Below are 121,896 nucleotides of genomic sequence, written 5' to 3'. Positions count from 1 at the left end.
AGCAAATGTGGAAAAAGTAAAGTGGTCTGAATACTTTCCGATTGCACTGTAAGAGAACGGAGTTCATCAGCTACTTCTTATCAAGTCATTTCTAAGATTGGTGCCCCACCGCCTTTCAATTCTGCAGGGGCCCCAACTGTCTCTACAAGGAGGTCCAGAGGGCATTCCTATTCGGATTAATGAAAAGACTCATGGTTGAGCAGTGTATCCAATAGTAATTGTTACATTGTAATAAAACCAATGTATATCGATGCATGACTGAACAATTAGTTTGGGCTACATTTTGAAAACAGATGTTAGGCTACTTAGTTTTTTATGAATCATTGCAATGATGACCACCTACTATAACGTAGGAAACTTGGTAACATGTAAACCTTTTCATCCGTTCACGACGTAACATATCTTACCCGTGTAAACCTCATTCCCCTTTACACATTTCATGTTTTGTCAATAGTTCAGTCACGCACTCCATGCACAGATGTATTGCAAAATATACTGAACAAAAATATAAACGCAAAATGCAACAATTTCAAAGATTTTACTGAGTTACAGTTCATATAAGGAAATTAGTCAACTGAAATAAATCGATTAGGCCCTAATCTATGGATTTCACATGACTGGGAATCCAGATATGCATCTGTTGGTCACAGATACCTTAAAAAAAATGGGCCTCACAATGGGCCTCAGGATCTCGTCATGGTATTTCTGTGCATTCAAATAGCCATTGATAAAATGCAATTGTGTTCATTGTCTTTAGCTTATGCCTGTCCATACCATAACCCCACCGCCATAATGGGGCATTCTGTTCACAACGTTAACATCAGCAAATCACTCGCCCACAGGACGCCATACACGTACATGGTCTGCGGTTGTGAGACCGGTTGGACATACTGTCAAATTCTCTAAAACAGTGTTGGAGGTGGCTTATGGAAGAGAAATTAACACTAATTTCTCTGGCAACTGGTCTGGTGGACATTCCTGTAGTCAGCATGCCAATTGCAAGCTCCCTAAAAACTTGAGACATCTGTGGTATTGTGTTGTGTGACCAAACGGCACATTTTAGATTGGCATTTTATTGTCCCCGGCACAAGGTGCACCTGTGTAATGATCATGCTGTTTAATCCATTTCTTGATATGCCACATTTGTCAGGTGGATGGATTATTTTGACAAAGGAGAAATGCTCACTAACAGGGATGTATACAAATTTGAGAGAAATATGTTTCTTGTGCGTATGGAACATTTCTGGGATCTTTTATTTCAGCTCATGAAACACTTTACATGTTTCATTTTTATTTTTGTTCAGTGTACACAGTAGCGATTTTATCATGTAAATCTTGGTGGAGCAAAAAAATAAATGTGGGGTGCATGCCAGTGAAGTCACTACATAACACAACACTAAACAATACATGAATTGCACTATAATGGTGACAAACGGAGTCCCAACAGCAGTCCCAACACCTTACCACTGCTACACCTGGCTTTCAGCTGAGCCTTGTCTGGCAGCGAAACAGTTCATTCAGCCTCATTTACTGCCTTTTAAAAAACATAGCTGATATGGCTGACTTGCTTAAACAAATGTGGTTTCTACTGACAATTGAGATGTACAAACTATGGCATAAGAGGATGACAAGCGGATAAGAGGCAATCCCTAATTTCGATTAAGACATTAATGAGCGAGCGACGACGGACGTAGTCAATATAACTATTTGTTCAGCACTTTTTGTACAGTGACAGAATTGAGAACATGGGCCATTCTTACAGTGTACTCCCTGTACAACAAGTCAGAACCGTAGGATAAATAAAAGGGGCGTATAAACAGACAATGAAAGTTCTTACAATATTCGATGATTACATTTCTCTAAAACAGGTTATAGGCTATATGTGCACCACCAAGTTAGAACAGTAGGCGAATGAAGAGGTGAAAATATATCAAATTATTAGTGTGAGGCACATTGAACGCGTTTGTGTCTTTGCTTGTCAAAAAGATACACGTCATATAACACTATTTGACACATTAAATAAGCTTTTAATTTGACACGTCAAATAACACAATTCTATTATAGAATGTTGTGTGTGCTGAATTTGCACGTGCAAGCCAAGCGCCACCACTACTATCAGTAGCACTGTCAAAGCTGTACAAAACAAGCACACATCGGCCACGAACGATGTGTGTACAATATCGCGTTGGTGAAAATAGACCAAATTATTAGGGTGAGGCACATGGGCTACTAACAGCTTACTACACAACATACACTTAGTATTACTTTCTTAGCTACAGTATACACATCTCCCTTGCATATTACATAATTTATACAGCAGCATACAATACATTTTTGGACTCACCTTGTGCAGTCCTTTGTGGGCACATTTTGTCGTCAAACTTTGTCATCAAAGTCTGGCATTCTCTGGATTTATGTTGGGTACTCAGAAGAAAAAACACAGCCACTCCATTGTATAGCAGGCTAATGTTTGTGGATGATTTGCAATGGTTGCAGTTTGCCACTGATTCCTTCCAAACCACTCATTGTTGAATTTGCGATTTCCACCTTGTTGTGTAATCTTTGTCCAATGGCCGATGAGCACCGATACGTTTTATCTATAATTTCTCTTCATTATTTCACTTCATATGATAAGGATTAAAAAGGATTTGCCAGTAGATTGTTGACTAGATTCATGATGATGACTGCTAGCTTACTTTGAAAGTAAGATGTTGACATGATCAGTCCAATCAAAGCTACTGTACGTATAACGTGATTTGACGTCATTTTATCTGTGGCCAGTGACCTTGAACCTTATTGGAAAGGCACTTGTAATATAATTCTATGACAGGATCCAAAGGGCTGAAATGTTGGATGTCTACTCTTACTAAAGACTTAAACTTGGCGGTGACGTACTGTCTCCATGAGTGACGGAACACTGAGCCAATCACGGCGCAATGCTCCCATTTTCTGCTGGTTCGCCCAATCACCACAGAAAGCACTGGGCTAGGCTGAAACACCTGCATTTTGGAGCTGCTTTACTCAAGAAAACAAAAAAGAGACCATGTGTGTATGCAGCTTTATTAACTGAATTATATACACTGCTCAAAAAAATAAAGGGGAACACTTAAACAACACAATGTAACTCCAAGTCAATCACACTTCTGTGAAATCAAACTGTCCACTTAGGAAGCAACACTGATTGACAATAAATTTCACATGCTGTTGTGCAAATGGAATAGACAAAAGGTGGAAATTATAGGCAATTAGTAAGACACCCCCAAAAAAGGAATGGTTCTGCAGGTGGTGACCACAGACCACTTCTCAGTTCCTATGCTTCCTGGCTGATGTTTTGGTCACTTTTGAATGCTGGCGGTGCTCTCACTCTAGTGGTAGCATGAGACGGAGTCTACAACCCACACAAGTGGCTCAGGTAGTGCAGCTCATCCAGGATGGCACATCAATGCGAGCTGTGGCAAAAAGGTTTGCTGTGTCTGTCAGCGTAGTGTCCAGAGCATGGAGGCGCTACCAGGAGACAGGCCAGTACATCAGGAGACGTGGAGGAGGCCGTAGGAGGGCAACAACCCAGCAGCAGGACCGCTACCTCCGCCTTTGTGCAAGGAGGCGCACTGCCAGAGCCCTGCAAAATGACCTCCAGCAGGCCACAAATGTGCATGTGTCAGCATATGGTCTCACAAGGGCTCTGAGGATCTCATGTCGGTACCGAATGGCAGTCAGGCTACCTCTGGCGAGCACATGGAGGGCTGTGCGGCCCCACAAAGAAATGCCACCCCACACCATGACTGACCCACCGCCAAACCGGTCATGCTGGAGGATGTTGCAGGCAGCAGAACGTTCTCCACGGCGTCTCCAGACTCTGTCACGTCTGTCACATGTGCTCATGTGCTCAGTGTGAACCTGCTTTCATCTGTGAAGAGCACAGGGCGCCAGTGGCGAATTTGCCAATATTGGTGTTCTCTGGCAAATGCCAAACGTCCTGCACGGTGTTGGGCTGTAAGCACAACCCCCACCTGTGGACGTCGGGCCCTCATACCACCCTCATGGAGTCTGTTTCTGACCGTTTGAGCAGACACATGCACATTTGTGGCCTGCTGGAGGTAATTTTGCAGGGCTCTGGCAGTGCACCTCCTTGCACAAAGGCGGAGGTAGCGGTCCTGCTGCTGGGTTGTTGCCCTCCTACGGCCTCCTCCACGTCTCCTGATGTACTGACCTGTCTCCTGGTAGCGCCTCCATGCTCTGGACACTACGCTGACAGACACAGCAAACCTTTTTGCCACAGCTCGCATTGATGTGCCATCCTGGATGAACTGCACTACCTGAGCCACTTGTGTGGGTTGTAGACTCCGTCTCATGCTACCACTAGAGTGAGAGCACCGCCAGCATTCAAAAGTGACCAAAACATCAGCCAGGAAGCATAGGAACTGAGAAGTGGTCTGTGGTCACCACCTGCAGAACCATTCCTTTTTTGGGGGTGTCTTACTAATTGCCTATAATTTCCACCTTTTGTCTATTCCATTTGCACAACAGCATGTGAAATTTATTGTCAATCAGTGTTGCTTCCTAAGTGGACAGTTTGATTTCACAGAAGTGTGATTGACTTGGAGTTACATTGTGTTGTTTAAGTGTTCCCTTTATTTTTTTGAGCAGTGTATATATATATATTTTTACATTGTTTGCAAACTGATTTATGACACGTATTAATGTCAAAATAACATGCAAACAGGCAAGCCCCCCCCCATTAATTTAGTTTTTTACATTTGTTTGGTTGGTTTTTTTGTTGCTAAAAATGTGGAGCCTCACTTGTCCTGAATGAAGGGTCGCCACTGAGTGGTAGGTACTGATAGGCACGGTCTCTGGGGCTCGGGACTTGTAAGTCCCGCCCAGTTGCAAAAACGACTCCCACATAGCTCTGCATGATTGGTAAATCAAAGGTTCGTGCCTGGCGTCAGCTAATTTGTCGACCTCTTACATTTCTTTGAAGACGTGTTGACTTTGAGAGACAACGGATATACCCAATCTCGAACCTGACCTCTCAAATCAGTGAAAGAAGACAGTAGACTGACTCCCTATTTTGCTGTTTCACTGTATTCGGAAGGTTCTGGTTGCTGACAATTTCAGGACAAGAAATTGCTGTGGAGAACGCGGTTTGGCTGGAGGTTTGTTAAATATTTTGTTTACATTTTTTAGGTTTGTGGTTAAAGTTAAATTATAAAGAGGTTGTTTGTTAGTTCATTTGCATTGTAATCGGTCAATGAGAATTAAATCACTTTTAGGCTCAGTTGGGGATAAGCCTCGTGAACTCTATCGCTAATATTAGCTACGCTAACTAACGGTAGCTAGCTATGTAGCTAACGTTAGCAATCTAGCCTAGCTAATTTAGCTAGCTAACGGCATCTAGCTAGCTAGATACCATCTAGTTTGTTTTCCCCTTTTGAGAACTAATGTTAGCGGACGTTAAGTATTACAATTATTTGGACTCTATGTGCTGCACGTTAACTTATTCAGCCAATCGTTAAACGACACTAGGCCGTTTACATACACTAACGTTACACTATAATCTACAGCGCATGTATGTTAACTAACAACTCATATGTACAAGTAGCTATCTAGCTAACGTTAGCTGCTGGTGGCAGGTTGTTAGCCAATGTGATAATAACTAACGTTACCTGGCTAACGTTTCGCGTTAGTTAATACAGGTTAAGACGGCTCGTTAACGTTAGTCAGACAACTAACGTTAAACCAACATAGCTAACAGCTGACTAAAACATATATAGTTAACGTTAGCCGTTAACTAACGTTAATCTATATGCGTTTGTGCAGAAGTAAGTTAACGTTAACTAGTTTAAGCCTTCAATGTAGCAACACCGGAAATAATATAGCTACTCTATGTAGCCAACGTTATTTTGGCTAGATTACTTAGTGTTTCCATGTATAACATTAGCATGTTGTCTACTTCACTAGTTAACAGCTGCTAGTAGTAACATCTGCGTCAGTAGTCAACGAACGTTAGCTAAGTATCTAACTAATGTCATCATCCAGTTCTTTGTTAATGGACCTCATTGGCTTGCAGGCATCCAGAAAGAGTTTTTCATAATATTTGAGGCAGAGCATACTACACCCACATCATAACTACCTAGCTAGCGGTTCACAATGACTCAAACAACCTCCTACAATTTGTTGGGGGGGGGGGGGTACTATTTTCATTTTAGCCCAGTTATCATGATTATGTCAAGTGGTAACCACTCATATCAAGGGCAGTGATTTGGGATACATTCCATTGTATTATAGTAGAGAACACTTTTGTGTATCCTGTGGCCAAGAATTAATAGGAATTAAAATTGTAAATAGGGGCAAGGCAACAACAGGTTTGATTAGTGACAAGATTGGATTGGTGAGGCTTTTATCATGAGGTGAGTTTCCCTCGGTCTTGTCTGATGCAGCCTCAGTGTCCTCAAAAGGCATAGCCTAATTTTACATTGCTGCCTTCACACAGCAGATCCACAGTGAGGAGCCTGTTCGCATTTCACCGCTGGTGCAAGACAATGGAGACAGAAATCGAGCAGCAGGAAGAAGAGACCACTTTCAGCAACACTGACACTAACGGTAGGCTATTTTGGCAGTGCCTCATCAAAGCTGTGTGTAAGCCATGTATTTGCCTTGATTAGACTAGACATATAACACTGCTTTTCTCTAATAGCTGATATCAGTCAGAAGGGACTACAGGGATTGACATTAAGGGATGCCCGATTTTCCTTGGGCAAGTGAACCAAACAATCAAACATTTTTTAAAGAATTCCAGTAGCCTAAAACTGATCGTTCTGGTTCCTCTCCATTATTTATGTAAAATACAGACAATTTATGGCACAGGCAAGTTAAGCTTTTTTTTTTTTAATAACAACCAAATTACTAATAATTCCATTTACTGATTTTTCTGGTTCCTCCCCTATGTGTAGGTGAAAGGCTGGCAATATATTGCACTTCTGGGTGTAAATGGCTAATTACAATTTTTGGTCAAGTGATCCTAAGGGCAAACAAAAAATACTGCTGAGCTGCCTGATGGGCAGGTACTTTTCAGACTTTAATGTAAATCCCTGGACTACTGGTATAGCTACATGCTGGCACCATTTGTGCATGTCAGATGGCCATGTGTTTCTCTTGTCCAGGTCACTGCTGTTTCGGGAGCAGTTCCGCCTAATTTTAATCCAGGAAGTGGACTGGTAAGGGTTGGGTGGATGCTGTCGCCTGGCTTTTGGCTGGAACCCGTATTGGGAAGAACATAGCATTAGGCTAACTTTCCAGGTTTCTCCCTCCAGGTAAACGCCCTGCCGAGGATATGGAGGAGGAGCAGGCCTTCAAGCGCTCTCGCAACACTGATGAGATGGTGGAGCTGCGGGTACTGCTGCAGAGCAAAGTAAGCCCTGCAACAGAAATGGGATTTTAGGCCTATTGCTTTTAAATCAGGAATTCCCTAGATTGTTTGTTGGTGTAAAATCCGCAACGCTTTTTCTTACATCTGTATGTCTTCCTGGATAGGTAGGTGTTTTTTCTAGTGTTTTGAGTTTTGCTAATCACATCCCATCTTCCAAGTTTCATATCATTCAGCGGACTCTCAGACCCATTACTCTGTTCCTAAGGAAACACTCTTGTTTCTCCTCAGAATGCTGGAGCTGTTATCGGAAAGGGTGGCAAGAATATAAAAGCCTTACGCACAGACGTGAGTACAGTTGGCATTTTCAAATTCTTTCCTCCACTGGGGGATTTGCTGTAAAGCTATATTTATGTCCTTATAAACCTGACATTTTCATAGACATTATGGTATCCAATTACCCCATTCTAATGACAACCCTTATGCGTCCTATTAAAGAAATGTAACCCCTGTACTAAATAGTTTCCCTCTTATATATACACACGCACATCTATCTATATCTCCCATCTATAGACAGTCATTCTGTTATCTGAATGTGTTGTTTGACTTGATTGGGTCAATTCCACATTAACAGAATGATGCAGAGACTTAGATGTTTTACTTTAAAATGTATGTCAAACAAAAACCAATGATTTGGAAAGTTAAACAAACCATAGAACTCTATGCACATGGACTACTTTCAACAATTTCCACTGAACATTTAACAAAAAAACACAGTTACTTGAACAGTGCAGCTGCAAAGTTTAACAGAATGAAGGTTTGTGCCATCATTCTGTTACCAAATTTTGCATTTGCAAATTGTTGGACAAGTTGTATGTTTTTTGTTGCATTCATTGTTTTTTTTTTGTTGGTTTACATTTTAAAATTAGAAATCGGAGTCTCTGCATCATTCTGTTACTGTGGAATTGGTCAAATGTTGCATGTCTGTGAACACTTGGAGGGATATTTGCGGTGTTTTTGTACAGTAGTCAGATTCTCTTTCCCAAATGACACATCTATAGGTTGGCTCATGTGAACAGACATGGTTTGGCTTGATTGGATCAGATTTGGGGTAGAGTGTGGGTGGGGGCATTTTTCTTGTGTTTCCAATAAAAGGGAACTATCCTTTACTAGGCTCTGAACGTGATTTCTAATGCCCCTTACATCCCTGAAGCAATACCGGACTGTGGCAATGCCATAAAACCCCCTTTAAACAGGTGTCTCAAAGCCTGAGCGGACCTATAGTATATTACAGCCTCTGTAGTATCTATGCAGTCCATTTAGCTAAGTGTCTTTGTTAGAGCTGGCTTAGTCCAGCTGCCCTTTTTCTTGTGCACTCAACATCTTTCTTTTTTTTTCTTCTTTTTTTTGGGAAGCTATATAGTGATGGAGTATAGCGTGTATTCAATTAAAATGTATTCCTTCTCCCCCTCTTCCCTCTCCTTTACTTTGTTATTTTTGGCCACCTTCCTCCGTTGCCCATGTACTGGATCGACATGCCCCTCCTGCGTTGCCCATCTTGACGTTGGCCCAACCTTCGCCCCTGAACGCCCGCCCACCTGACACCCCGGTTGGCCCTGCCCCGCCCCGCCGCCCGCCCACAAACGTGCCCCTCCCTAAACGGGCACCTTACTTGACATCTTGTGATTGAATGCCCTTGCCCAATGCCAACCTCCACGGCCAATGCAGTACAATGCCAGTGTATCTGTCCCTGACAGCAGTGGCCCAGAGCGGTATGTCCCACCAGTTATTGCCTCACTGCCTGATTAGAACAGAGAAAAACACATGTCTTTGATAGCCTGCCTTCTGTTTCATTTGAACATTTTCTACATATAGAACCCCCCTCCCTCTCCCTTTATCAAGAGACGTGTATTGTTCCATTTGAATTGTTCTGTCTTCTCCCCCCCTCTACCCTTCTTCCCCCACATTCAAGTATTTCCATTTAATTTGGACCTTTTTGTCACTAGAAATGAAATCAATGAACCCACTTTCAGTAGATCATATTAAATGGGAGGAGCCCAGCTGTTGGCTGCTGTTACCTTTCTGTGGTATTTTTAATTGTGATTTGTGGAAAGGCAATGATCTTTCCCGCTCTGTCCTTGTGGCCCACCTTGCTACTCCCTGCCCCGCCCCTCCCACACCCCACTGTTCTCAACATCACTGTTCATGATCTGAGTGCTCAAGCTCCGCCCACTCTGTAACTCATCACTGTTCTCTTTTTTTCCCCCTTGTGCTACATCTCCCCGTTGGGTTTCTCTATCCTCCGTTAGGTTTCTCCCCTCTTGTTTTTCTCTCAGTCCCCCCCCATCAGTCCAGACTGCCTGCCAAACCTTTCATTCCACCCTCTATCCTGTCCACCACCTAGTGGTTACCACTCACATCCCCCCCTGCTTTCTTTATTTTGTTTCTCTTCTACCTTCCGACTCCCTGGCACTGAGAGTGTGCTGGTGGCACGATTGTGATGGCAGTTTTTTTAAGTAACTTTTTTTCTTTCTTCCCCTTCAAGTGCTGGTGGTGATGGTTAAAAGCCCCCCCCCCTCCAGACAGAGCCCCCCCCCCCCCCCCCCCTCCCTCCAGACAGTGGTCAGCCTTGTGCTTCATGTTGTAATCCTAAAGCCTCTCTCTCTTGTTGGATGTGAGACAAACGAGCGCACGTCAAGTTGCTCACATTTCAGTCCAGTGTCGGAAAGTCTTCGTTTTTTGTTTTTAAACATTTTTTTTTTTTAGCTCTGTGGTTCATAGGAGTGTTAATCTTGAAGTAAGATTTTTTGTCCTCCCTCTGTTTTGCCTTGTTGCCTTTGGCCACATGCTGTTCCTTACCAGGATCCTGAGTGTGAGTGCAGATATTGAGACTATCGGAGAGATTCTGCTGAAGATTATCCCTACTCTGGAAGAGGTGAGTGCCCCGCGGCCTCCAGAGATATACACGTATAGGTTTATCTTTTTCCTAATCCTCAAAGTCAAGAGCTAAAGGCTTTCTTTCACCTGACTGATCTGTACCTGTTTTTTCCTAGTACCAGCATTATAACGGGATTGATTTTGACTGCGAGCTGCGTTTGCTGATCCATCAGAGTTTGGCTGGAGGCATCATTGGGGTGAAGGGTACCAAGATAAAGGAGTTAAGAGAGGTCAGATGGGATCCCACTGATTTCAAATGCTGACTTGACTCAGTCCATACTCATTTACAAGAATAAGCTGAAGTGCATAGATTGCATGTGCTTGATCTGCCCTAACAGGTTTTCTTTGTTTCCCACTTGTCCACAAATGGTTATAGGGAATGTATTGAAGATCTCATTTAATGCTCAAAGCTTAAGACTGGTCAAACCCATTTTGAACATATGGCATTGTGCTGCATCTTCCTGTTGTGTTATGGGTCTATTTCATGCTGGGCTTCCTGTCTCCATCAGAACACCCAGACTACCATCAAGCTATTCCAGGAGTGCTGTCCTCACTCCACTGACCGAGTGGTTCTGGTTGGAGGAAAGCCAGACCGTGTCGTCGATTGCATCAAAGTTATCCTGGAGTTGGTATCTGAGGTGGGTGAGTTAGGTCTGTGATGGTCATGGAATTTTGGATGACTTATTGGTCAGCTAAATGACACGGTCTCCTTTTTATAGTAGTTTTAATAGCGTGCGGATACATTTTAACACGCACATTTTCTCCTCTTTTCCTGACTGCATGTGCTGTGCTTCTGTAGACAGAGGGCTGTTGCCTAGGCCAGGGTTTCCCAAACGCTGACCTGGGGACCCCCCTGTGTGCATGTTTTGGTGTTTGCCCTAGCACTACACAGCTGATTCAAATGGCCAACTCATCAAGCAACCAAAGACTAATTTGCTACAACACCGTGCTTGTTTCAGCAAGGAGCAACAAAGTTTCATTGTGTTGTAAAGGGTCCTTGTTACCGTGGAAACTGACTCAACTGCACAAATGCCTGACCACCCAGTGTTTAGTCAACTGTTCGTTCCACAATTTATTTGATTTTTAAACCCCCTACTGTAAGTCTTCTATAATTGTCGGTGAAAGGATTATACGGTAATTGTGAGTTCAGTTCTGAGCCAGTGACCGCGACACACTTCATCACCAGTGTCTAAACATGGAAACTCAATGAGTCAGTCAAACTAGAATTGTACTTGTTTAATAACAGCAGATGCTTTTTTAAAAAAAAATTTTTTTATTCCATTTACAACAGTTGTTGACATTGTAGTCGTTCCAGAGCAAAACTAATTTATATAGGTAACTTGCAAAATAAAGGAAACACCACGAGAAATTACATCATTTGGTGGTGGAAAACTCTCAGGTGCTGCTCCAGAATCTCCCATAATTGTTCAATTGATTTGAAATCTGGTGACTGACAACACACACGCCCTTTAGACCCCTATGCTCCTTTGAGACCCCTCTTTCAAACTCACTGAGATCTATTCTAGCCATGGTAGCAAAAATAATGGGCAACTGGACATTTTTATACATGACCCTAAGCATGATGGTATGTTCATTTCTTAATTAACTCAGGAACTACACCTGTGTGGAAGCACCTGCTTTCAATATACTTTGTAGCCCTCATTTCCTTTTATTTTGGCAGTTATATGTAGCATCTCAACAATGGTCTCATGGGCCTCCCGGGTGGCGAAGTGGTCTACACCAGAGACTGGGTTCGAGCCCAGGCTCTGTCGCAGTCGGCCGCGACCGGGAGGTCCATGGGGCGACGCACAATTGGCCTAGCGTCGGGGGGGTTTGGCCGGTGGGGATATCCTTGTCTCATTGCGCACTAGCGACTCCTGTGGCGGGCCGGGCGCAGTGCATGCTGACCAGGTCGCTAGGTGTACGGTGTTTCCTCCGACACATTGGTGCGGCTGGCTTCCGGGTTGGATGCGCGCTGTGTTAAGAAGCAGTTGGGTTGTGTTTCGGATGACGCGTGGCTCTCGACCTTCGTCTCTCCCGAGCCCGTACGGGAGTTGTAGTGAGACAAGACAGTAACTACTAACAATTGGATACCACGAAATTGGGGAGAAAAAGGGGTAAAAAATTAAATAAAATGGTCTCATAGTATTATCTATCTTCAGGCTCCTATCAAAGGGCGCGCCCAGCCTTACGACCCCAACTTCTACGACGAGACATACGACTACGGCGGCTTCACCATGATGTTCGAGGAGCGGGGCCGGCGGCCTATGGGGGGGTTCTCCGTACGGGGCCGGGGTGGCTTTGAGCGCATGCCCCCCGGCCGCGGCGGCCGACCCATGCCCCCCTCCAGACGGGACTATGACGACTTGAGCCCTCGCCGGGGACCGCCCCCTCCCCTGCCAACCAGAGGGCGTGGAGGGAGCCGAGCTCGAAACCTGCCCCTCCCCCTACCACCACCCCCAAGAGGGTAAGGAGCTTTACTTCCTTTCAATTGTTGTTTATGGCTACCTCTTATCACCTCATCAGTCACTCAGTGACGTTTATAACCATGTGCTTTGGCTGTGCCTGAGTACATAGAACTAGAATGAACATGAACCTACTTTGTTGGACTAATCCTAAAGGAATCTTTTCTGACACATTTCCACTGAGTCATGTTGACCCTGTCGTGTGGTTGCAGAGGGGACCGGTTCTCTCATCAGAGCTATCACGGCAACATGGACGACAGACCAAAGTAAGTCATTTGTGTAAAACAAAGGCAGCACCTGCAGAGTGGTTAGGGTGGAACTTCACCTCTCCAAATCGAGTTAGTCATTTGGAGAATGGCTCGCTCAGATGTGGAGATTACTATCTCTGTCAAATGTTGGGTTGAATCCTTTTCTGTTGATTTAATGACCGTCAATACGGTTCTACCCATGACACAGTAGTTATTTTGTAAACATGACTGCTCATCCCATGAGTAGATGACTATAAGAACACAATGTCAGTGTCTTCTTATCAACACTGATTTAAAAAAAAAAAAAAACTTAGCTCTTTACACTTTCAGGAGGACTGGTATCGCACTTGTATAGTACAGACTTAGCAGCCCCCAAACCAATGGGCTGACATCAGTCCATCAGAGGTGAACTGATCCCTTGTCATGTTAACCCCGACACCCTCCCTCCCCTCTTATCTAAGCAGCGACAGGAGAGGAAGACCAGGAGACCGCTACGACAGCATGGTGAGTGACCTGAGCATTTTAAGTGTTTTAGATGAGGGTTTAGCATGGAAGAGTGACAGAGCTTCAGTCTGTTGCCTGGTGTTTTAATAGTAGGCAAGTCGAACACGCATTTTAATGGTTTTAGTTACAGTGCATTCAGAAAGTATTCAGCCCCTTTGACTTCTTCCACATTTTATGTTACAGCCTTATTCTAAAATGGATTAAATAGTTTTTTCCCCCCATCAATCTACACACACTACCTCATAATGACATTGCAAACAAAGGTTTTTATAAATGTTTGTGTATTTATGGAAGAAGAAAAAACATTTACATAAGTATTCAAACGCTTTACTCAGTACTTTGTTGAAGCAGGGATTACAGCCTCAAGTCTTCTTGGGTATGACGCTACATGCTTGGGACACCTGTATTTGGGGAGTTTCTCCCATTCTTATCTGCAGATCCTCTCAAGCTCTGTCAGGTTGGATGGTGAGCGTCGCTGCACAGCTATTTTCAGGGCTCTCCAGAGATGTTCATCGGGTTCAAGTCCGGGCTCTGCCTGGGCCACTCAAGGACATTCAGAGACTTGTCCCGAAGCCACTCCTGCGTTGTCTTGGCTGTGTGCTTAGGGTCGTTGTCCTGTTGGAAGGTGAATCTTCACCCCAGTCTGAGGTCCTGAGCGCACAGGAGCAGGTTTTAATCAAGGATCTCTCTGTACTTTGCTTCGTTCATATTTTCCTCGATCCTGGCAAGTCTCCCAGTCCCTGCCGCTGAAAAACATTGCCACAGCATGCTGCCATCCATGCTTCACCGTAGGGATGGTATTGGCCAGGTGATGAGCGGTGCCTGATTTCCTCCAGAAGTGACGCTTGGCATTCAGGCTAAAGAGTTCAATCTTGTTTTCATCAGACCAGAGAATTTTGTTTCTCATGGTCTGAGAGTATTTTAGGTGCCTTTTGGCAAACTGTATGCAGGCTGTCATGTGCCTTTTACTGAGGAGTGGCTTCTGTCTGGCCACTACCATAAAGTCCTGATTGGTGGAGTGCTGTAGAGATGGTTGTCCTTATTGGAAGTTTATTCCATCTCCACAGAGGAACTCTAGAGCTCTGTGACCATCGGGTTCTTGTTCACCTCCCTGACCAAGGCTCTTCTCCCCCGAATGCTCAGTTTGGCCGGGAGGCCAGCTCTAGGAAGAGTCTTGATGTTTCCAAACTTCCAATACAAGAATGATGAAGGGCACTGTGTTCTTGGGGACCTTTAATGCGGCAGAAATGTTTTTGTACCCTTCCCCAGATCTGTGCCTCGGCACAATCCTTCGACCTCATGGCTTGGATTTTGCTCTGACATGCACATGCACCTTATATAGACAGGTGTGTTTTTCCAAATCATGTCCAATCAATTGAATTTACTACAGGTGGACTCCCAAGTTGTAGAAACATCTCAAGGATGATCAAGGAGACAGGATGCACCTGAGCTCAATTGAGTCTCATAGCAAATGATCTGAATACTTATGTAAATAAGGTATTTCTGTTTTATTTTTAATACATTTGCAACAATTTCTAAACCTGTTTTTGCTTTGTCATTGTGGGGTATTGTGTGTAGATTGAGGAAGAAAAGTAATTTCATAAATGTTATAGTAAGGCTGTTACATAACAAAATGTTGCAAAGGGGAAGGGATCTGAATACTTTCCAAATGCACTGTACGTGTGTAAATGGATTGGGATTATTATCCTACCCTTGTGAAATATGGTGGTTTGGACACTGGCGCTGCTCTTCACCAAGCGAACACACTGGTTAGGCCTCTTGTAGCCTGGCAACAGTTGTCTCCTTGGTTACCAAGGAGCAGCTGAATAGTAATCTGGAGCCGCCAAACTAACAAATGAACTTCAGGTGAAACCATTGCGATTCACGGACTGGTTTGGTCGGGTCGTACCAATAACATGCATAGTAGAAAATGAGTAAAGCAGCTAAGATTCATATGCTCAATATCAAACACATTTAAACCAGTATTTTACTTAATGAATGTTTCAGTCTTGTAATAAGTCTCTCAATTTGTCTTTCTCTCCCTATGTTCTGTTGAATACAGAGTGGTGGATACGGTGGTGAGTCTAAGTTTCTTCTTTTCATGGTTGTCTACACTCTTGTTTGAATGTCTCTTTGGTCAGAGTATAGTTCTTTCTGTCTAGTAAGCACCACCAGCTCTCCCCACTGTCCTTTGTTGGTCTGTCTATGTGGTCTGCCAGCCACGGTGTGATGTATTGTTATCCTTCCTTTTCCTCCCTTCATATTTTCAAAGACAACACTTCCTCGTGGGAGCCCTTTCAGTCTGGTGAGTGCAAATGAATCACATTTGTATCAATGTCTCATTTTGTTGCTTCTGTATTTGTTTTCGTGTCGTTTTGAGGACTTTCCACACAAGGATAAATTCTGAGTCTCTCTCCAGGTGGCCGAGGGTCATACAGTGACATCGGGGGTCCCGTCATTACGACACAAGTTACCATCCCCAAGGATGTGAGTAAAGGTTTAATCCGCACAGTCCCAAGCGTAATAACACCCCTTACCACAGATCGACACAGACATCCCTGTAATATATTCATGAGAAGAACCGAGATGAGATTCTTCCCAATTGATCAAAAAATTCCCACATCAGCCTTTATTCATATGTGATTGATATTCACCCCCCCCCCCCCCCCCCCCAAAAAAAAACCCTGTGCCCCTTTTACCTGGTTGTCATTGTGTCGATCACATTGTTGGGGAGACGTAACCCTGGCTCCTCACTTGTCGTAGCTGGCCGGCTCCATCATTGGGAAGGGCGGACAGCGGATTAAGCAGATCCGTCATGAGTCGGGAGCGTCCATCAAGATCGACGAGCCACTAGAGGGCTCCGAGGACCGCATCATCACCATCAATGGAACACAGGACCAGATCCAGAACGCCCAGTATCTACTGCAGAACAGGCACGTGCTAGCACCCTTTCCTCGTCTCCGCTGAAAGCAGTATGGTGGAAACCTATTCATCCCTGTCCCCTATCCGTGGTAATCAAGGAAGGAAATGAGTTGTTCATGACTAACAAATGAAATTTAAGATAAAGTAGTTCTAGAAATGACTCCTGGGGTCCCTTTTATTCACTTGTCCACTGTGTTTTGTTGCAGTGTGAAGCAGTACTCTGGCCGGTTCTTCTAAAGAGGGAAGAGGAGCAAATCTGCCATGCCCGTTCGCTCCCTCTATTCAGAGCCAACATTCCTCTGCTTTGGGTAGTTATGTGCCCCCCACCCGTCATCTAACACCTTTTAATAAGAAGTTTGGAAGTTCTCTCAAAGCTGTCGGATGAGTGTATCCCAGTATTTTTTATTTTTTTGCCTTGCTTGTTTTTTGGGGGTTTTCTTTCTGGATTATTTTGCTGTTCTGTACTTGGAGTAAACTAACCTGTCTGTGTTCACTCTTGGCCTCCCCTGAGACGCTCCTCCTCCCAGTCAGTACAGCATGCAGAATGTAATCTTGTTTTGTAAGAAACATTTTATGATTAAAAAAAAAAAATACATTTAGTTTATTTTTGCTTATTTTTTCCCCCCGCTGAAAGATAAGGGGCTGTATAAAAATGTACAGTAATCGTGTCATAGGATGAATAAGAGTGCTAGGATTGTTTCATTTTGTTGGGAGACTGATAGGGCTAAAAATAAAGTATTGTTAATTTTAAGTTTTCTACATGATTTCAGCTGGTTAACGGGGAGGGACTTGATATAATTCCTTTAATACATAATCATTGACATTTGGATCCATTTAGACTGGCTAAAGCCTGTTTTTTTTAAATGTCGGTTTGTAAGCATTTTTAACATTTTAGATGGGATCTTTGTAGACACAAGTCAGTTTGGGATGGGAATGCAGCCTTAATTTCCATATGAGTGGCATGTCACCCCTGTTAATCTCTACCTGTCTGTGGGGTGTAGTATCTGCTGCAAGTCTGAGTAATAAAGTCTGTGCCACCTTTTACTAAACATGTGGGGGGAGGTTTTGTGTTATTTTTCCATATTTCCTAGGTGCGATAAATAAAATGGCATTTTCTACAAGTAATGCATCATGAGTATTAAGTAATACATAGTTGACTAGTAAGGCTATGATTCATGTGCCAGATTGTGACATCTGAGTTCTGTATTAACATACGCCGAGTATACAAAACATTAAGCACACCTGTTCTTTCCATGACAGACTGATCAGATGAATCCAGGTGAATGCTATGTTCCCTTATTGATGTCACCTGTTAAATCCATTTCAATCAGTGTAGATCAAGACTGTCAAACTTATTCCATGGAGGGCCTAGTGTCTGCTGGTTTTTCCTTTCCAGTGGTGTAAAAATGCATAAGTAGTTTTTTGGGGTATCTGTGCTTTACTGAACAAAAATATATGCAACAATTTCAAAGATTTTACTGAGTTCGTATAAGGAAATCAGTCAATTGAAATACATTCATTAGGCCCTAGTCTATGAATTTCACATGATGGTTGGGGCACAGCCATGGGTGGGCCTGGGAGCGCATAAGTCCACCCACTTGGGAGCCAGGCCCAGCCAATCAGAATGAGTTTGGACGATCCCGCAGCTGTAGAAGCCAGATGTGTAGGTTCTTGGCTGGCATGGTTACACGTGGTCTGCGGTTGTGTGGCTGTTTGGAGTTACTGCCAAATTCTCAAACAATGTTGGAGGGGGCTTCTGGTAGAGAAATGAACATTAAATTATCTGGCAACAGGGCTCCAGAGTGGCGCAGCGGTCTAAGGCACTGCATCTCCGTGCTATAGCTGTCACTACGGACCCTGGTTTGATTCCAGGCTGTATCACCACCGGCTGTGATTGGGAGTGCCATAGGGCGATTGTCCCAGCGTCGTTAGGGTTTGGCCGGGGGAGGCCGTCATTGTAAATAAGAATTTGTTCTTAACTGACTTGCCTTGTTAAATAAATATAAACAGCTCTGGTGGACATTCCTGCATGCCTGCCAATTGCACGCTCCCTCAACTTGAGACATCTGTGACATCGTGTTGTGTGACAAAACTGCACATTTTAGTGTCCTTTTATTGTCCCTAGCACAAGGTGCACCTGTGTAATGATCATGCTATTTAATCAGTTTCTTGATATGCCACACCTGTCAGGTGGATGGAATATCTTGGTAAAGGAGAAATTCTTACTAACAGGGATGTAAACAAATTTGTGCACAAAATTGGAGAGAAATAAGCTTTTTTGTGCTTATGGATAATTTCAGAGACCTTTTATTTCAGCTAATGAAACATGGGACCAACACTTTACATGTCGCGTTTATATCTTTGACAACATTTACTCTACTACATTCCCAATGAAAATAAGTACTTTTTACACCCAAACATTTTCCTGACACCCAAAAGTGCTTGCTACATTTCAAATGCTTAGCAGGACAGGAAAATGTCAGATTCAGTCACTTATCAAGAGGTGATCTGAGGACTCACTAAAGAAAAATGCTTTGTTTGTAAATTATGTGTTGGAGTGTGCCCCTAGCTAACTAAAGTGTTATTTTATATCATGCTGTCTGGTTTCATATAAGGAATTTTAAATTATGTATTGCATTTCCTTTTACTTTTGATACTTAAGTATATTTAAAACCAAATAATTGTTTTGACTGAAGTAGTGTTTTACTGTGTTACTTTAAGTTTTGAGTAATTTTCTATTAAGGTATATTTACTTTTACTCAAGTATGACAATTGTGTACTTTCTCCACCACTGTTCCTTTAAATTAAGACCGAGACAATCAGGTTAGTGGAGTTCCTTACTAATTAGTGACCTTAATTTATCAATGAAGTACAGGGGAGGAGCGAAAACCTGCAGACACTCGGCCCTCCGTGGTGTTCCTAATTTTTGGTATACTGTAGTCAATAACATGTAATAACACATTTAAAATTTGTGAAATTAGCCTCTATATTCTTCAATTCAAGATATGTTAAGTGTTTATTTAAGTAGTGAACTGCCCACCCTTTTTATGTGCCACCGGACAGTTGTTTCATTACAATGTAACATATTGAGCGACATGCCTTCATGATCCTTTCCCATCTAAACACACCCTCTCCTAACGTCACATGGTTCGGGGCTTGAGTTACGCCAGCACAACACGACAGCAGCTGGCAGTAATAATGGCTAGAATTGTGTGAAAATAAGAGTCCTCTACATCGAGAGACACTGTCCGACACATCCCATTCATGGGCCCACACTTTTTATGTTGGTGAAAATTATTAAGATGTAGAATAATGATGAAGAGAAAAACGTAAATAAAGGCAAGGATGAGTGATGTTGAAGAAGCATGACAAAAGGGTGGATGAATATGAAGAAAATGTTTTACTGTGTAGAGCACTTTTATTTTTATGGCTCCTTGCCTTTTTGCTGCTAGGGTAACATAGGGTCCAGTCAGAGTACACTGTATTCTGTACCTAATGAAATTACAGATGGGACAAGCAAAGGGGACAATAGAAAAAATATAACAACGTTAAGCAATGCATCTTCAATGAAGACAAATTCAAAAGGAACATATTGTGGTATGGGATTATTTTTTGTAACTCCTGTGGAATAATGGAATTTCGTTTTTTATAAATTTATGGTGATATGGAGTAAAAGTCCGCCATATTCACTCACCACACCCGGAGTTCAACTATTGGAGGTAAAGATTTGCTTTTCTGTTTACATGTTGGTATTTCATTATTCATTCTCCCAACGGATTGGCTCCTATTGCATTTCGTAATGGGACCGTAGTTTACATAAATATAAAATAACAAGTGGTCTATTTATGTTTCTGCCAAAGGTTCAATCAGTTTCTGGGAATTGTATTCGCATTATTACGCTTGGCTTTTACTGTGGACTCTAGAGTGTAGGCTATGCATTGCACTGTAGATAGAGAATTCAGTCAGTGCTGAGGGAGGACATTTATTTTAGTTAAATATAACCATTTATTTAACAAAGTGACAATGTTTTTCACCATAACAATTTATTTTTATTTTTTATTTTTTTTTCACTTTGGAATATAGGCCTACCTCCTCGACCCAAAAGTAAGTGTTATCAAGAGAGTCATGATTTTGGGCTCCGTAGGGGCCTGTTGCCTCAGCGAAGAGGGAAAGGAGGCTCGACGGATCAACGACGAGATCGAAAGACAGCTTCGCCGGGACAAGAAAGACTCGCGTCGCGAGTTCAAGCTGTTGCTTCTCGGTAAACCAACGATCACAGTTCTAATTACCACTCAAAGCACTAATATGACATTGTATCATTATTTGAAACATGTTCATTATAATACTGACTCTATCAGTGTACATTGTATCTGTTATTTCAATGCACATGCCTATTAAAAAAAACATATTGCCTGGCAATTTGAATTTATTTGAGATATTGCCAAGTAAACAATGTTTCAGAGGCTTGTGGGAGGAGCTGTAGGAGGAGGGGTTCATTATAATGGCTGGAATGGAATATTTGGAAAGTTATCAAACACATCAGACATATGGAAACCACATGTTTGACTAATTTCCATCTATTCCATTCCAGCCATTACAATGAGCCTGTCCTCATGTAGCTCCTCCCACCAGGCTAATCTGTTATGTTTATTGTAGTGTAATGTCTTTGGTACTCTGTGATGTTTATATAACTTAAATATGTAGAATCATTTATTAAGTTCACACATCCAGCTCACAACTGTCACCCTGCTGGGAGCAAAATAAGTTATAACTCAAGGAAAGAATGTTGACAGCAATCAGACTCGTGTAGTTTGTTAGGTGACTAAGGAAGGGTTACCATTGCTACTATAAACGTTAGGTTGTTTAATTGCATAGGGGCCACATTTCTTAGAAATCAATCAATTCTTGTCATGGATCACTGTCCATTTAGGTTCGGAGATCAGAAATATTTTCCTGTGACAGATACAACACACAATAGACCACACCCTGAAACTGTTGTATCAACATTCCATGGCCAAAACAAAGTGCTACTCTTCAGTAGCAGGTGAAAAATTGTATTTCAATCAAAATGTTTGGGTAACTCAGCAATAGTTTAATCTACATTTCATCTGTTCATCCAATTGACAATATAAAAATGACACTCTATTATAAGCCTAAAATGTGCATTGGCTTTCATCAGCAGTGGCAGGCTACTGTGTGGGTAATTTAAAAGTCAAACGGAGTTAATCTCTGAGCTTTTTCTCCCCAGGGACTGGTGAGAGTGGGAAGAGTACCTTCATCAAGCAGATGAGGATCATCCATGGGACGGGCTACTCCGAGGAGGACAAGCGAGGCTTCACCAAGCTGGTGTACCAGAACATCTTCACTGCCATGCAGTCCATGATCCACGCTATGGAGACCCTTCAGATCCCTTATAAGTGTGAAGACAACCAGGTGACCCTTCTGTTGTTCCATTTATACCAACTTTGCCTGTTTTTTTGCCAACATTTTGTGTTGGCACACACACATTTCTTTTTTTTGCACCATAATTTGTTTTATATACTTGAGTTTTTCCAGGCCTTGACACCACTCTGGAAAAACTCTGGGCTTTAGTTATAGCCTCTAGGCTAGAAGCTTTTCATTGTCAGAAAAACCTCCGGACCTGGCTACGCCCATGTTTGTACAGATCTTTTATTTGTTTCTACAGTCTCTGAGGCTCAGTGAGGATTGTAGTAAAGGATCAGGTGATGTCGTTATAAGTAAACTTTGTTTACTTTCTGCCTATTTGATGATGACATTAGTTACTGAGCAGGATGACAGACTGAAGGTCTTGTAAAAGGTACACATGTGGTTGACTGTTGGCACACACGTAAAGTAGGGCAACTCCTGGGACCAATATGCCACAAGAGAGACAAAATGACGTTGCTTAATCACATAGCTCTCTATCCCTTACCTTAAAGCCACCATATGGGGCCTAGTAATCATACAAATTCACTACCTCACAGCTATGTGCTAACTGCCACGCACTAACACACATTTAAATTCTAGATAGGTCTGAGGCCAAGCTAACACAATCCTTTGGCTTCCATTTACAATAAACATGATCACTCAGACAAATGCCTCTATAGGTCTCTTATGTAATGATCTCTTTCCCCTCTCTTTCTCTCTCCTATTTCAGGGCCATGCAAATTTTGTCATTGAAGTGGACGTAGAGAAGGTTACAATGTTTACAAATCCGTACGTTGACGCCATTAAGAGTCTATGGAATGACTCAGGGATCCAGGAATGCTACGATAGGAAGAGGGAATACCAGCTCTCAGACTCTGCCAAATAGTGAGTAAACCAATACCAAACCTCTAGTTTAGACTGCCAAATAGTGAGTGGACACAGACCAGTGACTACTCCCCACACTCTTCCCAAATAGTTTCCACTGTATCCAATGCCAGTTACATCTCAGGCATAAAAGGCTGTGCAGATTCAGGTAAACAATAACGCGATCCAATGGCCAGATTGATTGCTATTGTGATGGTCGGGGGAAAGATCTGTATCTTATGACTTCTGTGTTTTTCTGAGAAGTGATCTAATGAGTAACAGAACTGTTAACACGATGATAATAATAATAATAATAAATAACCCCATTTCTCTCATGCCCTTTCAGCTACTTGAATGCACTGGACCGTATAGCTGAGTCATCTTATGTGCCGACCCAGCAAGATGTGCTCAGGGTCAGGGTCCCTACCACAGGCATCATAGAGTACCCATTTGACCTCCAGAGTGTGGTCTTCAGGTAAACATCCACATAGCCTACTATTCCATCCCTGTCTGCTGAACACAATTGATCAGATGATCCTAGAAAAGTAACTGGTATTAAAAGACTCAATTTTGAATTATTTAAATACAAATTGATGTTTCTCCATCTCCATGCTTTTCGGTACAGTACATATTGATGTTAATGTAATAACTCATCATAACCCATTAGAACTCTGTGTTCTCTATACCTGCCTGTTGAGAGTTGCCCTCAAACCTCATGGTGCTGTGCTGGTGTTCTCAGGATGGTGGATGTAGGTGGCCAGAGGTCCGAGAGGCGGAAATGGATCCACTGCTTTGAGAATGTCACCTCCATCATGTTCCTGGTGGCTCTCAGTGAATATGACCAGGTCCTGGTAGAATCTGACAATGAGGTGAGTTTGGTCATTGCGCTCTCAACAGTCCAAAGCATGATGGTGCTCTTAGAGGACATGGTGCTCTTAAAATCCATGGCAGCCATGTTGGCGCCTCCTGGACAATACTGACCAATGACAATCCGCTGAATATTGACAATTCTAAACCGAGCGACCTAACTGGGCTGCTTGAACTTATGAATGGATTGATTGAATGCTAGAGGCAGAGATACATGGCATTGTACTAGAAAGTTGGCCAAACTCTCTCCCTCTTGCTATCTCTGTATGACTGGATCTCTGCTAGTGGAGTAGAGGATCCACGAGAGAGATAATCACCTAGTCAATCCGAACACAGAGGCACATTGTTCCAGCGCTAAATGTTGAATCAGCCCAAACCAGTTATGTGAAGATGACCCAGATTTTCCCGGAGCCCAACGCCTGTCTGCCTCAGCTGATATCCATTCACACTCCGTCATAGGGTTGGAGTTAGACTTCGCCTGCGCCCAGATCTGTACTTTAGCCAAACCCTCTGATTATTGTTGTATGACAACTCCTATAGTCGTAGGAGTTGGCTAAATGCACGTACAGATCTGGGACCAGGCTACATGTTCTCAGAGAAAAAGAAGGAGAATACCCCACACACTGTTTGAATGCTCCCAAAGTTTTAATAGGAACACTCACATTTGTTTTGTAACGCACATGCTACATTTGAACTGGACTTTGACCAGCTCAGGGGTTGTGCTTAGTGTTCACCTGCAGGGGGAGCCCTTCAGTCACTGTAATGATTCTTGGAACAAACACAAGGGCTGTTTTTTCTACAGTATTTGCATCATGCACAATCACTGCAAAGTAATCGTCCACACTGACTGTGTAGAACACTGGGTCCAGCAGCACAGCGACAGTCACCAACACTCTGGGTAACATGAAAACAGCCTAACCAGCTCTGCTAGGGCGAGTAAATGGTCAGAGTGAGGTGTTCTCTCATTTGTGTCTGGAAGTAGCTAGTAAGCTAGCCAACATTAGCCAGTTAGCTTGGATGCTTGACTGCTGTTGTGAGGTCAGAATATGGAGCCAGATACCTGCCAAAAGGTTGAACGTATGTATCGTTAGGATCATAAGAAAAGCCATGCGTGAAAAAGGAAACGTAAACGTTAAAATAGATCTGTAAACGTGTTACGACTGTGATTTAACATTTACACGTTCAAATTTTACTTTACGTCTCCCTTTACTCAGTTACAAATATTTTTTATGGGTACAAACTTTTGTCAGTAATGTGGCATCTGCAAAGGACATGAACCGAATGTAGCTAGTCAATCAAGCAACTTTAGCCCAGACGTTAGGGTTTGCAGCTTCCAGTTTCATTTCCAAAATAAAAGTCTAGAGCTTGTTTTAGAACTGCATTCAATAACAACGTTATATCAGTAGATGGCGTAGTATAGGCTTGGGCCTTCAGCAAATGACTTGTGATAAAGACACAGAAGAGCCTTGTCTAGAATAACCACCTGAGATGCAAAATAGAAAGTATATATGATTTATGCTAGGCCTATTCCACTATATAAATATGCCATGCTGTTGTGTGTTATTTAATAGCCATATAATTGCATAATTTATTTTTATAGCCTCGTGGGGATATTGTGGTGATCATGTAACCTAATGAATCACACTTTTTCCAGTATTTGGGAGCACGGACTGTAGGCCTTATATTAGGCATTTTGAGTGTTGTATTTGTGAATTCCACTCTGCATGTAGGCTTGTTATAGCCATTTGCATTGCACAACCCCATCACACAGAGGTTATATCCATATCAATAAATAAAGTCTTTGCTATAACCTGTCCAGAGCGAAATAGCCAAGGAGTCCCAAATGGTCAAGACTATCTATAGCCTATTCGTGCTTCTTCAACTATTTTGTTGAAAATGTATTTAGAGGTTATATTTAGAGGCCTGTGAGCTAGGGTCTCTTTTTAAGGAGAGCCTTATAATATAAACAGTTATAAAACACAAATAGAGTTCTAACATTATTCTGCAAGACACCAGTACCCAAAATGGTAGCCTAAATTGCAATGCCTACAAGTTGAATGCCTATTTTTATAGGCCTAAATTAAACATTTAATTATTAAAGTGATAGGGTAAAGAACTTTGGAGAATTGAGATAATTTTGAATACACATGGATTTCAATAAACAAACGGAAAAGACTGTTCTATTCTCATTGATTTAGTTCCTATTGCAACTCAGACAAATTACTGAATGGATGACATACTGACTGACTGAAATGAATGAAGGATGAATTAAATGTTCAAATATGTTGGAATGACGAGTGCTACCCATCATGCATGCTCTGTAATTTATTTGGCTAGTAGGCATATAGGCCTACATTAGGGTATAATGACTCTATGGCTGAATGCCTCCAGAAGTTCATCTTCTGAGGCTTAGGGGTGCTTTTCTGAAGGTGCATGGTGCTGCATGGAGATCACAAGCTCTTCCACTGGGCAGCAGTGTCCCGATGGAGGGAATAGACTATAAGGAGACTACCTAAAACCATTGCAACAGAGTTATTGTAAAGTGTAGGAATAAGCTTATGCCAGACTTAGCCTACGTTTAACCTCTCCCTTGTTCATTTCAAAGTACATACAGTGCAGTCGGGAAATATTCAGACCCCTTCACTTTTTCCACATTTTGTTACGTTACAGCCTTATTCTAAAATGGCCAATACCATCCCTACGTAAAGCATGGTGCTGACAGCATCATGCTGTGGGGATGTTTTTCAGTGGCAGGGACTGGGAGACTAGTCAGGATCGAGGGAAAGAAGAACGGAGCAAAGTACAGAGAGATCCTTGATGAAAACCAGCTCCAGAGCGCTCAGGACCTCAGACTGGGGTGAAGGTTCACCTTCCAACAGGACAATGACCCTAAGCACATAGCCAAGACAACGCAGGAGTGGCTTTGGGACAAGTCTCTGAATGTCCTTGAGTGGCCCAGCCAGAGCCCGGACTTGAACTCGATCGAACATCTCTGGAGAGACCTGAAAATAGCTGTGCAACGACGCTCCCCATCCAACCTGACAGAGCTTGAGAGGATCTGCAGAGAAGAATGGGAGAAACTCCCCAAATAAAGGCATATGCCAAGCTTGTAGCGTCATACCCAAGAAGACTTGAGGCTGTAATCGCTGCCAAAGATGTTTCAACAAAGTACTAGTTAAAAGAGTCTGAATACTTATGTAAATGTGATAATTCATTTTTATGGCGTTGCAAAAATGGCTAAAAACCTGATTCTGCTTTGTCTTTATAGTGTATTGTGTTGAGATTGATGAGGGAGGAAAACGAGTTAATCCATTTTAGAATAAGGCTGTAACGTGGAAAAAATTAAGGGGTCTGAATACTTTCCGAGTGAACTGTATGTTCATGACCCGATTCATATAAATCATGTCCAATTATTTTAAATGTATATTAACCCCTTCTACAGAATATGCTTTAGCAAGATTTTGAGTGGCAAAAACTCCAGTGGTCATACATAATTCATAGATTCACCAAGCATCTATTCTTGTTCTACGTTTCATTATTCCTGGTAGATACTACTGGTTATGATTGCAGACAGAGTCCAGAGAATGGGATGGTGCAATATTGAATTAGTCATACTTTGATAAGGTGTATGCATGGGGATGTCCACGTCACCCAGAGATATGCCCATGCTGTAGAGATACACCTAGCGGACTGAAACTTTACTGTTGTAGGCATAATACAGCTAGTATTATCTAGACTCACGCTGGCAAACAAATCCATTACATTAGCTACCTAAATGTGAAGTAAACTCAACTGAGGTGTAATAGAGAATGGAGACTTTTAACTTGAAGACGTGCAGGATACGTCTTTCCGGTCTCCCTGACTGCCGTTGTTTTTATACTGTGTTATGCTTGTTTGGGTAGCGCTCCTCACAGGCTGTTTGGTGTACGTTTTTTTTTTTGGTGAGATGAAATTGCCAAAACTCTGAAAGGTATTATTGTATGTCAGAATTGCAAAACAAGATCTGTTCAAAAAATGTTTTTTAGAGGGTAGATCAGCTTCAATATTTGTATTTGTATTTATTATGGATCCCCATTAGCTGCTGCCAAGGCAGCTCTTCCTTGGGTCCAGCAAAATGAAGGCAGTTTATACGATTTTATAAACATTACAATACATTCACAGACTGTGTGCTCTCAGTCCCCTACTTCACCACTACCACATATATACAGTACCAAATCCATGTGTACGTGTGGGTATAGTAAGTATGTTATCGTGTGTGTGTGTGTGCATGTGCATGTTCCATCAGGTGTTTTTTTTATCAGTTTTTTAAATCTAATTTTACTGCTTGAATGAGTTACTTGATATGGAATAGAGTTCCATGTAGTCAGCTTAATGTGGTACTGTACGCCTTCCATAGTCTGTTCTGGACTTGGGGACTGTGAAGAGACCTCTTGTGGCATGTATTGTGGGATATGCATGGGTGTCTGAGCTGTGCCCCAGTAGTTCAAAAAGACAGTTCGTGCATTCAACCTCTCATAAATACAAGCAGTGATGAAGTCAATCTCTCCTCCACTTTGAGCCAGGAGAGATTGACATGCATATTATTAATATTAGCTCTCTGTGTATATCCAAGGGCCAGCCGTGCTGCCCTGTTCTGAACCAATTGTAATTTTCCTTTTTTGTGGCACCTGACCACATGACTGAACAGTAGTCCAGGCGCAACAAAACTAGGGCCTGTAGGACCTGCCTTGTTGACAGTGTTGTCAAGAAGGTAGAGCAGCGCCTTATCATGGACATACTTCTCCCCATTGATACTGTTGTATCAATATGTTTTCACCATGATAGTTTACAATCCAGGGTAACTCCAAGCAGTTTAGTCACTTCAACTTGCTCAATTGCCACATTATTTATTACAAGATTTAGTTAAGGTTTAGGGTTTAGTGAATGATTTTGTCCCAAATACAATGCTTTTAGTTCATAAATATTTAGGGCTAACTTATTCCTTGCCACCCACTCTGAAACTAACTGCAACACTTTGTTAAGTATAGCAGTAATTTCAGTCGCAGTAGTAGCTGACATGTATAGTGTTGAGTCATCCGCATACATAGACACTCTGGCTTTCCTCAAAGGTTTTCCTCAAAGCCAGTGGCAATTCATTAGTAAAGATTGAAAAAAAGTAATGGGCCTAGACAGCTGCCTTGGTGAATTCCTGATTCTACCTGGATTATGTCGGAGAGGCTTCCATTAAAGAACACCGTCTGTGTTCTGTTAGACAGGTCATTCTTTATCCACAATGTAGCATGGGGTGTAAAGCCATAACACAAGTATTGCCAGCAGCAGACTATGATTGATAATGTCAAAATCCGCAGTGAAGTCTAACAAAACAGCCCCCACAATGTTTTTATCATAAATTTCTCTCAGCCAATCATAAGTCATTTGTGTAAGTGCTGTGCTTGTTGAATGTCCTTCTCTAAAAGCATGCTGAAAGTTTGTTGTCAATTTGTTTACTGTAAAATAGCATTGTATCTAGTCAAACACAATTTTTTCCAAAAGTTTACTACGGGTTGGTAACAGGCTGATTGGTCGACTATTTGAGCCAGTAAAGGGGGCTATAATGTTCTTAGGTAGCGGAATGACTTTTGCTTCCCTCCAAGCCTGGGGGTACACACATTCTAGTAGGCTTAAATTGAAAATATAGCAAATAGGAGTGGAAATATCGTCCGCTATTATCCTCAGTAATTTTCCATCCAAGTTGTCAGACCCCGGTGGCCTGTCATTGTTGATAGACAACAATAATTTTTTCACCTCTTCCACACTAACTTTACGGAATTTAAAATTACAATGCTTGTCTTTCATTATTTGGTCAGAAATACTTGGATGTGTAGTGTCAGCATTTGTTGTTGGCATGTCATGCTAATCTTGCCAATCGTGCCAATGAAAAAATAATTAAAGTAGTTGGCAATATCAGTGAGTTTTGTTATGAATGAGCCATCTGATTCAATGAATGATGGAGCAGAGTCTGCCTTGTTTCCCAGATTTTAATTTAAGGCGCTCCAAAGCTTTTTACTATCATTCATCTTTGTTTCATAGTGTAGTTTCTTCTTCTTTTTATTCAGTTTAGTCACATGATTTCTCAATTTGCAATAAGTTTACCAATCGGTTGTGCAGCCAGACTTATTTGCCATTCCTTTTGCCTCATCCCTCTCAGCCATAACTTTTTAAATTCCTCATCAATCCACCGGGATTTAACAGTTTTTACAATAATTTTCTTAAAGGGTGCATGCTTATTAGCAACTGGAATAAGCAATTTCATAAATGTGTCAAGTGCAGTGTCTGTTTGCTCCTCATTACACACCACAGACCAACATATATTCTTTACATCAATAACATAGGAATCACTACAAAACTTATTGTATGACCTCTTATACACTATATTAGGCCCATCCTTTGGAACTTTGGTTTTCCTAGATATGGCTACTATATTGTAATCACCACATCTGATGGATCTGGATACTGCTTTCAAGCTAATTCCTGCAGCATTAGTAAAGATCTGATCAATACATGTTGATGATTTCATTCCTATGCTGTTTTTAACTACCCTGGTAGGTTGACTGATAACCTAAATCAGTTTTAAGCTTTTTCTTGAGTGGGCAGCTTGATGAAAGCTGGTCAATATATGAATCACCCAGAAAATATACCTCTCTGTTGATTTCACATACAGTGGCAAGAAAAGGTATGTGAACCCTTAGGAATTACCTGGATTTCTGCATAAGTTGGTCATGAACAATAGACAAACACAGTCTGCTTAAAGTAATAACACACAAACAAGTATACGTTTCCTATCTTTATTGAACACACCGTGTAAACATTCACAGTACAGGGTGGGAAAACTGTGAACCCTTGGATTTAATAACTGGTTGACCCTCCTTTGGCTGCAATAACCTCAACCAAACGTTTTCTGTAGTTGCGGATCAGACCTGTACAACAGTCAGGAGGAATTTTGGACCATTCCTCTTTTACAAAACTGTTTCAGTTCAGCAATATTCTTGGGATGTCTGGTGTGAACCGCTCTCGAGGTCATGCCACAGCATCTCAATCGGGTTGAGATCAGGACTCTGACTGGGCTGCTCTAACCAACATCTCGAATCTCGTCTCATTGATTGGACTCCAGGTTAGCTGACATCTGACTTCAATTATCTTTTGGAGAAGTCATTAGCCTAGGGGTTCACATACTTTTTCCAACCTACACTGTGAGTGTTTAAATTATGTATTCAATATAGACAGGGAAAATACAATAATTTGTGTGTTATTAGTTAAAGCACACTGTGTTTGTCTATTGTTGTGACTTAGAGGAAGATCAGTTCACATGTTTTTACCAATTTATGTGGAAATCCAAGTCATTCCAAAGGGTTCACATACTTTTTCTTGCAACTGTACATTATCAAGCATTTCACACATGCTATCCAGATACTGACTGTTAGCACTTGGTGGTTTATAGCAGCGTCCCACAAGAATGGGCTTTAGGTGAGGCAGATGAACCTGTAGCCATATTACTTCCAATGGTATTTTACATGATATCCTCTTTAAGCTTTACAGGAATGTGGTTCTGAATAAAACCGCATCACCTCCACCACTGGCATTTGTCTTTTCTGTAAATATTATAATCTTGTATTGCTTCCACTGTATCAAAGGTATTATCTACAGTTGAAGTCGGAAGTTTACATATACCTTAGCCAAATACATTTAAGCTTAGTTCTTCACAATTCCTGACATTTAATCCCAGTAAAAATTCCCTGTCTTAGGTCACCACTTCATTTTAAGAATGTGAAATATCAGAGTAATAGTAGAGAGAATTATTTATTTCAGCTTTTATTTCTTTCATCACATTCCCAGTGGGTCAGAAGTTTACATACACTCAATTAGTATTTGGTAGCATTGCCTTTAAATTGTTTAACTTGGGTCAAATGTTTCGGGTAGCCTTCCACAAGCTTCCCACAATAAGTTGGGTGAATTTTGGCCCATTCCTCCTGACAGAGCTGGTGTAACTGAGTCAGGTTTGTAGGCCTCCTTGCTCGGACACACTTTTTCAGTTCTGCCCACACATTTTCTATGGGATTGAAGTCAGGGCTTTGTGATGGCCACTCCAATACCTTGACTTTGTTGTCCTTAAGTCATTTTGCCACAACTTTGGAAGTATGCTTGTGGTCATTGTCCATTTGGAAGACTCATTTGTGACCAAGCTTTAACTTCCTGACTGATGTCTTGAGATGTTGCTTCAATATATCCACATCATTTTCCTTTCTCATGATGCCATCTATTTTGTGAAGTGCACCAGTCCCTCCTGCAGCAAAGCACCCCCACAACATGATGCTGCCACCCCCGTGCTTCACGATTGGGATGGTGTTCTTCGGCTTGCAAGCGTCCCCCTTTTTCCTCCAAACATAACGATGGTCATTTTGGCCAAACAGTTATATTTTTGTTTGATCAGACCAGAGGACATTTCTCCAAAAAGTACGATCTTTGTCCCCATGTGCAGTTGCAAACCGTAGTCTGGCTTTTTTATGGCGGTTTTGGAGCAGTGGCTTCTTCCTTGCTGAGCGGCCTTTCAGGTTATGTTTTGTACCTGTTTCCTACAGCATCTTCACAAGGTCCTTTGCTGTTCTGGGATTGATTTCCACTTTTCGCACCAAAGTACGTTCCACAGGTACACCTCCAATTGACTCAAATGATGTGAATTAGCCTATCAGAAGCTTCTAAAGCCATGACATCATTTTCTGGAATTTTCCAAGCTGTTGTTAAAAGCACAGTCAATTTAGTGTATGTAAACTTCTGACTCACTGGAATTGTGATACAGTGAGTTATAAGTGAAATAATCTGTCTGTAAACAATTGTTGGAAATATTACTTGTGTCATGCACAAAGTAGCTGTCCTAACCGACTTGCCAAAACTATAGTATGTTAACAAGAAATTTGTGGAGTGGTTGAAAAACGTGTTTTAATGACTCCACACTAAGTCTATATATATATATAATTGGAAGTGATGCAGACAATTACATACCTTAAGGGAAGTCTGAGACGGGAGCCGTATGGTTAGTGAAGAAAGTCCCATTGCAAATGTACGGTCCCTTACCTGACGTCTTGCGACGTCGCAGAAAATCGCGGACGGCGTCGGGCCGTGGGCGGCGGAGAGCTCTTTCAGGAAGTCACCCCAAAAAACGTCTCGGACTTTCGGTTTCCGTTTTATAAAAATGACAAATTTTTGACTTTTTGCCGCATTCTCGAAAATTCCCACAAGGGGGAAAATAAATCATATTGCAAGCGCACGAGTACGTGGCAAACGAGCGCGGCCTTTTCTCCTAAACTGAAAATATTTCGAAGACGAAACTCGGCGAGCGTAGGTTTGGAGTAATGGGCAGTTGGCCCCGAACGAGATGGCGTCGAGACCTCGGCGCTTTTTGAGTTATGGCCATTTTTCTGGGATTAAAGGGTTAAAACGCAAGTAGGGTGCTAATTTGACCGCTTCATGTCAAAGTACATAAGCATACGGTGTCAGGAAAAAAAGAACCAGCCATTTATCTATCGTAATTTAAGAGAAAATGTACATTGACCGTTTGGTGATGTTCACAAAGAGGAATTTTTTTTCTCCAAAAAATCACAGATCCAGTTGCAGTGTGTTCAGACGTACATTTTTAAAGTGGGTCTCGATGCTCTGCGAGAATCCTGTGATTTTATATGATTTTATGAAATAACACACACTCATTTAACCCTCTTTAAATAAGTCAGTTCTTAACATAAAGACTTAAAACTCAATATTATATAAGAGCCTACCCCAAGGAGGGTATGTGTTCACTTTCAGCTTCCTATGTCAACTGGAAGTACCTTAAAATGGTGCCATAGGGTCAGGTTTGAAGGGTAATAAGGTCAGATCTTTTCAAAACTTCACTTGTGTGATTAGACAACCCTCATGAACTGTAATCAGTCATTTCTCCAAACAGATGTCAAAGAAAAGCTCTCTCACACAAACACACACACACAAAAAGCTATGATGGAGTGAAAAAGTACGGTGCTTAAAACACACAAAGCCTGCAATGGCATTACTATTATCTCCAGGCCGTGCCGAGTTCAACGAGATGCCCCGCTTGACCGTAGCTCACTCGGTCTGAGCGCAGCGACCGTTACAAGAAGACGGACACGAATGACCCTTTGACCTCAATGTCAATTTTATTTGCTTTTGGGAGACAGAGAGAGAACCGTTAAGGTTAGAAGCACAATTTCACCTCAGGAACAATCCTAAGGTCCTCCCGATCTGTGCAAGCCTAACCTTGACCTTGTGGCATTAACCCTTAACAGTTAAAAGAAGGTGTTTACATCAAATAGTTTACAATGAAATGTCTCCCCATTGGAATACATTGACTGCACCTCTAAATTCAACCTAAAGCCTATGTGGGTTATGAATGTCTTATGAACCTGTCTTTGATGTCAGTCCATCAGGCCACCATGAGGTCTACCTGTGTCGATTCTAAGCTTCCTGGAGCAACCGGAAGTGGTTAAATCACCCTAAAAGTGTTTGCCATAGCCAACCTGCAGTTTGAGAGAAATAGTGCATTCAGCCCTATGTAAATCAGTCAATTTTTAACATACAGACTTAAAACTCAGGATTCTGTAACAGCCTACTCCAGTGATGATATGTGTTTATTTATAGCTTCCTGTGACAACCGGAAGTGCCATAACTGGTGTCAAATGGGCTGTTTCGAAGGGTTAAAAATGTCAAATCTTTCCAAAACTTCATATATGTGAATAGACAACCCTCATGAACTGTAAATCAGTCCTTCATCCCATCAGATTAAAAAAAAAAAAAATACACACCGACACAGAAATGATGGAGGGACACACTGAGGGGCTAAGAGGCAGACAGTGCCTGCAGTAGTTACTTTTGTTCCAACTTTTAAAGAACCGTCAGACCTAGAGTTCTGAAAATGTACAAACCTGTTCTAGACCTCAGGTCGATTGTGCACGGTGAATTATATGGCTCTAGAAGGTTCTCGGATCGATAAAAAGCATCGTGTATTTGCCATGTTTTCAATTCATTTTGACCTCAACGAAACGGACGACATTTAGAAAAGTCCCAGAGTCTCAAGACTAGGTGCGTTGAAACCGGCTCGGCCCATAGAGACAGACCCCAACAAGCCTGTTTGATTGCTCATTCAAGGACCCCGTAGCAAGGCAATGAAAAAAGTGGAATTTCAGCACCAATTAGGGTTTTGCTCGGGCACCGAATGACCTATCGAGCCGAAACTTGGGATTCGAGGTCGCCTCACATAGGGCTAAACATAATGTGTGAACTGGACCCGCAGCTAGAACATAACTACGTATTATTTGTTTTATTATGGTTTAAATAGAAGGCGCTGTGAATTTTGGGCCTGCTCTGAAATATGTTATAGTTGGCATCTAAAGGAGTTGGAAAAAGTGAGTTTGGAGTCAGATGGTATCAGTTTGGTGTCTGAAAATATCTATTTGACTGATGGACACTGACTTGCTCGTTGACTTTTGTACATTTGCAATATGTTTCAACGGGGAGGTACCATGAGGAAAAAGCGACATGATGAAATTTCACGAAACGAGCGATGGAGAGGAACCACTATCACTGCCCGGCCATCCTGAGGTCATCAGACCGTTGACTTTTGCATTTCTAAAGTATTTAAGAGAATGTACGTTACATTTGCAATATGATTCAACATCACATCATATTGCAAATGCACGTTACATTTGCAATATGATGTGATGTTGAATCATATTGCAAATGTAACGTGCATTCTTTAAATACCTTAGAAATACAAAAGTCAACGTCCTGATGACCTCAGGATGGCCGGGCAGTGATAGTGGTTCCTCTCCATCGCTCGTTGCGTGAAATTTCATCGTGTCGCTTTTTCCTCATGGTACCCCCGCGTTGAAACATATTGCAAATGTACAAAAGTCAACTAGCAAGTCAACTAGCAAGTGTCAACAAAAGTCAACTAGCAAGTGTCCATCAGTCAATTGGATATTTTCAGACACCAAACTGATACCATCTGACTCCAAACTCACTTTTTACAACTCCTTTAGAAGCCAACTATCACATATTTCAGAGCAGGCCCAAAATTCACAGCGCCTTCCATGAATGCACCAAAATAGCATTCTGAAATCACCACTAAAATGACATCACCATATTCTCCAGGCCGTGCCGAGTTCAACGGGATGCCCCGCTTGACCGTAGCTCGCTCGGTCTGAGCGCAGCGACCGTTACAAGAGAACGGACACAAATGACCTTTTGACCTCAATGTCAATTTCATTTGCTTTTGGGAGACAGAGAGAGAACCGTTAAGGTTAGAAGCACAATTTCACCTCAGGAACAATCCTAAGGTCCTCCCGATCTGTGCAAGCCTAACCTTGACCTTGTGGCATTAACCCTTCACAGTTAAAAGAAGGCGTTTACATCAAACATTTTACAATGACATTTCGCCCCATAGGAATACATTGACTGCTCCTCTAAATTCAACCTGAAGCCTATGTGGGTTATGAATGTCTTATGAACCTGTCTTTGATAACAATCCATCAGGCTACTATGAGGTCTACCTGTGTTGATTTTAAGCTACCTGGAGCAACCGGAAGTGGTTAAAATCACCCTAAAAAGTGTCCAGATATACATGACTTGCAATTTTGAAAATCACTGCATTCAACCCTATGTAGATCAGTCAATTCTTAACGTATAGACTTAAAACTCAGGATTCTGTAACAGCATACCCCAGTCAAGATATGTGTTTACCTATGGCTTCCTGTGCCAACCGGAAGTGCCTTAAAATGGTGTCATGGTGCTGTTTCAAAGGGTTAAAAAGGTCAGAACTTTTCAAAACTTAATTTGTGTGATTAGACAAGCCTCATGAACTGTAAATCAGTCATTTCTCTAAGCAGATGTCAAAGGAAAGCTCTCTCTCACACACAAACACACACACAAAGCAATGATGGAGTGAAAAAGTACGGTGCTTAACGACACACAAAGCCTGCAATGGCATTCCCATTATCCCTAGGCCGTGCCGAGTTCAACGAGATGCCCCGCTTGACCGTAGCTCACTCGGTCTGAGCGCAGCGACCGTTACAAGAGAACGGACACGAATGACCTTTTGACCTCAATGTCAATTTTATTTGCTTTTGGGAGACAGAGAGAGAACCGTTAAGGTTAGAAACACAATTTCACCTCAGGAATGTTCTTAAGGTCCTCCCGATCTGTGCAAGCATAACCTTGACCTTGTGGCATTAACCCTTGACAGTTAAAAGAAGGTGTTTACATCAAACAGTTTACAATGACATGTCTCCCCATTGGAATGCATTGACTGCACCTCTAAATTCAACCTGAAGCCTATGTGGGTTATGAATGTCTTATGAACCTGTCTTTGATGACAGTCCATCAGGCCACCATGAGGTCTACCTGTGTCGATTCTAAGCTTCCTGGAGCAACCGGAAGTGGTTAAAATCACCCTAAAAGTGTTTGCAATAAGCACCCTGCAATTTGAGAGAAATAGTGCATTCAGCCCTATGTAAATCAGTCAATTTTTAACATATAGACTTAAAACTCAGGATTCTGTAACAGCATACTCCAGTGAGTATATGTGTTTACTTACAGCTTCCTGTGCCAACCGGAAGTGCCATAATTGGTGTCAAATGGGCTGTTTTGAAGGGTTAAAAATGTCAAATCTTTCCAAAACTTCATATTTGTGATTAGGCAACCCTCCTGAACTGTAAATCAGTCATTAGTCCCATCAGATTTCAAAGAAAAATTCACACACCCAAACAGAAATGATGGAGGGACACACTGAGGGGCTAAGAGGCAGACAGTGCCTGTGGTAGTTACTTTTGTTCCAACTTTTAAAGAACCGTCAGACCTAGAGTTCTGAAACTTTGGAAACCTGTTCTAGACCTCAGGTTGATTGTGCACGGTGAGTTATGTGGCTCTAGAAGGTTCTCAGACCGATAAACAGCCTCGTGTATTTGCTATGTTTTCAATTCATTTTCAGCTCAACGAAACTGACGACATTTAGAAAAGTCCCAGAGTCTCAAGACTAGGTGCATTGAAACCGGCTCGGCCCATAGAGACAGACCCCAACGAGCCTGTTTGATTGCTCATTCAAGGACCCCGTAGCAAGGCAATGAAAAAAGTGGATTTTCAGCACCAATTAAGGTATTGCTCGGGCACCGAATTAACTATCGAGCCAAAACTTGGGATTCGAGGTCGCCTCACATAGGGCTAAACATAATGTGAGAACTGGACCCGCAGCTAGAACATAACTACGTATTATTTGTTTTATTATGGTTTAAATGGAAGGCGCTGTGAATTTTGGGCCTGCTCTGAAATATGTTATAGTTGGCTTCTAAAGGAGTTGGAAAAAGTGAGTTTGGTGTCAGATGGTATCAGTTTGGTGTCTGACAATATCCAATTGACTGATGGACACCAACTTGCTAGTTGACTTTTGTACAATTGCAATATGTTTCAACGCGGGGGTACCATCACCAAAATCGACATGATGAAATTTCCACACAACGAGCGATGGAGAGGAACCACTAACACTGCCCGGCCATCCTGAGGTCATCAGGACGTTCAATTTTGTATTTCTAAAGTATTTAAAGAATGCACGTTACATTTGCAATATGATTCAACACATCATATTGCAAATGTAACACTGTGTGTTATGTTTGCAATATGATTCAACACATCATATTACAAATGTAACACTGTGTGTTATGTTTGCAATATGATTCAACACATCATATTGCAAATGTAACACTGTGTGTTATGTTTGCAATATGATTCAACACATCATATTGCAAATATAACAGTGTGTGTTTGCAATATGATTCAACAGTGTGTTATGTTTGCAATATGATGTGATGTTTTTCACTGTTGAATCATATGCAAATGTAACGTGCATTCTTTAACTAAACCCTATGTGGGTTATGAATGTCTTATGAACCAGTCTTCAATGACAATCCATCAAGCCACTATGAGGTCTACCTGTGTCGATTCTAAGCTTCCTGGAGCAACCGGAAGTGATAAAATCACCCTAAAAGTGTTTTGCCATACCCAACCAGCAGTTTGTGATTTATAGTGCATTCAACCCTGTGTAAATTAGTCAGTTCTTAACGTATAGACTTAAAACTCAGGATTCTGTAAAAGCATACCACGATCAGGATAGGTATTTACTTATAGCTTCCTGTGACAACCGGAAGTGCCTTAAAATGGGGTCATAGGTGCTGTTTCAAAGGGTTAAAAAAGTCAGATCTTTCCAAAACTTTAAGTATGTGATTAGGCAACCTTCATGAACTGTAAATCAGTCATTTCTCTAAACAGATGTCAAAGAAAAGCTCTCACACACACACACAGACACACACAGCAAGGATGGAGTCAGAAAAAAAAAAAGTCAGAAAATATTCTATGTTTTTTTTCATGGAAAATATTTTATGTTTTTTCTTCTCGAGTCAATGGCCTGAGTATTTATGGAGTTTTTCCAAAAAACTCAAAAAATATTCTAAGTCCAAACTTTTCGTGCACCTGGTATTTTTTTTGGGTTACCAGGTGCCATGGTTGAAATTGCTTTTAGGGGGCATCCAGACTTCCATACCCGCTCTGGGAGCACTATTCTTCGGCCAAAAATCAATGTGTGCTGGCCTGAGTGATTTATGGAGGTTTTCAAAAAAAGTCAGAAAATATTCTGTTTTTTCTTCTGGAATTTTTGTTTTGTTTTTTCTTCTCGAGTCAATGGGGGTCCGGCCTGAGTGATTTAAGGAGGTTTCCAAAAAAAGTCAAAAAATATTCTATGTTTCATGTTTTGGGTTACCAGGCGTCATTTTTCAAAACGGTTTTAAATGCTTCATTTTGGCCTTTTAAAAACAAAATGTTATTTTCGACTATGAAATCCAAAAAGCACTTTTTTAAAGGGGTTGATAAGTTTTTTCTAATTTATTCACATTTTTGACTTCATATTAAATCAGATTGCAAATGCACAAAACATATTCCTTAAGTACAAGTAAACATTTCAAAAAAATTATGATAATAAAATGTGACTAAAGTATCTTCATACAGTTCTTATACATGTGTAATTGACCTAAAAATCGAAAGAATTTCAAAAAACGGTCCAGAAAGCACTTTTTTAAAGGAGGTTATACGTTTTTTCCAAATTTTTGACATTTTTGACTTTTGACTTTTGACTTCCTATGAAATCACATTCCAAATGCACAAAACAAATTCCTTAAGTCCAAATAAAAATGTCCTAAAAATTATGTTAATAAAATTTGACAAAAGTATTTTCATACAGTTCTTACACGTGTAATTGACATAAAAATTGAAAGAATTTCGAAAAACGGTCCAGAAAGCACTTTTTTAAAGGGGGTGATACGTTTTTTCCAAATTTTTGACATTTTTGACTTTTGACTTTTGACTTCCTATGAAATCACATTCCAAATGCACAAAACAAATTCCTTAAGTCCAAATAAAAATGTCCAAAAAATTATGTTAATAAAATTTGACAAAAGTATTTTCATACAGTTCTTACACATGTGTAATTGACATAAAAATCGAAAATATTTCGAAAAACGGTCCAGAAAGCACTTTTTTAAGGGGGTGATAAGTTTTTGCCAAAACTTTCAAAATTTCAAAATTTGGCTCTGGGGTCTTGACTTGCGTTACAGTAAGCCTATGAAAAATTTAGATAGAACACACTCGCCCACTATAGGATTTTTGGGGTGTTACACAGCTCATTTACAATATGGCATTTGCCATCAACTTTGGACGAAACAGCGCCGGATGTAATGTGAATTCCCACACAATCCCATTGTGTATATGGTCCGCTCGGTGCCAATAACTTGCCATGTTATTTTGTACAATTGAGGGGGGAGTTCCCTTACATTGATGGAAGCTACAATCCATATGCAATATTAAAACTGATCTACCCCTAAAAATAAATACAACATTTACCTCTGTCCAGTGTCTGTGTTCAAACTAGACACTCTAATATATTATATTACACTTGATCTTTGTTGAATAAGTTCCTCCATATCTTTTTGTTTTTCCTCTAACTTATTCTGAGCCTCTATGGTACAGTTTTTATTGCTATCTGTTCTGTTAGACCTTCTATTTCCTTTGTTAGTTAGATCTTCTATTTCCTTTGTTAGTATGGACACCTTTGACCAAAATTGCTTTTTAGAGATGAGTACTGAATTGCGTGGCCTCTAAAGGAACATTTAAAAGTGTCCCATACAAAAATCATATTTGCTGTACCTATGTTATGTCAAAAAAATGCAGTTATAAATTCCTCTGTCCTATTTAAAAACAAGTTATCATCCAATAGGCTTTGATTAAATTTCCAATATCCTCGCCTACGTGGAAATTCAGTAAGAGTAATGTATAAGCCAATTATCTGATGGTCCGACTGCATTCTATCCCCTTTCAACACTTTTCTTATGTCTCCACTCAACCCCTCCCTTATATTTCTTTACTATTTGCCATATATTTTTAAACTGTGCTGTTTCACAAAAGTTTTCCATAGTTTCTACAGATTGTAAATGAAATATTTTTTTTTTTGCTAAAAGTATTATTATATTATTGATCGATTGACTATGACTTTTCAGATCACCCAGTAGTGCACCCAGTAGTGCTAAAATAGTGCAGTAGTGCAAAACCTAAAATGTTAGTCCGTAATCGTAACATGGTTTTTGAATGTTCACAGTGTTGGATTCGGGCTAAACTTTGACCATTGAGATATTAAAGACATGATAGATCAGACGCATAGTATATAAAGGAGTGAGATCTGGAGAAAGACAGTGGCTGTGGAATGTGCTGGGTGGACGGGAGAGAGTCACGGGAGTGCAATAGGTGATACAAGAGGACATCTGTGGATTAGGCGAAGGAGGGGTTGAGGTCAGGATGTCAGGTCAGATCCCCTGAAGGGAGAAATAATAGTTTTAGTATCCTGTTACCCTCTTCCTGTCGAACCATAAGATGTAAGGATTGGAGAGAAAGAGGGGTGTCTAAAGTGGAGTATATATACGAGTGTGTATATATATATATATATATATAAATGTGATGGTGAGAAATGTTTTTTTGTCTGAATACAGCTGTGTCGACCCTTTGGGAAGAATTAAACTTGGTCAAGCTTCTCAAGTGTCTGTGAGTTATTTACTCTGAAAAATAAGAACCTAACAACAGATTAAATTTCACGCTTACGTTCATGTTTCAAGCATAGCTTTTCTTACGATCCTAACAATTTACGTATTGGATTTTCTTAGGATCCTAACGATACGTACGTTTAACCTTTTGATAGGAATCTGGATCCATATCAGAGCGGTTGGATCAACCCTACTCCTCAGCCAGAGCGGACTCCCCAAGAGCGAAACTCTGTGAATTTACGAATGGACAATGACAACGCTCTGAATTTACGAACGCCCAGAGCGCATTCTGAGCGCACTCTGGCACTCCAGATTGAATTTACGAACATGGAGTTAGAAAAAAAAGAAGGGCAAATACAGGTTGTCTCTTTAACATTGTGTGTTTTTTTTACTTTCCACAGAATCGAATGGAGGAAAGCAAAGCATTGTTCAGGACAATAATAACCTACCCGTGGTTTAAAGATTCCTCAATCATTCTATTCTTGAATAAGATTGACTTAATGCAAGAGAAAATTTTGTTCTCACATCTGGTGGATTACTTCCCTGAATATGATGGTAAGAACTCCTTTTTTTCATGGATTTAATGAAAAAAAGACAAGCTCAATATACATGGACCAGCTAAATGTGATCATAAACTACCCATGCAAAATGGATTAGCATTCAGTTATCGTGTCAGAGCCGGCATTATGGGCAGGCCTTAGTGGGCCTTAGTGGGCCAGTCCAAATAACATATTGATATACTGATCATTTATTTGGCCGAGATGCACGCCGAAAGACGCATCAATCTCAGCAAAAAAAAAATACAGTTTTGTTTTAATTTCACCTTTATTTAACCAGGTAGGCTAGTTGAGAACAAGTTCTCATTTACAACTGCGACCTGGCCAAGATAAAGCACAGCAGTTCGACACATACAACAACACAGAGTTACACATGGAATAAACAAACATACAGTCAATAATACAGTAGAAAAAATAAAAATCTATATACAGTGAGTGCAAATGAGGTAAGGTAAGGCAATAAATAGGCTATGGTAGCGAAGTAATTACAATATAGCAATTAGACACTGGAATGGTAGATGTGCAGAAGATTAATGTGCAAGTAGAGATACTGGGGTGCAAAGGAGCAAGATAAATAAATAAATACAGTATGGGGATGAGGTAGTTGGATGGGCTGTTTACAGATGGGCTATGTACAGGTGCAGTGATCTGTGAGCTGCTCTGACAGCTGGTGCTTAAAGCTAGTGAAGGAGATATGGGTCTCCAGCTTCAGTGATTTTTGCAGTTCATTCCAGTCATTGGCAGCAGAGAACTGGAAGGAAAGGCGGCCAAATAGCACCCCTCTGTCTCAGTATGTGAAGCCTAGTGGTTAAGAGCGTTTGGCCAGAAACCAAAATGTTGCTGGTTCAAATCCCTGAACTGACTAAGTGACAAATCTGCCGATGTGCCCTTGAGCAAGGCACTTAACCCTAATTGCATATTTACAGAAGGGGCTTTTCTGTCTACGATACAATGTGGTGCACACTGACAGGGACATGGGCCTATAGGATATGTGAGTGTCAGCTGCAGCTGGATACTATTGGCACCAAAAGAGACCAGGGTGGGTGCTATCATAGTGACACTTCCCTGTAGACTTCATAGGTCAGAATCATACTAGGCTAGGCTACTCCTTTTATGAGGACATTTAGATAAAAAAGTACAATATATGTATATGTACAGTGGGGAGAACAAGTATTTGATACACTGCCGATTTTGCAGGTTTTCCTGCTTACAAAGCATGTAGAGGTCTGTAATTTTTATCATAGGTACACTTCAACTGTGAGTGAAAAATCCAGAAAATCACATTGTATGATTTTTAAGTAATTAATTTGCATTTTATTGCGTGACATAAGTATTTGAAACACCTACCAACCAGTAAGAATTCCCGGCTCTCACAGACCTGTTAGTTTTTCTTTAAGAAGCCCCCCTGTTCTCCACTCATTACCTGTATTAACTGCACCTGTTTGAACTCGTTACCTGTATAAAAGACACCTGTCCACACACTCAATCAAACAGACTCCAACCTCTCCACAATGGCCAAGACCAGAGAGCTGTGTAAGGACATCAGGGATAAAATTGTAGACCTGCACAAGGCTGGGATGGGCTACAGGACAATAGGCAAGCAGCTTGGTGAGAAGGCCAACGCCAACTGTTGGCGCAATTATTAGAAAATGGAAGAAGTTTAAGATGACGGTCAATCACCCTCGGTCTGGGGCTCCATGCAAGATCTCACCTCGTGGGGCATCAATGATCATGAGGAAGGTGAGGGATCAGCCCAGAACTACACGGCAGGACCTGGTCAATGACCTGAAGAGAGCTGGGACCACAGTCTCAAAGAAAACCATTAGTAACACACTACGCCGTCATGGATTAAAATCCTGCAGCGCACGCAAGGTCCCCCTGCTCAAGCCAGCGCATGTCCAGGCCCATCTGAAGTTTGCCAATGACCATCTGGATGATCCAGAGGAGGAATGGGAGAAGGTCATGTGGTCTGATGAGACAAAAATAGAGCTTTTTGGTCTAAACTCCACTCGCCGTGTTTGGAGGAAGAAGAAGGATGAGTACAACCCCAAGAACACCATCCCAACTGTGAAGCATGGAGGTGGAAACATCATTCTTTGGGGATGCTTTTCTGCAAAGGGGACAGGACGACTGCACCGTATTGAGGGGAGGATGGATGGGGCCATGTATCGCGAGATCTTGGCCAACAACCTCCTTCCCTCAGTAAGAGCATTGAAGATGGGTCGTGGCTGGGTCTTCCAGCATGATAACGACCCGAAACACACAGCCAGGGCAACTAAGGAGTGGCTCCGTAAGAAGCATCTCAAGGTCCTGGAGTGGCCTAGCCAGTCTCCAGACCTGAACCCAATAGAAAATCTTTGGAGGGAGCTGAAAGTCTGTATTGCCCAGCGACAGCCCCGAAACCTGAAGGATCTGGAGAAGGTCTGTATGGAGGAGTGGGCCAAAATCCCTGCTGCAGTGTGTGCAAACCTGGTCAAGAACTACAGGAAACGTATGATCTCTGTAATTGCAAACAAAGGTTTCTGTACCAAATATTAAGTTCTGCTTTTCTGACATATCAAATACTTATGTCATGCAATAAAATGCAAATTAATTACTAAAAAATCATACAATGTGATTTTCTGGATTTTTGTTTTAGATTCCGTCTCTCACAGTTGAAGTGTACCTATGATAAAAATTACAGACCTCTACATGCTTTGTAAGTAGGAAAACCTGCAAAATCGGCAGTGTATCAAATACTTGTTCTCCCCACTGTATATACAGTGCATTCGGAAAGTATTCAGACCCCTTGATTTTTTCCATATTTTGTTACATTACAGCCTTCTTCTAAGCTGTATTAAATACACATTTTCCCTCGTCAATCTACACACAATAACACGCTATAATGACAAAGAGAAAACAGGTTTTCTGAATTTTTTGAAAATGTATTAAAAATAAAAAACAGAAATACCTTATTTACTTAAGTATTCAGACCCTTTGCTATGAGACTCGAAATTGAGCTCAGGTGCATCCTGTTTCCATTGATCATCCTTGAGATGTTTCTAAAAATGTATTGGAGTCCACCTGTGGTAAATTCAATTGATTGGACATGATTTGGGGACTCCCGAGTGACGCAGCGGTCTAAGGCACTGCATCTCAGTGCTAGAGGCGTCACTACAGACACCCTGGTTTGAATCTAGGCTGTATCACAACCGGCCGTTATTGGGAGTCCCATAGGGCTGTGCACAATTGGCCCAGCATCGTCCGGGTTTGGCCGTCATTGTAAATAAGAATTTGTTCTCAATTGACTTGCCTAGTTACATTTTTTTAAATCAGAATCATTACTTTTTATAATTTTTTACTTTCGTTTATTTGGTAAATATTTTCTTAACTCTTTCTTGAACTGCATTGTTGATCAAGGGGTCTGTGTACTTTCTGAATGCACGGTAACAAATGAACCAGCACTTGCACTTGACCCCCCCCATGAAGGAGTAGCATGTCATACTTTATTGGGGGTCAGACAGCGCCAGATACAGTACATTGGCTACATCTAGTAAGACAGAGGTGGGCTGTTTCGCTTAGATGCTGTTTCGCTCGCTCAGATGCTTTCTCCAGTGAGAGAGTTTCAGCCACTTGAGAAAGTTGGCGGGTGAACTGTTCAGATGCTGGAATTATTTTGGACAAAAGTGTGAAGGTTACCTACTTTTTTAAAGTGATTTGTTTGGCAATCAGATGAAAACATCATGACTGGTTGTGTTCATGCCACATTACACGTTAATATATTTTTACAGTTAAATTACATGTCTTTACTATAAAACCCATTTAAAAACTGTGCTTGCGCTGGTATCGTATTACCAGTATACTTTATAGATAAAAACACCCTAAATAAACCATATAAATACAATGCACATCAGAAATAAACTATTGTATGTATATGATGCAGCCGTCTAACACCATTTACAAGACCTTGACCCTTATGGCCTGTAATCGATCCTTGGCGGTGCAATTTGTAACCTCTTGGTCCCTGTGGCCACCAAAGGCGATTCACAAACAATCAATGTTCAAACCACAAAGACACACAGTTCCAGTTAAGACAATCGGTGGGCAGTACACTTTCAAACACCCTCCCTCTCAGTCCTGCTGGGTCAATATCTTGTTCATTTAACCAGAAATGAAACAATATTTAATATATTGGTTTAAATTGATATAAGACTTAAATTAACTGATGTGCCATTATTTCATGAATCATACAACTAATCATATCTCCTCCTCGCAGGGCCCCAGCGGGACCCACAGGCAGGAAGAGAATTCATCTTGAAGATGTTTGTGGACCTGAATCCAGATTGCGATAAAATCTACTCGCACTTCACCTGTGCCACTGACACGGAGAACATTCGATTTGTCTTTGCCGCCGTCAAGGACTTCATTCTGCAACTGAATCTGAAGGAGTACAACCTGGTTTAAAGGCTCCAGCTGAATCTGAAGTAGTACAACCTGGTTTAAAGGCTCCAGCTGAATCTGAAGTAGTACAACCTGGATTAAAGAATCCAACTGAATTTTACGGAGTACAACCTGGTTTAAAGACTCCAGCCGACCGCAGTTACAGACTCTTTAATGCAATGTGAAGGAGTACAACCTGGTTTAAAGACTCCAGCCGACCGCAGTTACAGACTCTTTAATGCAATCTACTCCAAAAGCTACAGCCAGAGACCAGGGCCTGGAGCCATAGTACAGATAGACTACTTCAGTATGTCTGGTTGTCTTTCACTACGGTGAAACCCTACAGAGAATTTACATAAATGACTGTATTATTTCAACTGTTCACCACTGCATTATTTTTTTGTTTATGGGTATCTTTGATTTTGTTCACGAGGTGCATCATGATGATGAATATTACTGTGCCTTTTTGAGGAGAGGGGATTCTGGTGTACATTGAGAGTTATTGATAACTCTTTGTAAACCGTTTAAAACACATTATAACAGTGTAAACACACATTTCATCAGATGAGAGTTAAAAAGTGCTTTGATGTGCCTGGTGTCTCTCTGAGGACTGTTGACCGACGGCTCTCTTGTCAAAGAAAGTCTGGTGGACATTTAGATAACTGCTATGAATCACCTCACCTTACATCCTCCAGTGGGTCATAGTCACACTAGTGTTTCCCCTATATGCATTTAGCAGGGGTGCACCGCCACTACAAAAAAACAAAAAATGTAGATGTATAGATGTAGAATAGATGTATGCCCTCCCCACCTCCCGCAGAAGGACCCCATGAAGGCCCCAAACACTGCACAGTCTATAATGTGTTTTTTGTATTGAGACGTGGTTTAAATACATTGTTTACGTATTTAAAATGAGTAGTCATTCTCTGGGTCAGAGGATAGAAGAAACAGTCATAATCATCACCTAGAACACGTAAACTAGCAAACAGGTATTATTTGCACAATTGACACATTTTGTTGTTTTTTCTATTGGTGTATAGCTAAGTGTTGCCAAATTAATATTACCTCTATTGACTGAACACCCTCTACAGAAGGGTGAAATCTGACGCTGTACCATCAAATTTCAGCCAAAACGCATTTGACTATCAACACTTTTCAGTTGTGATACTGTACATGTCAACTACCAGTGTTATAAAATAAGCATATTAGCTCCGACTAAACGGTGCATCTTGATACTGTTCCTCATCCAATGAGGGAATGTTATCACATTTACACAAGGTCTATCATTGATCCATAACATCTGCCTTTTGACAGTCCTTTGTATTCTCAGTGGAGATGTACTGTATTGCTTTGGCACAGTTTCAGTTTAGGGAATTTAAACTTTAATGAGTATTATCGAATCAATCTCTGGTTTCAAGATTATTTGTGATAAGGGCTGAAAATGATTCCCCATATGTAGTATATGCCTCCTTGCACTTTGTAAATACAAACTGATACAGTGATTTTCTGTTTTAAGGTCCTGTAAAATGAAAAGTGTTGCAATTGTTACCTGCTGAATGAGAATGTTGGGTCCAATGACCTGCTTTGAACACAGGCATTCATTTCTTGAACTAATCTTTTAAATCATAAATATATGTAATTTGAGAGTAAAAATAAGTACTTACATTTTTATATAAATTAAAGAACTAATCAGAAGGTTTTCTGCACAAGGTTTTCAATTTGTGTCAATCTTCACACACCCTGACGTTATGTGCCATTTTAAAGTCTTGATTGAAAATAAAGCATATATATTTCACATTTATGTCAAATTATCTTCAGAGCAATTTTGTCCATGTTTTCAAATTAGGAGTGACGGAATAAATCATTCCAATTTATGCAACATCCTTCTCCGCACTTTTTTCAGCTACTGTGTATATTTGTGTGGCGATTACCATTACAATCTAAGGCATAGAGTACACCGTAGATGGTGTTGGAAGATTACGCTGCCACTCATTGTTTGTCATGGCATTTAATGTCTGTCTGTCTTTTCCTAGCTGTGAGAGTTTAGCCTCTCAAATCATTTCAGTGATATCCATCTGGTCAAAGACAGACAGCATTGCTGCAGGGATGGATGTCCTGCTGCTGATTTAGAGAACATTTTTACAGAAGGGGCTTTTCTGTCATGGATACAATGTGATGCACACTGACAGGGACATAGGCCTATAGGATGTGTGGGTGTCAGCTGCAGCTGGATACTATTGGCACCAAAAGAGACCAAGGTGGGTGCTATCATAGTGACACTTTCCTTTAGGCTTCATAGGGCAAGAATCATACTAGGCTAGGCTACTCCTTTATGAGGACATTTAGATAAAAATATCTACTTTATTGAGGAAAAATATACTTTCTATACCTGTAATATGTGATTGTCCCACCTAGCTATCTTAAGATGAATGCACTAACTGAGTCACCCTGGATAAGAGTGTGCTAAATGACTAAAATGTAAAATGTAATGAGGTCATTGTTGCATTGTTCAACTGGCAGGCACACTCCTATAAACCCAGTGGGTTTACAATATCAACAGAACAGCCCAGTTTGTATGGTGAAAAGCCTAACCGACTTGGTGACAGTTACCTTACCTGTAAAATGGAAAATAATTACAACCCAACTTGTGTGGGGGGGTTCGTTTACACAATACCCCAGGTTTCAGATGTTTCCAAACCCAAACTATATAATAGAGAAGAGAACTACAGTAGTTTACATCAGGGTTTCCCCCAAACACGGTCCTGCCCCCCTCCCTGGGTAGAGATGTTGGTTTTTGCCCTAACAATGCATGGCCGATTCAAATCAAAATCAGACCTTACCGTGAAATGCTTACTTACAAGCCCTTAACCAACAATGTAGTTTAAGATAATATTTACTAAATAAACTAAAGTAAAAAATTGAATAAAAAGTCACACAAAATAACAATAAAGAGGCTATATACAGGGGGTACCGAGTCAATCTGTGGTGTACAGGTTAGTCAAGGTAATTTGTACATGTAGATAGGGGTAAAGTGACTATGCATAGATAATAAACAGTGAGTAGCAGCAATGTAAATAGTTCAGGTGGCCATTTGATTAATAATTCAAAACAATTCAAATAATCGAAGCTTGATGATGACTTGGTTATTTGAATCAGCTAGGGCAAAAAACAACACGTGCACCCAGGGGGTCCACAGGACCGAGTTTGGGAAACCCTGGTTTACATCACCTGCTTCTGGTTTAAATGCATGTTAGGAATGCGACCCGGTTCCTACACGTAAGCGTGACTTATGAATTCCGACAGGGAGGGAGGACGTTATCTTGACCCGCATCCCCCTGGTTGGAATAAAAATCATTATCCATCTACCTCACCTTACCTACGGACGGCTACAACACGGCACCAATATGGGTGAATGCTGTATGTCGGCTGAAGAATTGGAGAGAAATAAGATACATCAGGAGATTGAAAGACAGCTTCGCCGGGACAAGAGAGAATCTCACCGGGAGATAAAGTTGTTGCTTTTAGGTGAGTCATGGCGTATGCTATGTATAATTGTTTATTCGGCAACTTTATGCGCGAGGTATAGTTAACTACGCTACTCCAAGTTGATTTTATGTCATTAAAAAATTGTTAGAGGAATAGGCATAGTCTAGATAGCGTTTCGACAATTATTTTAATCTTGCAAATGAACATTTGACTTTCCTCAAATGGTTCCCATCCTCTGCGGTTTAGTTTAAACTCGTAACTCGACTTGTCTTTACTCTGCTATAGATCAGTGCCATTTAAAGACCCAGTGCAGTCAAAAACTAGATTCCCTGGGTTTTAAATATATGTCCACACTATGAGGTTGGAATAATACTGTGGAATGAGGTTGGAATAATAGTGTGGAATGGTGAAAACAATGATAATCCCTTTTTAGTGTAAACTGTTTGAAAAGACTGCCTGATATGTCAGCCTGTTTTGGTGGTATGGAGTTTTGGCGGTAAATTAGTTAATAGACCAATAAGAAATAGGTGACCGACTGGCTCAAATCCGTATTAGGTAGCAAAATTTGAAATTGTGTTTTTTGCATTGCATACAAGTAGAGACTCAGAGCTACAAAATTGTATATCATGCACTGCGTTTGAGGAACAATGGGAAAGTAATTCTGCTTTGAAAGTTGACAAACTTGTAAACTCACTTTCTCTCCTACTGGAGAGCTCTCCGTTGTCTACACCCATTCAGCATTGTTCACACCCTCTTAAACCAGCCCCACCCATCTCTTTAAGGATTCACACGGGAGGTCATGTGCAAAACAGTGAGTAGTGTAGTAAAGATTAAGACTAACAGTGGCAAAAGTAGTCACCTACAATAAGGAAAAATTCCAGGCAAACAGAAAGTGTCCAGATAAAAATATTTTATAAATATTAGATGACGCTTACCCAGACAGACTAAATTGCTGGGTCATGTGAAAGAAATGCTATAAATCAAATCAAAACAAATCAAATTGTATTAGTCACTTGCGGCGAATACAACAGGTGTAGACCTTACAGTGAAATGTTTACTTACAAGCCCCTAACCAACAATGCATTAAAAAAAATATGAATAAGAAATAAAAGGAACAAGTAATTAAAGAGCAGCAGTAAAATAACAAGAGCGAGACTATATACAGGGGTTACTGGTACAGAGTCAATGTGCGGGGGCACCGGTTAGTCGAGGTAATTGAGGTAATATGTACATGTAAGTAGAGTTATTAAAGTGACTATGTATAGATAATAACAGAGAGTAGCAGCGGTGTAAATGAGGGGATGGGTGGGCAATGCAAATAGTCTGGGTTGCCATTTGATTAGATGTTCAGGAGTGTTACGGCTTGGGGGTAGAAGCTGTTTAGAAGCCTCTTGGACCTAGACTTGGAGCTCCGGTACCGCTTGCCGAGCGGTAGTAGAGAAACAGTCCATGACTAAGGTGGCTGGAGTCTTTGACAATTTTTAGGGCCTTCCTCTGACACCGCCTGGTATAGAGGTCCTGGATGGCAGGAAGCTTGGCCCCAGTGATGTACTGGGCCGTACGCACTACCCTCTGTCGTGCCTTGAAGTCGGTGGCCGAGCTGTTGCCATACCAGGCAGTAATGCAACCAGTCAGGATGTTCTCGATGGTGTAGCTTTAGAACATTTTGACGATCTGGGGACCCATGCCAAATCTTTTCAGTCTCCTGAGGGGGAATAGGTTTTGTCGTACCCTCTTCACGACTGTCTTGGTGTGCTTGGACCATGTTAGTTTGTTGGTGATGTGGACACCAAGGAACTTGAAGCTCTCAACCTGCTCCACTACAGCCCCGTCGATGAGAATGGAGGCATGCTCGGTCCTCTTTTTCCTGTAGTTCACAATAATCTCCTTTGTCTTGATCACATTGAGGGAGAGGTTGTTGTCCTGGCACCACATGGCCAGGTCTCTGACCTCCTCCCCATAGGCTGTCTCGTCATTGTCTGTGATCAGGCCTACCACTGTTGTGTCATCGGCAAACTTAATGATGGTGTTGGAGTCGTGCCTGGCCGTGCAGTCATGAGTGAACAGGGAGTACAGGAGGGGACTGAGCACGCACCCCTGAGGGGCCCCTGTGTTGAGGATCAGCGTGGCGGATGTGTTGCTACCTACCTTTACCACCTTGGGGCGGCCCGTCAGTAAGTCCAGGATCCAGTTGCAGAGGGAGGTGTTTGGTCCCAGGGTCTTTAGCTAATTGATGAGCTTTGAGGGCACTATGGTTTTGAACGCTGAGCTGTAGTCAATTAATAGCATTCTCACATAGGTGTTCCTTTTGTCCAGGTGGGAAAGGGCAGTGTGGAGTGCAACAGAGATCCCATTATCTGTTGATCTGTTGGTGCGGTATGCAAATTGTAGTGGGTCTAGGGTTTCTGGGATAATGGTGTTGATGTGAGCCATGACCAGCCTTTCAAATCACTTCATGGCTACAGACGTGAGTGCTACGGGTCGGTAGTAATTTAGGCAGGTTACCTTAGTGTTCTTGGGCACAGGGACTACGGTGGTCTGCTTAAAACATGTTGGTATTTCAGACTCAGACAGGGAGAGGTTGAAAATGTCAGTGAAGACATTTGCCAGTTGGTCAGCGCATGCTCGCAGTACACATCCTGGTAATCCGTCTGGCCCTGCGGCCTTGTGAATGTTGACCTGATTAAAGGTCTTACTCAAAATCGGCTGCGGAGAGCGTGATCATACAGTCGTCCGGAACAGCTGGTGCTCTCATGCATGTGTCAGTGTTATTTGCCTCGAAGCGAGCATAGAAGTAGTTAGTGTGGTCTACAGCTTATCATGAGATACTCTACCTCAGGTGAGCAAAACCTTGAGATTTCCTTAGATATCGTGCACCAGCTGTTGTTTACAAATATACACAGTCCGACCCCCCTTGTCTTACCAGACGCCGCTGTTCTATCCTGCCGATACAGCGTATAACCAGCCAGCTGTATGTTGATAATGTCGTTGTTCAGCCAGGTCTCCGTGAAGCATAAGATATTACGATTTTTAATGTCCCGTTGGTAGTTTAATGTTCCTCGTAGGTCGCCGATTTTATTTTCCAATGATTGAATGTTAGCTAGTAGAACGGAAGGAAGTGGGGGTTTATTTGATCGCCTACGAATTCTCAGAAGGCAGCCCGACCTCCGTCCTCTTTTTCTCCGTCTTCTCTTCACGCAAATGATGGGGATTTGGGCCTGTTCCCGGGAAAGCAGTATGTCCTTCACTTCGGGTTTGTCGGACTCGTTAAAGAAAAAAAAAGCTTTTGCCAGTTCGTGGTGAGTAATCACTATTCTGATGTCCAGAAGTTATTTTCGGTCTCATAAGAGACGGTAGCAGCAACATTATGTACAGAATAAGTTTTTTTTTTAAGTTACAAACAACGCAAAAAAACCTAGCAAAAAAACTATTGGTTAGGAGCATGTAAAATGTCAGCCATCTTCTCCGGCACCATGATACATGATACCACCAGCCACATATTTCGAAGTGGATGGGTGTCTACAGAAGGTGTAAACGGTACAGCCAAATGGTTACTTGCATAGTACCAATATCAGAAATAGATAGTGTCAATATAAATAAAATAATATACAAGAACAATATCAGTGATAGATGGGGTAGTTATATGCATACAATCAGGGATAAAGTGGCTGAGCAGCAGGATAAAAAATTATAATTGTAGCATCAACATATGGCGTGTGTGTTAGGAGAGAGTCATTAGAATAGAGGCACTGTAGATAGTGCTGATGACTGGGCCGTCCGAACCACGCATGAACAAGGGGATCTGAGAGCCTGTTTCTCTCCTGCTCTTGACTTTGGTGTAGGGCATGTGATGTCCATAGCCTCTTCGGCGAAAAACTCCCTGATCTTCTCAAAAACATATGTTTGTCTAGCTGTGTCCAGTCCAGGTTGTGCTTGTACAGGCAGACCATCTATCGGAGGAAGAGTGTTAGCGTTGCGCAGCAGCTGAAACCTGGTCCTGACTGAGTCCGAACAATCCTTGGTGACAACAACACCAGGCTCCAGAGCATCGAAACTCTAAAACAGGAAATAACAACAAAAAATTAAGAAATTACAACCTTGCACAACATCAATTCACCTTCCAAGTTTAGATAAGAAGAATAATATTCACCTGAAGTGCTGGTAATGCTTGAACTGTGGCAGCGGAGTACAGAGTCACGTGTTGTTGCCAGCCATACAGTATTTTTCCACCAGCACCGTACCATCCTCCAGTCCAACCAGCTGTGGGATGTTGACCCCTGTCACAGTGCTGTCCTTCACAACACCAGCAATCTCAGACAAAGTGTTCACTCTGGTCTTTCTGAAGCGCTGCTTTGGTGAGGCCGAAGCACCAGTCGAGGGCAAACTTGGTGTGGCCTGTGATCAGGAAGTGAAGGTCCAGACTGTGGTGGAGCTTGTGCATGGTCCGCCAGGCACAATACCAGAGCACAAACTTGTTCTTGTTTTGGCCACTGCAGTTATCACAAATTAGGTACATGTGTTTTTCCCCAACTCCGTAGTTGGTGAAGAAATGAGGCTTGTAGTTGACTGCGCTGATGCCTTTGCTGGATGTTATGCCTTCATCAATCAAGTAGTTGACTTGTTGTGGTCTCCTTCACAGCAGACACCAAACAAGCCACACTTGCGAGGAGTTAAAAAGTAGATGGTACCTGGCTGCGTAGGGTCCAGAATGATAGTGCACCTGCAAACAACAAAAGAACATTAAGTTAATGAAAAGAAAATGTAACGTAAAACGAAAGATAATGTTTAAATGCATCATTATCAGGTAAGTCTCACTTACCTACAAATGTGCAGAGCAGCAGCACTGTATACAGAAACATAATCTTGGAAACTGGAAATTAAAATGATAACACACAGCCCGACTACACGTACCTCTAGAAAATACAGAAATAATGTGAGATCAATAAAAGTAGTGCCAATCTTGTTTGAGGTCAATTAAATAATCCAAACGTTTTGCTTATGCTTTACATACCAAGTGTTGTCATCAATTCCTTGTAGAGACTCCACACTGCTGCTTTTGTCACATGGGATGGCAGCAGCTTTCCACCAAAGTGTTTGTGTCCTGGGTGGCGTCCTGGTAACACTATTGCATTATCCTCTGCGTAGTTGTTGATGAAGTTCACCACCCACTGCAAGTCCTCATGCTTCAGGTGTCACCTGTGCTTGCTTGGGCCAGCTCTTATTTTGATGGGAGGCATTAGACCATTCTCCTTGTATGACTGGTGGAGGAGAGTCAGGCGTGTTCTACTGATGCTGAAAGACAAATTCCAGATACAAATATTTTGGCATTATTATACAATAGATAGCTGTAATCACCGTCAGACATACCTGGCTAACTTGATGGGTCAAGTAATCATCTGGCAAAGTGGAGTCTTTTGTTTAGACATACTAGCTAAACATTGAACCATAATCCTAATCCATAGAGTACTAGCAATACAAACCGATTGTCATAACTAGCTAAAGTTAACCAAATAGGTTCAATGTTAGCTAGTTCATTGAAAAGTGAAAGACTAAAGTTACATACATGGGATGCTTTAGTGAATTTCAGAATGTCTGGAATAGAAAAGGCAGAAATAAAACATAGTTAGCTAGCTAACATTAGGCTATAACAATGCGAAATGGCATTCTGAGATAACATTACTACACACAGATCATAAACGTAATGTTAGCAAGCAAGCCAATGTTAGCAAGCAAGCCTAGCTAGCTAACAGTATGCTTTAGCAACTTTCTGACAAAATTAGAAACGTATAATATCTGAAACTGTTGCTAGACTCTTACCCGTATACATGGATGAATGTATAAGACGTCCTGTGTCGTTTCCATTGCTTGGCCCGTTGTTGTGTCAAGTCACTCTGGTTCACACTGACCGTGTGCAATGCTATAAGAATCATCTTAAGCTTTAGCCCCCACCCAAACTCTGACCATTTTACTCACGCTAGCAGAGCTGGCTAGGCTGTTTTCATGTTAACCAGAGTGTTGGTAACTGTAGCTGTGCTCCTGGCAACAATTTAACTACGCTTTTTTGCCGACTTACTGACACCGGCCATATTCAACCAGTGTTGAGCGTTCGTAAATTCATCAGTTATTCGCACACTCAGACGAGAGTAATCTGAACAGTAGTTGCAGTGAAGTTCTAATAAAATGGATACTTGCATAGTTGACTCTTTTGTTAAGTTTTAATACGCAATTCTTTTAAAAAAAGCTGCTTTTGACAGGATTACCTACTAACCAGCTCAAATAGACAGAAGCGCGCTATATGGCAGACCAATCCAAATTCATCTCTCAGCACTCATTATCTCTGCCAATCATGGCTAGCGAGAAGGTTGCTCACTTTTTCTGTGGCCTAACCAACTAGGCTTATAATTCAAATGTTTTATTCGTATTTACATACAAGTTTGTTATTAAGGCACATGAAAGTTAATGTGTTCGAGAAGGCATTTCTGCCCCAAAAACTATTTTGATTAAAAAAAAGGTTTAAGTTCAAACGGCTCTCCTGTGAAGTAGTGACCCACAACATACGCCTAGTTTCCTGAAACGGGTCACATTTAGAGTTTCAAACCTCTCTGCCAATATCTAAACCTGTCCAGTGTCCACTTTATCAGTTAATTGTATAATATTCACATGAAAATCTGTCGCAAAATTGGATGGAAACCTAGCCATTGTCATAAAATCTGTTTTTTACTTTTATGTTGTTCTTGGACTGCAAAAGGCCCATTATCAATGACTACATTTTTAGATTTGATATGATTAAAATGGGCCTAATCGGAATTACAATAGATTTTGAAGCAATTTTATAGATGTTGAAATACAGAATGTAAATAAATGCAAACATCAGTAAGGCAAGGAGAAGACCTGTGAAAAGCCATGTTTGTTTCTGCTGTCTCAACCAATAAATCAAATGTTTGTTTCCCCAATATGTTTGTTTCCCCTACCCACTCAGACCACTCCCAGACACTCCTAGCAAGATTCTTGCTTGAGAATTTGCTCTTTGCTAAGAAGCTATTTTTGTTTATTTTTCACCATTTGAATTGAAAACAACCACAGTAAGGTACTTTATTGTTACCTAGACATGATTTGATACTGAGATATAATGGCTGCATTGGACCTTTAAATCTGCAGGGGTATTCAGGGTGCTAGGTACGATTTGATTTTGCGGCCCACATAGGCCTACCATTTAGTCTGTCCAATAATAGGCTATTAACTTGAAATCATGGAAGAACATAACAATTTTGTAGTTTTGCGAGGGGGGGGGGGAGGGTAGGCTTTCAGTTAGAAGTAAATTGAAGCTGTGGAAGTTCAGAATAATCCACCATATACATGTTTAATAATTAAAATAAGATAGCCTTATATTTATTTTAAAACAATGTAGCCTATAAACTTGCTTTCTTTAGACATCAAATCATCAAATCAAATCACATCAAATTTTATTTGTCACATGCGCTGAATGCAACCTTACTGTGAAATGCTTACTTACAAGCCCTTAACCAACAATGCAGTTTTAAGAAAATAAGAGTTAAGAAAATATTTACAAAAAAATGTATAATAAAAGTAACACAATAACAAGGCTATATCACAGGAGGTTGGTGGCACCTTAATTAGGGAGGACGAGCTCGTGGTAATGGCTGGAGCGGAATCTGTGGAATGATATCAAATACATCAAACACATGGTTTGATGCTATTCCATTTGCTCCTTTATTATGAGCCATCCTCCCCTCAGCAGCCACTGGGCTATATACAGGGGGTCTGATATCCAGAAGCTATTTTCAGTCATAAGAGAAATTAGAAGAAACAATATGTACAAAATTTGTTACAAACCATGCAAAAAAAGATTATAATAGCACAATTGGTTAGGACCCGTAAAACAGCAGCCATCCCCTCCTGCACCATGAGATGAACATCTAGTCTATATATCACTTCTATGGAATAGTAGGCTGCATCTTCCCTGACAGGACAAGTTTTCTTTTCATAGTTGTTCTCCAGAGAAGCCCTGGGCAGTTGAGTAGGTATGAGTCACTCCAAACCCCATTCTCCACATAGAAACCTGTTAAACCAGGAGATAGTTGAGCAGACACTCAGAACAAGGCTACACTTTTTGTCTTGGTGATTTTCAGCCCTGAAAAAAGTTAGTATTACTGGCAGAGTAATTACAGTCAGGTCGAATAACAGTAGGCTACATTTTTTAAATGACTGTCTGTACCTCTGAATGACATCGTTTAAATGTACTGTACAAAGTGTGACTGAATGTGTAGTCTAGGGGCGACTGATGGTGAGTGGGCATTATCATTCATAGAACAGTCCTTCAAAACTACTTGGAGAGGGACCAAGAAGCACTTGCTGGAAGCCTCTATCCTACCGTCACACTTATCTAAATAAACGGAGTCACCTGCATCTCTCTTCTGTCCAAACTGTCATCTAGCACATTTTAACTCTCTGATCAGCAGTTATGGCTATGTGTGGTATGTGGACAAGTGGCAGTAGTTGATCCTGGCTTGCATTTTAATGCAACAGTCATGTGAGGCCAACTACAATGCAATTTAATGTCAGAATTTCTCATAGTGAAATGATTACTAGCCACACCGTACTATTGTAATAGCTACATGAAGGCCTACTGCACTATTGCAAAATTTTCACACGGTGCATTTTACTACTTACTATCAAAACATGGATTGTTCTTAGGTTATTTTAGGAATGCATTAAGCATTATAGGACATTGAAGAAAGGTCAAACCAATCTTATCCTTCAGAATTAGTTAACAAACTTCTCAATGTATTCCTGCTGTAAAGGTCATATTATTGGCCAATAAGCCAAAGTATGCAATACGTGTGGATGAAGTGGTGCCTTTATGTAACACACACCCACATGTAACACACACATCCTCGTACACACACACACACACACAAGTTTGTTTTACTATCCTTGTCTGGACCAAACAATTGACTCCCATTCAAAAATCAAAAATAAGCATAAATACCCGTTTTCCTTGTGGGGACCGGCAAAATATTTTCCTTGTTTTACTATACTTGTGAGGACTTCTGGTCCCCACAAGGATAGTAAAACGAAACACACATACACTCAGGGTTGTGCTCAATTCACAATTTTGGAATTGACTCCAATAGACCTCGACAGTTTGTAGTCCCAAAAACAGGAAATTAGTAGAATATTTGCATAAATGTTTGTTTTCGTTGATCATTCCTTCTAAGATTGTCCTGAAAATCTATTGTTTCATCAATATTTGATATGCATGTGTATAACAACATGTTTGATGTTTTATGTACAATATGTTTATTTGTATAGACTACACCTAATTTAGAAGAGGCATTTTGAGTTTCATAGGAAATAGAATTGAATTTTGTGAAATTCTTTAATTCAAATTTGAATTGAAATTCTTCATCCTGTTTACTACTTAAATTCAAGAATTGAATTGGGATTTGTGAGGCACTCTCAATTCAATTCTAAATTGAGCCCAATCCTGACACACACTGACATTCACAGACTCATGTCTCTCCTTTCCCAGGGACTGGTGAGAGTGGGAAGAGCACCTTCATCAAACAGATGAGGATCATCCATGGGACGGGCTACTCCGAGGAGGACAAGCGAGGCTTCACCAAGCTGGTGTACCAGAACATCGTCATTGCTGTTCAGAAAATGATCCAAGCCATGAAGACCCTACGGATTGATTTCAAAGATCACCAGAACATTGCAAGCAGCTTGTCAGAAGATTCAATATCATATGATTGTGTTTTTCTAAAGGGGCTTGCTGGTTCATAAGTTTAAGTATCAATCTCTAGCAACATCTACTACTTGCCATATCTAAAACGACATCTCTGTGTGTTCCAGAGCCATGCAGACAAGCTGAGCAGGGTGGAGGCAGACATATTGACCAACCTGGAACCATGGCAGGTGGATGGCATCAGAAGACTGTGGAGTGACCAGGGCATGCAGAAGTGCTATGAGCGCAGGAGGGAGTACCAGCTCTCTGACTCTACCAAATAGTGAGATTTGTCTTTTACCCACTCACTCAGTCCAAGCTAAGGTATACATGCATGTACACTCAACAAGTCCCAGCTCCTTGATTCTGCCAAATTTGTGATCTTTATCCATAGACAGATAGATATGACTATGCACTCCATAATAAGTCAGGTATCTAGTGTTAGGGTATTTAGCAAAGTATGTGCCACTGCCAATGCATTTTCTTGTTATTTTCATGACAGTTACCTGAGTGACCTGGACAGAATTGCTGCACCCTCATACCTCCCCACTCTGCAGGATATCCTCAGGGTCAGGGTCCCTACCACTGGCATCATAGAGTACCCTTTTGACCTCAAGACTGTCATCTTCAGGTCAGTGACCTCTCTATTGGAGTAATGGTGTCAGAGCCTTGTTGTCCACTGAGGCTATGGTTCTGTTTATATACTTCTATTATACTTTTTTCCACCTATCCTTCCTTCCTTCCTTCATTCCTTCTTTCCTTGCAGTAATCTCTGATATAACTTGTTTGGATCTTTGAAAGCTATGTACTGTAGTTGAGTTCTTACCTCCACTTATTTAGTAATGTTAGACCAGTGATTACTTCAAGGAAGAGTGGAGGGAATGAGGGAAGGAAGTATTCCCCAAGTCAGCATTTTAAATGACACCCTAAAGGTAATGCCCTATAGCTGGAATAGAGTGTGATTTGAGATGTGTTCCGTGTTGTTTTTACCAGGATGGTGGATGTTGGAGGTCAAAGGTCAGAGAGGAGGAAGTGGATCCACTGTTTTGAGAGGGTCACCTCCATCATCTTCCTGGTGGCTCTCAGCGAGTACGACCAGGTCCTCTATGAGAGCGCCAATGTGGTGAGTTGTTTCTCCCGTGGTCACATAAAGTCAAATAAATGATTTGGGGTACTGTAAAATGTACTACCACTACCAGCCAGGTAGACTCCCTTCATTGTGTATGTGCGCAGTAGTGTATAATCAAAGATTATGGAGGGTTCAATGTGGAGGGTTCAATTTAATTCCAAGCATAAGTGTTTTTAGACGTATATTATTCTACCAATAACAAATTTGAACATGATCTGAATCTTCCTATGTGTTTATGTTCCTTGCAGAATCGATTAGAGGAGAGCAAAGCCTTGTTTACAACCATCGTCACCTATCCCTGGTTCCAGGAGTCCTCCATCATCCTCTTCCTCAACAAAACAGACCTCCTAGCGGATAAGATCTTACACTCCAACCTAGCAGACTACTTCTCAGCGTTCACTGGTTAGTACTCTAGACTAGTACACTGGTAGTCATGCATTTAGTTGTATATTCATGCTATACTCCAACCTTGCTGAGTACTTTACTAAGTACACTGGATAGTTATGCCTTGATATGTGTGTGTCAATATATTTTACATATCCATGGTTGGGGTCAATTCCACCTAAATTCCAGTGAATTAGAGTTCATTCCTATATATAAAAAAACAGAGTCCATATCCAATTCAAGTGACAGGAACTGGAATTGACCCCAACTCTGATCGTATTATGCATGAAGCGATTCCCAGTATATTTTACGTACATTCTTTTTCATACATTTATTTTTTTAAAGGTCCACAGAGAGATGCAGAGTCTGCTAAGATGTTCATCCTGAATATGTACAAAGAGCAGCACATAGGGCGTCACAAATCTCTGTACAACCACTTCACCTGTGCTACCGATACGGAGAACATCAGAGTTGTCTCCAAAGCTGTCAGGGACACAGTCTTCCAAGAAAACCTGGATCGGTTCGGGTTAGGGGTTTAGGACTAGCGTGGTCACGGATCTGTATATGCTACAAACGTGTTATTTTAGTTTGGGGTTACAGTTTTGCTACAGAGTAACTGTGTTCTTGAATAACACACTTTCTTACTATAGCAGGACTTCAGAAACATTTTGATTTACACTGCCGTTCAAAAGTTTGGGGTCACTTAGAAATGTCCTTGTTTTTTAAAGAAAAGCACATTTTTTGTCCATTAAAATAACATCAAATTATTGTGAATCTAATGTACTTGTCCTCTTGCTCAGAGTTGACGTTGAGAACTCTCCATAGAGACTGGTGTTTTGCGGGTCAACAGTGAAGCGGCGACTCTGGGATGCTGGCCTTCTAGGCAGAGTTGCAAAGAAAAAGCCATATCTCAGACTGGCCAATAAAAAATTTAAATTAAGATGGTCAAAAGAACACAGACACTGGACAGAGGAACTCTGCCTAGAAGGCCAGCATCCCGGAGTCGCCTCTTCACTGTTGACGTTGAGACTGGTGTTTTGCGGGTACTATCTAATGAAGCTGCCAGTTGAGGACTTGTGAGGCGTCTGTTTCTCAAACTAGACATTGTAATGTACTTGTCCTCTTGCTCAGTTGTGCACCGGGGCCTCCCACTCCTCTTTCTATTCTGGTTAGAGCCAGTTTGCGCTCTTCTGTGAAGGGAGTAGTACACTGCGTTGCACGAGATCTTCAGTTTCTTGGCAATTTCACGCATGGAATAGCCTTCATTTCTCAGAACAAGAATAGACTGACGAGTTTCAGAAGAAAGTCTTTGTTTCTGGCCATTTTGAGCCTGTAATCGAACCCACAAATGCTCCAGATACTCAACTAGTCTCAAGAAGGCCAGTTGTATTGCTTCTTTAATCAGCATAACAGTTTTCAGCTGTGGTAACATAATTGCAAAAGGGTTTTCTAATGATCAATTAGCATTTTAAAATGATAAACTTGGATTAGCTAACACAACGTGCCATTGGAACACAGGAGTGATGGTTGCTGATAATGGACCTCTGTACGCCTATGTAGATATTCCATAAAAAAATCTGCCGTTTATAACATTATCAATGTCTACACTGTATTTCTGATCAATTTGATGTTATTTTAATGGACAAAACATTTGCTTTTCTTTCAAAAACAAGGACATTTCTATGTGACCCCAAACTTTTGAACGGTTGTGTGTATTTTTTTTACATCAGCAGTTGTCGCAGTGCTATACAGATACCCAGCCTAAAACCCCAAAGAACAACCATGGAGTTTTTCCTGGACACTGTGCTTCTGCATTGCTTGCTCTTTTGTGTTTTAGGCTGGGTATCTGTAAAGCACTTTGTGACAACTGCTGATGTAAAAGGGCTTAATAAAATACATTTGATTGAATTTGATTGTAAAAAGTATGAATTGTAAGAACTAACAGACAGTCTCCTGAACATCTACCATATTATGAGATGGGGTATCAGTAGGCTATTCCATCTGTATGACATGGTTGATGAGAAAAATACCCTGGGAAGAATGTTGCCGATCCTGCCTGCACAGTACTGCAAGTTAAGAGGAAGTAAAGGGAAAATATGCCTACAGAGTCAAAGTTCCTTAGTTTACATTTGTGTTGTAATAGGTGCGTTTCACATTGTGTATGTTTTATAATTTACACTTTCCTCCTTTTTTGAATCTATAAAACTTCAAATAAATGATCAACACAATTATCAACACATTCAAAGGATTCTGGAATGGTCACTGGTTTGTTAATTGTTAATTGCTAAGAATTACCCTTCAGTGCATGTCTGTGGTGCTGCTTGTGTGCCAGTGCGAGTGGGAGGTTGCCCGAGGAGTAAGAGAGAACCACATTTCAGCAGCAGGTATAAAATAATGACAGACTAACTAGATAGCTATAGGTATGTTTTGAATTGGCTAACTAAGCATTACTTTCGTTGTTGCCTTTCCACCAGCACTGCATAGCCTAAATAAATCTTCACTGTTAGAAAACTGGGATTCCCCTCTATTAAACAGAAGCAATATAACTGCGAACATCATTACAAATATTCTAAGAATAGCCTAATTGACAAATAACTTTCTGTGCATAGATCTCCACGAAACATGAATAATTTTATAAAGACAAATGTATTTAGTTGTAATGTTGAAAAAGCCAAGCCTGCACACCCAGGAGCTCTCCAGATGGAGGGTTGACCACATGTTGACAACGTGACTAACAGTGCAGTTCTATGTGGGGGGCTAAGTGCCTTGATCAAGGGCACAATGGCAGGAGGTGGTAGGTCTACATGGGATTGGACACAGCAGTTTTCCAGTGTCAATAATGCTTACCTTTTCATGTAAGCTATATATAATATTAATGAAAATGTAGTTAAATGTCATGGAGAAGTCAAGGAACACACACACACACACACACACACACACACACACACACACACACACACACAGGTATGACGGTGGCAGGACATCGTGGCAACGACCTTTGTACCAAACAGGCAGCAGTCATGTGTGCTGTACTTTCAGGCTCCTATCTCTTCCTGTTTAACTGGTGAGACCGAGACCAAGAACAGAGGTGAGTGACTAAACAAACAAACATGCGCCCGTCCAAAGAGGATCTCCTCAGAGGAAAGGTCTTCCAACTATGTAGAATTAAGTTTTGTGGTTTAACAACCAGCGTTTGCAACTATTTACTGTATACTTGAAATCCCTGCTCATAATTTAAAGTTCCACATCTCTATTGTGTAGTAGGAGACACTGGCTATTGTTCGATCTTCCTGTTTTTATTGTTTTTTAAATTCTTGATTGCATTAGGTGAGGAGATGCTGTATTCCTTTTCTATTGTTTGATTGAAATATCAAGTGCTTGTTATCCTTAGGTAGTGCATTATATTTTATATATGTATATATATTATAATGAAGACAATAAGGCAGATACTGTACATGGAGAAATATGGGAGATGAATGAGACTGGAGGTAGGTGTGTTTATTTAGGAGACACTGAAGCAATTTAAGGTGAAGAGGACATGATGTAGTTATAACTGAACATGTATAGTGGGTGGAACTAGAAAATGGTCGTAAAATTAGAACATTAGTAAAGGTGGTAGTCATACAGTTTAATGCTCATCATAAAGCACTGCTCCGTATTTACAATATTTTCTGATTGATTTATTTCGATTAATCAAAGAACATGGAATGGCTTCTAAAATACATCGATTGTCTTAGATAGTGAAAGCAAGGGATTCATTTTAATTCTACTGCTTCCTTTCAACTCATTGTTTCTCTTTTAGCCCTGAGGGATAATAAAAACCTCTTTTAGCTGCGCAGTCAGGCTTACAACTCCTCTCAGTTGGCCTCTAATAATAACACACACGCACGCACAACTGGAGAAGCAGGGGACTGCCCTTATTTGGTGCCAGCCTGTGTCATGTGACCACAAAATGGTGGAAGCTGTGAGCAGTTTGTAAGCTGAGCATCTCTACCAAGAGCCTGGGAGGAAAATAAAGACAAAAAGGGAGATACAGCTGAAATCCATGCTCTGAGACAGAGAAGGACAGAGATTCCCGTGCCCCAGTAGTGGTGAGTGGTTGGGTTAAATGTGATGCAGAATAAAGAAAAAGGGAGAAGAGAGAGATGTATTTATTTTCTAGAGACAGGAAGAGAGGGAGAGAGAGGGAGGGGCTGCTGTCATCAGCACTGTGTTGCTGTGCTGCGGTGTGTGTATTAGGCGGTTCATCGCCGTCCATGGAGCAAAGCAGCTGATGCTGGTCTTGCTATACCGACCATATGTGTGTCTGTGTGTATGTGTGTGTGTGAATCAGCAGTATGTAATTCATCTTTGCTGTTCGGAATTCAGCTATTCTAATCAGCATGTTTTTTGTTTGTTGCATTGCCAATGCAATCAGATTTTTCTTCTCCCGTCTGGAAGAGAAACTAGGATCAGTTCAGTATTTTCATGTGCGTGAGTGCACGTGAAGGTTGGTTCATTTGCATCTGTGCCCAATCTGTGCTCGAGTGAGCGTGTGGACATTTGAATCAGCAGAGAGACTGAAAAGAGGAGAGAGGGAAGAGAAGAGAACGGGAGGAGAGAGGGAGGAGAATGGGCTGCTGATGATGTAACAGCTTTACCCTCCCTCCCCATCCCTCTCTCCGCCTCCTCCTGCAAGAAACGGATGGATAATTCACAGAGAAGGAGAGATCTGACGACCTTTACCCCAACCCTCCTCCCACTCCCTCCCTCTTCTCCCTCTCCCCTCTTCCTCTTCTCCTCTTCTCCCTCTCATTCTCCTCTCCCCTCCCTCTTCTCCCTCTTCACTTCTCCCTCTCTTTCTCCACTCCCCTCCCTCATCTCCTTCTCCCCCTCTTCTTCCACTCCCCTTCCTCTTTTCTACTCCCCTCCCTCCCCTCCCTCTCCCCTGTTTCCTCCACTCCCCTCCCTCATCTCCCCCTCTTCTTCCACTCCCCTTCCTCTTTTCTACTCCCCTCCCTCTCCCCTGTTTCCTCCACTCCCCTCCCTCATCTCCCCCTCTTCCTCCACTCCCCTTCCTCTTTTCTACTCCCCTCCCACCCCTCCCTCTCCCCCGTTTCCTCCACTCCCATCCCTCATCTCCCCTCCCTCAGCTCTCACTGGTACGCAGTATCAATAGTCTTAGTATAGGGACTATTATGGATGATGTCTTAGTATAGGGACTATTGTGGATGATGTCTTAGTATAGGGACTATTGTGGATGATGTCTTAGTATAGGGACTATTGTGGATGATGTCTTAGTATAGGGACTATTGTGGATGATGTCTTAGGATAGGGACTATTGTGGATGATGTCTTAGTATTTGTATTTATTATGGATCCCCATTAGCTGCTGCCAAGGCAGTCCCCACATACATTCACAGATTTTACAACACACTGTGTGCCCTCAGGCCCCTACTCCACCACTACCACATATCTACAGTACAAAATCCATGTGTACGTGTGTGTATAGGGCATATGTTATTGTGTGTGTGTGTATGCATCTGTCTGTGCCTATGTTTGAAGTCTTAGTATAGGGACTATTGTGGATGATTTCGTAGTATAGGGACTATTTTGGATGATGGATGATGATTCTCCCCAGCAATGTAGAGGTTGAAGAACCACAGTAGAGGGTTTGTGACCCTGTCTGCTGAAGTGAAAAATCTATTCTCTCTGTGGTGCAAGAAATGAAAGCCCTGTTGTTTAGATAAGGACACACACACACACACACACACACACACACACACACACACACACACACACACACACACACACACACACACACACACACACACACACAGTTGCACCAGAGGAGCTAGCTCCTCCTACCAGCCTTCTCTGACATGGACAAACTCACACATGCGCACGCACACACACACACACACACACACACGTACACTCTTTATTGAGTCTGTATTCAGTATGTCATTGGTCTCTGTATTCTCTTCAGGTCCCGCTGGGTGATGAGGGCATGGACCTGGCATCTCAGAGTAAGATGAGCTCAGAGGTGGCCGAGGGCAGACCAGGTGAGCCTCAGTTAGACACCGGCAACTCTGTGTGTGATAGGTTATTATTCCATCATTACTCTTTGGCTACCTGCAGGACTGAGCTGTCAGTTTACTTAATTAGGCACACTCTCACAGTTACATACAGCAGCATGATGAGGCTAGTTACTCATACAGACACATTAACTCATTCCTAATGCACATTTACTGCTATATCATTTAAAAGTCCAAATGTTCTTTAGCACAGAAGACAACCAGACAAAATGCCATAACCCACCACTCCACAAGAGATAAGGAGTGATGAAGAGAGATAGATGGATCATTCTAACATTTACAGTGACTCTTCCCCCTCTCTCCCTGTAGCCCCTCCCAACTCACTGCCCCTGCAGGGCACGCCGGGTGGCCCCTCCCAAAGGAAGAAGCTCTCCGCCCCGCGTATCAGCCTTTCGCTGGACCAGAGTGAAGACGACGCCCTAGAGACACCCGATGACCTGGACATTAACGTGGACGACCTGGATACGCCTGACGACACAGACTATCTGGACTACACCGACAATGAGCTGGACTGGGAGGGTGAGTCAGTCTAGGAGTACGGCCAAATGGCACTCCTAAGTACACTTTACAGTATAGGTCCATTTCAGACACAGACTAATATACCAAACAAGATATTTCACCACTTGGGAAGCTGTATCAATGAAAATGAACATTTGATTCCGTATACCTAATTTCCCTCGTAAATAAAATGTTTGTTGTTGAATTTATAGTATGTCTGTGTTTTCTACTAGCTGTGTTTCTGTTTTTTTCCTCAAACCAGAACCCCCGACAGCCAATCGTAACACATCAAAAGAGCCGTGCGAGCCGATTCCTACGTGCAGTGCAGCGGAGGAGCGTCAGGATGCGAAGCTGTGGAGGGCCGTGGTCATCGGGGAGCAGGAACACCGCATCAACATGAAGATCATCGAGCCCTACCAGAGAGTTATATCCCATGGAGGTACAGGAAAGTTCTGATTGTTGTTTGGTGTTTTTATACCTTCTTTTTTTATATACCTTATTTTACCTCCTTTCTCTTGGTGGGGTCTCCCGTACAAAACAGATTTTCATCTCATGGAATGTAATGGGACTTAATTACAGGTAAAAAATGTAATATTCAGACATACACTGACATACCGATGGCAGATGACAGAGAGAAATACAAACAAACTGAGAAACGAAACAGCCAAACACCCCACCCAACAACACCCTACCCTACCCCACCCAGCCCAGACCCAACCCACGATCTAGCCTCTGAGACAGGGTACTCTTGTAAACTGTTGTAGTGTGGGTAATATTTTAATATTTCTTTTGAAGTGTTGTTTTTCCTTCATCAGGGTACTATGGAAACGGAGTGAACGCCATCATAGTGTTTGCAGCGTGTTTCCTCCCAGACAGTGACAGTGAGGACTACCATGAAGTCATGGAGAACCTCTTCCTGTAAGTTGCACCTATCCTCACTCTCATTAGTACTGACTTATGCACCTTTTAAAGGTGATGTACGCAGAGATCACATTCACTATAATTGCTGAATATTTTGGCTCAATCTGAAATTACCTTTAAATGTCAAGCAAGCTATTACTCAGATCTTGTGTGGATCGGAATGATTCCCGACCTTACTCCCCTATCCCTGGTTCGAAACGTAGACCTGTGACCTAACAAATACACACATTATTTGTAGATTATTTGATGCATATACTGATAACTAATTGCGTTTTATGGTTAAGTTCTTGTCTGTCTTTATTACGAAGAAAAATAACTTGAAGAGCAATGTTGTAACTATTCTACATGTACCTTCCAATTGTTCACTGTCATACTCCTCGCTTGTTCTTCATTTCAGTGATATTTCAGATGTTTCTCTACTCTTTGGACATGTTTTAAATCATACACTAGAACCTAGTGACTAGATTGATTTACATTTGACGTTTTTGTCATTTAGCAGATGCTCTTATCCACAGCGACTTACAATTAGTGCATTCATTTTAAGATAGCTAGGTGAGGCAACCTCATATCACAGTGGTAGTAAGTACATTTTCCCTCAATAAAGTAGTTATCAGCGAAGTCAGTGATAGTAGTTTGATGTGTACTTTCCCTGCTGTATGTCCTGCTGGCAGATATGTGATCAGCACGTTGGAGCTGATGGTGGCAGAGGACTATATGATTGTCTATTTGAACGGAGCCACGCCCCACAGGAGGATGCCTGGAATGGGCTGGCTCAAGAAGTGCTACCAGATGATTGACAGGAGGTAGATTGCTTTTTACAATGTTTGATTCATGGATGAGTAGATGGATGGATTAATTATGTTTGTAGTATGAAAAAGTGCAAGGGGATAGAGTCAGGACCACGGGATAAAATGTGATAGGATTAACATGTACTTACAGTTGAAGTCGGAAGTTTACATACACTTAGGTTGGAGTCATTAAAACTCGTTTTTCAACCACTCCACAAATGTCTTGTTAACAAACAATAGTTTTGGCAAGTCGGTTACAACATCTACTTTGTGCATGACACAAGTAATTTTTCCAACAATTGTTTCAGACAGATTATTTCACTTATAATTCACTGTATCACAATTCCAGTGGGTCAGAAGTTTACATACACTAAGTTGACTGTGCCTTTAAACAGCTTGGAAAATTCCAGAAAATTATTTCATGGCTTTAGAAGCTTCTGATAGGATAATTGACATCATTTGAGTCAATTGGAGGTGTACCTGTGGATGTATTTCAAGGCCTACCTTCAAACTCAGTGCCTCTTTGCTTGACATCAGGGGAGAATCAAAACAAATCAGCCAAGACCTCAGAAAAAAATTGCAGACCTCCACAAGTCTGGTTGATCCTTGGGAGCATTTTTCAAATGCCTGACGGTACCACGTTCATCTGTACAAACAATAGTACGCAAGTATAAACACCATGGGACCGCGCAGCTGTCATACCGCTCAGGAAGCAGACGTGTTCTGTCTCCTAGAGATGAACGTACTTTGGTGCAAAAAGTGCAAATCAATCCCAGAACAACAGCAAAGGACCTTGTGAAGATGCTGGAGGAAACAGGTACAAAAGTATCTATATCCACAGTAAAACGTGTCCTATTTCGACATAACCTGAAAGGCCGCTCAGCAAGGAAGAGCCACTGCTCCAAAACCGCCATAAAAAAGCCAGACTACGGTTTGCAACTGCACATGGAGACAAAGATCGTACTTTTTGGAGAAATGTCCTCTGGTGTGATCAAACAAAAATAGAACTGTTTGGCCATAATGACCATCGTTATGTTTGGAGGAAAAAGGGGGATGCTTGCAAGCCGAAGAACACCATCCCAACCGTGAAGCACGGGGGTGGCAGCATCATGTTGTGGGGGTGCTTTACTGCAGGAGGGACTGGTGCACTTCACAAAATAGATTATGTGGATATATTGAAGCAACATCTCAAGACATCAGTCAGGAAGTTAAAGCTTGGTCGCAAATGGGTTTTCCAAATGGAAAATGACCCCAAGCATACTTCCAAAGTTGTGGCAAAATGGCTTAAGGACAACAAAGTCAAGGTATTGGAGTGGCCATCACAAAGCCCTGACCTCAATCCTATAGAAAATTTGTGGGCAGAACTGAAAAAGCGTGTGCAAGCAAGGAGGCCTACAAACCTAACTCAGTTACACCAGCTCTTTTTGGAGGAATGGGCCAAAATTCACCCAACATATTGTGGGAAGCTTGTGGAAGGCTACCCGAAACGTTTGACCCAAGTTAAACAATTTAAAGGCAATGCTATCAAATACTAATTGAGTGTATGTAAACTTCTGACCCACTGGGAATGTGATGAAAGAAATCAAAGCTGAAATAAATCATTATCTCTACTATTATTCTGACATTTCACATTCTTAAAATAAACTGGTGATCGTAACTGACCTAAAACAGGGAATTATTACTAGGATTAAATGTCAGGAATTGTGAAAAACTGTATTTTTCACAATTCCTGACTGAGTTTAAATGTATTTGGCTAAGGTGTATGTAAACTTCCGACTTCAACTGTATTTCCCCATGTGTTCAACTGTAATAACATTGTATCATGCCACCACACACAAACACTCAATATGATCATTTTTATGAATGTTTGGTTACAGGCTCAGGAAGAATTTGAAATCCTTCATCATTGTCCACCCGTCCTGGTTTATACGCACCATCCTAGCCATCACCAGGCCCTTCATAAGGTAAACACATGTAGACAGTGGCTTCAGAAAGTATTCACATCCCTTGACGTTTTGTTGTTAAAAAGTGGGATTAAAATTGATTTGTCATTTTTTTTGGTCAACGAGCTACACAAAATACTCTCATGTCAAAGTGCAAGAAAAGTATAACATTTGTAAAAATAAAAAAAAAGACAAGAAAAGGAAAACTAGTATATCTTGATATATTAAATCACTTTGGGCAGTGATTACAGTTGTGAGTCTTTCAGGATATCTCTAAGAGCTTTCCACACATGGATTGTGCAACATTTGCCCATTATTATATATTTTTTTTATTCTTCAAGCTCTGTCAAATTGGTTGTTGATCATTGCTAGATAACCATTTTCAGGTCTTACCATAGATTTTCAAGCAGTTTTAAGTCAAAACTGTAACCAGGACACTCAGGAACATTCACTGTCTTCTAGGTAAACACCTCCAGTGTAGATTTGGCCTTGTGTTTTAGTTATTGACCTGCTGAAAGGTGAATTCATCTCCCAGTGTCTGGTGGAAGGCAGACTGAATCAGGTTTTCCTCTAGGATTTTGCCTGTGCCTCGCTCCATTACGTTTATTTTTATCCTGAACAATCACAAGCATCCATGTCTTTGTCTTGTTCCCGTGTCTTATCCCGTGTAAATAACCGGTCTTTTTCGTATATATCTTAATCTCACTTTCTATCTACGAACTAAATATACTTTCCTGCAACCCACCTCATCCAATGTAGTACGGATCTGCTATTTTTATTTCTTATAACTGGAACTTCCATCAGGAGCTAGCCAGCTAACTAGCTACTAGTCTTTGTTAGCCACGGCTAGCAGTCTTCACCTTTTTCCCGGTCATCAGCCAGCTTTAGCTCGGACAACACCTGCCAGTCTGCACAGCGCGATATCAACCAAGAGCATATCGGACTGTTTCTCTCTACCATATCACCGGATTCCCGCCGCTCTAGATCATTACACCGGATCATCGCAGCTAGCTAGCTGCAAACGAGTGGCTATTGTTAGCTAACGCCTCTGTCCTGAAGCAAGCAGCAGCTAGCCTTGAGCTAGCCTCGAGCTAGTCCCCTCTACCAGCTAATTCTAGGGCTACAATACCTCCTTTGCCAATTGGCCTGGTCCCTTTATTGTCGACACGGAGCCCCTCCGATCCATCACGAATGGACTGCCGACGTGATCGCCCGATGTGGTCTCAACAGGCTATTCTGTTACGATGTCGCCGAAGAACCATCTACTAGCCCCGGCCCACTAGCTTTTCTGAACGCTGTGTCCACTGCTCGCCTAGCGTAGTAGTGACTAGCGAACGGCACCCTGACTCACCTATTGCTGCTCTTTTGACCCTATGATCACTCGGCTACACGGCTGATGCCCCCTGGACTGTTTCAATAACACGGTACCTCATTTTGTTTACCTGTCGGCCCCAGCCTCGAACTCAGGTCCTGTATGTACCTAACTGACCTGCTCTGCCCATTCATCACCATTTACCCGTTGTTGTCTTAGCTCTCCTGATCAACACCTGTGATTGCTTTATGCCGCTCTCTAATGTCAATATGTCTTGTCTCACTGCTGTCTTGGCTAGTTCCTATTGTTTTATTTGACAGTAGAGCCCTCAGTCCCGCTCAAAATGCCTTAAATAGCTCTTTTGTCCCACCCCACACACATGCGGAGACCTCACCTGGCTTAACTGGTACCTCAAGAGACTAAACCTCTCTCATCGTCACTCAATGCCTAGGTTTACCTCCACTGTACTCACATCCTACCATACCCTTGTCTGTACATTATGCCTTGAATCTATTCTTCCACGCCCAGAAATCTGCTCCTTTTATTCTCTGTCCCCAACGCACTAGACGACCAGTTCTTATAGTCTTTAGCCGTACCCTTATCTTACTCCTCCTCTGTTCCTCTGGTGATGTAGAGGTTAACCCAGGCCCTGTAGTCCCCAGTTCCACTCCTATTCCCCAGGCGCTATCATTTGTTGACTTCTGTAAACGTAAAAGCCTTGGTTTCATGCATGTTAACATCAGAAGCCTCCTCCCTAAGTTTGTTTTATTCACTGCTTTAGCACACTCCGCCAACCCTAATGTCCTAGCCGTGTCTGCATCCTGGCTTAGGAAGGCCACCAAAAATTCTGAAATTTCCATCCCCAACTACAACATTTTCCGCCAAGATAGAACTGCCAAAGGGGGTGGAGTTGCAATCTACTGTAGAGAGAGCCTGCAGAGTTCTGGCATGCTATCCAGGTCTGTGCCCAAACAGTTCGAGCTTCTACTTTTAAAAATCCACCTTTCCAGAAATAAGTCTCTCACTGTTGCCGCTTGTTATAGAACCCCCTCAGCCCTCAGCGGTGCCCTGGACACCATATGTGAATTAATTGCCCCCCATTTATCTTCAGAGTTTGTACTATTAGGTGACCTAAACTGGGATATGCTTAACACCCCGGCCGTCCTACAATCTATCAATGCCCTCAATCTCACGCAAACTATCATGGAACCTACCAGGTGTAACCCTAAATCCGTAAACACAGGCACCCTCATAGATATCATCCTGACCAACCTGCCCTCTAAATACACCTCTGCTGTCTTCAACCAGGATCTCAGCGACCACTGCCTCATTGCCTGCGTCCGTAATGGTTCCGTGGTCAAAAGACCACCCCTCATCACTGTCAAATGCTCTCTATAACACTTCAGCGAGCAGGCCTTTCTAATCGACCTGGCCCGGGTATCCTGGAAGAAAATTGACCTCATTCCGTCAGTAGAGGATGCCTGGTTATTCTTTAAAAGTGCTTTCCTCACCATCTTAAATAAGCATGCCCCATTCAAAAATGTTGAACTAAGAACAGATATAGCCCTTGGTTCGCTCCAGACTTGACTGCCCTTGACCAGCACAAAAACATCCTGTGGCGTACTGCATTAGCATCGAAAAGCCCCCGCGATATGCAACTTTTCAGGGAAGTTAGGAACCAATATACACAGGCAGTTAGGAAAGCAAAGGCTAGCTTTTTCAAATAAAAATTTGCATCCTGTAGCACAAAGTTTTTGGACACTGTAAAGTACATGGAGAATAAGAGCACCTCCTCCCATCTGCCCACTGCACTGAGGCTAGGAAACACTGTCACCACCGATAAATCTATGATAATCGAGAATTTCAATAAGCATTTTTCTACGGCTAGCCATGCTTTCCATCTGGCTACCCTTACCCCGGTCAACAGCTCTGCACCCCCCACAGAAACTTGCCCAAGCCTCCCCCATTTCTCCTTCACCCAAATCCAGATAGCTGAGGTTCTGAAAGAGCTGCAAAATCTGGACCCCTACAAATCAGCTGGGCTAGTCAATCTGGACCATCTCTTTCTTAAATTATCCGCCGCAATTGTTGTAACCCTATTACTAGTCTGTTCAACCTCTATTTCGTATCGTCTGAGATCCCTAAAGATTGGAAAGCGGCTGCGGTGGGGATGATCTATCCTACCCTGCCTTGCTAAAGTCTTCGAAAGCCATGTAAACAAACAGATTACAGACCATTTCGAATCCCACCATACCTTCTCCGCTATGCAATCTGGTTTCCGAGCTGGTCACGGGTGAACCTCAGCCACGCTCAAGGTCCTAAACGATATCATAACCGCCATTGATAAAAGACAATACTGTGCAGCCGTCTTCATCGACCTGGCCAAGGCTTTCGACGCCGTCAATCACCGTATTCTTATCGGCAGACTCAACAGCCTTGGTTTCTCAAATGACTGCCTCGCCTGGTTCACCAACTACTTCTCAGATAGAGTTCAGTGCGTCAAATCGGAGGGCCTGTTGTCCGTACCTCTTGCAGTCTCTATGGGGGTGCCACAAGGTTCAATTCTCAGGCCGACTCTTTTCTCTGTATACATCAGTGATGTCGCTCTTGCTGCTGGTGATTCTCTGATCCAGCTCTACGCAGACGAGACCATTCTGTATACTTCTAACACCATTCTGTGTTAACAAACCTCCAGACAAGCTTCAATGCCATACAACACTCCTTCCGTGGCCTCCAACTGCTCTTAAATGCAAGTAAAACTAAATGCATGCTCTTCAACCGATCACTGCCCGCAGCCTCCCGCCCGTCTAGCATCACTACTCTGGACGGTTCTGACTTAGAATATGTGGACAACTACAAATACCTAGGTGTCTGGTTAGACTGTAAACTCTCCTTCCAGACTCACATTAAGCATCTCCAATCCAAAATGAAATCTAGAATTGGCTTCCTATTTCACAACAAAGCATCCTTCACTCATGCTGCCAAACATACCCTCGTAAAACTGACTATCCTACCGATCCTTGGCTTTGACAATGTCACTTACAAAATAGCCTCCAACACTCTACTCAGCAAATTGGATGTAGTCTATCACAGTGCCATCCGTTTTGTTTCCAAAGCCCCATATACGACCTGTATGCTCTTGTTGGCTGGCCCTCGCTTCATATTCGTTGCCAAACCTACTGGCTCCAGGTCATCTATAAGTCTTTGCTAGGTATAGCCCCGCCTTATCTCAGCTCACTGGTCACCATAGCAGCACCCACCCGTAGCACGCGCTCCAGCAGGTATATTTCACAGGTCATCCCCAAAGCCTACTCCTGCTTTGGCCGCCTTTCCTTCCAGTTCTCTGCTGCCAATGACTGGAACGAATTGCAAAAATCACTGAAGCTGGAGTAATATATCTCCCTCACTAGCTTTAAGCATCAGCTGTCAGAGCAGCTTACAGATCATTGCACCTGTACACAGCCCATCTGTAAATAGCCCACCCAACTACCTCATCCCTATATTGTTATTTATTTTTTGCTCTTTTGCACCCCAGTATCTCTACTTGCATATTCATCTTCTGCACATCTATCACTCCAGTGTTTAATTGCTAAATTGTCATTATTTTGCCGCTATGGCCTATTTATTGCCTTACCTCCCAAATCTTACTACATTTGCACACACTGTATATAGACTTTGCTATTGTGTTATTGACTGTACGTTTGTTTATCCCATGTGTAACTCTGTGTTGTTGTTTGTGTCACACTGCTTTGCTTTATTTTGGCCAGGTCACAGTTGTAAATGAGAACTTGTTCTCAACTGGCCTACCTGGTTAAATAAAGGTGAAATAAGAAAATAATTTTAAAAAGCATACCCATAACATTATGCAACCACCACTGTGCTTGAAAATATGGAGAGTAGTACTCAGTAATGTGTTGTATTGGATTTGCTCCAAACATAGCACTTTGTATTCAGGGCAAAAAGTGAATTGCTTTGCCAAATGTTTTGCAGTATTACTTTAGTGGTTTCCTTCCTCTCCGGCAACTGAGTTAGGAAGGATGTCTGTATCTTTGTATTGACTGGGTGTATTGATACATCAACCAAATTGTAATTAATAACTTCACCATGCTCAAAGGGATATTCAATGTCTGCTTTTTTTACCCATCTACCAATAGGTGCCTTCTTTGCGGCGAGACATTGGAAAACCTAACTGGCCTTTGTGGTTGAATCTGTGTTTGAAATTCAATGCTCAACTAAGGGACCTTACAGTTAATTGTATGTGTGGGGTACAGAGATGAGGAAGTCATTCAAAAATCATGTTAAAAACTATTATTGTACACAAAGTGAGTCTATGCAAACTATTATGTGACTTGTCAAGCAAATGTTTACTCCTGAACTTATTCAGGCTTGCATTAACAAAGGGGTTGAATACTTGACTCAAGACATTTCAGCTTTTCATATTTAATTAATTTGTTTTAAAAAATTCAAACAACATAATTCCACTTTGACATTATGGGGTATTTTGTGTAGGCCAGTGACAAAATATCTAAATTGAATCAATTTTAAAATTCTGGCTGTAACACAACAAAATGTGGAGAAAGTCAAGGGGTGTGAATACTTCATGAAAGCATGGTATACACTGAGTGTACAAAACACCTACTCTTACATGACATAGACTGAACAGGTGAATGCTATGATCTCTTGTTGATGTCACTTTAAATCAGTGTAGATGAAGGGGAGGTAGACAGGTTAAAGAAGGATTTTTATGCCTTGAGACAATTGAGACATGGATTGTGTATGTGTGCCAGTCAGAGGGTGAATGGGCAAGACAAAAGATGTTAGTGCATTTGAACGCGGTATGGTAGTAGGTGCCAGGCGCACTGGCTTGTGTCAAGAACTGCAACGCTGCTGGGTTTTTTCACCCTTAACAGTTTCCTGTGTGTATCAATGGTCCGCCACTCAAAGGACATCCAGCCAACTTGACACAACTGTGGGAAGCATTGGTTTCAACATGGGCCAGCATCCCTGTGGAACGCTTTTGACATCTTGTAGAGTCCATGACCAGATGAATTGAGGCTGTTCTGAGGGCAAAGGGGGGTGCAACTCAATATTAGTAAGGTGTTCCTAATGTTTTGTACACTCAGTGTACATTTCTCTGTTCAAATAAAATAACCTGGCAGATAAAGATAGCAGGAGTGTGTACATCCACTTACATATGTGTGTTTGTGTGTTTTGTCACAGCACCAAGTTCAGCAATAAGATAACGTATGTGAACAGCCTGGCTGAGCTGCAGGAACTCATCCCCATAGAGTACGTCCACATCCCAGAGTGCATCATTAGGTGAGCCCAGTCTACACATCCCTCTCTCCCTTCTTCTCCTCTCCTCCTCTTCACTGTAACTGACTATCTTCCGTTGTCAACTCTCACCCCTTAGCCTTGACGAGGAGCTGAAGGAAGCGGCGTTGAGCTCGACGTAAGCATCGACTCCCTTCCCTTATTATTACGGCTGTAGAAACAGAAACTATATACCCCCCATGTCTGTTCTCTCTTAACTACACTCCCATCTATCACATGATCCTGTTTAAGATCAGAAAGGCTTGTAGGTTGGATCAGCCTTCTCACCTGTGTGTTTGTTCTGACTACTTTCATACTCTGTAATAATATGTAAATGTGATAAATGTATCCCGCAAGGCATTTGTCTTCCATGTATTGCCATAATCTATAGTTTATTGATGATTAATTATGGTGATATATCACAGATGGTGAATAAGATGAGTCTGAGAAAGAGATGTAGAATTCCAATGAGAAACATACTCGTTTGACTATATTTGGTTCGGCCTTCCCCACAAGGAATACCATTGATTCAATATGGTCCACAGAATGTAGCCCTTGATATATTTACCACTGCACCCCAGATTCCCTTCTGACTTGTTTTCCTTTTTCTTCTGTAGCGTGAGCAGCTTCCTCCAGGGACCTGAGCCGACGTCTGGGAGACCAGAGTCAGTAAGACCACTAAAGCTACTTGTTTAAGTGCAGTCTGAAGAGAGATGGCCTTGTCTGGCTTGTCTGTCTTTCGTATAAACACTGAGGCTGCGTCCCAAAATGGCACCCTATTCCCTATAGGGCCCTGGTCAAAAGCAGTGCACTATATTAGGGAATAGTTTGCTATTTGGGATGCTGCCTCTAACATTACTGCCTCTGTTTCATTGGCTTCTCTTCCTCTGCAGAGCCGATAAAACCAACACGAACAGCTCCTAGACAAAGTTGTGTTCAACACCACTGGAAATGGATGGTTGTGGCTTCGCTTCAAAATGGAATTTCACATTGTTTTAAAACTCCTGAATGTTTCGTACACTAGAAACAGTAAGACCGATGTACTATTCCTGTGTGTTTGTCAGACACGGAGACGACTATAAAACACTCCATAATCCCTGTTAGCACTCAGACGCAGTATTCTATAACACCACCATAACATTAATCTACAACACCATTGACAGACTTTAGATTAGCACCAGGGGTTTCTTAATCCTGGTCTTTGGGACCCACAGGGGTGCACTGTTTTGTTTCTTCCCAGCACTAACACACCTGATAGCACACCAAGGTCTTGATGATTAGCTGATTAGTTGAATAATCAGGTGTTTGTGCTGGGTTGTAACATAATTTGCACACAAGTGGGTTGCCCAGGACCAGTATTAAGATGCTTGACACTGTAAATCCACATACATGATAGTTTGTTAAGGACAGAATAACAAATGGTCTCTCACAGTACAGTACATACTTCCATTCTTAGCATCGAAGTTAATGTTGTACTTTGGTAATAATGCATGAGCAGCAGTGAAGCAATAATATCTCATCCTTTAAAGGTAGACTCAGTGGACTGACGTTGCCACGAGCAGCACCGCATATATCGAAATGAGCGAGATGCAAGACTTCTCTCACAGTATCTGTGCAGGTGCACGCTTCACAGTGTCCACAGCATGGTGGCCACAGCCACAGGACCAAAACAGCGGGGAAGTTTGAGTTTCACGCTTCATTGCTCTTAGTTCTTGTGGAAATTGACCTACTATGCTGTTGACTTTCTGCATCTACATCATATCGCTGAGTCTACCTTTAATGTTAGTCCATCTGGGATTTAGACAAGTCATTATGTCCTTGAGACAACAGCACATCAATGATGGTATGTCAAAATCAATCTGACATATCGATGGCATGATAAAACCTAGTCCCCTTAGGAAATGACCAAGTTACACGTCTCAATCTTTTTTGTTGTTGATCTTATTACTCTGGATCTTGATGAAAGTGTTTTACCACTAAAATCTCTAGATGTTTTCACGTTGAATTAATCTGAAATAGAGAGGATGCCGTGTGTAACCATAGAAATATATTTCTGTGTGTAACCAAGTGATAATGTGTGAAAACAAGCTGTCAGTAAATTGTGAGAGCATGTCCTTTCAGATACCTGTCCTATAAGTCGAGCGTGCCGTGTGTGTTGTGTGTCTGTGTGTCCTGTCAGTGTGTGTTTCCGTCAGACTTTCTACATATTCACCGTCTAGGGCTCTTGCTGCACCAAACAGGATATGACCTCAGAGTGGGACAGAGAGAGCAGCGTGGGTCTCTGTAAAGCACAATTTCGCATCCCATGTGTGGGTGTATGTGTGTGTGTCAATGCATGTTTCCTCAGATTGATGGCCTTCAACATTGTGTGTAATATGATGGAACACTAAAATCAATAAATTGTTTTACGCTGAGCAATTCTCCTGTGTTTTTCCTCACGTGCCATCTATGCCAATGTCAGTTGCATTCATTTGTGAATTAAATGATGAATTTGCATCCTTATTAGCCATACTTGAAGGTCATTTACCTTCCTATCACACCACCAGGGTGATATTCTTTAAGGTTTAGGGCTGGATTTAATGTGTATCGCAGAAGTATTGCGGGAAAATTTGCGATGGAAATTTAAAAGGCAATGTTCCTGCGTTTGCGGAGACTGCATTCACAGTAAACGCTGAATATGTCGGCTCAATCTAAAATTACCTTTACATTTTAACACAGATCTTCCACGAAACAGATTGAATCCAGCCCTTAGCATTTCTTATTGGATAAGTCCAGGTAGCTCCTCCCTGATTGTCTATTCTTCCATTTGGTGCCAAATGTATACAGGTTGGCAGGTTTTTTCAAGTCTCTCTAGAGATGTTTGATCGGGTTCAAGTCCAGGCTCTGGTTGGGCCACTCAAGGACATTGAGACTAGTGTCGAAACTATTCCTGCATTGTCTTGGATGTGTGCTTAGGGTCATTGTCCTGTTGGAAGGTGAACCTTCGCCCCAGTCTGAGGTCCTGTGTGTAACCGATGTGAAATGGCTAGCTAGTTAGCGGTGGTGCGCGCTAATAGCGTTTCAATCGGTGATGTCACTCGCCTTGAGACCTTGAAGTAGTGGTTCCACTTGCTCTGCAAGGGCCACGGCTTTTGTGGAGCGATGGGTAACGATGCTTCGTGGCTGACTGTTGTTGATGTGTGCAGAGGGTCCCTGGTTCGCGCCCGGGTCGGGGCGAGGGGACGGACTAAAGTTAAACTGTTACATGTGCGCTCTAGAGCAGGTTTTCATCAAGGATCTCTATACTTTGCTCCGTTCATCTTTCCCCTCGATCCTGACTAGTATCCCAGTATCTGGCACTGAAAAACATCCCCATAGCATGATGCTGCCACCACCATGCTTCACTGTCGGCATGGTGCCAGGTTTCCTCCTGACATGATGCTTGGCATTCAGCCCAAAGAGTTCAATCTTGGTTTCATCAGACCAGAGAATCTTGTTTCTCATGATCAGAGTCCTTTGGATGCATTTTTGCAAACTCCAAGCAGGCTGTTATGTGCCTTTTACTGAGGAGTGGCTTCCGTCTGGCCACTCTACCATGAAGGCCTGATTTGGTGGAGTGCTGCAGAGATGGTTGTCCTTCTGGAAGGTTCTCCCATCTCCACGAGGAACTCGAGCTCTGTCAGAGTGGCCATCGGGTTCTTGGTTACCTCCCTGACCCATGCCCTTCTCCCCCGATTGCTCAATTTGGCCCCTAGCGGCCAGCTCTAGGAATTGTCTTGGTGGTTCCAAACTTCAAATTTAAGAATGATGGAGGGCACTGTATTCTTGGGGACCTTCAAAAATGTTTTGGTACACCTTAATGCCTACTTTAAATTAAGTAATGTGAGCTAAACATACAAATATAACATGCATTTCTTTAGAATACTAATGTTACGGTCCCCACTACAATGACAAATACATGTTGATGAGTTTAAGAACCAGACATTGAAATGGGTTTAGAATATGTATGAGGAAATGGAATGATGTCAGGAATGAGCATGGACCAGATAAACGAAGCCAAGGGCAGCAGATGAAGTTTGGCTTGGAGTCTCAAGTAGAGGGAATGAGCCAGAGGGCGGTGCTGGGGCCAGCAGTGAAAACATCAAAGCAACCAACTCACTGAACTGAAAGAAAGCCACAGGAGGGTGGGGTGGGGTGGGGGTGCAGGAGCCACGGGAGAGGGGGGCAGGCGCCAAGCCACAGGAGGGTGGGGGTGGGGGGGGTGCAGGAGCCACGGGAGAGGGGGGCAGGAGCCAAGCCACAGGAGGGGGGGGGTGCAGGAGCCACGGGAGGGGGGGGGGCAGGAGCCAAGCCACAGGAGGGAGGGGGGGGGGGCAGGAGCCAAGCCACAGGAGGGGGGGCAGGAGCCAAGCCACAGGAGGGGGGGGGAAGGAGCCACAGGAGGGGTGGGGGCAGGAGCTACAGGAGGGGTGGGGGCAGGAGCTACAGGAGGGGGGGCAGGAGCCACAGGAGGGGGGGGGGGGCAGGAGCCAAGCCAGAGGAAGGGGGGAGCAGGAGCCAAGCCACAGGAAGGGGCGGTCAGGAGCCAAGCCACAGGAAGGGGGGGGCAGGAGCCAAGCCACAGGAGGGGGGGGCAGGAGCCAAGCCACAGGAGGGGGGGCAGGAGCTGAGCCAAGCCACAGGAGGGGGGGAGCAGGAGCCAAGCCACAGGAGGGGGGGGGGGCAGGAGCCAAGCCACAGGGGGGGGGGGGCAAGGGCCAAGCCACAGGAGGGGGGGGGGCAGGAGCCAAGCCACAGGAGGGGGGGGCAGGAGCCAAGCCACAGGAGGGGGGGGCAGGAGCCAAGCCACAGGAGGGGGGGGGGGTGGGGGCAAGGGCCAAGCCACAGGAGTGGGGGGGCAGGAGCCAAGCCACAGGAGGGGGGGGGGGGGGGGGGGCAGGAGCCAAGCCACAGGAGGGGGGGGGGCAGGAGCCACATGAGGGGGGGCAGGAGCCAGGCCACAGGAGGGGGGGAGCAGGGGGGGAGCCACAGGAGGGGGGGATCAGGGGACAAGCCACAGGAGGGGGGAGCAGGGGCCAAGCCACAGGAGGAGGAGCAGGCACATATCACTGTCTGAGAAGGTGAGGCACTGCAGGGGTGGCGGTCACAGGACAAGTGGGACTAGAGGCGAAGTTTGAGGTAGTCAATGGTGGAGAGGGAGGTTGTGTCAACATGGGAGCAGCGGTCACAGGCCAGCCCGAGGTGGGAAGAGGACCTCACTGGCAGAAAGAGGGGGGGAGCCACTGCAGCACTCACCGGGCTAGTGATCCCTGGGGGGAAGAGAGTGTCGTCACTGGCAGAGAGGGGATGAGCCGCTGCTGTAGCAGTGGACACGGCGCCAGCTGGACCTGAGAGGGGGAGCGCTGCAAGAGGCTGTGATGGTGCAGGCTATGTAGCCGGGAGGCCAGAGCGGCCAGCAGTGAAGACTGGAACAGCGAGACGGTCGGTTCACTGAACTGGGACAGGGTCGTGGCTAGGAGGGCCAGGGACCGGACCGCTGTGGTGGCAGTGGGCACATAACTGACTGAGTAGGTGGGGAAGTGAGAGGTCATTGCTGGCAGAAAGGGGAGACGGTGCAGTGGGACCAAAGGGACAGTGAGAGTGGGAGGAGGGGGGGGGGGGCAGAGGCTGTGAAGATAGGCAAGGTAGGCAAGGTAGCCAGGAGTCAGCGAGACAAGGAGGGAAAGAGAGGTCAACACTAGCAGATAGTGGGTGAGCCACTGCCGGGGCAACGGTCACAGGGCCAGTGAGACCCAAAAGGAGCCAGAGGCTGTGAAGATGTAGTCAAGAGGCTAGAGCAGGCAATGGCCAGCAGAGACAGAGCATGAGAGGGGAGTAGAGGAAGCAGTATGCTGAGAGATAGGCCATCGCTGGCAGATGGTAAGTGAGCCACTGCCTGAGCAACAGTCACAGGTCCAGTGGGACCAGAGAAAAATAGTAGCAAGAGGAAAGGGAGCTGGGGGGCCAGAGCAGCTGTTGGATGCAGGTAGTTCACTGCCGGCATGGAGACCGGGGCAGTGAGAGGTCGCAGGTCGCTCATCAGGTCGCAGTTGTAAATGAGAACTTGGTTAAATAAAGGGGAAATAAAAATATATAACTAAAAAGACAGCAGGGGAGAGGAACGTGTAGCTGTGTCAGGTATTAGAGACGGGGGAGTGAGAAAGCTGGCCTGCTGGGCCACCAGGGGGAGCTGTAGCTGCAAGGACTTAGGCTGTGTCGGATGCCAAGTTGTAATCGGAGGCTGGGAGAGAAGCCACGTCCGAAAATGGTTTAGGGGCCTGGGTTGAAGTCTGAGGCCTTATCTGAGGCTTGGAGGCTGAGTTGGTGGTGTTGGAATGAATATGCAGCAGACGTATCAGGGGATGTCATGGTGGCTCTCGGGTGAGTGGTGTCATCATGCGGTAGGCAACAAGGGTGGAGGTGGTTGTGGTCCCGGCAGGAGGGGCAGCCATAGCCAACCAACCGGAGAGAGGGAGAAGTAGTTTAGTAGAAGTAAAGGGGCACAAGAGAGCAAAATAACAAGTGAGAACAATCATGGCTGGATGGACACCATTAAAGAAAAAAGTATGCAATATGATACCGTGTGGCCTGCAGTCACATGAAGTGTGGCACACATGACCCTGGACACACTTTAATTAATGGCATAATGAAGAGTGCCAAGCAGCTTTTATCAATTACCCTTAATGTGAATGGAAATGAATGTTTTGTATTACAAAATGAATTATTGTACTGATGATGGTTGAATAGCTGGGACTCAGAAGCGATGATTGTCAGCACGGCCTCACAGGTCCACCAAGGAGCGGGCCATGCGGCTTGCATGTGGTCGGGAGATGCGCTAGTGCGTTCGGTGAAGCAGGGCAGTGGATAGTCGGGAAATGCCCTCAGGAGAGCACAATGGGAAATAAGCCGTGGAGCTGGCCGGCTTGGCGGAGGGGAAATGTGGTGAAAGCAGGTAGCTTGCTGGTCCGTGATATGAGAAGAACAATGGATATAAAGAGACTGAAGACAGCAATTGAAAACTAAATAAAACTCTAAAGAATGAAACACCAAAAGCGAGGTTGAGAGACGAACAGAGTAGAGGTTAGGGAGCTAGCCTGATGGGAGCATGTGTGAGCTGCAACAAAACATTACAATTAACTTGTTATGCAGCGACTCTTGATAAGGCTGGTCATGCACAGAGCTGTGCAACGTGACATTGCAGAACAAAGAGGAGGAATGTTAGTTTGGTCAGGCTTAAGTAGGGTGACAGGTGATTAAGGATAGTGAGGACAGGTGGGGAGGCTGATTAGCAATGATTTGCAGATGATGTTTGTTGAGGAGCTGCTTTAAAGGCAACTAGTTAAAGCGTTGCAAACAGGCGTGGAGGCAATTGGTAGCAGCTGGTGCTTGTTGAGTTGCTAGGGAGCTACTGTACATTCAAGGTAACTAGTTAAAGTGGTTGGCATTGAGGAACACACTGTCCATCCTGCAGGTAGAGCAGGGCCTTGCGTACCACCTAACAGCAGAAGCAGCGCTGCGTGTACACACACTGCACACACACACAGCACTTCAACACACACACCTGCTCTGCCGACAGGAACCGCCCTGAGAGGAGCACAGGGAGGATACGGTCAGAACACACACTACCACGGTCAGAAAGAATGGAATGCTTTAATGCAGTCAGAGGACAGCAACTGAACGAGTGAGATGTGCTTATCTTTCTCGTTTCACAGGGTTAGGCTGACCTCACAGGAAACAAACACTACACACACAGTCTGACACTACACACACTGACAAATTGACAGGCAGAACTATGGTATGACAGACCACTTACACAGGTTTTACACTGGTTCTCCTCCTCTCCTGAACATGAGTCACATGAGGCATGGCAGGCCTCACACTCGCCTTCCCCTGCAGGGGAAAGATCACACAGTACCAACGAATGATTCTCATTATAATCATAGCCTACAACCACAGTCGGTGGGATTAAAAAGTTGCTGTTACAAAATGCCTTCGCTGCAGCAAGGTACATCATCAATGTGACAAACTCTCTTGCAGGGTAAAGTCAAGACTGCCATGTTCATTAGCAATCATCTAACAATAACCTGTGTAATGAAATACATTTATGAAATTGCCCTGTGAGTGCGGTAATATTCACTTCGTACCAAATGGTTTTCGCAGTATAGGTGAACTTCTGAATACCCCCTTATTTGGTTATTTTTCCAGTAAAGTGATCCTTTAAATCTCACCACTGAGGAAGGTGTTAGCAGGGCAGGAGTCCTGGTCAGAGACACACTCCCCTTCCTCCAGGCTCATCCCCTCCTCACACCCTCTTCCTCCAGGCTCCTCCCCTCCTCACACCCTCTTCCTCCAGGCTCCTCCCCTCCTCACACCCTCTTCCTCCAGGCCCCTCCCCTCCTCACACCCTCTTCCTCCAGGCTCCTCCCCTCCTCACACTCTCCTTCCTCCAGGCTCCTCCCCTCCTCACATCCTCTTCCTCCAGGCTCATCCCCTCCTCACACTCCCCTTCCTCCAGGCTCATCCCCTCCTCACACCCTCTTCCTCCAGGCTCATCCCCTCCTCACACCCTCTTCCTCCAGGCTCCTCCCCTCCTCACACCCTCTTCCTCCAGGCTCCTCCCCTCCTCACACCCTCTTCCTCCAGGCTCCTCCCCTCCTCACACCCTCTTCCTCCAGGCTCCTCCCCTCCTCACACTCTCCTTCCTCCAGGCTCCTCCCCTCCTCACATCCTCTTCCTCCAGGCTCATCCCCTCCTCACACTCTCCTTCCTCCAGGCTCCTCCCCTCCTCACACCCTCTTCCTCCAGGCTCCTCCCCTTCTCATACTCTCCTTCCTCCAGGCTCCTCCCCTCCTCACACTCTCCTTCCTCCAGGCTTCTCCCCTCCTCACACCTCCCCTCCTCAGACTCCCCTTCCTCCAGGCTCTCCCCCCTCACACAACACACAATTGTTAATGTTGGGACCATTACACGTCACACAGTCAGATTGACACTCCTCACACTCCTGGGTGTCCTCGTCTCCGTAGAAACCGTCTGGATGCTCTGGCACACACTTCCCCTCTGGGTGGAACAGAGCATACCTTAAAACATTCAAGAACACACACACACGCACACCCAATCCTCACCTGATAAGAAGAGGTCGGTCTGACACCAGTAGCATTCGTGTTCGTCACAGCTAATACACTTCTCATCACACGGCACACAGGTCATCTCCTCTATGCTGTATGTCTTCGCTGGGCAGTTCTTGTAGTAGCCATCTTGGAATTTAAACCCATGGGAGAGGTTGGTTTGTGTCATCTTCCACACTTACCCATAGCTTTACATATCACACATTAATTAAGAGTTGGGGTCACATTTGATAATATAAGGGGAGTTTCATTAACATTAAATCCACATAAAGGGAAACAGCACCACTGTTATTGTTTTGTTGCTGAAACAGAGACGAGGCCCAATGTGGTAAGAAAATAGCTGTACACTATCTGCTGTTTTATCACGCGTGCAATTATACTTTTTATTCAAGCTTTATTTATCAAGGTTCGTTTAAAATTGATATATAATTTTCAAGAGACACCTGGTCCAAGACAACAGCAGCAGGGAGTGAAAAAATAAAACTGTGTTTGTTGTTCGAAGTAACTTCTTGGTTGTTGTAATATCGCAAACGGAGGTGACAGCTTCACCGTTACAGATTCCAGCTTTAAGATTAAGAACATCTTTTGTAACATTTTCATTCCTATTTACTTGTAAAAGCTGTCAGTGCAGGATAGGCAATGCCTGGGGTTATCTGAGGAACACACTCAGACATCCTCTCATCCTACTTCTCTCCCCATGGCCCTGAACAACCGTGCTCAAACTGTTAGATAGGAGTTCAGGAAAGGTTCACATGGGATAGACTAACTTACACAGCACTTCTTACAGCCGTCCTCACAGGCCAAAAAGTCATCCCAATTTGGATCCTCCACCTTACCTTCAAGAGAGAGAGGGGAGAGAGGTGTGTGTGTGTGTGTGTGTGGGGGGGTAAGCATTTCACTGTTAGTCCACACCTGTTGTTTATGAAGCATGTGATGAATACAATTAGATTTGATTTGACAGACAGACATACAGAGAGAGCAACACAGACAGATGGGAAAAGGGGAATTACGATTCTCTATGGAGACAGAAATGCTTTTCTTTTTCATGTTCATACGTTATGCAGAAAAAGGCATTATATAATAACAACATCAAACATCACAACATTCTGGCTCTGTCTGTCACCTTCTCCACACTAGTCGATTGCAGACTCCATCAGTGATGTAGTAGGAGGAGTTACAGCGCAGTCAGCGGTCCATGTTGAATCTGAGGGGAACAAATAGACAGACAGGCAGGCAGGTAGGTAGACAGATTACACAAATTAGTCTGTTACAGTAAAATATAATTTTGTTAGTGGTATAAATGCGATCAATCAATCAAATGCATTTATAAAGCTCTTTTTACATCAGCCGATGTCACAAAGTGCTGTACAGAAACCCAGCCTAAAACCCCAAACAGCAAGCAATGCAGATGTAGAAGCACGGTGTGTTTGTTTGTCCCAGAGCCGGAGCACATGTCCACTGGACCATGCCAGTTTGAATGACAGCTGTCCTTTGCCCACACCAGTGTCACAGCTGGTGCAGTTGGCAGGCCCTCCATCCAGGCACTTGGCACAGGTGTGGTCACACAGGTGGGACTGCCTATCAGACTGGTACTTCCCCTGGGCACACAGAGACCCTCATCCAGAGACCTGAGACAATGAGTCAACAGCACCTAACTACTACATTTGCTTCCAATACTTCACTTTACTTGTGCATGTGACAAACAAAACTTGAAACTTTGTCACTCTTAAAAAGTGCAATCTGGAACTTTCATTGCCTGTAAAAAGTGCTGGACCTTTTTGTTTATCCTCTTGGACAATTGTGTTTTTGTATTTCCTAGTGTTACCAAAAGGGAATGGAAAGTTACCAGAATGCACTTTTTATTTTTAAAAAGAAGTGTCTCAGACAGGATGACACAGGAAGAGAGCAACAGAGGTCAGAGAGGAACATAATATTACATCACCATTTTACATCCATAGCTGAACTGTACAGTATGTCACTTCAATGAACCTAGAGGGGCTACAGCTGATACAGTCCTCACCATAGACTTACCTAGAGGGGCTACAGCTGATACAGTCATCACCATAGACTTACCTAGAGGGGCTACAGCTGATACAGTCCTCACCATCGACTTACCTAGAGGGGCTACAGCTGATACAGTCCTCACCATAGACTTACCTAGAGGGGCTACAGCTGATACAGTTTGCAGATGACACAAAGGTAGTAGGCCTGATTACCAACAATGATGAGACAGCCTACAGGGAGGAGGTGAGGGCCCTGGGATAGTGGAGCCATGAAAATAACCTCTCCCTCAACAAAACAAGGAACTGATCGTGGACTTCATGAGACAGCAGAGACAGCATGCACCCATCCACATCAACAGTGGAGAAGGTGAAAAGCTTCAAGTTCCTCGGCGTACACATCACTGACAATCTGAAATGGTCCACCTACATAGAAAATGTGGTGAAGAAGGCCCCTCAGGAGGCTGAAGAAATTTGGCTTGGCCCCTAGACCCACAGGGTCTCACAGCTTTTACAGATACACCATTTTTACAGATACACCATTGAGAGCATCCTTTCGGGCTGTCTCACCGCCTGGTACACAACTGCACCGGCCTCAACCGCAGGGCTCTCCAGAGGGTGGTGCGGTCTGCCCAACTCATCACTGGGGGCACACTGCCTGCTCTCCAGGACACCTACAGCACCCAATGTCACAGGAAGGCCAAAAAGATCATCAAGATCATCAAGGACAACCACCCAAGCCACAGCCTGTTCACCCCACTATCTTCCAGAAGGCAAGGTCAGTACATGTGCATCAAAGCTGCATCAAAGCTGGGACCGAGAGACGGAAAAACTTCTTCTATCTCTAGGCCATCAGACTGTTAAATAGCCATCACTAGATGGCTTCCACCCAGTACTATGCCCTGAACTTAGTCACTGTCACTAGCCGGCTACCACCCGGTTACTCAATACTTCACCTTAGAGGCTGCTGCCCTATGTACATAGATATGGAATCTCTGGTCACTTTAATAATGGAACACTGGTCACTTTAATAATGTTTACATACTGTTTTACTCCTTTTATATGTATATACTATATTCTAGTCAATACCATCCTATTCAACTATTGCTTTATATACACTATTCTATCCTACGTATTCTACAGATATACTAAATATTCAATACACATACTGTCCATAATGTCTATACATCACATATATATACTGTATTTTTCCGGACTCCGACATTGCTTGTCATAATATTATATATTTCTTAATTCCATTATTTTATTTTTAGATCTGTGTGTATTGTTGTGAATTGTTAGATATTACTACACTGTTGGAGCTAGGAACACAAGCATTTCGCTACACCAGCAATAACATCTGCTAAATATGTGTATGCGACCAATCAAATTTGATTTGAGCTGGATGGAGAGAGAGAGAAAGAGAGAGAGGGATGGAGAGAGAAGAGAGGCAGAAAGCGAGGGAGCTAGAGAGAGCAACCATTATCTAGGCTCAGTGTTCCGACCCAGAGCACACACTCCAAAATGATATGACAAAGATAGGAGTTTGTTTTGTTTGCAATAGATTTAGAATCTCTGCGAGTGTGTGAATTAGTATTCTCTGTGGCTGAGATGGAGAATCACTGTGTACGGAGTAGAAATGCATGAGTTGGTAATTCAGGCGTCATCAGAGGGATTGGTTGTGCCTGGTTTGCGTTCCGTACAGATGTTCGCAGAGGTGCATCTCAAGCAGTTTCCACTGCGCTTCTTGCACACATTCACATCTGTGGGGAAAACACAACAATAGAAGCATTCATATCTGCTAAATATAAGTCCACTCCAGTTGACGTAAATGCATTGGTCATTATGCATGTATTCAGTAGAGACATCATCTTGTTTTTACAACATTATAGCATAATATCATTAAAAAAAACTGCCTACACATTATTCTCTACCCCTCCCAAGTCACCAGGATCCCAAAATGGGACCACAATAGGGACATACAATGGAGATATAATGGCCTCCCTACACTACTGGTGGGAGGAAACCTGTCTTCATCTCTCAGCCTCACAACATAGGGGGCAAGTCTGAAATCACCTTCTATTCCTTATACAGTGCCCTATTTTGGACCAGAACTCTATGAGACTCTTGCCAAAAGTAGTGCACTACTTAGGCAATAGGGTGTCATTTGGAATGCATCCCGGGACATACCGTGGTCCAGGTAGTAGTTGTTGCCACAGCTGACCACGCAGCCATTGGTTCCCATGGTCAGATGGTGTCAAAAAGGGTTCTCCTATGGGGACAGCCGAATAACCTTTTTGGAACCCTGGTCACTGTGACTGCTCGTGTAGCTCTCACAGGAAGAGAAGTACTTCTTACAGCGGCGTCTGTCACACCAGAACCCTGCCAGGCACGCAGACACACACATCCTATAAGAGAAAAAGCACATGCTTCGTTGGTTGGTTGGATGATGTTGCATTACTAGGATTGTCTCCACATGGGACAAATACTGAATATTCCATCCTACAGATTTCAAAGCCGCAGAGCCGCACTGTATATTGTGAGATATGGATAAGAAAATAGGACTACAAAAGAGAGGTTGCAGCGTGAGGATTTGAAAAGCTACTCCTTAAACACATATAACTATGATACAGGCTACAATTAGTAGTTGGATTCCGTTGGCTTGGCTATAAAAGGGTGTGATAATTGTGTTGTCTTTTACCAGAGTTGTTCTGTGACAGCAGGTAAGGTGACTCACCTCTTTATTCCTCAGTGAGGTGACCACCATCAGTTGGCAGCTCTGCTGAGCGGGCTTACTCACGCCGCAGGGAGTATGTGTTCTCTGAGGTGCCATAAAGCACTAAAGAACACTCAATTTCCATGTGGACAAGAGAGGAAACAAACTATAGTTTCTCCTGATCACATGACCTGACCAGGATCAACTAGGGCCCTGAGTTTGAGTTTTTCCTGGCATGGTCACATGATCAGGAAATACCCTAGGGCCCTACTCATGAATTGTATTATTTGATATCTAGTGTACTTTTTGTGGTATTGAATGGTGGTAAAAGTATAGCTTGGCAGACCTGATTCACTGTTGTCCTTCTGTTGAGAGGTAGTATCCAGGAACTCCAGACTCCATTCTCCTGCTGCTTTCTCCTCCCAGCAGTGAGTGGTCAGGAACTTCCATCTCTGGAAGCCTTCAGTAGAGTGGTCAAGAGGCCTGGACCAAAACACAACCATGGTGTAATACACTGAGTGTACAAAATATTAAGAACCCCGGGCTCTTTCCATGACATAGATTGACCAGGTGAATCCAGGAGAAAGCTATAATCCCTTACTGATGTCACTTGTTAAATCCACATCAATCAGTATAGATGAAGGGGAGAAGACAGGTTAAGGAAGGACTGTTAAGCCTTGAGACAATTTAGTCATGGATTGTGTATGTGTGCCATTCAGAGGGTGAATGGGCAAGACTGTAACATAGACTGAAGCCAGTACCAGGAAGTGAGGCTGACTGTGACCCCCAGCTTCTCCATGAAAGCCTTCCATACATGTGATGTGAATTGGGGGCCACGATTGGAGACAATATCCTCCGGGAAGGCCATAGTGCTGAACGACATGCTGGAACAGTGCCTCCGTGACCTGGAGAGCGGTAGGTAGACCAGAGAGAGGGATGAAACGTCATGATTTAGAGAATCTTTCCACTATCATCAAAATTGTGGTAAAACCAACAGAAGAGGCGAGATCAGTGACAAAGTCAATGGACAGATGAGACCAGGGATGCTGAGGCACGGGAAGGAGTTTCCCTGCTGTTGTGTTCCGGGGGTATTTGGATTGGGCACATACGGAACAGGAATTGACATAATGAGTGACTTCCTGCGCCAAGGTGGGCTACCAGTACTTTCCAGATGGACTAACCAGCTGGTGAGCAATGTCTAATATTAAGGTAGTCTCTAGGTATTGTTCACCTGAGGTAGAGTACCTCATGATAAGCTGTAGACCACATTATCTACCAAGAGAGGTTTCATCCATATTTTTCATAGCCGTCTTTGTACCACCACAAACCGACGCTGGCATGAAGACCGCACTCAACGAGCTGTATAAGGCCATAAGCAAACAAGAAAATGCTTATCCAGAAGCGCACTCCTAGTGGCCGGGGACTCTAATGCAGGCAAACTTAAATCCGTTTGACCTAATTTTTTTGTCACATGCAACCAGAGGGAAAAAACTCTAGACCACCTTTACTCCACACACAGAGATGCTTACAAAGCTCTCCATCGCCCTCCATTTGGCAAATCTTACAAGCAAAAACTAAAGCAGTAAGTACCAGTGACTCACTCAATACTGAAGTGGTCAGATGACGCTGATGCTACGCTACAGGACTTTTTTGCTAGCACAGACTAGAAAATGTTCTGGGATTCATCCGATGGCATTGAGGAGTTCACCACGTCAGTCACTGGCTTCATCAATAAGTGCATTGACGATGTCGTCCCCACAGCGACCTTACGCACATATCCCAACCTGAAGCAAATTGATTACAGCCAACATCCGCACCGAGCTAAAGGCTAGAGCTACTGCTTTCAAGGAGCGGGACAATAATCCGGATGCTTATATGAAATGCTGCTCTGCCCTCTGACGAAACATCAAACAGGCAAAGCATCAATACAGGACTATGAAGTAGGATTTAACCAGGACAGATTAAATCCTACTTCACCGACTCTGACTCTCGTCAGATGTGTCAGGGCTTGCAAACTATTACGGACTACAAAGGGAAACCCATCCGTGAGCTGCCCAGTAACGCGAGCCTACCAGATGGGCTAATGCCTTTTTTGCTCGCTTCGAGGCAAGCAACACTGAAGCATGCATGAGAGCAACAGCTGTTCCCGACGACTGTGTGATCACACTCTCCGTAGCCGATGTGAGCAAGACCTTCAAACAGGTCAACATTCACAAGGCCGCAGGGCCAGACAGATTACCAGGACGTGTACTCAGAGCATGTGCGGCCCAACTGGCAACAGTCTTCACTGACATTTTCAACCTCTCCCTGAAATAATAGTAATACCTACATGTTTCAAGCAGACCACCATAGTCCCTGTGCCAAAGAAAGCGAAGGTAACCTGCCTAAATGACTACCGCCCAGTAGCACTCACGTCGGTAGCCATGAAGTGCTTTAAAAGGCTGGTCATGGCTCACATCAATACAATCATCCCAGAAAACCTAGACCCACTCCAATAGATCCACAGATGACATAATCGCACTCCACACTGCCCTTTCCCACCTGGACAAAAGGAACACCTATGTGAGAATGCTTTTCAATGACTACAGCTCAGCGTTCTACACCGTAGCTTTCTACAAGGTAGTGCCCACAAAGCTCATCACTAAGCTAAGGACCCTGGGACTAAACACCTCCCTGTGAAACTGGATCCTGGACTTCCTGACGGGCTGCCCCCAGGTGGTAAGGGTAGGAAACAACACATCTGCCACGCTGATCCTCAACATGTGGGACCCTCAGGGGTGCGTGCTTAGTCCCCTCCTGTACTCCCTATTCACCTACGACTGCATGGCCAAGCACGACTCCAGCACCATCATTAAGTTTGCTGACGACACAACAGTGGTAGGCCTGATCACCGACAACGATGAGACAGCCTATAGGGAGGAGGTCAGAGACCTGGCAGTGTGGTGCAAGGACAACAACATCTCCCTCAACGTGAGCAAGACAAAGGAGATGATCGTGAACAACGGGAAAAGGAGTCCCGAACACTCCCCTGTTCACATCGACGGACTGTAGTGGAGCGGGTCGAGAGTTTCAAGTTCCTTGGTGTCCACATCACCAACAAACTATCATGGTCCAAAAACACAAAAGGAAGTTGTGAAGAGGGCACGACAACCCCTTTTCCCCCTCAGGAGACTGAAAAGATTTGGCATGGGTCCCCAGAACCTCAAAGCATTCTACAGCTGCATCATCGAGAGCATCCTGACCGGTTGCATCACTGCCTGGTATGGTAACTGCTCGGCATCCGACCGTAAGGCGCTACAGAGGGTAATGTGTACAGCCCAGTACATCATTGGGGCCAAACATCCTGCCATCCAGGACCTATATACTAGGTGGTGTCAAAAAAGTGTCAAAGACTCCAGTAACCCAAGTCAGACTGTTCTCTCTGCTACCACATGACAAGCGGTACCAGAGTGCCAAGTCTAGGTCCAAAAGGCTCCTTAACAGCTTCAACCCCCAAGCAATAAGACTGCTGAACAATTAATCAAATGGCCACCTGGAATATGGCCACCCCCTTTGTTTTTTCACACTACTGATACTCGCTGTTTATTTTCTATGCATAGTCACTTTACACCTACCTACATGTACAAATTACCTCGACTAACCTGTACCCCTAACCTGTAGTTTATTTTGTAAATATTTTCTTAACTCTATTTTCTTAACTGCATTGTTGGTTAAGGGCTTGTAAGTAAGCATTTCACGGTAAGATCTACTACACCTGTTGTATTCGGCGCATTGTGACAAATAAAATTTGATTTGATTTGAATGGTGCGGGTGATACCTGGATGTCCAGCGACAACAGCTGTGTGCACCCAGGTCAATAACCGATCCCATATCCCTGTGGGAACATAGATGCGCTCAGGAGGACAGGTGGCAGGTGCGGGTTCCCTCTCCAGGGCCTTGCGAATGCCCACATCTATGTCGCAGAGCACGGGGCTACGACTCAGGTCAATTACCGATCCCATATCCCCGTGGGAACATAGATGCGCTCAGGAGGACAGGTGGCAGGTGCGGGTTCCCTCTCCAGGGCCTTGCGAATGTCCACATCTATGTCGCAGAGCACGGCGGCTACGACTCGAGAGGGTGGGATTATGGGTGCACTCAAGACAGGAACCTCTCCCGAATCGTAGAGACGGAACAGGGCATCAGCTTTGATGTTTTTTTTTTTACCTGGGCGATATGTCAGCGTGAAATCGAATCTGGTGAATAAAAGGGCCTACCTGGCTTGGTGCGGGTTCAGTCGCCTCGCTGTCCATATGTACTCCAAGTTCTGATGGTCGGTGAGGATGAGAAATGGCTCCTGGGCGCCCTCCAGCCAGTATCTCCACTCCTCTAATGCCAACTACACCGCCAGGAGCTCCCGATCGCCAACATCATAGTTTGTCTCTGCAAGAGACAGCTTTTTTGAGTAATATGCACATGGATACAATTTCTGTGGATTACCTTGACGTTGGGACAGGACAGCCCCCACACCTACTTCTGAAGCGTCCACCAACACCATGAACGGCAGTGAAGGATCTGGATGTTTAAGCAATGGGTGGATGTGAAACGACCCTTTAGTAGGTGGAAGGCTTCGTTGGATGAACACGTGGCTGTCCCTCTGCTCCCGTGGACCCCGGGTAGAATGTATTGGACACCACTGAAACTGGTGCCCCTCCTGTCCGCCATAAGGACAGAGCCCCAGCTGTCTACGAGGGCGTCGTTCAGCCGCGGAGAGACATGTGGCCCCCACCTCCATGGCTTCAGGCTCTGACTCGGAATGATCAACGGAGGAGGGAGAGAGGCGATGGGGGTACCGATGCCCCCGAAGAAGGTTATCCAGATGGATGGCCATCGCGATTACTGGCTTGCTGGGTCGATTTGTGATAGAGAATCTTCCACTGTTTGGAGATGATGCCTCTTGAGTAATGTTGAAAGAACACGGGGGACCTCATCCGTAGCCGTCCCCAAATGAGCCAGCTGGTCATGGTGTTGATGAAGGAGGTGTCCCTGTTCGCCGACCATCTGGGAGATGTCTTGGTTAACTGCTGCTTCCATTTGTTGAGGTAGTATTCTGTAACGTAGACACAAGGATTCAGGAAGCAGGTGCAGATAGTGAGTTTAATAATAACGAACATGGAGCGATACAAACCAAGAGAAGCGTCTGATATAGAAACATAAAGAATTCTACCTGATGACTGATAACAAAAGAGTGCTATATAAAGGGTAAGTAATCAAGGGATTAATAAAGTACAGGTATGACTGATGATGAGTCTCAAAAGATTTACGTGCGTTTGAACGGGGTATATTAGTTGGTGCCAGGGGTATATTAGTTAATGCTACTGGGTTTTTCATGCTCAACAGTTTCCCGTGTGTATCAAGAATTCTCCACCACCCAAAGGGCATCCAGCCTACTTGACACAACTGTGGGAAACATTGGAGTCAACATGGGCCAGCATCCCTGTGAACGCTTTTGACACCTTGTAGAGTCCGTTCCCAGACGAATTGAGGCTGTTCTGAGGGCAAAAGGTGGGGGTGCACCTCAATATTAAGAAAGTGTTCTTAATGTTTTGTACACTCAGATCCTACATATGGTGCCATTATGACCAGGACCAAAACGCAACCATTGCATGATATACTGCCACTGTGACCCAAACCAAGATTCAACATAGGCCTTGGTACACTGTCACTTCTGGATTCTCTCCAAATACAAAGTTTGTCAGTACGTTTTCATGCCCAATGTCATCCGACGTCCACATGAGTCCACGTCCCATGCCATCTGTTGTGTGATTCTACATTTCCTATTCATTTGGCATTGAGGGATGTATCTGGCTTCTACAGCAGATGGCGGGGGACATGGACCACGTTTTAGGTAAGAAAAAACCGGACAGACTAATTTCGAACTAACTATCACTTTAACTCACTCAGCACATCAGCCAGTTAGTATCATCAAAATATATTTAGAGTTTGTTATGAGTGGGTGGGGTGACCATACTACAGTATAATACCCTTTTCACACTAATATGCCAACCTGAACCGTATTGTGTTGGCTCAGATAGTCCCTTTTCACATTATCGTTTTCCTGGTTCCAGCAACTATGGGTGGATGTGTAACCAGGACAGCTCAGTACAGTTCAGCTCGGTTTGGCCCATACGTGTGAAATTAGTGACCTGGAGAGGAGAGGTCACCTCTGTGACTCTGGGTGATAGTGACTTGGATGACGACGTGCTCCAGATAGACAACATGCTGCAGGGGATGGCTGGAGCAGCCAGTGGAGTCATACACAGACCTCATCACAAGGCCTGAAGAAATAGTTGTGTTATATGAGAGAGAGCGAGAGGGGGGGGGGAGAGAGAGAGAGAGGGGGAGAGAAGGAGAGAGAGAGAGGGGGCAGAGAGAGAGAGGGGGGAGAGAGGGAGAAAAATAGGGGGGAGAGAGATAGAGAGAGGAGAGAGAGGGGGGGGGAGAGGTGAGAGAGAAGGGGGAAAGAAAGAGACAGGGGGATGGGTAGAGAGAGAGGGGGAGAGAACGAGTGCGGGGGGGAAGGGAGGGAGAGAGAGAGAGGGGGATGGAGAGAGATAGAGAGATGGAGAGAGCGAGAGAGAGAGAGAGAGATAGAGGGGGATGGAGAGAGAGAGAAGGAGAGAGAAAGAGAGAAGGAGAGAGAGAGAGAGAGAGAGAGAGAGAGAGAGAGAGAGAGAGAGAGAGAGGAGAGAGAGAGAGAGAGAGGAGAGATAGAGAGAGAGAGAGAGAGAAGGAGAGCGAGAGAGAGAAGGAGAGAGAGAGGAGAGAGAGAGAAGGAGAGAGAGAGAGAGAGAGAGAGAGAGAGAGAGAGAGAGAGAGAGAGAGAGAGAGAGAGAGAGAGAGAGAGAGAGAGAGAGATGGTGCTTAATAATTATCTGTGGAGATGGATATGCTTCAGAGAAAATAGAGGATTGTATCCATGATGGGTAGCAGCCAGTCCCGTTCCTGCTGTGTTGGATGGTAGCCTCTTCACACACATGCTGGGAGAGGACCAGTCTCCATCGCTCAGCCTTCTTAACCGTACTCTCTGCATTCAACAGCCCAAATTCATACAGGTTACTCACTGCCAATGAATGAATGAATGAATGAATGAATGAATGAATGAATGAATGAATAAATAAATTAATTAATGACTAGATGGAAGGATGGAAGTGTGGAGGAAAAATGTGTAGTCTGGAGACAGCCTTGAATTGTACATCTTGTCACATACAATCATTGGTTCCTTGTAGGTGCTGGGTAGAGATATGAGGGGGAGATGGTCATGACCCTCTCCTCAGACCTTTTGGCAGAACGCCCAGAATATGTTCTATAAGTTAAGATAGGATACGGTGCCAGACACATGCAGGAACCAACCCTATGAACAATGCCTATGTAGTTTGTCTGTGTAAGCAGTTTATAAAATAACTAACGGGACTGCCCCGGCAGAGCTCACTTCAGACCGGTACTTTATGCATCTAAGTTTGACTGTGACCTCTCCAACTTGCGGTTAATAAAGAATGATTCATTTAAGATTGACTTCAGGTGTCTCTGGTGCTAATTTCCACGACAGAAGGATGCATGGATGGAAGGATGCATGGATGGAAGGAAGGAAAAATGCATGGAAGGAAGGAAGGAAGTATGGCTGGAAGGAAGGAAGGATACATGGTTGGAAGGAAGGAAGGAAGAACGAATACACAAACAAATCAATAGACTCAATCAATGAAGCAATTAGTGAGCCAATCTGATAGGAAAGCCTAAATGTGGTTGTTTGTCATTTGTTGTGTAGTGTTACAGTCATGGTTGTTCCTTTTAACATCAAGTCCTTCTAAGTTCCCTTGAATGTTAATAGAAAATGACAATAGAAATATAACTAAAAGAAAGCCCCCTTAATTGCTCTGTGGCTAAGTGTTAAAGGAACAACAACTACATTTTTGGTTTGCACAGAGTATGGGGAACAAATTCAATCAAACCAGATACCCTTGTATCCAGCTTCGTTGTAGTGCCAGTCATGGGCTGTCTGGTGACTGGCCTGTGACATTCTGACAATAATGTATAATTTTTGCAGCCCAAGTTTTAGCCTATAACTAGGGCCTGTAACTATAGGGCCTGTAACTAGGGTCTGTAACTATGGTCTGTAACTATAGGGCCTGTAACTATAGTGCCTGTAACTAAGGCATGTAACTAGGGCCCAGAGTTGTTACTGGTCAGATCATCTAGTCAGGAAAACCTCCCTGTCCTACTTATATTATTCTCAGTACAGTTAGATATCAGTGATGATATCTTTAGGAAAGTACATTAGTTGGGTGGAGATTGAGGTCCCAGAATGCTCCTTCTTGCTGCCTTGTTGAAGGTCTAGCGTTACTTGGCAGATAGAAAGAGTAATGCTGTGTGACTATATAATCAAATAGTTTACTATGAAGATGCCTAAAATGCCTAAAAGACTCGAGATTGTAATTGCTGCCAAATGTGCTTCAACAAAGTACTGAGTAAAGGGTCAGAATTCTTATGTAAATGTAATATTTCCGTTTTTTATTTTGAATTACATTTGCAAAAATTACAAAAAATATGTTTTTTTAAAATAAGGCTGTAACATAAGAACATGTGGAAAAAGTCAAAAGGCCTGAATACTTTCCGATTGCAATGTATGTATGAGGAAACAGGCTATACGTACGACATCAAACATATTGAATATGCATATGAACCAGGGTTGGGGTCTATTCAGAAAGTAAACACAATTACAATTTCTAAAATGTCCTAATTGAAAAGCATTGAAGAGAATTGGAATGTCAGTATACTTCCTGAATTGACTGTAATTTAAATGGAATTGACCCCAACCCTGATATGAACATAATATATGAGCATAATTGTGGGCAAAACATGTTTACTTTATAAAATAGACTGTTTTTGCAAAACTGCAATGAGACAGAGATTTTTCCTGACAGTGTCAAATCAAATCAAACTTTATTTGTCACATGCTCCAAATACAACAGGTGTAGACCTCACCGTGAAATGCTTACTTACAAGCCCTTAACCAACAATGCAGTTCAGAAAGAGTTAAGAAAATATTTACCAAATAAACTAAAGTAAAAAAGAATAAAAAGTAAAACAATAAAACAACAATAACGAGGCTATATACAGTGGTGTAAAGTACTTAAGTAAAAATACTTTATAGTACTACTTAAGTCGGTTTTTTGGGGTATCTGTAATTTGCTTGACTATTTACATTTTTGACAACTTTTAATTTTACTTCACTACATTCCCTAAGAAAATATTGTACTTTTTACTTCATACATTTTCCCTGACACCCAAATGTACTCGTTACATTTTGAATGCTTAGCAGCACAGGAAAATGGTCCAATTTACGTACTTATCAAGAGAACATCCCTGGTCATCCCTACTGCCTCGGATCTCGCAGACTCATTAAACTCACATGCTTCTTTTGTCAATTATGTCTGAATGTTGGAGTGTGCCCCTGGCTATACATACATTTAAAAAATAAGAAAATGGTGCCGTCTGGTTTGCTTGATATAAGGAATTTGAAATGATTTATACTTTTACTTTTACTATTGATACTTAAGTACATTTTAGCGATTATATTTACTTTCGTTACTTAAGTATATTTAAAACCAAATACTTTTAGACTTTTACTCAAGTAGTATTTTACTGGTTGCCTTTCACTTTTACATGAGTCATTTTCTATTAAGGTATCTTTACTTTTACTCAAGTATAACAATTTTCCTCCACTGGCTATATACAGGGGGCACCATTACCGAGTCAATGTGCGGGGATACAGGTTAGTCAAGGTAATTTGTTCATGTAGGTAGGGGTGAAGTGACTATGCATAGATAATAAACAGCGAGTAGCAGCAGTGTAAAAACAAATGGGGGGGTTGAATGTAAATAGTACGGGTTGCCATTTGATTAATTGTTCAGCAGTCTTATGGCTTGTTCAGCAGTCTTATGGCTTGGCATTAGATGCAGTAAGGAGCCTTTTGGTCCTAGACTTGGCACTCCGGTACCGCTTGCCATGCGGTAGCAGAGAGAACAGTCTATTGCTTGGGTGACTGGAGTCCTTGACAACTTTTGGGGCTTTCCTCTGACACCGCCTAGTATATATGTCCTGGATGGCAGGAAACTTGGCCCCAGTGATGTACTGGGCCGTACGCACTACCCTCTGTAACGCCTTATTGTCAGATGCAGAGCAGTTGCCATACCAGGTGGTGATGCAACCGGTCAGGATGCTCTCGATGGTGCAGCGGTAGAACTTTTTGAGGATCTGGGGACCCATGCCAAATCTTTTCAGCCTCCTGAGGGGGAAAAGGTGTTGTCGTGCCCTCTTCAGGACTGTCTTGGTGTGTTTGGACCATGATAGTTAATTGATGATGTGGACACCAAGGAACTTGAAACTCTCGACCCGCTCCAATACAGCCCCGTTGATGTTAATGGGGGCCTGTTCGGCCCGTCTTTTCCTGTAGTCCACGATCAGCTCCTTTGTCTTGCTCACATTGAGGGAGAGGTTGTTGTCCTGGCACCATACTGCCAGGTCTTTGACCTCCTCCCTATAGGCTGTCTCGTCGTTGTCGGTGATCAGGCCTACCACCGTTGTGTCAACAGCAAACTTAATGATGGTGCTGAAGTCATGTTTGGCCATGCAGTCGTGGGTGAACAGGGAGTACAGAAGGGGACTAATCATGCACCCCTGAGGGGCTCCAGTGTTGAGGATCAGCGTGGCAGACGTGTTGTTGACTACCCTTACCACCTGGGGGTGTCCCGTCAGGGAGTCCAGGATCCAGTTGCAGAGGGAGGTATTTAGTCCTCGTCATCTGTGGATCTGATGGGGCGGTATGCAAATTGGAGTGGGTATCGGGTATCCGGGATGATGCTGTTGATGTGAGCCATGACCATCCTTTCAAACCACTTCATTGCTACGGGGTGGTAATCATTTAGGCAGGTTACCTCCGCTTCCATTTTTCCTCCTCCACCAAACTTTACAGTTGGCACAATGCATTCGGGCAGGGAGGAGGTCAGAGACCTGGCAGTTCTCCTGGCATCCGCCTCCACCATGTGGCCTAACCAAGGAAAACTCCTGGCTCTAGCAATGAGCGATCTGTACATTGTCATCTAAATTTTACTTATTTAGCAGACACTCTTATCCAGAGCGATTTACAGAAGCAATTTGGCTCAAGTGCCTTGCTCAAGGGCACATTGACAGATTTTTCCCCTCGTCGGCTCGGGGATTCAAAACAGCGACCTTTCAGTTACTGGCCCAACACTTAAACTGCTAGGCTACCTGTCGCGCAGACGTCATGGCTGGAGTCATATCTGGCCGTGGGATCATCATCATTCCCATTGACATCATGACGGGCAAAGGGGTCCTAAGATACACTGACATAAAAAAAAGTTAGTGGCCAATTGGCCTTTATTCCTCCATTCTAGTCTGGTGCTTTTTCTTCTATCACACCAGTCCGAACCTATTTACTCACAAATCAACCAGGCGGTGTCTGCAGACGAAAGTAGACCAGACATTTAGCTTGCATTTTAATACTCTGCATTGACCTTTAAAATATTCCGGCCAAGAGCTTTGACTGCATATTGTCTCAGCTCTGGACTTTTACATTCGGGACATTTGCCAAACCCCTTCGAATTAGTGGATTCAGCTATTTCAGCCACACCCGTTGACAGGTGTATAAAATTGAGCACACTGCCATGCAATCTCCATAGACAAACGTGGAACCATCGTAGGATGCCACCTTTCCAACAACTCAGTTTGTCAAATGTCTGCCCTGCTAGAGGTGCCCCGGTCAACTTTAAGTGCTGTTATTGAAGTGAACATTTCTGGGAGCAACAATGGCTCACACAATCTCACAGAACAGGCCAGCCGAGTGCTGATGCCCGTAGTGCTCAAAAAACATCTGTCCTCGGGTGCAACACTCACTACCGAGTTCCAAACTGCCTCTGGAAGCAACGTCAGCACAATAACTGTTTTTTCGGGAGCTTCATGAAATGGGTTTCCATGGCCAAGCAGCCACACACAAGCCTAAGATCACCATTTGCAATGCCAAGCGTCGGCTGGAGTGGTGTAAAGCTTGCCACCATCGGACTCAGCAGTGGAAATGCGTTCTCTGGAGTAATGAATCACGCTTCACCATCTGGGTTTGAATCTGGGTTTGGCGGATGCCAGGAGAACACTACCTGCCCGAATGCATTGTGCCAAATGTCAAGTTTGGTGGAAGAGAATAATGGTCTGGGGCTGTTTTTCATGGTTCGGGCTAAGCCCCTTAGTTCCAGTGAAGGGAAATCTTAACGCTACAGCATACATTGACATTCTAGACGGTTCGGAGCTTCCATCTTTGTGGCAACAGTTTTGGGAAGGCCCTTTTCTGTTTCAGCATGACAATGCCCCTGTGCACAAAGCGAGGTCCATACAGAAATGGTTTGTCGAGATCGGTGTAGAAGAACTTGACTAGCCTGCACAGAGCCCTGACCTCAACCCCATCGAACACCTTTTGGATGAATTGGAACACTGACTGCGAGCCAGGCCTAATCGCCCAACATTAGTTTCCGTCCTCACTAATGCTCTTGAGGCTGAATGGAATCAAGTCCCGCAGCAATATCATGTTTACTTGTTTAGTTGGATCATTATCTATTACTTTAGTAATTGTTATAACTGCAAGGAGTCCTGGCAAAAGACAAAACAAAGGGGCATATGTGGGTAATGCACACAAACCTGCAGCATGTTTGTAAACCAAAGGCCAAGTTTCAAGTGTTAATGTCACATGCACAAGTACAGGGAAATGCCTTTCTTGCTGCTCTAACCCCGACAATGTAGTAATCAATAATACCTTTCAAATGACTTTAACATGTATCCTTCCTTTCTTCCTTGAGATAATCACTGATCTGTTTCACTTTACATTGCTCTCATCAATCATGTCACGTCAGATTAGTGATTACCTCAAGGTAAGAACAAAGGATCCATTTTAAAAGTGTTGCAACGGGCCCATTATGTCTGCAGTGAAGTTTGTGCCCTCGTCTGAGCTCAGTGGAGGGATAGTATAATACAATGCACCACAGAGTGCTCTACTGGGGGTCATTGAAGACCAGTGTCTGGGTCCGGCTCTGGTTCGGATTCTGGTTCTGATTCTGGGTCTAGTTCTGGGTCTGGTTAGGTTGGGTGGGGCCTGGGTGGGTGTGTTTAGTCCTGACATCAACTGAGTAGATGTGACTGGCTCTGGAGTTCCTCTTGGTCCTCTGATGGACCACCTGCTGCTGCATCCACTCCACCTCCAGAGACATGGAGGTTACAGGACCACTACTGTAAGCTACTTAGTATGGAATGCACACTTTTGTTTTGCATGTTTGCTGATTCTGCTGAATCCCTTACAGGTGAAAGGTCAAATTATATTCATATGTATTTATGTAAATGTAGTATGCCTTATGTGTGTGTGCCTGCGTGTGTGCAGGACGTCATGCAGCTGATCAATTATGTAGGAGGGTGTCAATAACACCTCCAGTGGACTCTAGTTACAGTACCTTGGTCTCCTTAGCGATGTGGCCGATAATGTCTTTGTTGGACACCGTCGACTGCTGTGGCGGAAACTATGAAAGTTGTTCAGTGATCCAATCTGAGGAAAGTAGGAAATACATAAACACACAATCATGTTTATGAATCTTAATGAGGTCCGCTGCTTTTTCAACTGTGGCCCCATGTCTAAATTGCTGATAAATAATGAAGCTGACATTGACATCAGTCATTAAAAAGGTTCCTTTATACCCCTGCTAAACATTCAGGCCATGGCAACCTGAGCCCTAGGTACTGAGCCATGGGCTGAGCTACACTGTGTGAACACTCCTTTCTGACAGCCAGGTTTATCATAATGCCACCATTACGTACGGTATGTTAGCCTGGACCTAAACAAAATGGAACTTAGTTTAGTACACACAAAACAGATCATGTTTTTTTCAGGACCCGAATAGAGGGAAGGACAAAACAGCAAGAGTAGTGCTTTGGCTAATCCATCTAGGACCGTACTGCTGTTGTCATCCATGAGTAGAAATTATGACTCCCTGGTCCCATTCAAACTGTCGAAGAACATCCGATTAAGTTGTGAGATGACTGAAATAAATCTTTCGCACCAAATGCTGGGTTGTATGGATGACCCAACTGCTGGGTTGCAGGTACTGGGTCATTTAGTTGGGTTGTTATCTTTATAAGAGCAAGGTTGGGTTGTTGGTGATGGGTTATTGAGATATGACCCAGCGTTTCAGATCAGAAGACTCAAGGTGTGGCTTAATAGGGGCGTGGCTTTCAGATAGTTATTTTTGGCCACCCATGAGAGTAAATGTCATTCCTGTTAATCTGTTCTGCTGTATTGTTATTACAATGTTAAGGTTGAACACTGACACTTTTGTAGCTTTAATGAGACTTACACAAGTGCATGAATTCCTCAACAGCCTATACATATCCCAATGTAATGTGCAAAAATATTCAAGGAACATCTACATTTGCAGAGTACAAACTTGATGAACAGGAATTACATTTATTCTCACAGGTGGCCACAAATAACCATCTGAAAGCCATGTCCCTAGTAGGCCATGCCTCCTGAAATTAACCTATGGATTATATTAAAAAAAGACCCAGCTGCTAGGTCAACCCAGCATGAAAGTAATATTTTTTTTACTGATGGTTAAATTAGCCCATGTTTGGGTATTCCAAACATGTGTAATCCATGTGTATACATATTGTGTAATCTATATTTCTCCGCTATGCTGTCTGCAGAGGCAGGTCCCCCATTTATCCTGACCGCCCAGTCATTTGTGTACATTAGCATTTGACAGAGTGGCACAAGAGTCCCCATTCAAAAAAAGCATGAAAATCCCACTATTCTGGGATAAAAAGGTAGATCCCATGTAGTTTTTCTCAGATGTTTTTACAAAACTTTACCCTCTAATTCTTTTCAACGTCTGAAGCGCCTTCACATACCGAGGAAGTTGTAATTTACTAAGGTAGGTCTACTGTATGAAAAAGGAAGAATACTAGCCTATCGGTGAATGACCGTGTTCAAAACATATCCTGCAGAAATATACTTTCTCGGTTGAATCTACCATTGAAGGTCCGACTTCATTTAGAAAGCAGACTAGCCTAGATATCAGAGTGCCATCTTCAATGGCCCCGCACAATCTTCTTTCAGTCACTCACAGGTGATAAAATCAACTAGGCCTATTGGTCAAACGGCATATTTCACTATACTGCGAGTGTACAAAACATTAGGAACACCTGTTCTTTCCATGACATAGACTGACCAGGTGAATCCAGGTGAAAGCTATGATCCATTACTGATGTCACTTGTTAAATTCACTTCAATCAGTGTAGATGAAGGGGAGGAGACAGGTAAAATTAGGATTTTTAAGCCTTGAGACAATTGAGACATGGATTGTGTATGTGTTCCATTCAGAGGGTGAATGGGTTTTTAACACTCAACAGTTTCCCATGTGTGGACCATCAAGAATGGTCCACCACCCAAAGAACATCCAGCCAACTTGACACGAGTGTGGGAAGCTTTGGAGTCAACATGGGCCCAAATCCCTGTGGAACGCTTTCAACACCTTGTAGAATCAATGCCCCGACGAATTGAGGCTGTTCTGAGGGCAAAAAGTGGGTGCAACTCTATATTAGGAAGGTGTTCCTAATATTTTGTACACTCAGTGTATGGAGCCTATGTGTGATTTGATTGACAACAATTATGTAATTTACAAATACTTTATCCAGCATTAAGAGTTAATAAATGGCCTAGCGTATGAAGGATTTAGTGACTGACACATGTTGACCGTATACTTTCAATCCCTCCCTTCGAAATGTTTAATTGTACTGTATGATTAGGCCTAGACTAGGCTTCTTTGTATGGCAGACGAGTAGCCTGATTAGTGAGGAGTTGACACCGCTGTCCTTGAGATGGTGCTAACAATGTAATTATGGCAGACTCAGAGATTGTTGATCCCTCCTATTCATTCAGGATCAGTTCAGGACAGTGGTAGTGGATAAACTGGAATCTACACGTCAGTTCAATATTATCGATCCCTATCTGTTATCCATTAAAACCAGCATTTATTGTGTTAAAGAGAATTTGGCAATGAGGCCCTTTATCTACTTCTCATGAGTCAGACGAACTTGTGGATACCATTTTTATGTCTCTGCTTACAGTTTGAAGGAAGTTTCTAATTAGTGCTAGCACAATTGCTAACTAGCGTTAGCGCAATGACTGGAAGTCTATGGGTATTAGCAGATACCCACAGACTTCCAGTCATTGCGCTAACACTAACGGTAGTTAGCATTGACTAGCGAAACTAGGTCTGACTTCCTTCATGCTGGACAAAGAGACATACAAACGGAATTCACAAGTTCATCTGACTCTGGGGATGTAGATAAAGGGTCTAATTGCCAAAATTCCAAAGTATCCCTTTAAGAAGACCTTGAACTGACACCCTCTGAATGAACATTTCATTCTTAATCCATTCCCAGAACGTGATAATGTTTTAAATGTTTTGCTGATATATATACACTACTGTTCAAAAGTTTGGGGTCACTTAGAAATGTCCTTGTTTTTGAAAGAAAACAAACATTTTTGTCCATTAAAATATAATCAAATTGATCAGAAATACAATGTTTTAATGTTGTAAATGACTATTGTAGCTGGAAATGGCAGATCTTTTATGGAATAGCTACATAGGCGTACAGAGGCCCGTTATCAGCAACCATCACTCCTGTGTTCCAATGGCATGTGTGTTAGCTAATCCAAGTTATCATTTTAAAAGGCTAATTGATCATTACAAAACCCTTTTTCAATTATGTTAGCACAGCTGAAAACTGCCAAGCTTGTAGTGTCATACCCAAGAAGACTCGATGCTGTAATCACTGCCAAAGGTGCTTCAACAAAGTACTGAGTAAAGGGTCTGAAAACGTACGTAAATGTGATATTTCCGTTTTTTTTGTATACATTTGCAAAAAAAATCTAAAAACCTGTTTTAGCTTCGTCATTATGGGGTATTGTGTGTAGATTGATGAGGGAAAAAAACGATTTAATGTGGAAACACTTTGTTGCTTTTATGAATTTTGTCTTGCTGCTTTTTGTTCTATGTTGCTCTGTCTGTATGCTATGTCTTGCTTGTCCTATGTTGCTCTGCGTGTGCTCACTGCTCAATGATTGTCTATATTGTAATTGTTTTTAATAACCTGCCTAAGGACTGCGGTTGAAAATTAGCCGGCTGGCTAAAACCGGCACTTTTACTGAAACATTGATTAATGTGCACTGTCCCTGTAAAAATTAAATAAACTCAAACTCAATCAGTTTTAGAATAAGGCTGTAACGTAACAACATTTTGAGAAAGTCAAAGGGTCTGGATACTTTCCGAAGGCACTGTATATTATAATTTCATCATTGAGCCAATGTTGATTTATTATTGATATTAATCATTCATTGTAATTCTGCATTGTGTATTCAATGTTTTGCAATAGTTGTGCTCGATGATTATTCATTGTTTGAGTTAAATGTGTTCCTTTTTAATTGGAGTATTAATCTAGTATTCCACTTTGGGAAAAAAACTAACTGGATGAAAGCTGAACAAAACAAAAAAAATGCACCTCTCGGCAGGCAGTCACACCACTTTGAAGTTATATAACATATACTGGGAGAGACTGACTTTGATGTTTAAAAACATTCCTTTCAAATAAATGGCAAATTCCTCTGGAAATAATTGTTAAACTGTGTTCTTGAGCACCTTGACTGCCCCGCGGGTAACTAAGGCACCAGTCCTCCTGCCTATTTATTTGGTTTGAAAAAGTCTTGCTGTAATGGGAACTTGTATTGCACCTCTAGTGTTCAGGTCCCTAGGGGTCAGTTGTTGAATGGAAATACACACAAAACATCTTGACGTCTGAAAGTCTGAAAGTCTTTCGTTTTTGTTTTCAGCAGTTGTTGCTTGCTATTAAAACCTTTGGATTGTTCAATTATTTGAATGTGTTTCCAGGGACCGCCTCGGTCTGAGACTGTGTTTCAGCAGCTATTGCTACTCTTTTAACCAGTAATAACTGCTAAAAGGAAATGGTTTAGCCCTCATTTTTAATATGTCCTTTATGCAGTCTAATACACAGGCAATAGGCCAGGTTACTTTACCTACACAACCCCTCTAATTAAACGCACTAGCTACTGTGGCAAGTGGCTGCAGGGCTAGCCATATGAGTAATATAGTAAGTTAGTCATTACAATTCACAGCACAATGAATACCTCAACCCTCTTTCCCTCCTGATGATGGAAGCCAGACCTCTTTCAGACCCAGGGAATCCTGTCTTTGAAAAACCTGAAATTCACTGCTTTCATTCATCTGCTTACTCTGCCCTCATATTTAGCCTAACAACCAGGGCTACAAGTAGAACACAAAACGATTTGACGTGAACTATCATGACACAAGGCGAGACCCAGATGCAGACACAGGAGGCAGATTGTTGGAGTCTTACAATGTTTATTAATCCAAAAGGTTTATCTCCTTAAACGCTCTACAACAAAGCTTTCTTATTGTCCAACAAGCTTTCTCTGCCCCTAACCTTCTTCTGAACACCTCCACAACAAAGGCCATGTGGAAAGAGGAATGTCATGTTGTATTGCTACTATGTTGTGTTGCTGTCTTTGGTCTCACTTTAATTAAGTAGTGTTGTGGTGTCTTGTCGTGATGTGTGTTTTGTCCTACATAAAAACTGTTTTATCCCAGCCTCCGTCCCCGCAGGAGGCATTTTGACTCTTGGTAGGCCATCACTGTAAATAAGAATTTGTATTTAATTGACTTGCCTAGTTAAATAACGGTTAAATACAAATAATAAATACAATTCTAATGACTCTTGCGTGGCTTGTGAGCATCATAGAGCAAAATGTCATGTACGTGTTAATGTTCGTGAGAGTATCAGCTTTTCATATTGTGGTCACAATAGTTTGTAACTCATACCGTTCAGACTTTGTAGACGTTTTTGTGAGAAGACCCGTTTTCGGCATTCACTCTTTTCTCACAAATACGGCTCTAGTTCATCCCCCATTGGTATCAGCGGATGCAGAAGAAATAGACAAATCCAATGCATAAAACAGTCCAATGCAGTCTGTCGCTCAAACACACAATGCTTAAAAGGGCTTGGAAGCACTAAATCACGCCAGCGTTACCATGGGATTCAAAGTGATTTATTTAACTGGGCTTTATTTACATATACTGACTAATGTCCTGGTATTTCTTCACTTGGTTGATGTGGGGGATGGCAGGGGAGTTGACTTAGAGCCTGAGTTGACTTAGAAACTCGGCAGGTCGTCTTTTTAATGAATCATTCAAAGCGCACCTATGACATAGCCACTGCAGCGGCAGTACACATGTAGATGGCACTCGGATAAGTACGGCTGTTCTGCTTTTGAAATCCCTCCATTACTCGGTGCTAGGAGATGTGCCGGGCATTGTTTAACTCCCTGCAGTTAAGAAAAGTTTATTCTCCAGCTCCACTATGTGTCTGAGTGTATTAGTGTGCCTCTAATACAGCGGTTTCAAACTCATTCCACGGAGGGCCTAGTTTCTGCTGGTTTTTGGTTTTTCCTTTCAATTAAGACGTACACAACCAGGTGAGGGGAGTTCCTTACTAATCAGTGACCTTAATTCGTCAGTCAAGAACAAGGGAGGGAAAACCCGCAGACACTCGGCCCTCCGTGGAATGAGTTTAGCACATGCTATAACACAAGGCTCAAATCTTGCATGAAATCCCGTATCTTTCCGCTAACCATTCAGTATTATATTATCATGTTTCCCCTCTCCACTGTAGTCAATAACGCTCATCGACCTGACCACATTTTTATCAGCAGACTCAACAGCCTTGGGTTCTCTCATGACTGCCTCGCCAGGTTCACTAACTACTTCTCAGACAGAGTTCAGCGTGTCAAATCGGAGGGCCTGTTGTCCGGACCTCTGGCAGTCTCTATGGGGGTGCCACAGGGTTCAATTCTCGGGCCGACTCTTTACTCTGTATACATCAATGATGTCGCTTTTGCTGCTGGTGATTCTCTGATCCATCTCTACGCAGACGACACCATTCTATATACTTCTGGCCCTTCTTCGGACACTGCGTTAACAAACCTCCAGACGAGCTTTAATGCCATACAACTCTCCTTCCGTGGCCTCCAACTGCAAGTAAAACTAAATGCATGCTCTTCAACTGATCGCTAACTGCACCCTCCCGCCCGCCGTCCAGCATCACTACTCTGGACGGTTCTGACTTAGAATATGTGGACAACTACAAATACCTAGGTGTCTGGTAAGACTGTAAACTCTCCTTCCAGACTCACATTAAGCATCTCCAATCCAAAATGAAATCTAGAATTGGCTTCCTATTTCGCAACAAAGCATCCTTCACTCCTGCTGCAAAACATACCCTCGTAAAACTGACTATCCTGCCGATCCTTGACTTCGGCGATGTCATTTACAAAATAGCCTCCAACACTCTACTCAGCAAATTGGATGCAGTCTATCACAGTGCCATCCGTTTTGTCACCAAAGCCCCATATACTCCCCACCACTGCGACCTGTATGCTCTCGTTGGCTGGCCCTCGCTTCATATCCGTCGCCAAACCCACTGGCTCCAGGTCATCTATAAGTCTTTGCTAGGTAAATCCCCGCCTTATCTCAGCTCACTGGTCACCATAGCAGCACCCACCCGTAGCACACCCTCCAGCAGGTATATTTCACTGGTCACCCCCAAAGCCAATTCCCCCTTTGGCCGCCTTTCCTTCCAGTTCTCTGCTGCCAATGACTGGAACAAATTGCAAAAATCACTGAAGCTGGAGACTCATATCTCCCTCACTAACTTTAAGCACCAGCTGTCAGAGCAGCTCACAGATCACTGCACCTGTACATAACCCATCTGTAAATAGCCCATCCAACTACCTCATCCCCATACCGTTATTTATTTATTTAAAAAAACATTTTTTTTTGCTTCTTTGCACCCCAGTATCTCTACTTGCACACTCATCTTCTGCACATCTATCACTTCAGTGTTTAATTGCGATATTGTAATTATTTCGCCACTATGGCCCATTTATTGCCTTACCTCCCTTATGCTACCTCATTTGCACACACTGTATATAGACTTTTTCCCTATTGTATTAGTGACTGTATGTTTGTTTATTCCATGTGTAACTCTGTGTTGTTGTTTGTGTCGCACTGCTTTGCTTTATCTTGGCCAGGTCGCAGTTACAAATGAGAACTTGTTCTCAACTAGCCTACCTGGTTAAATAAAGGTTAAATAAATTTAAAAAATAAGATAAAATACAGGGGTCTTCATCTTTCAGCTCAATGAGAAAAATCTTGGTGCAGCGTTACAGGCTAGGGGTGTAGTTAATGAAACCACTATTTAGGAAATATTATTTGACATCTAGCTAGCTCTGCATAATTTCTTAGACATTTGGCAAGCCAGGGGTGTATTTAATGTAACCACTATTTAGGAAATAATAATCGACATCTAGCTTGCTCTGCGTCATTTCTTTGACATTTTGGCAAACCAGTACTTTGTGTTGCTGTCTCAGGGGTTGGTAGGATTTCTGTGTCTGCCTCTGACACCCAGACAGTTTTTATCACATTGACTGTGTATTGAAGTCCTTTGTTACGATCTGATGTAAGTGAGACTTCATTTCTCTATTATTTAACAGCTTAGGCTAATGACTCATATTAGCTTTGCTCTCCAGCACCTACTGCACAAGGGCAGTGTCAGTTGTCATATGGACTTCATGCACTTTTGCTGATGCCTCGAGTCAGAGTCAGTGAAGCCTATTAGCCACATTGCATTGGATTGCGTCGCTTGGGCCAACTTTGACCCTGGCATTGCTTTGAAGTGTCTCAAAAACAGACATTATGGTCATACATTTGAACCCATCACTCCTGCTTCACTCCTGCTTCTCCGTAATGACCCTCACAGAGCCGAGCCCATCTGATAAACTCTGACATCTGCCTTGGAACTCACACCGACAGAGCAGAGCTGCATTGGCGTGAGAGGGGAGACTCTTTTGTGTATCACCCTTATCTGTTCCGCAGCACTGACAAAATGTCTTACCATACCGTTTTCCAGCCCAACCTGGCTGGCTTTTTATGCATTCCGAGCCAGTCTTCCTCTCTTCCCCTTTGTTCCTTCCTCCAGGCGGACCTCAGATCTTCTTCTCTGTTCTGTAAACCCTGCTCTGTCATCAGGATTACAGCTCACTGCTGTACAGGATTAATGACTGACAACTCTATACTCCTTACACAGAGCCAAGGAAGAGAGATGGGGAAAGGCCTCTGGATGTGTGGGTGAGAAACAACTGTGTTGCTCTGTCTGAGAGATAATGTATTTTTCTCTGAGAAAAGCACAATACATGTGTGTCGGGGTGTGTGTGTGTGTTGCAGGGTTTGTGTGTGTGTTATAGGGGGCTAGTGTGTGTGTGTGTGTGTGTTGGTGGGAGGGTGTGTGTGTGTATGTGTGTTTATAATTTTAGGACTGCGGTACTTGCACCGCAAAAGTACATCTACTTATACTTTTATTTTCTTAACTCTTCTTGAACCGCACTGTTGGTTAAGGGCTCCTAAGTAAGCATTTCACGGTAAGGTCTACACTTGTTGTATTCGGTGCATGTGGCAAATACATTTTGATTTGACTTGATTTGTATACCTCGCTGAAGTACAGCAGGATGGAGAGTTCAGTTGGTGAGCCTCGGGCCTCTATTAAACTGAGTTAGGCTGTGTGATGCAACGTCCCAGAATGTACACTACCGTTCAAAAGTTTGCGGTCACTTAGAAATGTCCTTGTTTTTGAAAGAAAAAAAAAAAAAAAGTCCATTAAAATAACATAATATTTATCAGAAATACAGTGTAGACATTGTTAATGTTGTGTAGACATTGTTAATGTTGTAAATTACTATTGTAGCTGGATCTTTTATGAAATATCTACATAGGCGTACAGAGGCCCATTATCAGCAACCCTCACTCCTGTGTTTCAATGCCACGTTGTGTTAGCTAATCCAAGTTTAGCATTTTAAAATGCTAATTGATCATTAGAAAACCCTTTTGCAATTATGTTAGCACAGCTGAAAACTGTTGTCCTGATTAAAGAAGCAATTAAACTGGGTTCGATTACAGGCTCAAAATGGCCAGAAACAAATAACTTTATTCTGAAACTCGTCAGTCTATTCTTGTTCTGAGAAATGAAGGCTATTCCATGCGAGAAATTGCCAAGAAAATGAAGATCTCGTACAACGCTGTGTACTACTCCCTTCACAGAACAGCGCAAACTGGCTTTAACCAGAATAGAAAGATGAGTGGGAGGCCCCGGTGCACAACTGAGCAAGAGGACATGTACATTAGAGTGTCTAGTTTGAGAAACAGACGCCTCACAAGTCTTCAACTGGCAGCTTCATGAAATAGTACCCGCAAAACACCAGTCTCAACGTCAACAGTGAAGAGGCGACTCCGGGATGCTGGCCTTCTAGGCAGAGTTGCAAAAAAAAAGCCATATCTCAGACTGGCCAATAGAAATTAATTATTAAGATTGGCAAAAGAACACAGACACTGGACAGAGGAACTCTGCCTAGAAGGCCAGCATCCAGGAGTCGCCTCTTCACTGTTGACATTGAGACTAATGTTTTGCGGGTATTATTTCATGAAGCTGCCAGTTGAAGACTTGTGAGGCGTCTGTTTCTCAAACTAGACACTGTAATGTATTTGTCCTTTCAAAAACAAGGACATTTCTAAGTGACCCCAACATTTTGAGCGGTAGTGTATGTGTGAGTGAGTGACTGAGTGTATGAGAGTGAGAGAGAGAGAGAGACTCTGTGACTGTGTGAGGATCCATGTCTGAGTGCTCAGTGGCGGCAAAACATGCCAGTTCTCTCTCTCCAAATGTTCAGCCAAGTGTCCTATCTATCGACAAACAGGGGCATGTTGCTTGAAACCTGTTCAGAGCGTTGCACCCTGAAACAGTTAGGCTGTTGGGTTGTGTCTGTGAAGCCTTGAAATATCAATTCCCTCTCTGCTATATCTGCCACACTACATCTGTTCACATACAACATACTCCATTCTCCTTCCTTCAGAGAACACTGTCTGGTCTCTATTGGGAAACTGGCATCTACATTTCTGTTACAAACAGGGCTGGTTAGAATCATTTGAATCAATTGCATAGAATTTAGAAGAAAACAAAGTGCCACTGTTGTAGAGACCATCACTAACAAGGAATCTGGCGTGGTTTTTGTTGTTTGCAGTCTAAAAGCAGATGAGGCTTCTTTTTGTGAGATGGGCCCTGCAGCGTCCAGGAGAAGTGAGCTGTCTGCACAGCCATCTGGGGAACCATGATGCACTGCTTCTGCATCTCCTTGTGTTGGGTTGCGTAATCACATTAGATGCATAAATGTTTCGGGTCCTGCATTTAGGTCAACAGGCGTTTCACGATTGACCTCATTCTAAGAATGTAACATTGTGACCATAACTACTGTTCCCTGAAGGAGAATTATCTCTGTGAACCAAGGCTGCCTTGGCCAACAGGGAGCCACAATAATCAATGGTAAGGCACCCACTTCAACATAGGCTGAATATAAACCACTGGCGGAAACGCGTAAAGGAGGGTCAGCGACCACTGGTGCGCCAGTTTGTCCGTTCCTGTTTTCTCATGATGTGTAAAGATTTACATCTTTAAAAGAGCGCCAAGCCCCCTAAAGAATGCTACACGATTGTCAAGAGAACCTGTGCCGCAGACTAGTAGAGGAACAGTGCCAGCCATCCCCTAGTCTAGCACACAAACTGACTAGAGCTGGGGCAGCCTAAGCAGGCACTGAGCCGTGACATACAAGACAACAAACGTGAGTATCTTTTGATTCATTGGGGCATGGTCGCAAACCCGAACCCAGCTTGTTAGCCTTCGTCGTTTCGGTCGCGTTAGCCATTTTACTTATTGCTATTGCCAGGCCAAGCATTTAGAAGAATAAATAATTGTTCATGATTAGGAAACTTATGAGAACCATACAAACTTCAGTACACAACATCCAGGGGGTGACCACACGCTATCACTAAGGGACAGTTTTGTTGGCACAACGTACAGTCTCGTGTTCCAATTTTTTGTTCACACAAGGTGAAAAGCGGAATAATTCAAGGAAAGAATCCGAGGCTCACACTTATGAACTGTGGAAGGCGGGGCTTCCAGCGAGGAGCGCATTTCAGTGGCCTTGTCAGGCGTGATTGTAGATCCTTCAACCGAAGTTGCTAGAGTGCTACTCCCCATAGTATGTTGTACTGAAGTTGACTGACTGAAAGGGAACTACCTCTTACACGAGTCTTGCAAGAAGGGAAATCTGGTGAGATGTCTCCTTCAGAGAACCGGGGTTACATATTGTAACTCAAATTTCTCTTTCAGTCGTCTTGGTTTTACATCCCACTATGGGACACTTGCAAAACTCCCCGATTGCCAATAACCCGTTTCCTGAGAAGCCTGTTGTTGTACATGGTAATGTACCTGATCCATCCTACTCAGCTCCAGCGCCGAGGACTGTGTGTGCCAGGGAGGGCACAGTGTGAGGGGAACCCCAACGAGCCGCTGCACAAATCTCAGAGATGAGATGCCACTGAACAGTGCCCATGACGTGGCAATACCTCTAGTGGAATGTGCCTGGACACCCAGGAAAGACTGCAATTCCAGACAACTGTATGCCTTGGTGATAGCCTCCACTACCCAGTGGGAGAGGCGTTGATCACAACTCCGAAATGGCCTAGTCCTGTCCATGTAGATGTGCAGGGTGTTAAGGCGCCACTGCACAACGTGTTAAGGCGCCACTGCTCTGGAGAAGAGAGCGGCAGAAGGTGGAAGGGAAAGAGGTCAATGGCTTGACTATTACTATAAGTCATGGGAATGACCTTAGGACGTATCGTTACCTTGGAGTATTCAGAGGCAAATTGACTGCATGAAGGATGGACCGAGAGCGCATGAAGGTTGCAATTCCCTTGGCCGTGTCCAAGGCGAGCAACAGGGCCATCTTAAGATCCAGTCTGTGGCAACCATGTTCGGAGGCAAGCCCACCGAGTCTAAGTTGGACCTGTCACGGAAAAGGCCCAGAGATCCATCAGCTCGGGATGAGGGTAGAATACAGTGTTTCCCATGGAGGTTTACCCCAAGTTACCCTAACAGATAGGCCTACATTAAATTCATTGTGTTTATGCAAGTGTTTTGGGACCCCCTTGAGGCATCCCGACAACTCCATGGGTGTAGCCCATGTCCGCACTATGTCTAAGGACACCGGAGCCCAGCTGAGCACAATGCACACAACTAGCAGGGTCGACGAGAGCCTCCATAGCATAGTCAACACCGAGGAAAGTAGTACAGAGCGGAAGGGAATCCATCAGGGACATGTAATGCCTACAATTGCCAGGGCGAGCTTTGCTAGGCTTGCACTGCTTTTTCTACCCCTTCGCTGGCGACTTCGCCCGGTAAGCCTGTCAACATCTCGTTTTGACCAGACGAACACAAATGGAATGATCGGGGGGCTAGCTACTCCACGCGCTGCTACTGTACTATGACACGAAGTCGGAAAAGACACAGGATAACGTGAGCTTGAGCCAGGTAAGCAGAATCAGAAATCTATATTTACCAGGCTGCTGGGAAATAAATGCAGTATTTTTACCTTCGGTGTAGTGAAAGTATAGCTAAAAGGGATATTTACACTGAACAAAAATATAAACGCAACATGTAAAGTGTTTCATGAGCTGAAATAAAAGATCCCTGAAATTTTCCATACGAACAAAAAGCTTATTTCTCAAAAATGTTGCGCACAAATTTGTTTACATCCCTGTTGAGCATTTCTCCTTTGCCATGATAATCCATCCAGGTGGCAGGTGTGGCATATCAAGAACCTGATTAACAGCTTGATCATTACACAGGTGCAACTTGTGCTGTGGACAATAAAAGGCCACTCTAAAATGTGCAGTTTTGTCACACAACACAATGTCACAGATGTCTCAAGTTTTTAGGGAGTGTGCAATTGGCATGCTGACTTGAGGAATGTCCACCAAAGCTGTTGCCAGAGAATATAATGTTAATTTGTCTACCATAAGATGAATCCAACGTTGTTTTAGAGAATTTGGCAGACCATCCGCAGACCACGTTTAACCACGCCAGCCCAGGACCTCCACATCCGGCTTCTTCACCTACTGGATGGTCTGAGACGAGCCACCCGGACAGCTGATGAAACTGAGGGTTTGCACAGCTGAGGAATTTCTACACAAACTGTCAGAAACCGTCTCAGGGAAGCTCATCTGCATGCTTGTGGTCTTCACCAGGGTCTTGACCTGACTGCAGTTTGGCGTCGTAACCAACTTCAGTGGGCAAATGACGTCCACTGGCACGCTGGACAAATGTGCTCTTCATGGATGAATCGCGGTCTCAACTGTACTGGCAAATGGCAGATGACAGACAGCGTGTATGGTGTCGTGTGGGCGAGTGGTTTACTGATGTCAACGTTGTGAACAGAGTGCCCCATGGTGGCGGTGGGGTTATGGTATGGGAATACATTAGCTACTGACAACGAAGACAATTGCATTTTATTGATTGCAATTTCAATGCACAGAGATACCATGGGAATGTAAAAGGGATGGTGCTTCAATGGTGTGGTAACACACTGTGAAGAAACAGCACCGCTCGTGTTAGCCAAACAAACAGAATGGGGGTTTAGCCCAAAGGTTGCTAGCTAAAACACCTGTGGTGCAGTTAGCCCACTAGCCAGCTAAGACAATCAAAAGTTCAGCTAGCTAACTCCGAACGGTGGGAACTGACAGAGAGCTAGAGAGTGGGATGCTATAACAGTGGAGCTCAAATAAAATTGTATATGTCAAATGCTTCGTAAACAACAGGTTTACTTAAGGGGCCTTCCCAACAATGCAGAGAGAAACAATTAGAAATAATAGAAAAATAATATAACGAGGAATAAATACCGAATGAGCAGCGATAACTTGGCTATATAAACTGGGTACCAGTACCAAGTCGATGTGTAGGGGTACGAGGTAACAACGCTAATTGTGTTTAGGCCAGGCAACAGGTGTTCTGTAGCTACCCAACGACAAAAAGCACTGCTAACAAGCTATACCAACTTGTGACTCATCACAAGACTTAATCTTGTTAAAAATCAATGACAGCATTAATGACAATATTCCCGTACAAGTTGTTGTAAAATACTTTATATGGCAGTAATCCGTATCTGAAATATAGCAATTCAACCAGTAGAACTCTGTGTTTTATGTACACTTTAATATGTTTTTCCCCCTCACTTTTTCTCCTGGTGCATTTCTCAGCCTGTGTTGTTGTATGTATGTGTGTAGTTTTTGTATGATCAATTCTATGAAAAGTTTTAAATAAGGGTCATCATAATAATTGATTTGTTGAAACGTCTCAGGATATAAAAGCTGGTGTTCTAACCATCATTTGCCCATTAGTGATGCGGATGGATCCTTCCACTCGTCTCTCTGTACACTCATTCTTTTCCGCTCTTTTTTAATCCCACCATGCCCTAGCCTTTTATACCTCCTCACTTCCTTATCCTTCATTTTATCCTTACCCTTTATTTTCATCTTCTACACTTTCACTTCTATAATCTTCTATCACTTCTACCAGGTAGGCCTGTTCAAAGCTTAGTACGTTTTAGAACATTTTACAGTACCTCCCTCCCTGCAATAAAAACTGATCTCAGGTGCTGAAGAGGCATTTATTTAGGTGCAACTACAACACAAGCATGTTCGTTCCACTCTTCACTCTGTACAGTTCCAACACCAGGATCAGCACAGACTCCATTCATCTACACTACGGTTCTTCCAGGTCCTTTAACTACTTTTATGTTTCTTTTATACCTCTTTTATACCTCTGTTACCTCTATTTATATTTGATTTCTCTTTATACCTCTTTCATTTATATTTTATTCCTCTTTTATATCTCTTTTAAACTCTCTTGTTTACTGCTTCTTCTCACACTTGTTTTGAGCTTCCATTTTCTTTCTCTCTCTCCATCCACATCAGGGCCGCACACTTCACACACTACTATTCAGACCCTCACAGTCTATAGAGGAAGCATGTAAAGTACTGTATCCATCTCCGTCCTTCACAATCTTAAGAAGGAGTGGCCTTATTCATTGTGTCCTTCCCTATCCCACCCTCCCTCCAAAGTTTAAAGTTCACAAGAACCAGAAGCACTTCTTCCTGCTTTTCTTGCCACTGTGAGGGGGGCGTGCCGGTGTCACCGGCAGGGGTGTTTCCTGGCGGTGTGGCGTGGTGGGCTGAGGGGTCACAGCGGGCAGGGGGGAGCCCTCTGAAGGGTCCTCTACCCTCCACGTGCGGGTCACTGCCCCCTCCTGCAGTCGGAAGTCATGCTCCACACTGCAAAGGAGGGAGAGAAGGAAGGTTTATGTCACAAATACCCATCTCACATGATCATGTCAACCTGAAAACTGTACCATGCTGGCTTGGATATTTTCTTTTCACATTGGGTGCATTCATAAATTCACTCTGACAATCTACTGTGATATAAGTGCACTCTGGTTTGATAGTCTCAGAGCGCAGAATAATTGATGCATTTACGAACAACCTACAACCGGTTGTTAAGACAGGTTTCAG

The 121,896-nt window shown here is 43.1% G+C and overlaps 4 protein-coding genes across 13 annotated transcripts; all 4 read left to right on the top strand.

Annotated features, from left to right (window-relative positions):
- Positions 1 to 5,026: 5,026 nt before the first annotated feature.
- Positions 5,027 to 17,563, top strand: LOC120044951 (heterogeneous nuclear ribonucleoprotein K-like). 8 transcript variants are annotated; one of them, XM_038989706.1, is made up of 16 exons: positions 5,027 to 5,156; positions 6,494 to 6,603; positions 7,314 to 7,411; positions 7,658 to 7,714; positions 9,095 to 9,138; positions 10,229 to 10,301; positions 10,426 to 10,533; positions 10,813 to 10,941; positions 12,466 to 12,770; positions 12,981 to 13,034; positions 13,478 to 13,520; positions 15,583 to 15,598; positions 15,793 to 15,825; positions 15,940 to 16,007; positions 16,284 to 16,531; positions 16,649 to 17,563. In XM_038989706.1, exons 2-15 carry the CDS (start codon positions 6,543 to 6,545, stop codon positions 16,485 to 16,487), a joined length of 1,293 nt encoding a protein of 430 aa, XP_038845634.1. In that variant the 5' UTR covers positions 5,027 to 5,156; positions 6,494 to 6,542; the 3' UTR covers positions 16,488 to 16,531; positions 16,649 to 17,563. The 8 variants fall into 8 exon arrangements, with proteins under 8 accessions (XP_038845634.1, XP_038845633.1, XP_038845630.1 ...); XM_038989705.1 differs by having other exon boundaries at positions 10,420 to 10,533; positions 13,481 to 13,520; XM_038989702.1 differs by having other exon boundaries at positions 10,420 to 10,533.
- A 2,349-nt stretch (positions 17,564 to 19,912) lies between these two features.
- LOC120044949 (guanine nucleotide-binding protein G(q) subunit alpha-like) lies at positions 19,913 to 48,547 on the top strand. The gene is made up of 8 exons (XM_038989699.1): positions 19,913 to 20,161; positions 20,526 to 20,703; positions 21,691 to 21,875; positions 22,600 to 22,754; positions 23,080 to 23,208; positions 23,473 to 23,602; positions 42,172 to 42,325; positions 46,583 to 48,547. Exons 1-8 carry the CDS (start codon positions 20,099 to 20,101, stop codon positions 46,768 to 46,770), a joined length of 1,182 nt encoding a protein of 393 aa, XP_038845627.1. The 5' UTR covers positions 19,913 to 20,098; the 3' UTR covers positions 46,771 to 48,547.
- Positions 48,548 to 50,098: 1,551 nt separating this feature from the next.
- On the top strand, positions 50,099 to 62,375 carry LOC120044950 (guanine nucleotide-binding protein subunit alpha-14-like). Its single transcript, XM_038989700.1, has 7 exons — positions 50,099 to 50,271; positions 59,786 to 59,970; positions 60,109 to 60,263; positions 60,483 to 60,611; positions 60,974 to 61,103; positions 61,358 to 61,511; positions 61,839 to 62,375. Exons 1-7 carry the CDS (start codon positions 50,151 to 50,153, stop codon positions 62,030 to 62,032), a joined length of 1,068 nt encoding a protein of 355 aa, XP_038845628.1. The 5' UTR covers positions 50,099 to 50,150; the 3' UTR covers positions 62,033 to 62,375.
- A 2,096-nt stretch (positions 62,376 to 64,471) lies between these two features.
- Positions 64,472 to 80,758, top strand: LOC120044947 (protein prune homolog 2-like). Of its 3 annotated transcripts, none has more exons than XM_038989696.1 (11): positions 64,472 to 64,581; positions 67,461 to 67,536; positions 67,879 to 68,088; positions 68,330 to 68,506; positions 68,883 to 68,985; positions 69,660 to 69,791; positions 71,654 to 71,740; positions 78,252 to 78,350; positions 78,445 to 78,483; positions 78,962 to 79,009; positions 79,238 to 80,758. In XM_038989696.1, the coding sequence occupies exons 2-11, from the start codon at positions 67,482 to 67,484 to the stop codon at positions 79,266 to 79,268; spliced, it is 981 nt and encodes a 326-aa protein (XP_038845624.1). In that variant the 5' UTR covers positions 64,472 to 64,581; positions 67,461 to 67,481; the 3' UTR covers positions 79,269 to 80,758. The 3 variants fall into 3 exon arrangements, with proteins under 3 accessions (XP_038845624.1, XP_038845626.1, XP_038845625.1); XM_038989698.1 differs by having other exon boundaries at positions 78,962 to 79,013; XM_038989697.1 differs by lacking the exon at positions 64,472 to 64,581 and adding an exon at positions 65,280 to 65,584.
- The last annotated feature ends 41,138 nt before the right edge of the window (positions 80,759 to 121,896 follow it).

Source organism: Salvelinus namaycush, chromosome 3 (genome assembly GCF_016432855.1).
Source record: "Salvelinus namaycush isolate Seneca chromosome 3, SaNama_1.0, whole genome shotgun sequence".
NCBI classification, from domain to species: domain Eukaryota; kingdom Metazoa; phylum Chordata; class Actinopteri; order Salmoniformes; family Salmonidae; genus Salvelinus; species Salvelinus namaycush.
This window is presented reverse-complemented; position numbering and strand designations above follow the sequence as displayed.

Excerpts from the sequence above, each read along its gene's own strand:
- LOC120044947 (XM_038989696.1), top strand. The coding sequence starts at position 67,482 with ATGGACCTGGCATCTCAGAGTAAGATGAGCTCAGAGGTGGCCGAGGGC. Across the intron at positions 78,351-78,444 it reads ATCCCAGAGTGCATCATTAG|CCTTGACGAGGAGCTGAAGG; the intron begins GTGAGCCCAGTC and ends CTCACCCCTTAG. Across the intron at positions 78,484-78,961 it reads GAAGCGGCGTTGAGCTCGAC|CGTGAGCAGCTTCCTCCAGG; the intron begins GTAAGCATCGAC and ends TTTCTTCTGTAG.
- LOC120044950 (XM_038989700.1), top strand. The coding sequence starts at position 50,151 with ATGGGTGAATGCTGTATGTCGGCTGAAGAATTGGAGAGAAATAAGATA. Across the intron at positions 59,971-60,108 it reads TCAAAGATCACCAGAACATT|AGCCATGCAGACAAGCTGAG; the intron begins GCAAGCAGCTTG and ends TGTGTGTTCCAG. Across the intron at positions 61,104-61,357 it reads TCTATGAGAGCGCCAATGTG|AATCGATTAGAGGAGAGCAA; the intron begins GTGAGTTGTTTC and ends TGTTCCTTGCAG.
- LOC120044951 (XM_038989702.1), top strand. The coding sequence starts at position 6,543 with ATGGAGACAGAAATCGAGCAGCAGGAAGAAGAGACCACTTTCAGCAAC. Across the intron at positions 12,771-12,980 it reads CTACCACCACCCCCAAGAGG|AGGGGACCGGTTCTCTCATC; the intron begins GTAAGGAGCTTT and ends GTGTGGTTGCAG. Across the intron at positions 15,826-15,939 it reads GTGGGAGCCCTTTCAGTCTG|GTGGCCGAGGGTCATACAGT; the intron begins GTGAGTGCAAAT and ends GTCTCTCTCCAG.
- LOC120044949 (XM_038989699.1), top strand. The coding sequence starts at position 20,099 with ATGGTGATATGGAGTAAAAGTCCGCCATATTCACTCACCACACCCGGA. Across the intron at positions 21,876-22,599 it reads ATAAGTGTGAAGACAACCAG|GGCCATGCAAATTTTGTCAT; the intron begins GTGACCCTTCTG and ends CTCCTATTTCAG. Across the intron at positions 42,326-46,582 it reads TTACTTCCCTGAATATGATG|GGCCCCAGCGGGACCCACAG; the intron begins GTAAGAACTCCT and ends TCCTCCTCGCAG.